Raw genomic sequence first — 144,179 nt, 5'->3', positions numbered from 1 at the left:
TCAATATATTGCGACACGTGTTACGTTCCAAACACCGTACGGCAAATGCGGAATGCATCGAAACGCGTGTTATTTCAGATTCTAAAAAATAGTGGTATTTACTAAGTAAAACTTAAATTTAGTAAAGTTGGTATTTATGGACATCATTGAGAATTTTTTAGTGGTGAATTTCTCATATCGCCCACTCCTTTCAGCAACGTCATATATCAAAAATCGTCAATTTTAAGTTGTGCATGTTTACGGAATGCCCAGAAAATGTACTATATCCCATCAAAAGCGGCATATTTTTAACATAATATATATATATATATATATATATATATATATATATATATATAATATATATATATATATATATATATATATATATATATATATATATATATATATATATATATATATATATATATATATATATATATATATATATATATAAATATATATATATATATATATGTAAACTAACTAACGAAGATCTTTTTTCCAGCAATAGATTTGCCTTTTTAAAATCAACAAGGATTCATTAAACGAAATATAAAAAAAAACTAACTTACCATCACGCCACTTCCCCGCAGGGGTAGGCAGAGAGAATAGAGCGCCACACCACTCTGTCCTTGCAAACATTCTTCGCCTCTTCCACGTTCATGCATCTCCTCATACATACCCGCCGATTGTTACGACTCCTAAACTGACCACTTTCAAGTATTTGGCATACCTAATCGTGCCATGTTTTTCTCGTTTGACGCACGTAGCTGACGCTTTAAAGGAAATTTTCCTTCCTAACGATGTAGTTGTGGTCTTGATCAGGGCTGGCCAACAAGGGAATCTTCTTACCATCTTGAACTATTTAGATAAGATTTTTTACAACGTTTTGAGTGTGTCCAAATACTTATTATTTTATATTTTACTTATTTAAATAATGTAAAAAATAACTCCTAACTCCTCTCTAGTGAAGTTATAGTGATTCAAGAACAATGTTACAAAATTGGTTCATATATATATATATATATATATATATATATATATATATATATATATATATATATATATATATATATATATATATATATATATATATGTTTATATATATATATATATATATATATATATATATATATATATATATATATATATATATATATATATATATATATATATTAATTCATCAAAGATGAAGAAGAATATGGGAGTCATGTATGTGATTATAATCCAGGATTTGGACCTCACATACTTATATAAGAGTTACTGCCCAATAAGAAGCTTCTTTACATCTCACCAATAGATGTCTCTAGTGAAGTTCTAATGATTCAAGAACAAGGTTTCTAAATTGTTTCATATATAGAGAACTTACAAGAATTTGAGTAGTGTGGTTGTCAATAATTGGTAGAATTGGTGAATGTTACACGTGTGTAAAGTGATCACTTAAACCAACCTATGACGGTCGTCAGCCCTGTAAATTCTCAGACTTCCATATTCTTCTTCATCTTTGATGAGATGTCAAAAAATAATATGAAAAATAAGTCCTATAATTGGAGATAATCCAGATTTGTGAACAAGTATTTGGACACACTTATAACATTGTAAATAAATAAAAGAAAAAGCTTTAAAAAATTTAAAATGATGTTGTCTAGCGTTTCTCATGTAAAAAAAACTAACTAACCAACACGCCGCTTCCCCGCAGGGGTAGGCAGAGAGAATAGAACGCCACACCACTCTGTCTTTGCAAACATTCTTCGCCTCTTCCACGCTCATGTATCTTCTTATACATACCTGTAGATTGTTACGACTCCTAACCTGACCACTTTCAAGTATTTGGCACACCTGATCCTGCCATGTGTTTCTCATGTATTTGGTTATAAGTAAGGATTCGGACCTCACATACAAATGAAAGAGTTTCTGCTTACTAAAAGGTTCCCTCATTCAACCATAGATGTCTCTAGCGAAGTCAAGCACTGTGTTTCGAATGTTATCAATATATTTATATGTTTCAAGAATTTGAGTAGCGTGGTTGTCAATCATGAGTAGAATTGATGAATCTTACACGTGCGTAAAGTAATCACTTTAACCAGACTATGACGGTCGTCAGCCCCGTAAATGCCCAGACTTTCATATTCTTCTTCATCTATGTTCAAACCTTTGCGATCGGCGATATGGATTTTTAAATCATTTTAAAAATCAAATTTGACCCACTTGCGAAAAAGATTCGCCATCCCTGATCTAGATTAATCTACCCGCGAGGTGATATGCGCGTGGGCGTTCTACCCTCTCCAACTACCCTCTTTAGGGGACTGTGACGTAGGGGGGGGCTGTAACCAGTGACTAGAGCAATATTCATTACGCTAAATGAGATGTAGTCATTATTTCTCGAGAGTTTTGATGTTCCGCGTTGGTAACAGCTGTTGTGCCTGTTTTGGAAATGTGTATATATACCTGTGGAATCCTTAAAAGCTGTTTGTAAATTTGATCATGTGATATCGACCGGTATATTGAAAGCTTTTAAATGTAAATTCACAGTAAAATCGGGATACAATTTTATGTTGTCTCACATTTTCAATAAATATCGCAAGTATTTAATAAAATTGCTTTGCAAGAGCAGATCTGTCAGGAAGCCTAGATGCTTCTGTATCAGATCTGGGCATGCGGTGGGACAGCTTTCAATATATGTGATACCTATCAAAAATGAATAAATTATGCGTAATACATAAATGTATATGCTCGTTTGCTCAAAATCTTAAATCTCCCAAAGTTGTCCACCGTTTGCTTTGAAATATTGACACAGCGTCGCATTCGAATACGCGCGTTTTTTTTTCATATACCTGGGACAGATAAAAGCATCTTTTAATGGTTTTTTTACTTGAATGGCAGCGCCATCTGTTGAATGTAACAGCAACAAACGAAGCACTAAAAATTGATCAAGGCAGACAGCGTTCTTCTTGAGAGTTACTAAAATACAAGCATCGTGAAATACATTTTAAAAAAAACATATTGGCAATGTGTACTTTCTATTTTCTTTTTTTCCGTTTGACAAGACTTAGCCAGAGCAAATAGTAGTCAGTTCAATACTATAACTAGACGAAACAATTGTCACAATATTAATTTTTGTGTTTTTTTTAATAAAATACAACTTAGTAGACTAAAAAATCTGTGTTTGATTTAAAAATTAGTACATACATTTAATTTAAGTCTACAGTTGACCTTATGATGGAATGGTTATTCCAAAACCGGTAGTCATAAAGTGGAGTGTTTGGTGGTATTAAACAAAGTGAACGGTAAGGAGAGTGTCATATCGCTCACTCCTTTCAAGAACGTCATAAATCAAAAATCTTCAATTTTCAGTTGTCCATGTTTGCGGAATGCCCAGAAAATGTACTATATCCTAGAAAAAGAGGCATATTTTTAACTTAATATTTACCCGCTACAGAGCAGAAAGTGTTGTTTTTGCATTTTGAAGAAAAGGTATTGTTTAATATTTTTTTTAAATATACTAAATATTTTTCAAATGGAGAAAAAACCTTCAGGTTTTACCTAAAAAGATCTGTTGCACAGTAAAAAGTTCAATAAGTGGCTTGATATTTATTTTTAATACATTGTATTATATTTTTAAACTTTAAAAACGTTCTCCTGAAAAATCTAGTTTTTTGATATGTGACGTTGTTGAAAGAAGTGAGCGATATGTATAAAGTGTAAAAATTAACGTACCATTTTATACAATTTGACCTTTTAATATAAAATTAATACGGGAAAAATGTATTACGTATATTTTAAATAATTAAAAGTAATGCGTTTCAACCGTACTTATATCATACATTCCTCCTTTTCCGCTTAAAATTACCTAACCATTAACCCTTTGTCTGATGAGTTTTTATAAAGATTTTTTTAAAGGGCAGGTTTTAATTTTTTTATTTCAGAAATGAAATTTAAAAAAAAAATATTTTTGACATCTCATCAAAGATGAAGAAGAATATGGAAGTCTGGGCATTAACGGGGCTGACATAATAAAAATGAATATGATATTTTCTGGCGTTTCTCATGTGTGTGATTATAATCCAGGATTCGGACCTCAAATACTAATAAAAGAGTTTCTGCTAAGTAAAAGGCATCTTTTCATCTCACCAATAGATGTCTCTAGTGAAGTTCTAGTGATTTAAGAATAATGTTTCTTTTTCGGTTCATATATATATAGAACTTTCAAAAAGTTAAGTATTGTAGTGTGGTTGTCAATAATGGGTTTCTACCCATTATTGACAACCACACTACACACTACTACACTGGTGAATGTTACACGTGTGTAAAGTGATCACTTAAATCAGCCTATGGCGGTCGTAAATGCCCAGACTTCATACTTCATCTTTGATGAGATGTAAAAAAATAATATGAAAATAACTATTGTAATTGGAGATAATCCAGATTTTGTGAACAAGTATTTGGACACACTCAAAATGTTGTTAAAATAAAAACACTATTGCAAGGCATTAAATGGAAATATTTTCCACTTTTTATGATTTTTTAAATTTTTTATTAATGGTTCAAGCTAAGAGAATTTTTAACTACTTTTTAAACTGATTATTTATCTAGTATTTCAAGCTCATAGTTATGGGTTCGGAGTTCCGTTAAAATCTCATAAATTAATTTGGCAATCACTTTGTGGTAATATCTATTTTTAATTTAGGTTTTACTACTATTTCTTAAAATCTATTGTGACACGTGTTTCGATGCATTCCGCATTATTTCCAAACACCGTATAGTACAATAGTTTTAAAGAAATAGTGGTAGTACCAAGTAAAACTACTACCGCCGTTATAAATTATAAAATCCATTAAAATCTATTACTACTTTGAAATCAGTTTAAACTTTTTCTTCACCGGGGTATGAGCAAATCCGCAAAGGCCCATTTTTTGTGCCCATACAAAATACAGGCAAATCCGCAAAGGCCCTTTTATGTGCCCATACCAAATACATGCAAATCCGCAAAGGCTCATTTTTTTGCCCATACCAAATACAACCAAATCCGCAAAGGCCCTTTTTGTGCCCATACAAAATACAAGCAAATCTGCAAAGTCCCATTTTTTGTGCCCATACCAAATACAACCAAATCCGCAAAGGCTCATTTTTTTGCCCATACAAAATACAAGCAAATCCGCAATGGTCCATTTTTTTACCAGTATGTGCTAGGCTCAAAGGGTTGATGCAAATTTTAAAAGTATATCATTATAAATTTTATTATTTCTAGGCACAAATCGGCTCTGAATAGCACTTGCGAAATCACAGCGTGGCTTTCGCGAGCGCGGTGACAACTGGAGTGCGTGTGGAGCGGGCCTTAGGGCGCGTGCGAGCGGGACGGGCAGACGCGGGAGGCGCGCGCGAGAGAGAGAAGGCACACCGCGTGGGCATAAAGGCGCGTCGAGACTATAGCATATTGTGCGGGTGCTTTATGGGGAATGGGGTGCCCATGGATTATTTAATAATAGGATAAAAAATGTAAATATGTTTTTTTTATTAATAAATTAACCACACGTCATAGGTAAGAGAATAGAACCTTACAATTAGAACATTAGGTTGGAACCAAAACTCCATTATTAGAAAAAGTAGTATTTTCCATTATTCTAAACTGAGCTACAAGAAGGGGTGACTAGACACAACTAGTTAGTTGATTTAAGCTATTTATATATTATATAAGACAAACTTTCCAAAACATTGGTGACGACGTTGTTCGTCTTGCTGACAGTAGAGAAGACTTGCAGGAGCTGGTGACAAGGGTGTATAGTGTGTGCAAGGGAAGTGATCTGCTGAAGCACGTGCAGCAAATCCAAAGACATGTTTTTTTTTAAGTTGAAAGTAGGTCTGAGCGTGAATTAAACATAAATATAAATTAATGGGGAAATTGTGGAACAGGTAGATGATTTCCTAAAAGTATGTTTTCAAGGGATGGAATATTGATAAAGATATATAGAAAGGAGAGTGAATGGTCTCTACAATCAGTTAACCCTTTGAATGCGTTAATCAAAAATTAAAAGTTGACTTGAAAAATGCAAATTTTTAATAAAAAAAAACAAAGTATTGTATAACATTCCTTTATTTTCCTTTTATTTGATTACTTTAGTCCATGGCTTTTACAAGCCATAGACCATAATTGATTTACGCGTCCAAAGGTGAAAAAAATTCCAGCGACTTCAGTCGATTTACGCGTCCAAAGGGTTATTCTTCTTCTTTTAATGGCTTTTCACCCATCTTAGGTGTTATAGCCAGTGTCGAGTTATTGTCCAAAGGGTTAAAGCAAATTATAATCTAAAGTTGAGACACTTGTAATTTTGATATATTATCCATGGGGTGACTACTTCAGTATCTGAAAAAAATCGTTAGGATAATTTCATAATAGGGGATGCATTGGTCACCCTAAAAACGCACGCACTTCCCGGACCGCTCCAGAGTGTAACGACCCCCTTTCCCGCCAAGGGAGCGACCCAACCACCCGTGACTGCGTGACGTACTCTTTCTGGAACACTCTCAGCCTTCCACAGTATTTCTGGAGCGCTGGATAAATGGGGAATAGACCAGCCAACCGCCCCCCCCCCTCCCTCATCGCCTTATCGGACCAGATTAAAAGTACTCAAATACCACGATGTTTATGGAAAAATCCATGGTCCAAGGACCCACCCTTAATTCGTGGCTTTTATGGAGCGTTTAAAGAGAGATTTTCCATCAAGTGGGTTGAGAATATTCAAGATTTTCAATGCTTTCAGGCATGAAATGTGTGCTTGTTTTCAGCTGAAATTTTCAGCCTTTTTTCACGAGTCGTAATAATAATTATAATGATTTTTGGATGATTTATATAGCGCCATTTTCGTAAAATTCTTCTTTTAATCCTTATCCAAACCCTATGGTGCATTTTCTTCTTCTTCTTCATGAGCCTTCTGTACTCCACTACTGGATACCGTTCAAGAGGTTCCTGGTTCGATTCCCGGAGAGGAAGGGACTAATATTAATGAAACTGGCTTTTCACCTAGACTGGCAATGTGTTTCTCAATAAGGCGTATAAAGCTTTTCACTTTTGAGCATAGAGGTAAGGTTAATACAATTATTTACATAATTCTCGGGCGTGAAAGGGATAATAATTAATACACGGACGTTTTCTTTAACCCGCTCAGCTCCGTCATACATAATATTCCACGCAAGGACAGAGGCGAACTTGGTTAAATGACTTAAAAATAATTATTTAGTAAGCCTCCGTAGTGCATGCAATCAGCATGCTTGGCCACCGTACTGGAGGTCCCGGGCTCGATTCCCAGGGTGAGGGGGTCAAATAAATATAAGTGATTTTTTCACTCAAATATTTTTTCAGTATTACCCTGGACTGCATAAACGTGTGTAAAGTGATCACTTAAACCAGTCTATGACGGTAGTCAGCCCCGTAAATGCCCAGACTTCCATATTCTTCTTCAACTTAATAAACAAGTTAGAGTTCTTGTTCATGAATAGTTATTATTACATAAATGTGGAATTGTTTAATTGGCTTTATTTTTATTAATATAACTATTTTTGCTAATGTAATGCGATGTTTATTATTGTAAATATAACTATTTTTTATTATACACTTTTTTTTTAATGTAAAGCTGTACAATTCCCGAACAATTAAATAAATCTTTGATGAGTTGTCAAAAAATAATATGAACATATGTTTTTATTTGAATGTGTGTTGGGAACAGGAGGGATAATCTAGTGTGAGCCAATCGGGAACTTATCAGCATTTGCTCATTGCTGGGAGAAAACCACGATGCACTCCTCAGGAGAAGCCGGACTGCTGACTGTCCTCAACAGGCCTTCCGTTCCACTAGAAGAGGGTTGGGCATTTTGTGTCCTAGCTTGGTTTATGGTACCAATGTCCTTCACTATTTTAATCATCAACGATATATGGTGCTATGTTTTCTCTGGCTACCCCTGCAGTAAGCAGGCTGATGGCTAGTTAGTTAGTTACTCATTTTTGGAAATGAACCCAGCAATGGATCTTTATCTGACGGGAGGAATATCCAATTTAACATACTCAACCTATAAAGGATTTTATTAGACTCGCGAAGTGTTTATAACAGCCGATGTAATCAATATTTTCATTCATCATTTTTTTTGGAAAAATCGCCTTCGAAAAAACGTTATTTTCGTATGTTGGCAATGAATAACGTCACAGAAACGATGGAGTTATTTCTATTTTGGTGTCATTGCTAAATAAATGGTGGCTGTATTTGTTGATGATGGGGAGGGGTCCCCTCATATTTGTATAACACAAATGGTAGTGTAGTGGTAAATAAACAATCCATACTACTACTATTACAGGTCTTTAAACCATATGACGTCATAAAACGTTAGATGACGGAAATTTGATGACGTATGCGAACGCGCGTTTTTCGATTTATTCAAATATCTAAAGTTTAAACTTATATTAAACTTATAATATCTCCCTTAGTTCTCTACAGATTTCAATAAGAATGTTATCGATAGTCTTGTGATTTTTCATATTAATTTACTAGCCAATAATCCAACATCGTGAGAAAGCCTAATCCGGTCCTGCCTGGTGTGAACAATCAGCGGGTGGGCACTAACCGACTGGCCTCACAGCGCCGCTGTATTATGTAATGACGACATTGTTTCGGCCCTGTTTGACATTTGACGTTAATCCGCCATTTGCATTGTCCGCCATCTTGTTGACAGTCTGAATTTGGAGGGAAACGAGAATTTGTAACGGCGACGTGATTAAGCTCCTTTATATCGTATAAAGGCAGTATTAATTTAAAATTATAACCTGGGCGAACTATCAGAAGATAATTTTTAGATTGTTGGGTAATATATCCAAAATAAAACTAGGTTTGTTGGATTGAATTCTACATTCATTTATGTATATGTTAATGCGTGACGCGATTCGTCTTCTTAGGACAACGACGAGTGTTTCGCTCACTCCTTTCAAGAACGTCATAAATAAAAAAAACTCGATTTTTCAGGAGAACGGTTTTAAAGTTTAAAAATATAACACAATGAATTAAAAAATAATATTAGGCCACTTATTAAACTTTTTACTGTGCAACAAATCTTTTTAGGTAAAACCTGAACGTTTTATCTCCATTAGAAAAATATTTAGTATATTTCAAAAAATAATTAAACAATGCCTTTTCTTCAAAATGCAAAAACAACACTTTCTGCCCTGTAGCGGGTAAATATTGAGTTAAAAATATGCCTCTTTTGCTGGGATATAGTACATTTTCTGGGCATTCCGAAAACATGCACAACTGAAAATTTACGATTTTTAATTTATGACGTTCTTGAAAGGAATGAGCGATATGTTAATACGTGACGCTTTTCGTCTTCTTAGGACAACGACGAGTGTTTAATAATGTCCTAAGACGAAACACTCTACGAATGTTTGATAATGTCCTTAGAAGACGAAACGCGTCACGTATTAACAGATACATAAATAAATGTAAAATTCAATCCAACAAACCTTGTTTTATTTTGGATATATTAGCCAACAATTCAATATGGAATTTTACCAACTGTCTGCAGTCACAATAAATAATTTTTAGATATTTGACATTACAACATAAATAAATGAGCTATGTGACGAATCTTGATTGATGTAAGATATTGAATCCATTGTGTCTATTGTATTTTTGTATATTTTGTTTTATTTTTTCATTAATTTATTGGGAACTATACGCATCCACTTTCATTTTTAAGTCATATAAACTAAATATGCTATAAATCCTTGTACATAATACGCAAGGAAAACTTTCTCAGGCAACTAACAAATCATTTATTGATTTGGCGTTTAATTTGTAGAACTCCATTTTAATTTATGTATTAATTTAAAATCAAACACAGATTTTTGAGTCTACTAAGTTGTATTTTATTAACAAAAACACATAAAAATTGGCATGCCCTAACAAGGCGAAACAATTGTCACAATATAATTTTTAATGTGTTTTTGTTAGTAAAATACAACTTAGTAGACTCAAAAATCTGTGTTTGATTTTAAATTAATACATAAACTAACAAATCGCTCACTCCTTTTAAGAACGTCAAAAATCAAAAATCGTCAATTTTCAGTTGTGCATGTTTTCGGAATGCCCAGAAAATGTACTTCATCCCAGCAAAAGAGGCACATTTTATACTTAATATTTACCCGCTACAGGGCAGAAAATGTTATTTTGCATTTTGAAGAAAAGGTATTGTTTAATTATATTTTTAAATACACTAATAATTTTTCAAATAGAGAAAAAAACCTTCAGGTTTTACCTAAAAAGATCTGTTGTACAGTAAAAAGTTCAATAAGTGGCTTGATATTTATTTTCAATACATTGTGTTTTATTTTTAAACTTTTAAAACGTTCTCCTGAAAAATCAAGTTTTTTGATTTATGACGTTCTTGAAAGGAGTGAGCGAAATATATATATTTTTTAAAGATATACATAGAAAATAGAGAATAGAGAAATCTGGGTATTTCTACTAATTGATCACTTTATTCGCGTGTAATATTCACCATTCTACCCATGATTGACAACCACACTTATCAAATTATAATGTATGTATATATAGACAGGCGCCGTGGCGTAGTTGGGTAGGCGTTCAACTGCGAAACTGGCGACTCGGGTTCGATTCCTGGCAATTGCAAAATGAATTCAAGAAAGATTTATTTTCAATTGGTCTGGGTGTTCGTGATGTATTTTTCACATTTACCTTTCCTATCCTTACTATCCTACCTGCAGACAAGACTCTAAATTTAGAAGCTTTGCGGGTTATTCCTTTAAAAAAATAAAAAAATAAAAAAATAAAAAATAAAAAATTATATATATATATATATATATATATATATATATATATATATATATATATATATATATATATATATATATATATATATATATTTATTATATTTGAATAAAACCCTTATCCGCACCCAATGGTGCATAGGGCACTGCGTCATATAAACGCAGAGTTATCTTGATCGTTTACACATGAAGGAAAGGTGATCAGCCCTCCGCTTCAGGTACCAGTCCAGGATAATATTAAATAAGTATCACAGTGAAAAAAAAAAAAATATATATATATATATATATATATATATATATATATATATATTATATTGTATTGAAAATTCCAAAAAAACCGTCTTACTTTTTGTTTTTAAGAAATACCACATATGTCATGCGTACGGTGCTTCAAACGCATTTTTTTAATGAACTATTATTTACTTATTTTTTTTTAATGACGTCGGATAAAGATGGCCGCCGTTCATCAGCTGCTCGTCATAATTTATGTCAAATTGTCACAAAAGCGATCTGCGACACCGCCTCTTCCCAGTCGTGCTATTAAACAAAGAAGTCCCGACCAATGAGATCGTTTAAAAATCGGAGAAATTAAGGATTGAATTTGTATAAAACAAAGGAAGGGTGGTTAAGTTTTAAAATAGGGGAGGGGGGTTCATTAGGGTGGGGCTATTGGCCTATTGTCCGCGGGATATGGGCCCAATCTGATCTATTGAAAATTGGCCATCTGTCGATAGAGCTTGTCGAAGCGCTCTGTACCACCCGAGAGAAAAATATTTATACCATTTATAATTAAAGCAATAACTTTGATTGATTTTATAATTAAAATATAGCTTACACAACACTTTGAGTTTGTCCAAATACTTGTTCACAAATCTGGACTATCTACAATACAATTATAGGAGTTATTTTTAATATTATTGAATAATATGAAAAATAACTCCTACAATTGGAGATAATCCAGATTTGCGAACAAGTATTTGGACACACTCAAAAGTTAATAAATAAATTATCTGGTCAAATTATTCGGTAAAATAATAAATTAGAAAGGATATTTTCTGGCGATTGACATGTATGTGATTATAATCCAGGATCCGGATCTCATATAAATATAAAAGAGTTACTACTCAAAAAAAAAACTTCTTTATCTCACCAATAGATGTCTCTAGTGAAAATTCTAGTGATTCAAGTACAAAGTTGCAAAATTAGATGCTATATATAGAAACTCCAGGAATTTGAGTAGTGTGGTTGTCAATCATGTGTAGAATTGGTGAATGTCACACGTATGTAAAGTGATCAGCCTATTACGGTTGTAAGCTCCGTAAATGCCCAGACTTCCATATTTTTCTTCATCTTTGTTGAGATGTCAAAAAAAATAAATGAAAAATAACTCCTGTAATTGGAGATAATCCAGATTTGCGAACAAGTATTTGGACACACTCAAAATGTTGTATTTATATTTTAGATTTATTTAAATTTTGATTGGTAACTACCACTATTTATTAAAGTGGTTGAAATTATATAGATACATCGCTCACTCCTTTCAAGAACGTCATATATCAAAAATCGTCAGTTTTCAGTTTTGCATGTTTTCGGAATGCCCAGTAAATGTACTATATCCCAGCAAAAGAGGCATATTTTTAACTAAATATTTACAGGGCAGAACGTGTTGTTTTTGCATTTTGAAGAAAAAGTATTGTTAAGTTATTTTTTTAAATACTTATACTAAATATTTTTCAAATAGAGAAAAAACATTCAGGTTTTATCTCAAAAGATCTATTGCACAGTAAAAAGTTCAATTAGTGGCTTGATATTTATTTTTAATATATTTTATTACATTTTTAAACTTTAAAAACGATCTCCTGAAAAATCAAGTTTTTTTTATATATATGACGTCGTTGAAAGGAGTGGGCGATATATATGTATTATCGGTAGGGTAAATATTCCAGTATCTGAATAAATAAATATATTTTAAAGGTTTATTATTATTTAAGTGTCATTATTCATGTCTTTTTGCAGGACTAATGACTCGTTGAGTTTTTTAATAAACATCTCGAGGTTTATTTTTATTCGGGCCGGTTTCATTCCACGCCAGACAGTGTGGCGGCATTAAGTACTGGATCCTATAAGCGTATAAGCGACATCGGCAAATCCGAGTCGGCATTAAAAATTAAACTACCTACCCCGTTCTACAAATGGATGTGTAGCGACTATCTGTGCTATGTTGGTACCTATTAAGTAGGTCCGGATTAGGCCTAGGAGTGCCCTAGATTTTTCATTTATCAGTTATCATTATTTATCTGAAGGAAATTTAAATTAATTGGAGATTATACAAAATGAAGCGATGAGAATAGTACATAAAGAAAATAGATATAATAATATAGAAAAAATGAGAAAAGAACTCAACCATAACCAACAACCAATCAACCTATAAAAAAGAGACTAATATCATATATAAATGCTTATATTTATGTATATATTTTTTAACGATAAATTACTTAAATATTTTAAGTAAAAAATAGTTTTAAACAAAAAATTTCATGAACATAGTACTAGAAATAGGGAATATTGTTTAATGTATAAGGGTTTGAAAATGTATGATGAAATGCCTAAATGTATAAAAAATGAAAAGAGTCTGAAAGAATTTAAAAATAAATGTTTCGTTTACTGTAAGAAGATGTAAATATATATATATATATATAGGATGTAAATTAAGTGTAAATAATAGTTCGTATTAAGTCTAATATAAGCTAACTAAAGAAACAAATAAAATAAAATAAAAAACTTTAAATTCTATATTATATGTCTCAATAATATTGAAATTCTTCATATTCTTGAATGATCTTTTTGTGTTATTTTGTGGGACATTTTGTAAACTTAATGAAATAAAACTCACGCTTTGTTTTTGATCACTTATTATTTTTATTTCTCGTACTTTTTTCCAATCGTTTTCGATAAGTACTTTGTCATCTTCAAGGATAGAGTACATACCAATCCCCGAAGATGGCAAAGTACCAAAAATAAAAATAGATAAAAAAGATAGTTTGGAGTTTAATTTCACAAAATTTTTTTTTTTACTTATTTACTCACAATTCATAAAAAGGAACAATATATAAATAAATATATATATATGTTTATATATATATATATATATATATATATATATATATATATATATATATATATATATATATATATATATATATAAATAAATATATATATATGTTATATATATATATATATATATATATATATATATATATATATATATATATATATATATATATATATATATATATATATATATATATATATATTTATATATATATATATATAATATATATATATATATATATATATATATATATATATATATATATATATATATATATATATATATATATATAATTATCTTGAAATCACAAATAAAAAAAATACTAACCATTAAATAAGGTGATTACAACCATTCGCGTCAGACACCAGTAAAATAAATAAATATACATGTCTTTTTAATACAATAGCATTGGAAAATCACTTGATTTTTTTACCCTTCTAGGAATCGAACCCGGGACCTCCAGCTCGGCACTCAAACACGCTGACGCCTGCGCTACATAGGGGGACAAAAACTTTAACTTCAGAATGTAATCAATGGCCAGTCTTGGCAATATTTAGGCTTGAGACGAATGCGGCCCTGCCATTGGGGACATTTGAAAAAAGAAATATTTTTAGTGGCTACTTTAGTACCTACCGTGAGATCGATACCAAATTAGAAATCACGTTACCATCACAGCTTTTCATCGTGGAGTCAGAATTTGCAAATCGATTTTTTTTTCTTTATTGTATACTCTTTTGCATTTCACAATATATTATATTAATATGTACATATTTGTGTATGTAAACAGTACAAGAAAATACATAATTTTTTTTTTGATATCTTATCAAATATGAAGAAGAATATGGAAGTCTGGGCATTTACGGGGCTGACGACCGTCATAGGCTGGTTTTAGTGATCACTTTACACACGTGTAATATCCACCAATTCTACCTATTATTGACAACCACACTACTCAAATTCTGGGAAGTTCTATATATGTATACATATAGTGATCACTTAAACCAGCCTATGACGGTCGTCAGCCCCGTAAATACCCAGACTTCCATATTCTTCTTCACCTTTGATGAGATGTCATGAAAAGAAAAAAACTTAGTAGAGTTTATGATAGCGACATCGATAAGTTTTGTATCCGACATTGCAGTGTCAATCCAGAATCTAGTTGGGATGTTATCAATAAATAATAGTCGGAAACGGAAGTTCCGACTCGAACCGACCAGCGACTGCAACTCCTCCTGACGGGACGTCAAACGGGAACACAGGAGTTTCGGGACTCTGAGAAAACTTTGTGTGCAGCTTGTGGGATAACCAACAGTCCCCGCCCTTTGGGATGATAGTAATAAAAATCACAAAAATTATTTTATGTTTTTGACAGAAGAAAGAATGAATGAAATGAAAAGAATACGGAACTCAGGGTATTTACAGCGATTACTTGTCATAGGCTGGTTAAATGTCACTTAATCAGTTTACACGCGTGTACCATTCATTCACCATTTATTAAAAATGAGATAGAAAGCATTTAAAACGCTAAGTGACAGCAAAGTCAAGAAACACGCTATTCGCCATGATCAATCTTTACTTTTACATCAAATGTAAATAAATGAACTGGTCAAAGTATAAGCTAAAATGATTAAAATGAAAATGATATTTTCTGGCGTTTCTCATGTGTGTGATATAATCCAGGATTTGGAAAAGCTTCTTTTCATCTCACTAATAGATGTCCCTAGTGAAGTGCTAGGTGATTCAAGAACAATGTTTCAAAAAATTGGTTCATATACATAGAACTACCAAGAATTTGAGGAGTATGGTTGTCAATAATGGGTAAAATTGGTGAATGTTACACGTGTGTAAAGTGATCACTTAAACCAGCCTATGACGGTCGTCAGCCCCGTAAATGCCCAGATTTCCATATTCTTCTTCATCTTTTGTGAGATGTTAAAAAATAATGTTTAAATTTTGTTTTATCGCTTTTTTAATTTCCAAAATTTCTAAATTATGCAATGAGTTTACATTTTTATTAGAATGTAGTTTTACAATGCCATTTTCAAAATTAAAATAATGATTGTTATTTAATATATGTTCAGCAAATTCAGAAAAATTATTATTATGTAGGCATCTCATGTGTTCTTTTATTCTTATATTAAGGTTACGCGTTGTTTTTTTTTTGTTTCATTTTTATTACTCATTCTCTGTAAAAAATTCAATCGTGAAATAATTATTTAATAAAAAATCCAACATACAAAAAAATATGTTCACCCTGTAAAGACAAATCCAGTATGCACTTAGCATCAGTATTTAGCATATTGTATGTATGTGTATATATATGCTTCCCGTGGTGTAACTTTCGGTACCCAATTAAATAATTCAGCCCTATTCTCGGAATGTATTGCAAGAATAATCAATCCAAAAGGTGACTTACGACTATTTATACCATACATCACAGTTGTTACATCGATAAAATTAAGTGCCGTAGAACGGCGCTACTTGAACTTTGATGTGTTACTTGAGCCCAGTACAAAAAAATATATTTAGATCTGTATTTGGTCTACAATAATGAACGTATCAACATGATTCATTGTTTCCCTGACATGTGACACTTATTGTCACGATACGTTCATTATTGTAGATCAAATACAATTTTTTTTGTACTGGGCTCAAGTAAGTTACATGAGCCAGTACAAAAATGAGATTTAAATCTGTATTTGGTCTACAATAATGAACGTATGGTGACAATAAGTGTCACATGTCAGGAAAACAATGAATCATGTCGATACGTTAATTATTGTAGTCCAAATACAGATCTAAATAATAAAAAAAATGTACTGGGCTCAAGTAACACATCAAAATTCAAGTAACCCCGTTCTACGGTAATTTATACATTTTCTTCTTCTTCTGTTCGTATCATGTCAGGTCTCCCTGATGTCGACTATCACTTGAGAGTAATTGTCCTTGTCTCGGGCAGCTCTAAACAGTCCTGATCCCCGTACAACATTGTACATTCCGGAGCCAGGAGATCTGTCTTCTGCCTACCCCTCGGCGATCATTATATCGCTCACTCCTTTCAAGAACGTCATAAATCAAAAATCGTCAATTTTCAGTTGTGCATGTTTTCGGAATGCCCAGAAAATGTACTATATCCCAGCAAAAGAGAGATATTTTTACCTTAATATTTACCCGCTACAGGGCAGAAGATGTTATTTTTTTAAATATAGTAAATATTTTTCAAATGGAGAAAAAACCTTCAGATTTTACCTAAAAAGATCTGTTGTACAGTAAAAAGTTCAATAAGTGGCTTGATATTTATTTTTAATACATTTTATTATATTTTAAAAACATTCTTGAAACGATCTCTTGAAAAATCTTGTTTTTTTTTTATATATGACGTTGTTGAACGGAGTGAGCGATATCTACACATGGACATAACATTTAGGATCCAACTTCCTAACGTGTTTCACAATCAGTGATCTAGTTTATTTTCATAACTTCCCTTGCACATTTTTTTTTCGTATTTTTAATATTTGACCTATTCGCTATTTTTATAGCGGACGAATGAATAATTTATGATGTTTTTTGTGAAAATCTGCATTGTCAGTTTTCATCAGAAAATTTTAAAAGCATTTTTTAAAATAACTATTCGTATACTGCCGTTGCAAAAACCACGAGCAAATGTCAAATATGGAAACCGATATCGTAGTCATACCGGAGAAAGTGACCAAGTGCATTTTTTTTTACATAATCATTGACTATTTGATATCTTATATATAAAACCCTTATCCACACCCCAATGGTGCATAGGGCACTGCTTCATATAAACGCAGTGTTATCTTGATCGTTTACAAATGAAGGAAAGGTGATCAGCCCTTCGCCTCAGGTACCAGTCCACGGTAATATTGAATAAATATTACAGTGAAAAAATCACTTATATTTATTTGACCCCCCCCCCTGGGAATCGAACCCGGGACCTCCAGAACGGTAGCCGAGCGTGCTGACCATTACACTACGGAGGCGGACAAGTTTGATATCTTACTAGCTTAATATTGCCCTGAAAAAATCCCAAATCGATTTTAATGACTTGGAAGTATAATATTTTGACTTGTTAAAAATGACTAACTGCATTGATGTTTATTTTGTTGCCAAGCAGAAGTGATTTAAATGGCTCTCCTGAACATTTTATGTTTTGTTAGTTGGTCACTTTCTCCTGTACGACTTCGATATTTTAAAAGTACCGTCTGAATAATTTAATACTCTGCTAATATTTTTTTATTTATATGATGATGAACTTTAACGACCCTTAACGAACTGAATAAATAATAATAAAAGCTATTAAAAGAATGGTTTAAAAAATAATGATTTAAAAAAAATTATAGTTTCGTATGTCTCCTTGCATATAAAATAATTCAGAAAAAAAACCCAACTCCCCATCCAAGTATCCACCCTTCTTTCTGAACCTTATTATAGAATTACGGTCATAAATTCTAAAATGATCAATCAAAATGCATATTTAAAGTATGAATTTTTTATTAATTGTTGTTATTATTATTATCATTTTGTTTGTAAATATAAAGGATATGACACTGGCAGAAACATCCTCTCACTGGATGACTGCCAAATAATTCATTTAAAAATATCGTCTGAAGATTTCTCTGATTAAAAAAATATACTATTTTCAGTCATAGATGCCGCCGACGAAAAGACATACTAATAAAAACATAAAAAATCTTTTAAATTAAAGTATAAATACAACTGTTGAGAATTTTGCAGCGAGTGTTTTTGTCTAGAATTTTCATTCATGAATTACAAGAAATTATAGTAACATTAAACATAAAGAGTAAATCCACTCACGAGTAGCCATAGGCTATGAAACTTAAAAAGTTGAAGCCTGAGTAAGGTCATGATAAGCGGTGTTGCATAAGCTGTAGCTAGATTTCAGAGTCACTTGAACGTTAGGTAGTTAAAAAAATGGAATTTTGGAATTTTTAAAATTTGAGTATGTGGACTTGCATTCTTCACATGTATGAGGAGATGGACGAATGTGGAAGAAGCGACGGTTGTTTGCAAAGACTGAGTGGTGTGGCTATTCTCTCTGCATAGTTAGTTAGTTAGTTAGTCGTTATTCATGGATAGAATGATGAATGTTACACGGTGCATAAAGGCCTAGTAGGTACTCGTTGAACAACTACTTAATTTTCATTAAATGCAGGTAATATTCTACGTAATAGTTTATATATATTTTTTTAAACCCATTTTTGAATTGAAAAAATTAGTTTTTCTTCGAAATAAATATATGTTTTTGAAAAGAAAAGAGTTATTGAAAGGTAATGAGTTATAAAAATATATTTTTAATACATATTCTAAAAAAAACAACAAATAATCCAATATTTAGTTGAAGTATTCTAGATTTTGAAAATAATTATTTGATGTCCGGTGAATGCATGAATTTTTCAAAAGAAGTTAAAATTCACATAAATTAGTGATTTATTTATTGTTAATCATTTCATCAATTTATTTCTTAATAAACGAATAAGTAAACGCTGTTTAAATTCTAAACGGTACCCTATGCACCATTGTATGCGGCTAGGGGTATTTTTTTGTATCATCTACCAACAAACAAACAAAAAGATTCCATATGCAATGTACTTACGTATATTTTAAAACCAATAAAAGACGCACCACCTGCGTGGACTCGCGAAAAATAGTAAAATAAATTACAAATATATACGTGTATGTATTTTTTTTACAAATTTATTATAAGATTTTTCAATTAATGCTGGGTAGGAACCAAAAACAAGGTAGGCTCCTATATTTTTATGTTAATCCGTTGGTAGCATGTAAGATAAGTGCTGCCAGTCGGTCAAATAAATAATGTTTTATATTTGTTGCTCAAGTTTTCTACAATTAAAACCTAACTTCACTTCACACACGAGAATAGAATCCGCGTGAAATTCGCTTCTTTGATTTGTGATATTTTAGTAACATTTAACAGGTAACTTGCAAATTTACTTATTAATAATTAGAAAACTAAATGTTTTATCATTTTACAACTGTATTATTCTTTCTGAACTCTGATAAACTTATTCGCCGGGTTGATGAATGTGACAGTTGTAAAAATCATGCCACCAGTTTTGTTTTTAATGTTTTCTAGATAGGCTTATGTTATCGCCCCACGGTATTATTGTATATATTTGTATGCAAATTATCTCGTTGCAGTAATTAATAGCATTAAGATGTAATCAGCTGGTATTTTTTGTTTTGTTTTTGATGTTCAATACATTTCATAACCTCACTTTTTTGACAAACGTAGATATTCGTGATACACAATGTTAAAAGATTTTTTGTCATTTGTTGATTGATTTAGTTTCATACTCTTATCGGTGCAGTACACACATGAATAATCAGTTTTTTTAAATTAAAATATCTTTTAAAAAATCGTTATTTAGTTCTTAAAAATCATTTTCATATTTTTCATCCATTGCTATATTATCGTCATGAAATTGGGTCGAACCTGTCATTAACTATATAAACATAACCTCATTAATATGCAAATTCTACCGTGAACGCCCTTCTATATTATAATCGACTTTTTAAACAAATAAATAATTTTTAATAAGAGATATTTTTCTTTTGGTCAAATTATAAACATAAAAAATTTAAAACCATGTTTTCAGATGGGTCTCAATTATGTGAATTTAATACAGGATTCAGACCTCGCATGCAAATAAAAAGAGTCCTTGCTTAATAAAACTTGATTTAATCCAACATAGTCGGCTGTTGTGAACTCGTATGTACTGTGTCACAAGATTGATCAATATATCTAGGCGTTCCAAAAATTTGAGTAGTGTGGTCGTCAGTCATGGGTAGAATTGGTAAATGTTGCATGTGTGTAAAGTGATTACTTAACCAAATCTATGACGGTCGTAAGTCCTGTAAATACCCAAACTTCTGTATTCTTCTTCATCCTTTTTGAGATGTCAAAAATGTAATAAAAAAAAAAAAGTTTTCTTTTATTCTTATTTTTAAAAGGAATATCTCGCAAAGCCTCTACTTTTTGAGGATAGGGAAGGCAAATCTGAAAAACACATCATAAACACCCAGACCAACTGTAAATAAATCTTTCTTGAATTTACTTTGCAATTGGCAGGAATCGAACCCGCGACGCCAGTTTTGCAGTCGAGCATCTACCTAACTATACCACGGTGCCTGTCATACTAAACTTTTTGAAACAGTATTATTTTTACATGATAGCGCAGTTTTTTTTATAGATGTTCGAATGGTGGTAAAGTATTCCCCATTAACTTGCTTGATTTCCTCTGTGTTTCAGTAACAATGTCTGGCCGAGAGGGAGGCAAGAAGAAGCCACTGAAGGCCCCCAAGAAGGGAGACAAGGACATGGATGATGACGATGTGGCGCACAAGCAAAAACTCAAGGAACAGGAGAAAGCTCTTCAGGTACTCGCATACTTGCATACTTCAGCCTTCTTGTGTCCAGTATTGAACAAAGGCCTCCCTCTTGGGCTTCCGCAGTTCTCTGTTGGACGCGACTCTCTTCCAGTGCAGGCCCGCCACTTTCGTAATGCCATCGGACCATCTTGTCTGCGGCCTACCCACACTTCTAGGCCTCCAATCAATCATCTTTTTTGTCCAGATATGCCTAAGGATAGATATCCTCAGGCATACGTGCCACATGGTCTGCCCTCCTACTCTAAAACTTAATTAATATCTAACACATTCACAGCGTTCAATATGTCACAAAATCATGAGATGCTGACAAGATAGCAATTTTAAAAATGCTAAAACTACATTATCACATTGTTGTTGGGTGGTTTTGTTCATCAACCCCGACCCTAATTATACTCGGACAGCCTGCTGCCCGACCCTCAGTATACTAATCACAAGTAACCGCAAACCTAATGACGATCTGTACAATATTTTTTGGCGTCTTGCGCTCTACCTAAAGTAAGCAAATAGAACGCTTGTAAGCGTCTCCCGCTCTCTACCAACAAACAATGGGTTAATTTGATGGATAGTGCTTATTTCAGCCATTTTTTCTTCATTTCTCCCTTCAAACATGTCGCTCAGTCGTTTCAACAACGGCATATATCAAAAATCGTCAATTATTAGTTGTGCGTGTTTTTGGAATGCCCAGAAAATGTACTATATCCCAGCAAAAGCGGCATAATTTTAACTTGATATTTACCCGCTACAGGGCAGAAAGTGTTGTTTTTGGATTTTGAAGAAAAGGTATTGTTTAATTATTTTTTTAAATTTACTAAATATTTTTCAAACGGAGAAAAAACATTTAGGTTTTCCCTAAAAAGATCCGTTGCACAGTAAAAAGTTCAATAAGTGATCTTGATATTTATTTTTAATACATTTTATTACATTTTGAAACTTTAAAAACGATCTCCTGAAACATCAAGTTTTTTGATATATGACGTTGTTGAAAGGAGTGAGCGATGTATCATACACTGCTTTGGTGCATATTTGCAGGTCTGAGAGGTCGCATTTTTACTGTATTCAGTCTACGTTCATCATTCTTTTGCCAGGTCAATGCCTCACTTCCATAAATAAGGGATAATTATTTAATAGCTTTTTTTTGTTATCTTTCCAGGATGCTAAGGCGAAGGCTGCACAAAAGGGTCCCCTTGTCACGGGAGGAATAAAAAAGTCTGGAAAAAAGTGACATCAAACATTAAACAACAAACAATTCTCTCTTACCTATAATATATTTCATCGCGATAAATACTTTTTTGACACGGCAATCGTGTGTACATAAAATATAATATAACTTACAAATACAGGTTTAATTTTCTTATGTACAAAATATAATATTCCAATCGAATGCATTTTTAAAAATGACTGGCATTTCTTACATTATTTTGTGTTTGACAATTTTGTCTGATTGTCATATTTACTGCCAACCACAAGACTGCGTCGTAGGATTTTTGAACCATTTTAATGATATATTAGACACGGAGCAAGTATATAGGATGTGTCATTTGTAACGTTGATATTCTTTCAATAAATTTGTAAACCAAACCTTTGTTTTTATTCCTTTCCGCTTATCATTTTCAATGTTTTTCTTCCTTTTCAATAATTGAAATTATAGGATATTTTGTATATTAAAAGCATTGTTAACTTTATGGTATGTTAATATCTCTCCTCATCATTCATCGTTCACTTTGTGCTATACCACTTTAAAAAACCCTACTTCGTGACTACCAGTTTCGGAATAATAATTCCATCATCACGTCAAATGTAGAATAAAATGAAATTGTTACAGTCTGACATTTCTAAATTTTTTTTTTGTATAAATGTCTTTCAGAACTTACCACTTTCAAGTGGTATTACATAAAGTGAATGATGAATGATAAGGAGAGTGTTATATATTTTTTAATATATAATGGCGTTGCATGTAAAATATATTGCTTTTTTAAGTTATTAGAGTGTTATATTACCATACCACAAAGTTAACAATGCTTTTAATATACAAAATACATATATTATTATTTTGTCTTCAGTCGCTCTTGTACCAAAAGTAAGCAAATAGAGCGCTTACAAACATCTCCCACTCTCTACCAGCAGTATGGAAAAGACGCTTTTAAGCGTTACCCGCAAACAATGTGTTAATAAATAAAACCATTTCTTTTCACATTTTTTTTATTATTTTCTTGTAAGTATCTAAGTAGATAAAAATCTTTTTTACACTATGTATTAATTACCATACGTTAAGTAGATTCCTACTAAGTGTAACGTGGCAATGTGACCAACATATAAACAAAAAAAAAACTATATCAGACATTTGATTCATTCAACCTTAAATAATAATTATACAGTTCAAATTTCGGACAAAAATACTTAAAGGCTATTCAGAAACCCTTTCCATCAATGCAAAAGTATAATTTGACACCCTCTTAAAATGATAACTGTTTCCCATTATAGCTTGTTGACCGATAGTTCAAAAATTGAGAATAATTTTTAAGGTGGAGACTGACCGGAGCATTTCGTCGTTACATCGCTCGCGGCGAGCATCAGCAAGCATCCGAAACTATGGATGGAGCGCTTGGCTCGCTGTACTGACTGCCTGAATGCTCGCATAACACGTAACACGTTACGACGAAACGCTCCGGTCAGTCTTCACCCTTAGGGAGTGAGTTTTCACAAACTAAACTGTTTAAACCTTTTTACTCCACCAGATGAATGTGTGGAAAATCATTGTGTGGTAGAATTAAAAACCTTCACATACGGTGTTTGAAAATGATGCGGAATGCATCGAAACACGTGTCACAGTAGATTTGAAGAAATAGTGGTATTTACTTAGTAAAACTTAAATTAAAAATAAAAATATGTCCATGGAAACCAAACTGGCGGTTCACAACGGAGTCCTAGTACCGACACTGATGTTTAGAAGCAAAACATGGAACTGGCAAAGCATGGATGAAAGCAGAGTGAACGCTGTTGAAATGCTTTCCCTCAGACGAATGCGTGGAAAATTATTGTATGACAGAATTAAAAACGAAGATATAAGAAAGGAATGTAAGACTGAATTAGGGATCCTTGAAATGATTAAGAACAGTTCTTTAAGATGGTATGGACATGTGGAGCGAATGGATAATCAGATTATGACTAAGACAATATATGTGGCGAATGTGAGCGGGAGAACAGAATGGCGACGGCCGGAAAAAACTTGGCACAATCAGAACCTAAAATCTGGCAGTGTCAAAAGTCTGCGTAATCGGAGGGCATGTATGACTAGATGTATGGATAACAAGGAAGCGAGGATTGTATGTCAAGACAGAAGAGTGTGGCATTCCTCCTCTCTGTCTACCCTTGCGGAGAAATAGCATGATTGTAGTAGCAGTAAGTAGTAGATGAAGAAAAATAAGTCTGGGCATTTACGGGTTTGGTTAAGTGATCACTTAGCACACAGGTAATCTTTCACCAATTCTACCCATGATGGACAAAAACACTAGTCAAATTTTTGGAACTCTTAAATATATTGAACTCTTAGATATGTCCGCCTCCGTAGTGTAATGGTCAGCGCGCATGGCCACGGTTCTAGAGGTCCTAGGTTCAATTCCCAGGGGGGTCGAATAAATATAAGTGATTTTTTTCACTCCAATATTTATTCAATGTTACCCTGGACTGGTACCTGAAGCGAAGGGCTGATCACCTTTCCTTCGTATGTTAATGATCAAGATAACACTGTGTTTGTATAATGCAGTGTCCTATGCACCATTGGGGTGCGGATAAGGCTTTGAATTGAAGATATATTGATCAACAAATGTTATCCTGAATTGATTTTTATACAAGGAAACCAATCCTCCATATTTATTATATTAGTATATTTTTTACAAAGTATATCACATAATGCATACATGAGTTTAGGAACTGATTGTTTTCAGGTACATTTTTGTACACATTTTAACATTAACGGAAGGTGTTGAGAATAGCCCCATTAGTTTACAAACTACAAATGTATTTTTATTATCAAATTAAATATAGTAAATTGTGCGGGTCAATGAAAAAAATTATATTTTTAAATTATTGTATTTAAATGTTTTACTCAACCTTTTGCTTGCATTCTTGTAGCTATGATTTGATAGAATAGCCTAGTATACAATACCGAAATTATACATTCTGATATATCGCTCACTCCTTTCAAGAACGTCATAAATCAAAAAACGTGATATTTCAGGAGAACGTTTTTAGAGTTTAAAAATATAACACAATGCATTAAAAATAAATATCAAGCCACTTATGTAACTTTTTACTTAGCAACAAATCTTTTTAGGTACAATCTGAAGGTTTTTTCTCCATTTGAAAAATATTTAGTATGTTTAAAAAAAAATTAAACAATACCTTTTCTTCAAAATGCAAAAACAACACTTTCTGCCCTGTAGTGGGTAAATATTAAGTTAAAAATATGCCTCTTTTGCTGGGATATAGTACATTTTAACGTCATAAATCAAAAAACTTGATTTTTCAGGAGAGCGTTTTTAGAGTTTAAAAATATAATACAATGTATTAAAAATAAATATCAAGCCACTTACTGAACTTTTTACTGTGCAACAGATCTTTTTAGGTAAAACCTGAGAGTTTTTTCTTCATTTGAGAAATATTTAGGATATTTAAAAAAATAATTAAACAATACCTTTTCTTCGAAATGCAAAAACAACACTTTCTGCCCTGTAGCGGGTAAATATTAAGTTAAAAATATGCCTCTTTTGCTGGGATATAGTACATTTTTTGGGCATTCCGAAAACATGCACAACTGAAAAATGACGATTTTTGATTTATGACGTTCTTGAAAGGAGTAGGCGATGTGTGTAATGGATGAATTGTATGAATTTTGTTTCAATTGCGACATATTGTGTTATGTGACCATTCCAGATAACATACTTCATGTGATAGGTATGTTTTTTTAAAAATACCTATTCCCGGATATAACGAAGAACTGTTATAATGAGTAAATTCGGTCGGTCCCTTCATCCTTGTCATAACCGAGTTCTACTGTAGTTGAATTTGTGAAAATTATTGACAAATTGGAACATTCAGTCATTTCCGCTAGTTAAAATGTAAAAATACAATTTAAAATATTAAACCCTTATAACGTTCCCCCTGATAACGCGGTACCTATCTCAATGTTATAGGGGGTTTTACTGTTTTTGGAAACACTAGAAATATTATGGTTAAATTACTATTTTGTTGAGAAAAACTCATTTATTACATTAACAGATATGCACGAATAAGTCACAAATACTTTTGATAATATGTTATGAATTTGATGGTGTTTCGGGAGAAAATGCTATAGATATTGATAGAAGTTACAGAATTCTCTTATGGAGATACATATTTTCGACAAAAGCAGATTTTTCCATATTCACCCTTATTATATATTAAATTAATCTATGTACTTGTTTCAACGCCATATAACTTGTCACCTGAGCCCAGAACTATCGTGACTAGTTTCGAGAACTACAGACATTCTCATATCAACTGGTGAAAATACTAAGTTTGAATCATGTATCGTAATATCAGTAGGTGTAATACAGCATCAGTATGTGACATTTTAATACAAAAATTTTACGATATCAAAAAATATACAGCAGTGTGCTAAATGGGGGTTTTGTTGATATAAAACATATGAAAAATAAAAATAAAATGATGAAAATCATATGTAATTGTATGATTCCAATTATACATGCATTTTTGGACTTGCTCACTTTTTTCACAGGTTTCCTCATAAGTCTGAATAACTTTTTTTTTCTAAATGGAATGCATGCAAAAAGGAAGTAACTATAGTTAGCGTGTAAATGACTCCCTGGATATTAAAATAAGTCTACATCCACGTTGGCTCCTTATTTTAAAATAGATTTTATTTTACAAAACCTTAAACATATGTCATCATTCAAAAAGTAGTGTCTCTCGTTATTTTACTAAACATCGCGCACGCGTTGGAAATTGAGGACTCAGTCGGCTTTCTTCTTTTCCTTGCGCGACGTTTTGGTGGGTGAGTCGGGGACCGTTGTTAATGTTTCCTGTAAGAAAAATGACATAAATAAGACGAAATATATTTCCTTTATTAAAAGCATTGTTCGCCTCCGCAGTGTAATGGTCAGCGTGTTTAGCTACCGTGCTGGAGGTCCCGGGTTTGATTCCCAGGGGGGGGGGTGAAAGTAAATATTAGTGATTTAACACTGTAATATTTATTTAAAATTACCCTGGACTGGTTCCTGAAGCGCAAGAGTGATCACCTTGCCTTCATGTAAGTAATGATCAAGATAACACTGCGTCAATTTGATGCAGTGCCCTATGCACCATTAGGTGCGGACAAGGGTTATAAAAAAAATATATAAAAAAAAAGCATTGTAAACTTTGTGGTATGGTAATATGTATAACACTGTAATATCATTTAAAAAAACACTACTTTGTGACCGGCTTTGGAATAATAATCATTCCATCATCAGGTCAAATGTAGACTAAAATGAAATTGTTACTATCTGACATTTATACACAAAAAAAATTTGAAAGAGAAAGAGAAAGAGAGAGAGAAGAGAAATGAATCACAATGGGAGTATTTAAAATAGTGTTTTTTTTTTTTTTAAAGTGGTATTATACAAAGTGGACGATGAATGATAGTGAGAGTGTTATAAGACAAAATATGTTCTTTCTTTAGACTTCTTCTCTTCTTCTTCAAACCCTTATCAGCATCATATAAACGCAGTGTGATTTTGATCATTAACACATCAAGGTGATTAGCCCTCAGCATCAAGTACCAGAGTGTAAAATCACTAATATTTATTTTCACCCCCCCCCCCCCCCCACCTGGGAATCGAACCCAGGACCTCCAGTATGGTAGCCGAGCGTGCTGACCATTACACTACTGGTGTAACATATAGGCAGCAACAAACTTACGGGATTTGATTCATCGTTTCCATCCTGGTTGGTGGTATCTACGGGAACCGCCGCATTTTCCTTGGCAAACTCTTCAGCAGCCGCCCTCATCGTGAGGTGACCAGGCGTCCAGAATCCTGAAACATTTCAACTGTCAGTATATCGGCCAACAACATGTCGTATTATACCGTGGTTAGGAATGAAGAAATCGAAAGGAGTAGAGATGAGAGAAGTATAACTGGGAAGATCAACCTCGACCCTAATTAGAATGTATACTAATTAGGGCCGTATACTAATCACAAGTAGCCGCAACACCCAATTCCCATCTGTACAATGTTTACAGGCGTCTCTCGCGCTCTGCCTAAAGTAAGCAAATAGAAAGCTCGCAAGCGTCTCCCGCTCTCTACTGACAGTATGGAAAAAGACCCTAATTATACTCTGGCAGTCTGCCGCCCGACCCTCAGTATACTAATCACATGTAGCCGCAACACCCAATTCCCATCTGTACAATGTTTGCAGGCGTCTCTCGCGCTCTACCTAAAGTAAGCAAATAGAACGCTCGCAAGCGTCTCCCGCTCTCTACCGACAGTATGGAAAAGGACCCTAATTATACTCTGGCAGTCTGCCGCCCGACCCTCAGTATACTAATCACAAGTAGCCGCAACACCCGATTCCCATCTGTACAATGTTTTTTGGCATCTCGCGCTCTACCTAAGTACGCAAATAGAACGCTCGCAAGCGTCTCCCGCTCTCTACCGACAGTATGGAAAAGGACCCTAATTATACTCTGGCAGTCTGCCGCCCGACCCTCAGTATACTACTCACAAGTAGCTGCAACACCCAATTCCCATCTGTATAATGTTTTTTGGCATCTTGTGCTCTACCAAAAGTAAGCAAAAAGAACGCTTGTAAGTGTCTTCTGCTCTCTATCAACAGTATATCAAAGACGCTTTTAAACGTTTCTCGCAAAACAATGTGCTAAGAGTCTGTAAGATGGTTTGGCCACGTGAAGATAATGATTTGAGTAATATATTTGGGAGAGTAGGACCGAGAGTCTACATAGCATGTGTGTGTTAGGAATGGAGAAATCAAAAGTAATGTGTAACTGAGGCAGGTATAGTTGGGAAGATTAAGTGTCTATAAGATGGGTTGGCCATGTAAAGATAACGGTTAGAGCAGTATACAATGGGGGAGTAGGACAGAGAGTCTACATAGCACATGTGGCTAGAAGCTAGGACTGTATGCCAGGGTTAGGAATGGAGAAATCGGAAGGAATATACAGCTGACAGGTGTAGTTGGGAAGAATAACATTTACACGCTGAGATTTTTCTTATAGGCTGTTGCCGTGGCGTAATTGGGTAGACTGTGAAATTGACGTGGGTTCGATTCCCGCCAAGTGCAAAATTCAAGAAAGATTTATTTTCATGCAGTGTGATTTAGTGTTTGCGATGCATTTTTTACATTTACCTTCCCTATCCTACCTGTACCTATAAATCTCTAAAAGTAGAGGCTTTGGGGATTATTCCTTTTTTTTTTAAATATATATATCGTAGTCATACAGGAGAAAGTGACCAAGTGCCTTTTGATTACAAAAACGAAACCATTGAAGTGACCTAGAGTATTTTTTACAAAAACACAATCATTGACTATTTGATATCTTACTAGCTTAATATTGCCGCGAAAAAAATCCCAAAGGGTTTTAAACTTGGAATATTGACTTGTTGAAAATGACCAACTGCATCGATGTACTTTCAGTTGTTAGTCCTTTTAAAGATCACATCGCTCACTCCTTTCAAGAACGTCTTTACCCGCCTACAGGGCAGAAAACGTTGTTTTTGCATTTTGAAGAAAAGGTATTGTTTATATTTAAAGGTATTGTTTTATTAATATTTTTCAAATGGAGAAAAACCTTTCAGGTTTTACCTAAAAAGATCTGTTGCACAGTAAAAAGTTCAATAAGTGGCTTGATATTTATTTTTAATATTTCGAAACATTAAAAACGTTCTCCTGAAAAATCATGTTTTTTTATTTATGACGTTCTTGAAAGGAGTGAGCGACATGTCGTTCTTTGCGTGGTGACGTCACGCTGGTCCGTGATGACGTGGTGGCGTCACGTTTGTTCGCGGTACATTCGTCTATGGTGGTCAGAGCTGGCTGGCGCACGGCATCAGGATGGACACGCAGTCGGACTAACCTGGTGGCTCCTTGTCCAGCTCCATGAGCTCCATGTCGCCGAGGTCCTTGGTGCTCCTCTTGAAGCGGAGTACGAGGTCCGAAAAGTATTCCAAGAAGGTCTTGCCCTCTTCCACGGTGAACAGCAACTGGAGAGATGAAAACAATGCATTCTTGGATTGGGTGAAATAACACTCTTACGAGAATGAAGAACATGAATCTAAATTTCTGACATCTCAACATAGATGAAGAAGAATATTATCATTCTAAGTATTCTATTCGCCTATGAAAGGTCATAAGCCCTGTAAATACCCAGACTTCCATATTCTTCTTTGTCTATGTTGAGATGTCAAAAATGTAAAAATATCACTCAAAATGTTGTGAATTTTTTTAAATATTTTTTTCACCATTTTCATATTTTTTTATTAATAATAACCATATCCGCTCCCTAGGTGGAGCATATGGAGTCCACAAACTGTCTCCAGGCTTTTCTGTCGGCTGCCAGCTCCCTTGCATCCTCCCAAGTCAGATCCGCGTCGCGAAGTTCTGACGAGAACTGCCTACGAATTGTCAGCAATGGTCGTCCTGGGCGGCGCGAACCTGATGCCTTGTAAAAGAGGCAAGCTTGATTAAGGCTCTCAGGAGGCATGCGGAGTACGTGGCCAAGCCAACTGAATCGCCTTTTTTTGACGACAGTTGTGACCAAGATTTGCTGCGTCCTACGCCTTATCTCTTCATTCCTCACAAAGTCAAACCACCGCACGCCTAAGATTCTCCGCAAACACCTGTTCTCAAAGCTTAGTACACGGCTGCTTTGGGCCCTTGTAAGGTGCCATGTTTCACAGCCGTATAAGAGAACAGGAGCAATGCAGGCATTGTATAGGCGGCATTTGGTTTTCACCGAGTATAAATCCGATCTCCAGACAGCCTTCATACTGTTGAATGCGTTGGTTTTTTTATTACTTGTACATACTAATTTTTTCTTTTTTCATTATTTTTACTATACATCATTTGTTATTATTTTCTTTGTAATATTTTACATTTTTGTATTTATTACTACATATGTTAAAAACACATTCATTATAATTTTTAATGAAAGGCAGTAATGCCGTAATGCCGTAAATAAAAAATTTTGGTCAAATTATACGCTGTATGAAAAAACACTGAAAATCATGTTTTTGCCTATCATTATCTTTTTCATATCATAATTCACATCTGTGTAGGTGCCCTTGAGGTAGTATTTTACGAAAATGGCGCTATATAAATTATGCAAAATTATTATTACAGGATTTGGACACAAAATATGGTTTGTTGAGGCAGGACGGAAGCACTCGGTACCTTGAAGTTGTTGTAGCAGTGCTGCGCCTTCTTTCTGATGAGGTGCGCCTTCTGCTGGAAGTCCACCGTGTCCTCGTCGGAGAGGTTCCAGTGCGGCAGGTTGCCCACGTACCGCCGGATCCTCTTCACCGTCTCCACCAGGCTGGGGTGCTTCAGCAGCATCACCGGTTTCGCCTCCAGCTCTGCGGAGACCAAACACCATTAGGCCAAGGGTTCCCAATCTTTTTCAGCCCGCGGCGCACTTACAAGTTTAGTATTTTGTCACGGCCCCCTACTGTAGTAAGCTATTTGGAAAAGACAATGTGACTATATATGCATATACATATCGCCCACTCCTTTCAAGAACGTCATAAATCAAAAAACTTGATTTTTCAGGAGAACGTTTTTAAAGTTTTAAAATAAAACACAATGTATTAAAAATAAATATCAACCCAGTTATTGAACTTTTTACTGTGCAACAGATCTTTTTAGGTAAAACCTGAAGGTTATTTCTCCATTTGAAAAATATTTAGTATATTTAAAAAAATAATTAAACAATACCTTTTCTTCAAAATACAAAAACGACACTTTCTGCCCTGTATCAGGCAAATATTAAGTTAAAAATATGCTTCTTTTGCTGGGATATAGTACATTTTCTGGGCATTCCGAAAACATGCACAACTCAAAATTCACAATTTTTGATTTATGACGTTCTTGAAAGGAGTGAGCGATATATTATAGTCGAAAGAATAATAGTAGTAGTGTAGAAAGCTATAATGTAGAAAAAATAATAATAAACCTACAATGATAGTCGTTGTGTAGAAAGATGCTAGCTCTCAAAAAAGAAATTGTCGCTTTATAGGTTCCTGAGAATATTTGTGGTTTCGGATAATGATAGAGGATCGACTCACGGCGCCCCTCTTTACTTTCTACGGCGCACCAGGGCGCCGCGGCGCACACTTTGGGAACCCCTGCATTAGACACTTATTTTACAACCCACGTTTACAACCCCCATTTCTATATTTTCTTCCCCACCACGCACAATCCTTTATAACCAGACTACAATAATACATTCTGCCTCTCAGATGAAGCCTTAGGAATATAGCGGGTCAATATATAAAAATATACGGGCAAAATATGTCTTAATAAGACGAAACGCATCACATATTAACATATACATAAATAAATGTAGATTTCAACCAAATAAACCTTGTTTAATTTTGGATATATTACCCAACAATACAATTAGACACATCACTTTGTGGTCCGCCATATCAGGTGGCCCCGGTCACGTATCAACACACTTCGGACGGGCATGTTCACAAGCACTGTCTACCATCAGATTGTAAACAGCTATATCGCTCGCTCCTTTCAACAATGTCATATATATAAAAAATCGTCAATTTTCACTTGTGCATATTTTCGGAATGCCCAGAAAATGTACTATATCCCAGCAAAAGCGGCATATTTTTAACTTAATATTTACCTGCTACAGGGCAGAAAGTGTTGTTTTTGGATTTTGAAGAAAAGGTATTGTTTAATTATTTTTTTAAATATACTAATAATATTTCAAATGAAGAAAAAACATTCAGGTTTTACCTTAAAAGATCTGTTGCACAGATAAAATATCAGCAAGTGGCTTGATATTTATTTATGATACATTTTTATAATATTTTTAAACTTTAAAAACAATCTCATGAAAAATCAAGTTTGTTGATATAATAATAATAATTATTATTATTATTTTTATTATTATTTATTTCAGCTTGACTAAGTGGTAGGTGCAATACTTAGTCAGCCATATATGTTTTACAACTTTTTTTTTAACAATGAAATTAAAAATAATAAACAAATAAGAATAAAAATAATGAAAAGAAACGTTGAAAGAAAAAAATAAAAAATTGGAGAGATGTAGATGAACATTAGCTCGCTGGCAAACGCAGCGCTGTGCTCCAGTGCCGCCACATGTCCAGCCCCCATCTGTGCTCCACAAGCAGCTTTATGATGAGGTTGGAGCTCTTCATCAGCCTCTCCCGGAAGCCGGATATATGACGTTGTTGAAAGGAGTGAGCGATATATGGTATCAATCATTTTGATCAATGTCACTATGTAGTCTGTTTTTGGTTGGCTGGAAGATATTGCTTTTTAGCAACAAGCCCACCAGCGTACTTATTTATTTTCTGTACATAAAGTTTAAATAAATAAATCTTGAGGTGTCTCATAATACTGCCGCAAGCGGTGAACGGTTCTACTTACCGGACATCTGCCCCAAGAGCTGGATGCAGCTCTGTGTGTCTGGAGAGTTGAAGCTGAGCGCCGCCTGGATCTTCACTTCCAAGTCCAACAGCTTACTCTCAGTCCGGAAGAAATTCAACCGATTTCTTTGTAAGTCTGGAACCAATTGGATCTTTTAGAGGTATCACTCATGTAGTACATGTTTGCTAACTTTTTTTCTTTTTCATATTTTTTATTTTTTGTTTTCTGTTAAAGTCAAGTATTTGCAGTTTATATTAACACTTTAATCAATTTTTTACTTCTTATAATATCTATTGTATTCTTGCCAGTGCCCTTTACTATGACCTAAATATAATGTATACCCACACACAGGCCATGCCTTTGTGGGATATTTTTTTGTTTTCATATTTATATTATGTTATAAAATGCAAAAGAATTTTAAAAGCGCAGGTATATTGGTAAAATTACAAATTTATTATACCAAAAAATATTTCAGATAAATACAGTTAATCTTAATTAACATGGTCATACAAATTGCCAGACAGAGTGTCCCAAAATTAGGAGCCAAAATATTTATTTTAATGGTAGAAAAATGTCACATTTTTTTGGTCAGAGTAGCTGATCAGTTATGAGAAAAAATGGTCAGAGTGGAAAAGGTTTAAGTTATTTAGAAAAATAATATGTAAAATATATTTTTTTGTCGTTGTGAAAACGGAGTGTCTCGTTTATTTTTTTTTCATTTGAGGAGCAGGTGAAAGCATGAAGGGCAGCTAAAAGGGAGCCTGTCATATCGCTCACTCCTTTCAAGAACGTCATAAATCAAAAAACTCGAATTTTCAGGAGAATGTTTTTAATGTTTAAAAATATAATGCAATGTATTAAAAATAAATATCAAGCCACTTATTGAACATTTTACTGTGCAACAGACCTTTTAAGATAAAACCTGAATGTTTTTTCTCCATTTGAAAAAAACTTGGTATATTTAAAAAAATTATTAAACAATGCCTTTTCTTCAAAATGCAAAAACAATACTTTCTGCCCTGAAACGGGTAAATATTAAGTTAAAAATATGCCGCTTTTGGTGGGATTTAATACATTTTCTGGGCATTCCAAGAACATGCACAACTGAAAACTGGCGATTTTTGATTTATGACGTTCTTGAAAGGAGTGAGCGATATATCATTTAATATTTCGGAACACATCTCCCGATATATTCATGACACATTACCGATGTATGATTACAGAGGGCAGTATCACATACCAAGCTCTCTCTCCCTTCTCAAAGTCCTGATTTCATCTTCCGTCAACTGCAAATTGGTCTCCAGCTGTGTAGGAATCGATTCCGGCTTTATTTCTCCGCTTTCTGAAATAGAATAAAAATATACTCCTTCATTCTCCTTCTCTCCCATTCCCTATATGCACCCGATTGGCGCATTTAAAAGCTCTCCTAACCGCATTCCCGGATTCGGTAAAGAACTATCTAGGCCTCTGACAGACCTCTCTTGCAAAGCAATTTTTGTATAAAACCAAATTGAAAAAAAATATAGAAAATGTAAAACAAAATTGTATCCCGATTTTACTGATAATTTACATTTAATAGCTTTCAATGTCCCTGCCAATCTAAATAAATGCTTGTATAACCATAACTTACCAAGTTGGCGCTTCAGTTTCAAAGAATTTTTCGCTGTGGTGTTTTCCCACAGTTGTTTCGCAGTGGGCGTTCCAAAAGTTTCCGGACGATTCTGTTAAAATTTCATAAACATTATTCGCGGGTTTATTTTTTGTAGGTTTAATTTTTAACGACTTTATGGATAAAGGAAGGTCATACAGTTTTATTGCGTAACATTCAAACATGAATGCAGTCATACTGCAAAAAGGGTTGCCAGTAGTAAAAACATTAAGTGCTTAGTAGTAATGATTTCAGTAAGTAAGTAATTGGGGAATTTAAGATTAAATATTTTGACATTAAAATTTCTTTTTACCTGGAATAACTTAAGGCCCACGAATTTCCCACCAGGCAGCATGCATAGAAGTATGTTTTCTTTCGGCTGTGGATCTTCTGGAAATTAAATAAATAAATAAAAAATTAGATTCAGGTCAAGCAATATTGGAAATACATTGTACATATTCTTAAATTTTTGCATTCCTTTGATACACACAACTGATTCGTGGAAGGGTTGGATTGAACCTAGAAATGCTGGGTCAGAGACCGCGGCGCTAACCACAGGACCGCAACCAAACACCACATAAAAAAAATACTAAAAATAACAAACTTGTGTCGGGTTGTGGTTGTTTGACGAATCCCAAGCTATGGTTTTTGATCAATAAAGAGATCAATAAAGATCTGGGTGCGAAATATATTAAATATTTATTTATTGAACGGCTAAAGCCTTTAACATAATACACATATACAGTATCTAATATAAAAATACAATAATGAATACACAAATTAAAAACCCTTATCCGCACCCAATGGTGCATAGGGCACTGCATCATATAAACGCAGTGTTATCTTGATCGTTTACACATGATGGAAGGGTGATCAGCCCTCCGCTTCAGGTACCGGTCCAGGGTAATATTGAATAAATATTACAGTGAAAAAAATCACTTGTATTTATTTTACCCCCCTTAGAACGGTAGCCGAGCGTGCTGACCATTACACTACGGAGGCGGACACGAATACAGAAACACGAATAGAGAAACAAAAAGTCCCGTAACATAAAATAATAATATATTAACAAACAGTAAGCACTGGTAAATACACCACACACCCTCTCTCACACACTATCAGCGAGCAGCGAGAGGGAGTGAAACACAACGTTTAAATTTATCCATTATAACATGGAGAAGAAATGCTGGGAAAGTACAGATTTCAAGGTGGATAACAATATAACAACTATACTACCCCAATATTATTATATCAATATAATAATATTGGGGTAAAAGGTTACTTTATTCAGGAATTAAAACCAATTTACGAAAGTATTTTAAATACTTGATCATGCCAAGTTTTCCTCGGTCTAAAAAAAATACCGTCCGCCTCCGTAGTGTGATGGTCAGCATGCTTGGCTACTGTACTGGAGGTCCCAGGTTCGATTCCCAGGGGTGGGTCCAATAAATATACCTAACTTTTTCACTCGAATATTACCTTGGACTGCTACCTGAAGCGGAGGGCTAATCACCTTTCCTTCATGTGTTTAACGATTAAGATAACACTCCGTTTATATGATGCAGTCCCCTATGCACCATCAGGAAGAAGAAGAAAATACATAGAGAACAAAATGCTAATCCCGGTCAAATAAATACGGGCAATACGCAACCACCTTTAGACGGGGTCTTCAATCCGACACCGAAGTCTTCAATGTCTGTTTTGATTTCTTCAAACGCCTCCGAGTCGTTTTCGGACACACTCGTGGCTTTTTCCGAGACTTTATTGGAGAAACTTGAACAGGTTTCGAAGTCGGACATTCGAAAATTATCGCTGGCGTCGCTGTTAGAGCCTTCACCGAAAAAATCCAAATCAGATTCATCGTCTAGAACAGTTTTGATCCTGTCTTTTGTGGACGTGACGCATTCCCTACGAGGCCTCTTAGATTTTTCTTCCAATTTTTGCGATTCGCATTTCCGGTTGTCTTTGAATCGATTGAAGACATCGCTTCGTTTGCGTTTCTTCCTGAGACGTCTGTCACCGACATTCCGCGAAGCGTTGATGTAATTATTGCCGTATTTTAAATTAAAGCAAAAGGGGCTATCTTCAGGTTTTTTCGCCTCATCTACAGCATTAGAGGAAGCGCCTGTAGTCTTTTTTTGAGCTAATGGACTAGATTTTTTTGAACTGGCGCCGGTGAAGATTTTAAAAAGCGAAATGTAGAACGATGACGATATTTTGTGCCACGGGATCGTCTTTGCGGTGTAGCAAATAAAGTCGCTCAAAGGTCTGGGGTTCCCGACAAGCGATACGTTGTCTTCAGCGTTGTTAGGCGTATTCTCGTCTTTCTCCAAAGCTTCACAGAGAGAATTTTTCATATTTTTATGTACGTAGTCCTTTCTGATGGCGTAGAATGGCCCGACATTGATAACGCTCTCGTCAGAGTCTAGTTCCGTTATAGACTGGGGGCTGACGTAGTAGCAGTACTTTTCCGGATCGATAAAGCGCGCATCGTTCTCGGAATAGTCCGAAGAAGAACTCAAGATGTCTTCGACGGTGAATATCTTCTTTTGTTCTTTGTATCTATGAAATTTCCTGTATAATCGGTTCTCATCGTAGTACATGTTCAGAATCTTGTTTTTTTCATTTTCAAAGATGGCCTTATCCCTTTGAGGCGTTATAAACAGAGACGAGTTGAATTTCATTCGGTCGTCAGTATACATTTGAGGTTTAGAGAATGACTCATTCGGATTCCATTCTTTTGCTATTTTTTCTACAACACTTTGTTTTCTTTGAACAGGCGGCAAGCTCATGCATTGATTATTGTCAAATACAATTTCTGATGTCGTTTCTTCGCATTTTAATATCTTATTTGTCTTTTTGGCAGGTTTTTTCGGCAGTTCGGATTGATTCTCATTGACGGTTGCAATATCAGCACGCTTTTTTGGTCGGCTCTTTTTCGGTTTTGATGAACATTGAGGCGCCGCATCTGGTACATTGGAAATTGCACCCGTCACACCGTTTTCGGGAAAATAATGAATATTTCTAATATCTTCGGCTGGATCGTAATTATTGAACGCTGTTTCTTGTAAATTGTTACTTGGTTCAGGCATCAACTGGTTCATATAATTTACATAAGACACGTTAGATTCACGACCCGGGATATGATCTAAATTTTTAAAGTAATATTGTTGATTATCGGAAGTAACTTCATTCGATGCCTGTACCCCGTAAGCGATGGACGGTGGGTTGTGACTAATATCAGATATGGCGTAATCTTCCGGAAAATTGTTAAAATCATCCATGGTTTGACTATTCATTATATTGCCTTGCAGTATGTTACAAGTCTCGGCAAAGAATCCCCCAAAATCAAAAGAAAAGTCTTCATCTTCTATGTGTATGTCTGCCATGCATTCATTCGTTTCAGGAGCAGGATTCTGTATGTTATTTTGCAGCAGGACATTGCGGTTTATGTTATTTTGGAGAGGAACATTGCCGTTTTTGTTATTATGTAGAGGAACGTTGCTGTCTGCGATATTTTGGAGCGGGGCATTGCTGCCTTTACAATTTTGTAGCGGAACACTGTTACATATGTTATTGCAGAGTGAGTCATTACCGTCTTTGTTATTATATAACTGGACATTGCTGTCTTTATTATTTTGAAATAAGACATTGTTGTCTATGTTATTGTGGCGTGGGACATTGCTGCTTATGTCATTATGTAGCGGAATATTGCTGTCTGCGATATTTTGGAAGGGGGCATTGCTGCCTTTGTAAGTTTGTAGTGGAACATTGCTACATATGTTATTTTTAAGTGGGACATTGCTGTCTTTTTTATTTTGAAATAAGACATTGTTGTCTATGTTATCGTGGCGTGGGATATTGCTGTCTATGTCATTATGTAGCGGAACGTTGCTGTCTGCGATATTTTGGAATGGGGCATTGCTGCCTTTACAATTTTGTAGTGGAACATTGCTACATATGTTATTTTGAAGTGGGACATTGCTGTCTTTATCGTTTTGCAGTGGGATATCGTTGGATATATTATCTTGGAGCAGGACATTTCCGTCTGTCGTTTTTTGAAAGAGGACATTATTATCTTTGATATAAGGCATTATCTTGGTCAATTCATCGTCGATAGACATATCTGTACTGTTGTTATCGCTTTCCCTCTTTAAATCATCATCTGAACTACCCAATATTACGATCAAATCGTCATCAAGACTGTTTGAATTGTTTGTTATATTTTTTGCCATGCAATTCTCCGTGTCGATGATTCCAGTACTATTACACTGTCCTTGAACATCATCAATATGCAAAGTTGCAGGAGCGTCTTCAAGCGAAACCGGATCCTTTTTATCTTTGTCTAAGACATTGTTTATTTGAACACGTTTTTCTTCAGTAGTTAATTTTTCATCATCGCTAAAAGACATATTAATTTCACCATTTTTATCAAAATCGATCAATTTTTCGAAGCAGTTAACACCATACATTAAATCGAGCCCATTCAATGAGCGGTTGTACTTTTTACAACCGTCTTTCAGAAGTAACGGCTGTCTCGTAAAATTCACGTGACTAACAGACAACATATCTCTGGAAATCTTCAAATCGATACAGGATCGGGACTTTGATATTTTGGATACATTTTCTTCACCGAAAAAACCGTGAGTTTCCAACAGTGTTAGAAATTTTTCAACTTTATCGTTTACACTCGGTAAAAAAAGAGTGTCCGAATTTTCTTGAAGTATTTGATCACCGTCTGATAATTCATTGGCAAGAACCCCTTCCACACTCGGTAAGTCTTTTAAATCTGCCACACTCTTGTTCAATTTCTTTTCGCATTCATTAGCGTAGAACGATGCCATTTCTCTAGAAAAATCCATAAAAATATCAACTAAACTTGTATTAGACTTGCTAATATCGCATTCATCTTTACTGTGTTCCATCTTGGTGAACGCTTTATCAAATTTTGATATCAACGTATAGGTCAGGCTGTCTTCTTTATCTAAGGATGCATTAAATGACTCCCAGATCCAATTTTTTAAACAATAATTCAATACATTGCGAGCATCCGTTTTATTCACGTATACAAAGCATTTTTTTACAGGCGTTACAGCACTTGAAACGGGGACTAATTTTTCACTGTGTATTCCTCTGCTCCTGGTAGTAATAGTATTTACTATACTGTCCTTTTTACCAGTATTATTTACACATGCTAATGATTTTTTTGTAGGCGTAACAGAACTCAAAATGGGAATACATTTTTCACTGTGCATTCCTCTGCTCCTGGTAAAAATATTATTCACTACACTGTCCTTTTTACCAGTATTATTTACACATGCTAAGGATTTTTTTGTAAGCATAACAGAACTCAAAACAGGAATAAATTTCTTATTGTTTATTCCTCTGCTCCTGGTAGAAGTATTGTTCTCTATGCTGTCTTTCTTATCAGTATTATTCACATATGAAAAGGATTTTTCTATGGGTGTATGGCGAGCATTCGTTTTATTCACATGTACAAAGCATTTTTTTACAGGCGTTACAGCACTTGAAACGGGGATAAATTTTTCACTGTTTGTTCCTCTGCTCCTGGTAGAAATATTGCCCACTACACTGTCTTTTTCATCACTATTATTCACACATTCTTCTATGGGTGTTACACAACTTGAAACGGGAATGAATTTCTTATCGTTTATTCCTCTGCTCCTGGTAGAAATTTCGCTCACTACACTGTCCTTTTTATCAGAATTATTTACATTTGAAAAGGATTTTTTTATGGGCATTACAGCGCATGAAACAGGAGCTAATTTTTCACTGTGCATTCCTTTGCTCCTGGTAGAAATATTATTTACTACACTGTTCTTTTTACCGGTATTATTTACACATGCAAACATTTTTTTTGTTGGCGTAACAGATTTCGAAACGGGAATAAATTTATTTTTGTTTATTCCTCTGCTTCTGGTAGAAATATTGTTCTTAACGCTGTCCATTTCATCACTATAATTCACATGTAATAAGGATTTTTTTATACGTGTAACAGAATTTGACATGGGGTTATATTTATTTTTGCTTATTCCTCTGCTCCTGGTAGAAATATTGTTTAACACAATATCCTTCGTGCACTTCATTTCTTGAGTAGATTTTACCACTGCACGTTTTGATTCACCCATCAATTCACGGAGATTAACAATTTTCTTCAGTTGCCCATTATAATTATTTATTCCTTGGCTTCTAGTCAAAATATTATTCACTACCATTTTAACAGTTTTTTCAACTTTATTTCTAGGTTTATCCATTGTTTCACTTTGAAAATTATTTTTTGCCATTTGTTTGCGAATAAATCTTTTATTATCCATCATCAAATGTTATAGAATGAATTTTCAAAATTATGACACAAACTAATGAAAAGTTTTCAATTTTGGTGGGAAAATTTTTGAATTTTTCATCAGTGTTGGCAGTGTGGAAAAATAACAATAATAAAGTGTTTAAAAAAAGAACAAACACTCAAACAATTCATAAATAGAAGATTTCCAACAGTGTTGCCAGTGTAGAAAAACAACATAATAAAAAATGTTAAAAAATGGAATAATTATTCAAACAATACAAAGACAGGTACCTATTATAGTACATTTTTTCTTCTTCTAGTATCGCCACTAATATAAACAAAAGTAAATATTAAAATCAATATACAAGTACCTATTTTCTCATATTTATACATTTATATTTTTATAAATAATTTTTTATGGTTTTCATAGTAATTATTACTATAAAACAGGAAAAATTAACTTGGGTACTATCATAATGGTTTTAAATTTTCAAAGCAGATATGCATTTTATAGCATTAGTATGTTACGTTCTAAATATGTATAGTTTTGTCACATAAAAATAATACATACATTATTTTGTTTCCTTTAAAGCGTCATTCGCATTTAGTGTCCATCATAGTTGAATTTGGAACTGACTCTCATTAATTATGTTTTAATTCATGCTTTTGGTTACTCAAAACATGAAAGAAAATTTAAAAAATTAAAAGAAAAACTTACCTTCCCCTTTGCTGAAGGGTTGTTGAATATCTTCTAATTCATGCTGTAAAATATAATTACAAAAATTAGTTAACAGTTCGAATGGTGAAATAAGGAAAGAAATAAGCACTATCAAATCATATCTAGCTAAGACACCTTTAATATTGACATCTCATCCGTAGGGTGAATAATCCAGTGTCCGATATAATAAAAAATGTTAATATTGTTAATAATCAACTGGTCAAAAAATAAGTACCGTAGAACTGGGCTACTTGAACTTTGATGTGTTACTTGAGCCCAGTACAAAAAAAATTAAATCTGTATTTGGTCTACAATAATGAACGTATCGACATGATTCATTGTTTCCCTGACAGGTGACACTTGAACAAGTATGTATTTGGACACACTCAAAATGTTGTAAACTTACAGAATTTACTACATTAAACCGATCGGTAAATTTCTTGATCGGTTCCCCGTTCTGTGCCCCCTTCTTGGGTTTCCTCGCCTCATTATTCGGCTTGCTGGCCGCCTCCACTAATGGCTCGGTCTCCGCAGGCGGGTCCGCGACGGTCGCCGCCTCCTCTCCGCCGCCTGGCGAATGCAACATGGCGCGCTTGCCGCCAGGCTTGCCTTCCGGGGAGCTGTCTTCAGACTCGTCCGCGCGTCTGGAAATGTAACATCGATATTTAAAGAAGACAGAAGTATCGCCCGCCAAGGCAACCCTGAAGGACGCAGACCCCCAGGCAGACCTCCGAAAAGATGGAAAGACAGCTGGGAGTCGACATCCCAAGAGCGACATGCGGAGGAACAAACAGATCCCTAGGATCTACAAAAGAAGAAGAATAATAATAATAATATTTAAAGCGATATCTTTGCAGAATTTTACCTGATATTGTTTGACATATTTTTAGACATCTCTATGGAAAGTATACCTGATATTGTTTGACATATTTTTAGACATCTCTATGGAAAGTATACCTGATATTGTTTGACATATTTTTAGACATCTCTATGGAAAGTATACCTGATATTGTTTGACATATTTTTAGACATCTCTATGGAAAGTATACCTGATATTGTTTGACATATTTTTAGACATCTCTATGGAAAGTATACCTGATATTGTTTGACATATTTTTAGACATCTCTATGGAAAGTAAACTACGCCTCTTAGCATAAACCCTTCCCTTACGATGCTAAAAACTTCCGCGCGCTCCGGTGATATGTATTTTGTACACCATATGAAAATATGGTTTTAAATGGAGAAATGTGAATATTCCTAAATGTTGCTTTTATTGACCATAGTTTATGTTGAAATATAACAATTTTGTAATGTTAGCTCTGATAATTACCTGAAAACGAGAAATAAATACAACGTAAGTGGCCGTTATAAATGGCGTAGTGTGACACGACCGTCGAACAAGATAATCTGCACACTACTGGACTGGCAGAGTAAACACGTTACGACATGCGACATGCACGAATACTTCTAAAGCACGCCACACGCGCACACACAGAAACGTTTGTGTATTGGTGATTTTATTCCTGATTTTTTCACAAATTATTTATTTCCGTCGCTGCAAATGAATAACTTTATATTATAAGACTTTCATGTAATACATAATTATACTACGGAGGAATACAAAAATTGTGAGCCCGTATCTATTATATTTTATATTAATATTCTCATTTGAAAAGTCGAGATGTAGTAAATATATATCACCGGGAGGGGCAGGTTAAATGTATACAATTTCCAAAAATATTCGAAATTGAGTTAATATGCGGAAACGTTTGGTATCACCAGTATGCTTCTCTTAAATATTGACAAAGAGCATAGTTCAACAAACGCTCGCTTTGTTGCAAAGTTTTAGTCCATATTTAGTATAATAATTGTACATAATAATAAAAAATAATAAAACCCTTTTCCGCACCCAATGGTGCATAGGGCATTGCGTCATATAAACGCAGTGTTATCTTGATCGTTTACACATGAAGGAAATGTGATCAGCCCTCCGCTTCAGGTACCAGTCGAGGGTAATATTAAATAAATATTACAGTGAAAAAATCACTTATATTTATTTAACCCCCCTTGGGAATCGAACCCGGGACCTCTAGAACGGTAGCCGAGCGTGTTGACCATTACACTATGGAGGCGGACAAAAAATTGTACATACTGAAAGAAATAAATATTTTATAAAATATTATTGTTTACTGTGAAAAATATTAATTTTATCCTCGAATTGAATCGTATTTAATAAATTATATAATTCACGTTCAAATTTAATCCTAAAAATTAAGCAAAAATTTATGTAGAAAAGTACTGAAACCCAAAACGACTACTATATAATAAAATAATTTCGGCTACTATATAACAAAATTATTAAGGTGGAGACTGACCAGAGCATTTTGTGGTAACATAACGTCGTAACATCGCTCGCGGCGAGCATCACCGAGCATCCGAAACTATGGATGGAGCGCTCGGCCCGCAGTACTGACTGCCTGAATGCTCGCATCGTAACATGTTACGTTACGACGAAATGCTCCGGTCAGTCTCCACCTTTATATAATTTTATGTTACTTTGAAAGAGAGATAATATAACTGGCAAATAATAAAAGTTAACGTTGAAAATATTATTATTATTGAAAATATTACACGTTGAACCTTTTAAACGCTCTCCAGTAAAAATTAGTAAGTTTTGAGATTATACAGTTTTAATGCGAAGAGGCGACTTTTCCAAGTGAGGTATTACTGTGATTAGGTACCTGTCACGATGTCCTTACCGTTTAGGCTTGATCTTTCTGCCGCTACGACTCATAGTTGCCGACTGGGGGGTCTTGGGCTCCATCTTGGGAGTGACAATCTCTTGCTTCAGACCTCGGCGGGGAGTTTTCTGCGAATTGTCACAACGAGCTTTAAAACGGCCAAACAAATAAAGATCACAAACAAAAAATGCAAAAGAGAAAAAAAGTCCCGGGCAAAGTTGAAGCTTACAGTGAGCAGCGTAGATAATTTTAACTGAGAATAGAACACCACACCAATCTGTTGTATATTTTTAATTCAAATTTACTTGGTAATTTTTTTTTATTAGTATACATTTATTTAAATCACAATTTTTTATAGAGACCCACCAAGCCACCTTGTGTGTCTTGTGGGTGGAGTTCTTTTTTAATACATTTTTTATTGTTTTTAAAGATTTTAACCTAAAATACTCACAAACAAAAAAATTGAAGAATATTAACATTTTACAATTTTCATAAAATTAACTGTTAACCCATCCCTTTATTTTGCCTTTGTTTCATATTTTATTTTGTCGTCTAACATCCCTCGGCAACAAATTAAAAATATTCAGAACGATATATTGCAGTGTTTATTGTTAATTCTTGGGACTATCAAACCTTCGTTGTGTGTAAATAGTATCACTATTTCTTAAAATCTACTGTGACACGTGTTTCGATGCATTCCGCATCATTTTCTTTAATCATTGTCTGTTCCACATTCTTACATCTCCTCATAAATATTCGTCGATCATTTTGATTCCTGACGCGTCCATATTCAAGCATTTTAAGTACTTGATCATGCTAAGTTTTCCTCTGCTTCTATTTCCAACTGGACTTGCCTCAAAGAATTGTTTTATTTATTCTCTCTTCACTCAATTGTTCCACTCACTCATGTCCAAACCTTTTCAACACAATTCAATTCAATTTATTCAATAATTAATATATACATTACAAACAAACATTTAAGGCGTATACATTAAAAAAACAAATTAAAAATTACACAAGAAGACTCTTGTTAAATGTGTAGAAGAATCTCGCCTCGGAAAACTCCTTCGGACACATGGAACAGATCAATATCCAATGTGATATTGTTCAACATAGCGGTAGCTCTTCCTACAGGCATAACCATCGGCAGGTTGGTCCTGTGTATAGGAATGTGAAACAATCTATGCCGACGCTGTCTTAGGTAACTATCGGGAACATACAGACCAATGCTCTGGATAATTTCAGGATTATCGATCATACCGCGCAACAATCGATAAAAATGCGTAATCAAATACGCATTCCACACTGACTCCTGACCTGACCACTTCAAGTTCTCGAAATATTTGATCATCACAAGTTTTCCTCTGTCACCCTCTGCTTATATTACAAATCATATTGCCTCTTTAGGGCGTTTGTGCACTACACGGAATTACACGGAATATTACCGTCCGGCACGTCAGTTAGCGTTTTAAAACGATGATCTTTATTTTAAATTCTTTTACATTATAAATTCATATATAAAAAAATATGAATAAAATATAATTACAAAAAAAGATCCCACAAAGACATGGCCTGTGTGTGAGTATATAATTTAGGTCATAGTAAAGGGCACTGGCAAGAATACAATAGGTGTTATAAGTAGAACTAGGATAATAGTGTTAATATAAAATACAAAAAATACTATCAGAAAACAAAAAAAATATATTTATTTTTTAAATTAAATTAAGAATTTAAAAACATAAAAAAGATGAAAAACTAAAAAGTTAGCAAGCATGTATTTCATGAGTGGCTTGGATTGCCTTGTGCTTTTGTGCATCTTTCTTCAGATCGGTGCTTTTGATCAGTGCGTGAACACGTAGCGCATAAATTCGATCACGCTTAACTGTCGAAGTCGCTTTCATTTTTCAAAACCCGGACTGCCGGACAGTAAAAGTACGGGTAGTGCACAAACGCCCCTACTGTTCTCTCTACACTCATTCGATTCACATGCCCAAACTATCTCGACACACCTTTAATTTTATCGATAATTTTAAAATGATAATAGTTCTAACTATACTTCTAATTGGCAAAAAGCAAATATTGATTACAAAAAGTTTCCACACCATCAACTAGCTGACAGTACTGGTAAACAACTGGTTTAAAAATGCCGAAAAGAAACACAAGTCCGAGAGTAATGTTGTCACGAAGTTATCCACACTACATGATAAAGGAATTATCTTGCTTTTGACAATGACAATGCTATCTATCACAAGGTGAAAAAGTCATTAAAAAATATGAAGTCAAATGAATCATAAATTGTTTATTAATTAATTAACCTTTAAATGCCCATGCGGGACATAACGAGTAAAAATAAAACCCTTATCCGCACCCCAATGGTGCATAGGGCACTGCTTCATATAAACGCAGTTCTATCTTGATCGTTTACACATGAGGAAAGGTGATTTCAATTTCAACAATAATTTCAACAATTTATTCAACAAAAAAATAATACATATATACAAAACAAACAATATTCAACGGGCATATATTAAAAATAGTAGATGGTAAAAATAGGATGTCCGGCTGACGGAAATCTTAACACACCGTTTGCGGGAAACATTTAAAAGACGCTTTTAAATATATATTTTTATAGGAATAAAACATTTTAATAAACTACTTGCAAGAATAAAAAATATATTCAATTTAAAATCTTTCAAAAATGATTTACAAAAACATATAAGGCAAACTCCCGTTTGATTACCATTTATTATTTCTTATTTATATGTACAAACCCTGTAAGCGAACTCCCTCTCTAAACACGAGTAATCTGCTCTCTTAGTGAGGTAGCACGTAAAAAAAAAAATATATATATATATATATATATATATATATATATATATATATATATATATATATATATATATATATATATATATATATATATATATATATATATATATATATATATATATATATATATATATATATATATATATATATATATATATATATATATATATATATATATATATATATATATATATATATATATATATATATATATATATATATATATATATATATATATATATATATATATATATATATATATATATATATATATATATATATATATATATATATATATATATATATATATATATATATATATATATATATATATATATATATATATATATATATATATATATATATATATATATATATATATATATATATATATATATATATATATATATATATATATATATATATATATATATATATATATATATATATATATATATATATATATATATATATATATATATATATATATATATATATATATATATATATATATATATATATATGTAACTATGTTGATTATTTTGCCATACAATGTATCTTTGATTAAAAAATTTATAATAAAAAATAAAAAAATGCTGTTAGTAGAAAGGGAAAAACCCTTGTAAGCATTCTATTTGGTTACTTTTGGTAGAGCTCAAGAGACGCCAAAACACATTGCATAGATCGGAATCAGTTTGCAGTTATTTGTGATTAGTATAAGACCCTAATTAGTATAAACCAAATGCCGCCTATACAATGCCTGCATTGCTCCTGTTCTCTTATACGGCTGTGAAACATGGCACCTTACAAGGGCCCAAAGCAGCCGTGTACTAAGCTTTGAGAACAGGTGTTTGCGGAGAATCTTAGGCGTGCGGTGGTTTGACTTTGTGAGGAATGAAGAGATAAGGCGTAGGACGCAGCAAATCTTGGTCACAACTGTCGTCAAAAAAAGGCGATTCAGTTGGCTTGGCCACGTACTCCGCATGCCTCCTGAGAGCCTTAATCAAGCTTGCCTCTTTTACAAGGCATCAGGTTCGCGCCGCCCAGGACGACCATTGCTGACAATTCGTCGGCAGTTCTCGTCAGAACTTCGCGACGCGGATCTGACTTGGGAGGATGCAAGGGAGCTGGCAGCTGACAGAAAAGCCTGGAGACAGTTTGTGGACTCCATATGCTCCACCTAGGGAGCGGATATGGTTATTATTATTATTATTATTATATATATATATATATATATATATATATATATATATATATATATATATATATATATATATATATATATATATATATGTAACTATGTTGATTATTTTGCCATACAATGTATCTTTGATTAAAAAATTTATAATAAAAAATAAAAAAATGCTGTTAGTAGAAAGGGAAAAACCCTTGTAAGCATTCTATTTGGTTACTTTTGGTAGAGCTCAAGAGACGCCAAAACACATTGCATAGATCGGAATCAGTTTGCAGTTATTTGTGATTAGTATAAGACCCTAATTAGTATACTAATTAGGGTCGGGGTGATGAAAAAACCCTCCGACAACAATGTCGTCAGAATACTGGTAAAAGTGTTAGCTCTAAAATCTCTGTTCTTTAACCCATCAGTTTTTTTTCAAAACATGTATACAAAGACACTAATTGAATGTATCCCCGCAAGTAAGAAAGTTGCCCCGCCCGGAGGGGAGGTGATATGGGTTGTCAAACGAGGAGGCCCTAATATTTTGTACCTGATAAAACGAGAACAAACATAGGAATAATCTTTAATGCAGAAAAAGGTACCGCGTACTAAACATTTGATGTTTAATGCGCAGTCCAACAGCCGACCAATGACACCGCGCGCGTGGCTGCGGCGTCAACGGCGTTCAAATTCAACCGAGTTATAAAAATAAACTCATAAAATTATAACTTTTACTGTTTTACTAATAAATATGGTACATATAACTATTATGCACGTATTTTATTGTGTGTCTAGATCAGAAATGTGATAAATTAACATGAAAACTTGAAAAAATAACTCAATAAAACATTACTCCTGGGATGTAAAGTTTTGATTTCTCACTGATTTTAGTTGGTATTTCGATCAAAAGGATAATTCTATCCTTACAGGGACATCTTTGGTCAAGTGTCGTCAATAAATTTGTATTAAAATTATAAGAAATAATGCATTACAAAAAGCTTTCTTTACTGATTTGTAGATATCACACGAAAGTATCTTTATAATATGAAGTACCAAGAATGGGGGCGTGGCTTGGCGGGGGTTGATTTGCAAATGTAAAAATATACCTAGCGCCAACGGTTGGCGGCTGATAGGCCGATGGGTTAAAGCTTTTTGCCTGCATAAAATACCCGCTATTAAACTTAAAGTTGAATTTACTTGTAAAACCACATAAATATGACATATCAAACTACTTTACTAGCGTATTTTATTTATTGTTTCGGCATTAACTTGTGGTAAGACATGTTACAATGATTAAAGAAAACACATAATAGATACTAATCACTCATTTCACTCTCATAAATTAAAATTATTACACCTTGTTCCATATAAAGGCCAAATTATGAATTATCTTGAAAATTTAGAAATCCAAAAAAACCTAAATTCTTATAATAATTTATTGAATTATATATATTGTTTCAAAATTCTTCACCTTTGCTTTCCATTTTTTCTTTGTTTTCAAACTCCGCCCCTTGACTAACCCCCTCCCCCTAACATTCCCCTCTCCTTATTTATAGAAAAATTTTATATTTTATATTTTAGTTACTATACAGACCTGAATGATGGAAGTTTAACTTCTGAAACATGTAGTCTTTAATAAAACTCAAGTGGTAAAAAACAAGTGTTTTCTTTAATTATTGTAACATGTCTTACCACAAAGTTAATGCCGAAACAATAAATAAAATATATAATATCCATAATTGTATTTGTTTGACTTTTTTAGAAAGTGATTTCTTTAATCATTTATTAGCATATTTTTCCAGTTTATAAAATGTTCAAAACTTTATAATATGTATTAAGTCAAAATATCATATTTTTCGAGTTTTTTGACGGTACACCCACAATGTGTTAATAGATAAAATGAGATACAAGGAATGATTCTGTGTGAAATTGTATTTTTTTACCACTGATTGCGGAGTTTTGGGAGCTGGTGCTGACCTCTTGGCTCTCTTGGGTGTCGCAGCGGCCAGCGCCTCTTTCTCTATCCCTGTCTCCCCCGGAGTGTCCTCGCTCGTCACAGCCGCCACTGCCTCAGGGGCCACTTCCGGAGCCGCTACTAACAACAGCAAAAAAGGGACAATAGGGTATTATCACTCGTGAGGAATATCTAATTTAACATACTCAACTTATAAAGGATTGTGTAAGACTGTGTGTTTTTAACAGCCGATATAATCAATACTTTCATTCTTATATCATTTTCTTTTGCAAAATTCGCCTTCGTAAAAACGATGTTTTCGTAAGTTGGTAACAAATGACGTCAGAAAGGGTTTGAATCATCAAACCCTTATCAAAAAAACTAACACTTTAACCACTTCATTAATGCTAGGGTTTTTTTTATAAAAAATGTTTTAAAAAAACATTGTTTCGAAATTGGATCATATATATAGAATTTCCAAGAATTTGAGTAGTGTGGTTGTCAATCATGGGTAGGGTTGGTGAATGTTACACATGTGTAATAATAATAAAATCCTTATCCGCACCCCATGGTGCATAGGGCACTGCATCATATAAAATAACATCCACGTTGGGATGTTAAAATGTCGTGCACTTTGCATTGCTCACCATCTCCGTTATTGGCTGCTTCTTCCGCATGGTCAGTCTCCATGTCATCCTTATCTTTTTCGGAGTCTTTGGTCCTGTCGGCAATAGATTCTTCTGTTCTGTCGCCATCTTCACCCTAAAAATTATTTATTGATTCGGCATTAATTCTGTGGAATGACATTGACATCTCATCAAAGATGAAGAAGAATATGGAAGTCTGGGCATTAACGGGGCTGACGGTTATGGGCTGACGGCTGATGATTATAATCCAGGATTCGGACCTCATATACTAATAAAAGAGTTTCTGCTCAATAATATAGCTTCTTTTCATCTCACCAATAGATGTCTCTAGTGAAGTTCTAGTGATTCAAGAAACGATGATTTGAAATTGGTTCATATATATATATATATACATATATATATATATATATATATATATATATATATATATATATATATATATATATATATATATATATATATATATATATATATATATATATATATATATATATATATATATATATAGAACATCCAAGAATTTGAGTAGTGTGGTTGTCAATAACGGGTAGAATTGGTGAGTGTTACAAGTGTGTAAAGTGATCACTTAAACCAGCCTACGACGGTCGTCAGCCCCTTAATTACCCAGACTTCTTATATCTTCCATATTCTTCTTCATCTTTGATGAGATGTCAAAAATACTATGAAATGTGTGTCGAGATGGTTTGGGGTTTTATTTTTATATTTCTTACCTTTTCTGCTTCAACGTCATTCTGTTCTGTCTCCGTCTCTGCAGTTTCATTGCCTTCTCCCGGTATAGACTGAAAACAATATTCATTATTAAAACACTCTTAATATGAAACAAAATTGTATCCCGATTTTACTGTGAATTTTCATTTGAAAGCTTTCGATGTCCCTGTTACTGCCAATCTAAATAAATACAAATTTGTAAAACCACCACCAAATTTTCTAGAAATGCCTCGGTGCAGGCAGTGAAAGAGATAAGTTTATGTTCTTCTCCGTCTTATTCCTCATTGCTGAGGGTTGTGACCCTTGCAGAAGCAATGACTCTTCTCCAGTTATCCCTTGACTGCGCTGCACGTAGCGCTCCAACCACTGAGGTGCCTGCTGCTGCCTTAATTTGATCGGTCCATCATGTGGGGGATCTTTTTCTCCCTCTCTTCTCCTCCAGGCTACCGATCACAACTAGTCGTTCCAGGCTATCCTCATTGCTACGCGCAATGTGTCCAAAGAACTGGAGAATCCGTCGGGTACAGATATTGGCCAGAGTCAAGCCATCCAAGCGTAGTTCCTGGTGAATGGACTCATTGGTGCGTCTAGCTGTCCAAGTCTATGTATTAAATGTTTAATCAAACGCTGATTTCTTGAGTCTACTAAGTTGTATTTTATTATTAAAAATTGTTTATTGTTTCGCCTGGTTATGGCATTTTAAAACGAATGTCGAATGTCATTCGTTTGAAAATGCTACATATAACTAGACGAAACAATTGTCAAAAAAATTATTTTTATGTATAATTTATATTTGAAGCAATAAAATTGTGATTTTCCATTTTATAATTAAAATGTATCTTTGTTTTAAAATCATCGTAAATATTTTATTATAACTTAATTATAATGTCTACCGGTTTCGAAGCTAACCGCTTCTTTATCAAGACTGATTAATACTTATTAAACATTTAATACATAAATTAAAATGGAGTTCTACAAAATAAAAGCCAAATCTATGAATATATATATATATATATATATATATATATATATATATATATATATATATATATATATATATATATATATATATATATATATATATATATATATATATAAATATATATATATATATATACATATATATATATATATATATATATATATATATATATATATATATATATATATATATATATATATGTACATATATTTTTTTTTTTTTGTGATTAGTAGTTAGTTGATGTAATATATAGTAATTTTCACACAAATAGAAAGAAATAAAAATATAATACCTCTGCAGTGAGGTTACCGGAGTCGGAGTTATCCACCAAGCCATGGCTGGCGATCTCCTCCTCTATCTGGTTGATTCCGTCGTTGAAGTCTTTCCGCTTGATCGCCTTGGCGAGGAACTGCTTCTTGTGCTCAAAGTAGTCGTACAAATCGTTGGGGGGCAGGTTGCCGCTGAAATTATTCATAAATATTTTTGACTAATTTACTCCATACCCATCTCAACACACATCTTTCTTAATTCATAGTACATACTAAGCATAAGGTATAGTAAATAAGAACGATGAAAAACGCCTTTAAGACAATATTTTGTAAAAATGGCGGTAAATATTATTGTTAACACATATCGCTCACTCCTTTCAAGAATGTCATATATCAAAAATTGACAATTTTCAGTTGTGCTTGTTTTCGGAATGCCTAGAAAATGTACTATATCCCAGCAAAAGCGGCATATTTTTAACTTAATATTTACCCGCTACAGGGCAGAAAGTGCTGTTTTTGCATTTAGAAGAAAAGGTATTGTTCAATTATTTAGTTTAAATATACTTAATATTTTTCAAATGGAGAAAAAACATTCAGGTTTTCCCTAAAAAGATTTGTTGCACAGTAAAAGTTCAATAAGTGGCTTGATATTTATTTTTAATACATTGTATCATATTTTCAAACTTTGAAAACAATCTCCTGAAAAATCAAGTTTTTTGATATGACGTTGTTGAAAGGAGTGAGCGATGAGTCGGGGAAATTAACAGCCAAATTTGGCAAAAACGCAGGTAATTATTTGAATCTTGTATACTAAAGGTTACAATTAAATATTTAAAAAAAAAATTGTTGTAAAAACTATTAATTTATTATATAATAACTTTCCTGTTGTTTTTTTAAGCTCACAAAATTGAAATATGCAGGTAAAATACAGAAAATTATGAAGAAATAAAAACTTTCAATTTGTGCTGTATTTTGTTTATTCTGGGCATTTTAAGAAATGGACATTTCTAACGCAAGAATCATGTGTTAATGAATCAAGTGTCTATTTCGAATATGAAAATATTGATGATTTAGATACCATTTTTGGAATAAACAGTTTAATTTTTTTTTGCGTTGTGTTCCTTTGGCATTTAACCAGCGATATAATGTTAGGGGCACCTGTGCAAATTATAAATAAAAAACATATATACGAGTAGATAATTTTGTTAAGCACCATCGCACATTATTTAAATGACTTTAAAAACAATGTCGGCTATGCTTTTTTTATATACGGTCCCATGGAGAATACTAAATATTGACTCAATTTAAATTCAAATGAGGGACCAATCACAAAACATACAATTTCATTCGCATTGCAATCAATGTCTATGGGCGTTTGACCACTACACGGGATTTCACTGTCCGGCAGTCCGGTTTTGAAAAATGAAAAAAGACTACGGCAGTTTAAACTAACTAACTAACTAACCATCACGCCACTTCTCCGCCACTAGGCAGAGAGAATAGAACGCCACACCACTCTGTCTTTGCAAACATTCTTCGCCTCTTCCAGGTTCATGCATCTCCTCATACATACCCGCCGATTGTTACGACTCCTAACCTGACCACTTTCAAGTATTTGGCATACCTGATCGTGCCATGTTTTTCTCGGTCTTCCTCTGCTCTATTTTACAGTTTAGCGTGATTGAATTTACGCGCAACGTGTTCACGCACCGATAAAGACCTCCGATCCGAAGAAAGATGGACAAAAGCACAAGCCAATCCAAGCCAATCGTCCTTTTAAAACGCTAACTGACGTGCCGGACGGTAAAATTACACGGAATTCCGGGTAGTGGACAAGCGCCCTCTGGGTAAAAGAGAGTATAAAATCGGCATAGGATTATATTTTTTACGTCTAGTTTTACGTGACAATATCATTTAGAAATATACAAGTATTCACTTACGTTTCTCCGGTTCCATAAAAATAAATATTATACTTCTTTCCATTTATAGTTGTGACCTAAAAATACATTTAAAATTTTTAATAGATTGATACAAGTTATTAAACCGAAACAAGGTTAGGTAGCCTAGGACCAAAATTTGACAACTATTACTGTCTCGAGATAAGGAACTTGATTTTATCAGACATGATTATAATACAGAATAGAGGCAATGAAGCAGTTACCTTAGCTGGCCATGCAGGGTAACCTTTCACTTTAGCAAAGACTAGATCGCCCGGCTTGAATATTTTGGCCTTTTTTACCATTTTGTACAAATGATTAGCTGGCTGAGTTTAGTGCGAAGATGATCTGTAAAAAATAGTGTTTTTACGTTTTAAATGCTTTAAAATATCGGATGTTGGAATAAACAAACTTGTATTTATTACAAAAGCAATCGTATTTAATAAATTGTTGGTTCAATTTATAAAATCTACAGATTATAACCTCAAAGCCCGCCACAAACGCCAGCGACGGTAACGACAAATAAACAAAACATGGCGGCGGCTGACGCGTATTTTTTTATACCTTGTTTTTAAATAATGACAGTACTTACTTTTATTTATTTTAACCCTTCGTTTTTATATTTCGATACAAAATTCAAAAATAGATTACACTTGTGCTAAATGGTATGTCATAAGCAAATCGGTTAGTGATGTAAAGCTAAGTTTACTTTTAAGTTCCTTTATATTTTGTTCTTACCTTACGTTCATATTGAACATAAATATTTCGATGTTGTCTTTTTAATTAACTAAATACATTTTTTTTTTTTAAATAATTTTTGAAAAATACAGGAAAGCAGGCTTTTGTAAATAATTATATCATATATAAAATATCACTATTACAAATACATTATTATTTAATTTTTTGAAAAGAAATGCGGAAGAAAACTACGAAAATATCATTTTTAAATACATATCTTTCTGTGAGTTTATAGGGGTTTATCGATAACCGAAAACCTTAATGCGCAAATGGTCTTTCTCATACTGCTTATTGATCTCTAAATATTTAAATTGAATAGTATTTTTTACAGACCAAAGTGGCCTGTTCAAAAGGAATTAATTTGTAATTGAGTGATCACAATCATAAGCCGACTCTTAATTATTGTAATACGGAATTCTTTCCTTCTTGTTCTGGTGCCTCTCCAATTATTGGACATAGGTCAACTTGCTGAAAAATCTTGAGCCATCCCTCAACAGGACAAAAAGATCCTTGTAATACTTGTCCACTTTATGTTGTGGAGCCAGGACATTCTGTTTCCCTATGTTGCTTCTGTCCTCCAGTTTTCCCCTCATTCTTTCTCCATCATCATTATTAATTAAACAAAAATTAAAATAATGAACCACAAATATTTAATTTAAAAAAATATAATGCTGTTGTTTTAATTCATTTAAGATAAAATAAGACAAATATTTATCAACGCTTATATCGTGTTATTTATTTATTCGTATTAATAACACGTTAAAAAAACTGATTTTTTAATTATAACAAAAATTATGTTTTAGAATACCGGACAAATTACTTCCATTAAAGTATAATGTACTTTATTTGATAATGATTAGTTTGGTAATTTTTGGGCAAGGGGTTAAAAAAAAGAGTAAGTAAGTAGGTACTAAAAGTGATAAGGTCACGTGACTAATATTTTAATTCGCGCATGCGCCGTCGATTGTACAATTTCAAAATGATGGCTGCCCGTCTCGCTGATATCGCCCCGTGTTGTTACTAAATCCGATTTTTCATCCGACCGTTCCGAGATAGTGTAAATAACCCAATCGCGAGTTAATATGTGAGTGATCCGAGTGCGTATTCATTTTTATGTTTGCAACGGCCGTGCTGCATGCCGTTAGTGGCGCTTCTCAAAATGGAAGTCCTGCCCACTTTTATTAGCAAATGTTTTTATTCTAACGTCTTTTGTTTCACGCGTGCGGATTTCAGTGTGGTGCTTTGCGTTTATGTAAAGGAAACGGTTCCGAAATTGATCTTAAAGATATGATTTCGCCTCTAGGGCAATATTTACGTTTCCATCGGTGGTTTGGCCTTGGTCGAGCTTAATTCCTATTTTGACAGTTCCTCACTTTAACGAAGGTGGACCCGGATCTATTTTGTGATCCGATTCATTACGATCAGTCATTGTATCTGAATCATTTAACCCAATCTTCGTTTGGTTTCTTTATTTTCATTCTACCATGGTTAAGATATGGATTTAGTGTTTAGATTAACAACCTACAGCCCGTTAAATTAGGTATCTTGTTATTGTATTTACCCCATGATCGCCTATTGTGAATAATGAATCACCCATTATTTACAGCAGCTGATCATGTGAAACAATGTTGAGTACCTTGTAGAGGGATTGTTGAATATCTCGGACTTTTGTGCAATATTATTTGAATTTTTTTCATGTTATTAAAAATCTTTGTTTTAGAAATTGCTGTTTGCTTCCAATATTGTAAAATCGTCACGTGAGTTTAAAAGAGTCATATTAATATAGGCTTCGCGTATGTATATTCAAAGAGCCCTAGTGCCCTAGAAGTAGTATTTTATAAAAATAGCGCCCTTTAAATCATCCAATATTATTATTATTTTAAACTCTTCTCTCTTTTAAACACCTACAACTTCCAGTCAGTGCATAGGGTACCTATTGGATTTCCGCGCGCCAAATACATGAAAACAATATGGTCATTAGAAAGGAATAATGCCGAACTGGTTAAAAAAACGAACGATTACATTATATTTTCGAATCGGTTCGGTGAATCGGTTCGTTTACGAGTTTACCTCTCGGCCAATCTAAAGATTGACGTAATGTGTAACCGGTGCGAAATACCTTCTTTTTTCACCTTGCGGGTCGAATGTTTTCCAATTATCACTCCATTCTTTCACGGACCCGTACAAAAAAACCTTCCCAATTCACCCAATCCGCCATTCTCGTAACGTGTTTGTTTTCCTTCACCTTACAGTGTCTGTTTGATCAATCCATGATGTCATTACTTTATGCTAATTCTTAATTCAGCCTTCTGCCCAATCTAGGTTGGTGAATTGCCTTTATTAAGTGTAAATATTATAATAAACAATTGGGATAAGTAGTTCTCTTTCCGTTCGTGCATTTTTGTGGCATTAAAAATCGCGAGTTTTTTGTTTTTCTTTTCTTCTGTGACATCAGTAAAAAAGTAAATAACGTCTCACATACGTAACATAACCTGCAAAAGATAACGGCTTTTTATCAGAACGCAATCAAAATATTTAATTCTGGAATGCGAGATTATCAGTGTATTATTAAATGTGACCTAAAATTAAAGATAACCCAATTTTCAAAATATCAACATTGGTTTTATAATTTTCACTTTTAAATCGTTTCTCGTTTTATTTGCAATTTGCGCAATTCAAATAGTCAAAATATTCTATTTATCAAAGAAAGACGTGTTTTGATAATGAAATAACCGTCAGAGAGTCATAATTTTTCTGCACACAGTTATAAGTTTTGAAACTCAAGGAAGGTTGAAAAATTCTTGTCATGATTTAAGTGCGTATTTGATTGCAAAGATGTCAGATGCTTGGATAATTATCATGTATGCATTAAGATATGGAAACAAAACTGCATTTAATAATATACGTTTTATCATCTCTACCTGAATGATGTTATTATATATTTTTTCAAATTTTAAAAGATAAATATTTATGTTTTTACTATTTTCAAAAATACTTAAATTTCATTTAATTTCTGTGAGCCTAGGCTACTCATTATTAGAAATAGGTATCAAATTATGGTAGAGTAAGTTCGATCTGAGAAACTCCGACTCAAGAGTCCGTGACACTAACCACGGGACCATAACCCGACAATTAATATATTAAAATAAAGAAGTGTAGTGCTTAGAGTGTTTGGCTACCTCGTTGGAGTTCCCCGGTTCGATTCCCAGGAGAGTCAAAATAAATAGGAGTGATTTTTCTCTCATATATTTTATATTACCTTGGACTGATAACTGAAGCGCAGGGCTGCTCACCATTGTTTCATGTATTTAACGATTAAGATAACACTGCTTGTGTAGGATGCAGTGCCCTAAACTCTATTGGGTGCAGATAAGGGTTGGAAAAAAAATAAGTAGAAAACAAAACATACTAGGAAAAATTGCAACAATACTTTATGTACTAATTTGAAATGCTCCATTGAAAGCTGTCCCCCCGCATGCCCAGATCTGATACAGAAGCATCTAGGCTTCCTGACAGATCTGCTCTTGCTAAGCAATTTTTTTTTTAACCAAGTTGTGAAATTTATTGAAAATGTGAAACAATATAAAATTGTACCCCAATTTTAGTGTGAATTTACATTTAAAAGCTTTCAATATACCTGTCACTGCTCAATATACCTGTCTTCAATATACCCGTCAAATGCTATCAAACTTCTGAGATGAATTGCTGTTTTATTGTAGTTTTTTTCATGACCCCCCGGGAATTGAACCTCCTGCGTGGTAGCCAAATACGCTATCCATTACACTACAGAGGCGTAACCTGTTTTTCGGGACAAATTCCCTATCACAACATTTTGTGTGTATCCAAACCCTTGTTCACAAACCTGTTTCTCTAATTAGGAGTCGTTTTTACATTTTGACATCTCAACATGGATGACTTCATTTTTTATTTTATTTAAATCACAATTTTAAACATATTTTAATTTTTTTTTGCAGAGACCCACCAAGCCACCTTGTGTGTCTTGTCGGTGGAGTTCTTTTTAAATACATTTTTACTGTTTTTAACCATTTTAACCTAATATACACACAAAAAGAGAATAATTAAAAATATAAACATTTTACAATTTTCATAAAATTAACTCTTGATCATTTACCCATTTCTTTATTTTGCCTTTGTTCCATATTTTATTTTGACCTCTAACATCCGTCGGCAACAAATTAAAAATGTTTGGAACGATTGCAGTGTTAGACTCCCATGTTTACTGTTAATTCTTGAGACTATCAAACCTTCGTAGTAGGTAAATCGTGTATCATGGTGGTGTACTAGAAGATTTTAATATTTTTGTCTAGTTTGTTGTTCAACGATGATACTCATCCACAATATTTGATTTGTCGTGATGTCAATTCAATGTTATGTAAAAATTATTTATCTGCTCCACATTACTCATTGGTCTTCCACTTCATCTCTTGCCTTCTATTTTTCCCTTTTTATAAGCCATTGATAGTAAGAACCCACGGGAATAAAACATTTTTTTATGAAGCGGTCTCTTGTATCCATGTTTTTTTTTACAATGGTGTAAAATGAGAGGACCTTAAGCCAAATCTCTTTCAAAGAAGTTTCTCTTATGTTCTTCTTCTTCTAACACTTGTCCACACCCAATGGTGCATAGGGCACTGCATCACATTAACACAGTGTTATCTGGAAGGTACATTCATGAAGGCAAGGTGATCACTTCTGAGCTTTAGGGACCAGTACTCTCTTTTAAAGAAGTTTCTCTTATGGCTCTTCTTCTTCTGACACTTGTCCGAACCCAATGGTGCATAGGGCACTGCATCATATTGGCACATCGTGTTATCTTGAAGGTACTTACACGAAGACAAGGTGATCACTTCTGCACTTCAGGGACCAGTACTTTCTTTTAATTTTTTTTTCTCTTATGTCTCTTCTTCTTCAAACCCTTCTCCGCACCCAATGGTGCATAGGGCACTAGATCTTATTGACGCAGTGTTATCTTACATGAAGGCAAAGTGAACACTTCTGCCTTTCAGGGACCTACCAGGGTAATATTAAATAAATATTAGAGTGTAATTCACTAATATATATTTTCACCCCCCCCCTCTTGGGAATCGAACCCGAGACCTCCAGCACGGAAGTTCCGGAATTCTCTCTGCCTCCGCAGGGGTAGGCAGAGAGAATAGAACGCCACACCACTCTGTCTTTGCAAACATTCTTCGCCTCTTCCACGTTCATGCATCTCCTCATACATACCCGCCGATTGTTACGACTCCCAACCTGACCACTTTCAAGTATTTGGCATACCTGATCGTGCCATGTTTTTCTCGACTTAGTAGACTCAAAAAATCTGTGTTTGATTTAAAATTAATAAATAATGTAATAGAGGAAACCAAAATATGAATTAAAAGCAAAATACATTGATGGATCAATGATCGAGAGTTCATATATTAAAAATGGTAGTGCGGTGGTTAGTTCTTCTTCTTCTTCTTCTCTAGCCTTCTATTCTCCACTGCAGGGATATAGATCTCTTACCACTTGAGTTTTATTAAAGACTACATGTTTCAGAAGTTAAACTTCCATCATCAGTTATTATACAGACCTGAATGATGGAAGTTTAACTTCTGAAACATGTAGTCTTTAATAAAACTGAAGTAGTATAAAACAAGTGTTTTCTTTAATTATTGTAACATGTCCTACCACAAAGTTAAAGCCAAAACATTAAATAAAATATATAATATCCATAATTGTATATTTTTTATTTTTTTAGAAAATAATTTAATAAGTGACTAAAATTAACCAACGCCGGTTATAGACTATAATATAATAAAAATAATAAAGTGAGTGTGATCAGTATGTGAATATATATATAGTTTTATAATATAGTGTGTAGTTTTTACGAGGAACATGATAAGCATTAAGGAGCTACCAAGTATTGGAAAGAAATCACTCTTGCCCGACACATAGCAGTCGATTACACCCTCTTAATATGTAAGTATACCTCAAATATTAATTAACTTTACAGATAGTAGAAGTCGTGATCTCTCTTCTTAGTCTTATTCCTCATTACTGAGGGTTGTGACCCTTATGGAAGCAATGACTCTTCTCCAGTTATCCCTTGACTGGGCTGCATGTAACGCTCCAACCACCTTAACTCTATCGGTCCATCGTGTGGGAATCTTCCTCTCCCTCTCTTCCCCTTCAGGCTACCGATCACGACCAGTTGTTCCAGGCTATCCTCATTGCCACGCGCAACGTGTCCAAAGAACTGGAGAATCAATCGGTCATGTACGTCATTGGCCAGAGTCTAGCCATTCGAGTGTAGTTCCTGGCGAATTGACTCGTTGGTGCGTCTAGTTGTCCATGGAATTCGGATTTATGCTTTTAAAAGCAGCAGAAGTCATGATATATCGCTCCTTTCAAGAACGTCATAAATCAAAAAACTTGATTTTTCAGGAGAATGTTTTTAAAGTTTAAAAATATAATACAATGTAATAAAAATAAATATCAAGCCACTTATTAAACTTTTTACTGTGCAACAGATCTTTTTAGGTAAAACCGGAAGATTTTTTCTCCATTTGAAAAATATTTAGTATACTAAAAAAAATAATTAAACAATACCTTTCCTTCAAAATGCAAAAACAACACATTCTGCCCTGTAGCGGGTAAATATGGAGTTAAAAATATGCCGCTTTTGCTGGGATATAGTACATTTTCTGGGCATTCCGAAATTATGCACAACTGAAAATTGACGATTTTTGATTTATGACGTTCTTGAAAGGAGTGAGCGATTTGTGGGTTTGGAATGCTCGGAGTCGCGTATGTCGGGATGAATGGAGTACATTAATAATTGTAATTGATTGTGCAAGAATTGAACCCGAGACCTATAAGTGCGTACGCGAGCGCTCGACTTTCTTTCTATCATTCGTATCAAGGCTGCTGCGAGCTGCAACTAGTCTCGTACAGGGTGCGCCGAAAATGTCTACCTCATTTTTTTCCCCTTTATTAACAGCTGTAGCTAGTTTGTATAAAATTTATTACATAGTTTGAATATTTCATTAATTTTTTTCATTCAAACCCTTTTCCGCACCCCAATGGTGCATAGGGCACTGCATTATAAACACAGTGTTATCTTGATCGTTAACACACGAAGGAAAGGTGATCAGCCTTCCGCTTCAGGTACCAGTCCAGGGTAATATTGAATAAATATTAGAGTGAAAAAATCACTTATATTTATTTGACCCCCCCCTGGGAATCGAACCCGGGACCTCCAGAACGGTAGCCGAGCGTGCTGACCATTACACTACGGAGGCGGACAGTTTGAATATACAGTTTAAAAAAAACCTTATTATTAAAACTAACTAACAATCACGCCGCTTCTCCGCAGGGGTAGGCAGAGAGAATCGAACGCCACACCACTCTGTCTTTGCAAACATTATTCGCCTTTTCTACATTCATGCATCTCCTCACACATACCCGACGATTATTACGACTCCTGACCCGGCCGCTTTCAAGTATTTGACATACCTGATTGTGCCAGGTTTTCCTCGGTCTTCCTCTATTATTATTTTAAATTCCTAAATTTATATCGTAACGAAAAATATATAAACACAGTTCTGTGGACGGATGGTTTGGGCATTTGAATTGAATGAGTGAAGAAAGAACTGTTAATTTAATATAAGTATGTAGTAAATGATGGAAATAGAGGCGGAGGAAGACAGGGAAATTTGGGATGATCAAATATTTCAACTAAAATATTTCATTGCCTGCCTCCGAGGTGTAATGGTTAGCGTGTTTAGCTACCGTGCTGTTGGTCCCTTGTTCGATTCCTAGGGGGGGGTTGAAAATAAATATTAGTGATTATACACTCTAATATTTATTTAATATTAACCTGGACTGGTCCCTGAAGCGCAGGAGTGATCACCTTGCCTTCATGTAGGTAACGATCAAGGTAACAATGCATCAATACGATGCAGTGCCCTATGCACCATCGGGTGCGGATAAGGGTCGGGAGAAGGAAGAAATATTTCAAATACTTGCGTGGTCGAAATAATCGGCGGGTATTTATGAGGAGATGCGTGAACGTGGAAGAGGCGAAAAACGTTTGCTAAAACACAGTGGTGTGGCGTTACGTTTTCTGTTTTACTGCCTACCCCTTCGGGATGCAGCGTGATCGTTGGTTAGTTAGTTAGTTGATAAATCGCTCACTCCTTTCAAGAACGTCTAAAATAAAAATAAAATCGACAATTTTCAGCTGTGCATGTTTTCGGAATGCCCAGAAAATGTACTATATCCCAGCAAAAGAGGCATATTTTTAACTTAATATTTACCCGCTACAGGGCAGAAAGTGTTGTTTTTGCATTTTGAAGAAAAGGTATTGTTTAATATTTTTTTTTAAAAACTAAATATTTTTCAAATGGAGAAAAAACATTCTGGCTTTATCTAAAAAGATCTGTTGCACAGTAAAAAGTTCAATAAGAGTCTTGATATTTATTTTTAATATATTGCTTGTACGTTGTACGTTCTCCTGAAGAATCAAGTTTTATTTTATTTATGACGTTCTTGAAAGGAGTGAGCGATATCGTAAATTGATGGTTTTTCGGGTCACCGTGTACCGCCATACTGGCAGACGCGACCGCTTCCAATTCGCTCTCGTGCTAAATGGGCATTAGTACCTACCGGCTTGACAAAAAATACACGACCGTGTAACTACACATTAATACCACAAACTGACTACACACTACAGACGTCCATGTATGTAGTACGCTAGCTGTGCACGCGAACCCGTCATTTCGGCAGCCTATTTTTGTAGACAAAACTTTTAAATGGTGCCATTGCAGATCGGAGAACGCATCGTCGCTCTCTCGGCTGACTGTCGTAACTGCGTTTGCACAATTTTTATTCATAAGAGCGATTTTGTCCTCATGCCGCTTCCTATATGATATAATACGAGCTTATTCCAAGCTCTTAAAGAGACTTAAATATAATGGATACCGTAACAAAAAATATTAAGAGCTCCCCAGCCCTGTATAGAGTCGTCCCATCTAGCATGTACACTGACCCAGTATAGAGTCCTCCCACCTAGCGTGTACACTGACCCAGTATAGAGTCCTCCCACCTAGCGTGTACACTGACTGCTGCTACGTCCCCCAGCCCAGTATAGAGTCCTCCCATCTAGCGTGTACACTGACGCAGTATAGAGTCGTCCCATCTAGCATGTACACTGACTGCTGCTACGTCCCCCAGCCCAGTATAGAGTCCTCCCATCTAGCGTGTACACTGACGCAGTATAGAGTCCTCCCACCTAGCATGTACACTGACTGCTGCTACGTCCCCCAGCCCAGTATAGAGTCCTCCCATCTAGCGTGTACACTGACGCAGTATAGAGTCCTCCCACCTAGCGTGTACACTGACGCAGTATAGAGTCGTCCCATCTAGCATGTACACTGACTGCTGCTACGTCCCCCAGCCCAGTATAGAGTCCTCCCATCTAGCGTGTACACTGACGCAGTATAGAGTCCTCCCACCTAGCATGTACACTGACTGCTGCTACGTCCCCCAGCCCAGTATAGAGTCCTCCCATCTAGCGTGTACACTGACGCAGTATAGAGTCCTCCCACCTAGCGTGTACACTGACGCAGTATAGAGTCGTCCCATCTAGCATGTACACTGACTGCTGCTACGTCCCCCAGCCCAGTATAGAGTCCTCCCATCTAGCGTGTACACTGACGCAGTATAGAGTCGTCCCATCTAGCATGTACACTGACCCAGTATAGAGTCCTCCCACCTAGCGTGTACACTGACTGCTGCTACGTCCCCCAGCCCAGTATAGAGTCCTCCCATCTAGCGTGTACACTGACGCAGTATAGAGTCGTCCCATCTAGCATGTACACTGACCCAGTATAGAGTCCTCCCACCTAGCGTGTACACTGACTGCTGCTACGTCCCCCAGCCCAGTATAGAGTCCTCCCATCTAGCGTGTACACTGACGCAGTATAGAGTCGTCCCATCTAGCATGTACACTGACTGCTGCTACGTCCCCCAGCCCAGTATAGAGTCCTCCCATCTAGCGTGTACACTGACGCAGTATAGAGTCGTCCCATCTAGCATGTACACTGACCCAGTATAGAGTCCTCCCACCTAGCGTGTACACTGACTGCTGCTACGTCCCCCAGCCCAGTATAGAGTCCTCCCATCTAGCGTGTACACTGACGCAGTATAGAGTCCTCCCACCTAGCATGTACACTGACTGCTGCTACGTCCCCCAGCCCAGTATAGAGTCCTCCCATCTAGCGTGTACACTGACGCAGTATAGAGTCCTCCCACCTAGCGTGTACACTGACGCAGTATAGAGTCGTCCCATCTAGCATGTACACTGACTGCTGCTACGTCCCCCAGCCCAGTATAGAGTCCTCCCATCTAGCGTGTACACTGACGCAGTATAGAGTCCTCCCACCTAGCATGTACACTGACTGCTGCTACGTCCCCCAGCCCAGTATAGAGTCCTCCCATCTAGCGTGTACACTGACGCAGTATAGAGTCCTCCCACCTAGCGTGTACACTGACGCAGTATAGAGTCGTCCCATCTAGCATGTACACTGACTGCTGCTACGTCCCCCAGCCCAGTATAGAGTCCTCCCATCTAGCGTGTACACTGACGCAGTATAGAGTCGTCCCATCTAGCATGTACACTGACCCAGTATAGAGTCCTCCCACCTAGCGTGTACACTGACTGCTGCTACGTCCCCCAGCCCAGTATAGAGTCCTCCCATCTAGCGTGTACACTGACGCAGTATAGAGTCGTCCCATCTAGCATGTACACTGACCCAGTATAGAGTCCTCCCACCTAGCGTGTACACTGACTGCTGCTACGTCCCCCAGCCCAGTATAGAGTCCTCCCATCTAGCGTGTACACTGACGCAGTATAGAGTCGTCCCATCTAGCATGTACACTGACCCAGTATAGAGTCCTCCCACCTAGCGTGTACACTGACTGCTGCTACGTCCCCCAGCCCAGTATAGAGTCCTCCCATCTAGCGTGTACACTGACGCAGTATAGAGTCGTCCCATCTAGCATGTACACTGACCCAGTATAGAGTCCTCCCACCTAGCGTGTACACTGACCCAGTATAGAGTCCTCCCACCTAGCGTGTACACTGACTGCTGCTACGTCCCCCAGCCCAGTATAGAGTCCTCCCATCTAGCGTGTACACTGACGCAGTATAGAGTCATCCCATCTAGCATGTACACTGACCCAGTATAGAGTCCTCCCACCTAGCGTGTACACTGACTGCTGCTACGTCCCCCAGCCCAGTATAGAGTCCTCCCATCTAGCGTGTACACTGACGCAGTATAGAGTCGTCCCATCTAGCATGTACACTGACCCAGTATAGAGTCCTCCCACCTAGCGTGTACACTGACTGCTGCTACGTCCCCCAGCCCAGTATAGAGTCCTCCCATCTAGCGTGTACACTGACGCAGTATAGAGTCGTCCCATCTAGCATGTACACTGACCCAGTATAGAGTCCTCCCACCTAGCGTGTACACTGACCCAGTATAGAGTCCTCCCACCTAGCGTGTACACTGACTGCTGCTACGTCCCCCAGCCCAGTATAGAGTCCTCCCATCTAGCGTGTACACTGACGCAGTATAGAGTCGTCCCATCTAGCATGTACACTGACCCAGTATAGAGTCCTCCCACCTAGCGTGTACACTGACTGCTGCTACGTCCCCCAGCCCAGTATAGAGTCGTCCCATCTAGCATGTCCGAGTCCTCCCATGTTAACTGACCGATGTCTCGTTGGTTGCCCGCAGCCCCCCATGGCGTACGCGCGGCCCGCGACCCTGGACGGGTTCGCGCCGCTGCTGGCGCGGCCGGACCCGCGCGCCCGCCAGCTGCTCGGCGAGGACCTGCTCGCCTTCCTGGCCAACCCGGCCAACGGGCTCGTGTGCGAGGACCTCGGCCTGCTGGTGGACGGCCTGCTGCCCTGGATCAACGGGGGCAACTTCAAGGTGAGTCCGCGCGATCCACTCCTACCAATAATAGGGATGAATATCTAATTTAACATACTCAACCTATAAAGGATTGTGTTTATAACAGCCGATGTAATCAATATTTTTTACGAAATTCGCCTTCGTAAAAACGTTATTTCCGTAAGTTGGTAACGAATGACGTCGCAGAAACGAATCCACATTACTACTATTACAGCTCTATAAAGCGGATGCGCCCAATAACACACCCGATGACGTAAAATTTGATGACGTATAGCACATTTTATCGTGGAAAATTCGCCTTCGTAAATAAATTGTTTTCGTAAGTTGGTAATAAATGACGTAACAGAAACGATGGACTTATTTTAATATTGGTAACATTGCTAAATTATTGGCGGCTCTATTTGTTGATGTCTTTGGTCCACCCTCCCACCCCCTCTCCCCTCATTTTTTTTTTAATTTTTTTTTTTATTTTTATTTATTTTATTTTTATAAATCACAATTTTTAACATATATTAAAAATAAAAATAAAAAGTTATTTTGCAGAGACCCACCAAGCCACCTTGTGTGTCTTGTCGGTGGAGTTCTTTTTGCATAAATTTTTTTATAGTTTTTTAACCATTTTAACCTAATATATACACACAAAAAAGGAGAAAAATTAACAATATAATCTTTTTTACAATGTTCATAAAATTAACTCTTGATCATTTACCCATTCCTTTATTTTGCCTTTGTTCCATCTTTTATTTTGACCTCTAACCTCCGTCGGCAACAAATTAAAAATGTTCGGAACGATATATTGCAGTGTTCGACTTCCATATTTATTGTTGATTCTTGGGACTATCAGACCTTCGTTTTGTGTAAATCGTGTATCATGGTTGTGTACTAGAAGATTTCGATATTTTTGTCTAGTTTGTTGCTCAACGATGATACTCATCCACAATATTCCACGTACCGGCAGTAATTTTAAATGTTTATATAACAAGATTGGATTGTCCCTTTGATTATATATATGACTGGGTACAATTTTTTTGATTATGGAATATTGCAGATTTTGAACCATTTTTAAATTTGTTTTCGTCGAATGTCCCCAAGACTTAATTCCATATCTTATTAAGGATTCTACTAAAGAACAGTATATAATCTTTAAGGTTGGTTTAGGCAGGATAAAGTACAACTTATAAAAAGTACTCCCTAGAGCCCGCAGACGATCACAGAGTTTTATAATATGCGCATCCCATTTGAACTTATTATCTATACATAAACCTAAATATTTAAATTCGCCCACAAATTCAATCCTATCGCAACTACAATTTTGTTGCTTTTTATTGTGCAAACAGTCAAAATTGTGTGCAATAATATTACCTATCTGTGCAAATTTGGCAGCAAAGTGAGGTGAACTAATAAACATACATTTAGTTTTCTTTGAATTGATTAAGAGTCCAAAATCATGCGCCCATTTTAAAAGCTGATTAAAATCATATTGTAATTTTTCTTTAGCTTCTAATGGATTTTCACTTTCTATGACTAAAGCTGTGTCATCGGCGAACACAAATCTATTTACATATTTAAATATTTTTTTCATCAGTGAGACATATATTATGTACAGTTTTGGTCCTAAAATCGAACCTTGCGGAACTCCAGATAAATATTTTTTGTCTTTACTGAGAACATTTTTGATTCTGATTTTCATTTTTCTCCCCGTAAGATAATTTTTAAAGAAGTTTAGCAATTTTCCCCTTATGCCTATTGATTCTAATATACTGACCAGTTTTGCGTGACATATAGTGTCGAATGCTTTAGTAAAATCTATGAAAATAGATTTTACTAAAGCATTCGACACTATATGTCACTATATGTCATATTTGTATAACACAAATGGTAGTGTAGTGGTAAACAAACAATCCACACTACTACTATTACAGCTCTTTAAACCAAAGATATTAAGCCATATGACGTCATAAAACGTTCGATGATGGAAATTTGATGACGTATGAGAACGCACGTTGTGCGTTTTATAAGTTTAAACCTTCATATCTCCCTTAGTTCTCTACAGATTTCAATAAGAATGCTACCGATAGTCTTGTGATTTTTCATATTAATTTATTAGCCAATAATAACACATCATGAAAATGATCCATTATATGTTCTTCATATGATGCATGGAAGTGAAACATGGAGTTGGCAAAAGAAGGATGAAAGTAGACTGAATGCAGTCGAAATGCGATCTCTCAGAAGAATGTGCGACAAAACGATGTATGATAGATGTACGAATAGTGAAATAAGGAAGGAATGCAAAGCTGAGATAAGCATTATCGATAAAATTAAGAAAGGTGTGTTGAGATGGTTTGGACATGTAGAACGAATGAGTGAGGAAAGAACGGTAAAACAAATTTATGAGGCGAATGTTAGCGGGAAAAGAAGCAGAGGAAGACCGAGAAAAACATGGCACAATCAGGTATGCCAAATACTTGAAAATGGTCAGGTTAGGAGTCGTAACAATCGGCGGGTATGTATGAGGAGATGCATGAACGTGGGAGAGGCGAAGAATGTTTGCAAGGACAGAGTGGTGTGGCGCTCTATTCTCTCTGCCTACCTCTGTGGGGAAGCGGCGTGATGGTTAGTTAGTTAGTTAGTTAAATGTTCTTCATACTATTATATTCTCCTTCACCTATGTTGAGGTGCCAATGAAAACAATACAAAGAAAATTGAAAACTTATATACGTACGTAGATTGTGTTTTGTGTGTTATGACTAAGCGGAGATCACCCGAGGTAGCCGGCCTTATAGGGAGTCGATGCCGACTGCTTTTAGCTGCATTCGTTTGTTAGCAGCGCATACGCTATACGTAGGTAGGGGTCTTCAAAAAGTTCTCAAAGCTGACATAGGTATACAGTGGGACCTCTCATAACGAGCAAAAAAAGCTGAAAAACTTGCTCCCTTAACGAGCGATTTTTCGCATAACGAGCTACAGAGAAAAGTCGCGTTTTTATACTGATTCGATTAAGGGGATATTTGCAAACACAGAATTCATTCCACCGGGTAGGACACATCGCTCACTCCTTTCAACAACATCATATGTAAAAAAAACTTGATTTTTCAGGAGATCGTTTTTAAAGTTTAAAAAATATAATAAAATATATTAAAAATAAATATCAAGCCACTTATTGAACTTTTTACTGTGCAACAGATCTTTTTATGTAAATCCTGAGTGTTTTTTCTCCATTTGAAAAATATTTAGTATATTTAAAAAATAATTAAACATTACCCTTTCTTTAAAATGCAAAAATAACACTTTCTGCCCTGTAGCGGGTAAATATTAAGTTAAAAATATGCCGCTTTTGCTGAGATCTAGTACATTTTTTGGGCATTCCGAAAACATGCACAACTGAAAATCGACGATTTTTGATTTATGACGTTGTTGAAAGCAGTTAGCGGCATGTCTATTCACGTTCGATTTTTTAAAGAATGTATTGTATATTGTATATTTTTATTTATTTTAGAATATGTATGCATAAATAGAAAAAAATATTTTTATATATCCTTATCTTTCAGTGACTATAATTATTTCGATGAAAAACTAATTTTTTCAATGCAAAAACGGTGTTTTATGAAGAAAAAAACCAATTACGTTAAATATCACCTGTATTTAGAGAAAATTAAGTTGCGACTTAACGAATACTGGGCCTTAAACGCAAAGCGTTGATTACAATTTTAACGCCTGTTAAAAAATTACATTTAACGCTTGTCAATTAAAATCAAAATTAACACATGTTAAAAAACAAAATTAACGCGCGTTTTCGTGTTGTCACCGTCGCCGGAATACGCCGCCCAATCAGCTGTAGCTTAGGAAATGTATTCTTCCCACGTCCCCATTGGCTCTGATCGGGCCAGACGGACCAGACGCGAGGGAGAGAGACGGACAGGGAGATAGAGACGGAGGGAGGTGTCTTCTGCCGCGCCGACTCGGCGACCCGATTCGCCGGCCATTGTTTCTGCCGGGCAACTCCTTTGGTGCTCGGTGTCAGGCGATATAGTGACGAGACTGATTTAAAAAAAAATCTGGTGGTGTCGAAAGTCTGCGTAATCGGAGGGCGTGTATGACTAGATGTATGGATGTGAAGGAGGCGAGGAGTGTGTGTCAGGACAGAAGAGTGTGGCGTTCTATCCTCTCTGCCTACCCCTGCGGGGAAACGGCGTGATGGTTAGTTAGTAGTTGATTACTGCCATGGCACTATTCACACACTATATATTGAAAATATTAATCACATGCGATTTTGGTCGACCCAAGGACATACCCGATCATGTTTAGCCTCTTTTGCTGTGATATAGTACATTTTATGAGCATTCAGAAAACATGTACAAGTGAAAATTGACGATTTTTGATTTATGACGTTCTTGAAAGGAGTGAGCGACATATATACAGAATAGAAATTTGCTTGTAAAAAAGGTAATAACAATTAAAAGTAATGAAGTAAGAAAAATAAAAATTAGAAGTAAAAATTAAAAGTGAAATTAAACTATGCTACATAAGGTACAAAATACAAGACTGTTCCAGATTGGTGAAATCAATTAAATAAATATAAAAATACGGTCATCAGTCAGGCAACTATACATACCATACATACCACCCGGTGATGGGACATCTAGAATTGGGTGACATATATAGAGTCGTAGACTTGAAAACAACGTGTGATTAGACGTTAATACGCGTAGGTGTTGATGGTCCACATAGTTGAACCCGTCATCTCGGTAATGGGCTTCAAATTGGAATCAAACACCAACCCACTCACTCTATCTACTCTCAAGCCTCCCCCCTATTGCCTATGTTCCCACTGATAGAAAATAAAAATAAAAACTAAATAAATAAATAAATAAAAATAAGGAACAGCTCGTACCCCCTCATCGACCTTCAACGTCCCAAGGACCCAACTCTAAAATTTGGTATTTTGATTTTTAATTTAGATTTTTCTGTCTGGTTGTGGTCTCGTGGTTAGTGTCGCGGACTCTTGAGTCAGAGTTTCTCGGTTCGAACCCACTCTACCACAATTTGATACCTATTTCTAATAAAGAGCCGCTTAGACTCACAGAAATAGTATGAAATTGAAGTATATTTGTAAATAATATGTATTTTTTTTTACCAAATAGCAAACTATGAAAATTTCCTTATTACCCCATCATTTGGAGTAATTTACCCCGGTTCCCCGACTGCTGCCTTACCGCGACATTTTAGGGTTAAAATTAAGTATGTTGTAGAATTCCCATTTCTATATACAGGACCTACCTGCCGATGGTTATGCCTGTAGGAAGAGCTACCGCTATGCTGAACAATATCACACTGGCTATTGATCTGTTCCATGTGTCTGAAGGAGTATTCCGAAGCGGGATTCTTCTACATTTTTAACAAGAGTCTTCTTGCTTACTGTTTAATTTATGTTTTTAATGTATACGCCTTAAATATTAGTATGTAATGTATATATTAATTAACACGACAGGCGCCGTGGCGTAGTTGGATAGACGCTCGACTGCGAAACTGGTGTCGCGGGTTCGATTCCCGCCAAGTGCAAAACAAATTCAAGAAACATTTATTTGCAATTGGTCTCGGTGTTTTTTATGTATTTTTCACATTTACCTTCCCTATCCTTACTATCCTACATGTAGAAAAAGCCTCTAATATAGGCTTTATAGGTTATTCCTTTAAAAAAGAAAAAATATATAAAAAAAAATAATTGAATCTAAATTATCAATATTATCCGCCTTCGTAGTGTGATAGTTAGCGTATTTACCTACCTAAATAATAATTTTTAAATTTAAATCCCTTACCGCGCCCCAATGGTGCATAGGGCACTGCTTCGTATAAACGCAGTGTTATCTCAATCGATTTCACAAGAAGGAAAGGTGATCAGCCCTCCACTTCAGGTACCAGTCCAGTGTAATATTGAATAAATATTAGAGTGAAAAAATCACTTATATTTATTAAACCCCCTGGGAATCGAACCCGGGACCTCCAGAACGGTAGGCGAGCATGCTGACCATTACACTACGGAGGCGGACAAAATAATAAAAACCTAAATAATAAAAACAAAAATATTTCTCTTTAAAAAATAAACAATTAGCCTCACATACGGTGTTTGAAAATGAAGCGGGATGCATCGAAACACGTGTCACAGTAGACTTTAAGAAAAAGTGAAATTTACTTATTTAAGTAAAACTTAAATTAAAAATGGACAAATCTCTATCGTTAAACCTGTTTTACGTTTTTGTCACGAAATTTTTGGACATTTTGATAATTTCAACTTTTTCACGATGGTCCTGCCGGTATACGATCGATATTTTATGACAAAACTTCAAGAAGTCTTTGATAGCGTTTTTCTGGGCCGCTATGCCGTGAGACATGACATCTCAGTGGCGGTTGAAATCGAAATTTAATTCTAGAATATCGATGCAAAACATACCAAATTTTGTAAACGAACATTATAATACTCGAGGACATAACAAAATACGTGCGGAGCCGGTAAACACAGCTAAGTTTTTGTCTGCCTCCGTGGTGTAATGGTTGGCGCATTTACCTACCGTCCTGGAGGTCCCGGGTCGATTCCCAGGGGGGGAGGCTGAAAATGCATATTAGTGATTTTACACTAATATTTATTTCATATTACCCTGGATTGGTCCCTGAAGCGCAGGAGTGATCACAGTGTTAAGCTATTTATAAAGTTCTCCTTCCCTGTTGTGAGCGGACATCCCCTATATCTTGTCCACATTCGTAATATGGTGATGTAACGCACTTTACCATTTGCCGACTGCGACACGGTATATAATCGGCTTACATAACAGCGCTTCTCTATTTTCGTCAAGTAGAGGTCCGCTATATCGAGGCTTTGCTACAACTACTACTACTATCAAGCCGTTTCCCCGCAGGGGTAGACAGAAACGCCACACTCTTTTGTCCTGACATACACTCCTCGCCTCCTTCACATCCATACATCTAGTCATACATGCCCTCCGATTACGCGGACTTTTGACACCACCAGATTTTAGGTTCTGATTGATCTGAACGTGCCTTTTTCGGTCGTCTTCGTTCTGTTTTCCCGCTCACATTCGTCACATATATTTTCTTAGTCATTCTTTCGCTATCTGTTCGCTCTACATGTCCATACCACCGTAAAGAACTCTTCCTAATCTTTTCAATTATTCCTCGTTCAGCCTTACATTCTTTTCTTATATCTTCGTTTTTAATTCTGTCGTATAATTATTTTCCACATAATCGTCTGAGGGAGCGCATTTCAACAGCGTTCACTCTGTTTTCATCCTTCGTTTGCCAGTTCCATGTTTCGCTTCCATACATTAGTGTCGGTACTAGCACGCCGTTGTGAACCGAGGCTTAGCTGTATTTATAAAATAGTTTAACAATGAATTTCTTTTTGAATTGGTGCTACTTATGTGCAAAGGCGTCTTAATGAATAAAGATATCGCTCACTCCTTTCAACAACGTCATATATCAAAAATCGTCAATTTTCAATTTTGCGTGTTTTCGGAATGCCCTGAAAATGGACTATATCCCACTAAAAGCGGCATATTTTTAACTTAATATTTACCCGCTACAGGGCAGAAATTGTTGTTTTTGCATTTAGAAGAAAAGGTATTGTTCAATTATTTTTTTAATATACTTAATATTTTTCAAATGGAGTAACAACCTTCAGGTTTTACCTAAAAAGATCTGTTGCACAGTAAAAACTTCAATGAGTGGGTTGATATTTATTTTTAATACATTGTATTATATTTTTTTAATTTTAAAAACGTTCTCCTGAAAAATCAAGTTTTTTGATGTATGACGTTCTTGAAAGGAGTGAGCTATTTGCCAACTGCGACACGGTATATAATCGGCTTACATAACAGCGCTTCTCTATTTTCACTAAGTAGAGGTCAGTTATATCGAGGCTTTGCTGTATTTTAAAAATTTAACAATGAATTTCTTCTGGAATTGGCGCTACTTATGTGCACAGGCGTCTAACTGAATAAAGATATGCTTTAACAATGGGTGGAATTAGTCTGAAATGGCAAATTACTCTAATAAATCTTTTTAATTATTCGATACAAATTAAATACAATGATTAAAAGTTTCTATACTAATTAAGCTGGGAAAATAATTTCTTTCGGATATTTCGGAATATGCCCCACTATTATTTGTGTTGTTAATATTAGTAAGTCATAATTACATCGATTATGATGTACACACGATGATAGAACGCCGCAAACGTATAGACCATATCGCTCACTCCTTTCAACAACTTCATAAATCAAAAAACTTTTCAGAAGAACGTTTTTAAAGTTTAAAAATATAACGCAATGTATTAAAAATAAATATCAAGCCAGATTTTGAACTTTTTACTGTGCAGCAGATCTTTTTAAGGAAAACCTGAAGGTTTTATCTCCATTTGAAACTTTTTTAGTATATTTAAAAAAAATAATTAAACAATACCTTTTTTTCAAAATGCCAAAAACAACACTTTCTGCCCTGTAGCGGGTAAATATTAAGCTAAAAATATGCCTCTTTTGCTGGGATATAGTACATTTTCTAAGCATTCCGAAAACATGCACAGCTGAATATTGACGATTTTTGATTTATGACGTTGTTGAAAGGAGTGAGCGACATGCTATGTAGACTCTCGGTTCTACTCTCCCATATATATTCCCTGTACATGGCCGAACCATCTTAGAAACTGCGTCTTAATTTTTAAAATTATATTTGCCTCAGCTACGCAATTCATATTTCTCCATTTGCTTTTCCATACTAGTTTGTTGTTTATATAATACCACACCAGTTTCGTATTTAAAAAATATAATATTGTTTATTACATTAAGTTAATATTATCATTTAATCGAATCGATAGCTTTAATGGCCGAACGATATGTTAGAATTTTTGTCAAGACTAGTTCGACGCTTGGTGTGGGCAGGAAAGGCATTTCTCGCGATATTTAATATGGTCTGATGACGAATTAATAATATGCGCGGATCCAAGCATGGAGTGGATCTCGATTCGTTCGCCAGACGAACGTTTTCGTTTCGCTTGTTAACCCCTTACCGCACGCAGTGTCAAAAACGACCATAATTTTTTTTATTAAAACAGCTTGTTACATATTTTTTTAAACCCTTATCCGCACCCCAATGGTGCATAGGGCACTGCGTCATATCAACGCAGTGTCATCTTGATCGTTTACATATGAAGGAAATGTGATCAGCCCTCCGCTTCAGGTACCAGTCCAGGATAATATTGAATAAATATTACAGTGAAAAAAATCACTGATATTTATTTAACCCCCCTTGGGAATCGAACCCGGGACCTCCAGAACGGTAGCCGAGAGTGCTGACCATTACACTACGGAAGCGGACTCTGTATCATATTACTAGTATAATAACAAGAACCAATTCGTTTAACGTTTTTCACGACACTGAGTAGGCAGAGAACTGCTAGTAAATTTCATATTATGGAGTTTTAGCTTTAAGCATGCTTATTTAAAAACATGCTTAAAACGAGCATGCTTATTTCAAGCGAATGTATACAGGCTTAGAGAGCATGCTCGTTTTAAGCGTGCTCAATAAATAGCATGTGTAGGTACCTTAAGGCCTTTCTCGCAATCTGGATGATTTCGTATGCGTTCGGCTGCGTGAGAAGCCGGCTGTGTCTCTATGCACGATTTAAATATATATTGGGATTCGACCTTTTTTAGAAAATATATTGAAAAAATATTTACTTATATTACCTTTCAATTGCTCTTTTCTTTTCAAAACCATGTATTTATTTCGACGAAAAACTTATTTTTCAACATTTTAAGCAAAAAATTCAATAACGTCAAATGTTACCTGGGTTAATATAAATGTAATTTGCGATTTTTCTTATATTTGGCCTTACTGCTGAGAATTTTAATATGTTAGCGTGTTTCTACTATAACATTCCTACTATATCGCTGGTTAAATACCAAAGGGCCGAAACGTAAAAAAAAATTAGAAGAAAATCGAAAATAAAACTTTATAAATTTTCATTTCTAACGTCGGAATCATGGGTGTCTTTCGAATATGAAATTGTTGACGATTTATTGTAGATACCTTTTTTGGAATAAATAATCATTTTAAGTAATTAAAAATTTATAATAATTTCATAATTTTAATAAATATTTTTTTGGCGTTGTGGCGTTTTGGCATTTAATTAGCGATATGTCTGATTTGGGTCGTGCAGTCTTCGAACTCGAAAGTATCAAATTCCGCAACTTTTTACTCTTAAGTATGTTTCTGATTAAATTATATTGAAAATAAAAAAAATATAAGTATTGTAAAAATATTGAGAAATAAGAATGTATACTGTTGCCGCCGTAGCGGCGGCATTCGAATGATGCGGCAAACCTTGCATGCCGCCTCTATGGCGGCACTCCGCCGCTAAGGGTTAATATGCACGACCCAAATTAGGCAGATGGTTGGAAATATAAACATGGGTCTTACCGTGTACGATTCTCGTATTCGCAAAACGTCTAAAAAGTTTGTCATTGGTACAAAATTTAAAACACTTGTATTTTAACTTTTGAGTATTAAGTATATTGTTTTGAAAGCCACAGATGTGTCCATCTACGGTTTTGAATATAAACTGTTTTTTTAAAACAAAATAATAGATTTATATTATCCACTGACACTTCGTGATGGAATTGCATTTTTAATATATTATTAGATTAAAACCAATATTTTTAGCTTTTCCACTTTTTTTATTTGACCAGCGACCGGGTTTCGTCGTTACCGACATCATCAGACTGGTGGGAGGCTATACAAATTGTTATGTTATATATAAAACAAGGCAGGAGTTGATAACCATGATTTGATATATCTCTCAACAAAATTATATATCATGATTTGATATATTTCTCAACAAAATTATATCAAATCATGGTTATCAACTCCTGCCTTGTTTTATATAAAACATAACAATTTGTATAGCCTCCCACCTGTCTGATGATGTCGGTAACCCGGTCGCTGGTCAAATAAAAAAAGTGGAAAAGCTAAAAATATTGGTTTTAATCTAATAATATATTTAAAATAATAGATTTGTTGTTTAATTTGTAGAACTCCATTTAAATTTATAAATTGAATGTTTTGAAATCAAAAACTAATTTTTTGAGTCAACAAAGTTGTATTTTATTGTTAGAAAATACATAATAAAATAATTTTGCTGTTTCGCCTAGTTATGGCATTTTAAAACGAATTTGTCACACATTCGTTTGGAAATGCCATAACTAGGCGAAACAATTGTCACAAATATATTTTTTGTGTTTTTTTTTTACAATAAAATACAACTTAGTGGACTCAATAAGTCAGTATTGATTTCAACATTTAATATATTAATTTAGATATAATTAAAATGTAACTTTGTTTTAAAATCACTATAAATATTTTATTATAACTTAATTATAACGTGTACCGGTTTCGAAGCTAACCGCTTCTTTGACTTAGAGAAGGGGATAGCTTCGAAACCGGTAGACATTAAAATTAGTTTTAATAAAATATTTACTGTGATTTTAAAACATAGTTCCTTTTCGATTATAAAATGGAAAATCACAAAGCTAGTGCTTCAAATATCTACTACTACTACCCTCACGCCGTTTCCCCGCAGGGGTATTCAGAGAGGATGGAACGCCACACTCTTCTGTCCTGACATACACTCCTCGCCTCCTTCACATCCATACATCTAGACATACATGCCCTCCGATTACGCAGACTTTTGACACCGCCAGATTTTAGGTTCTGATTGATCTGATCGTGCCAAGTCTTTTTCGGTCGTCCACGTTCTGTTTTCCCTCTCACATTCGCCACATATATTTTCTTAGTCATTCTCTCGCTATCCATTCGCTCCACATGTCCATACCACCGAAATTACATATACTTATTTAAAGTTTACCTAAATCTAGAATGTTGTTGTTGGTCTATTTAATAGCTTTTATCTGTCAAAAAGTGAGGTTATGATGTGCTTACAAATAGCTTACTCCTTTCAAGAACGTCATAATTCAAAAATCGTAAATTTTCAGTTCTGCATGTTTTCGGAATGCCCAGAAAAGGTACTATATCCCAGCAAAAGAGGCATATTTTTAACTTAATATTTACCCGCTGCAGGGCAGAAAGTGTTGTTTTTGCATTTTGAAGAAAAGGTACTGTTTAATTATTTTTTTAAATATACTTAATATTTTTCAAATGGAGAAAAAACCTTCTGGTTTAACTTAAAAGATCTGTTGCACATTAAAAAGTTCAATAAGTGGCTTGATATTTATTTTTAATACATTGTATTATATTTTCAAACTTAAAAACGTTCTCTAGTGAAATAAGGAAGGAATGCAAAGCTGAGATAAGCATTATCAATAAAATTAAGAAAGGTGTGTTGAGATGGTTTGGACATGTAGAACGAACGAGTAAGGAAAGAACGGTAAAACAAATTTATGAGGCGAATGTAAGTGGAAAAAAGAACAGAGGAAGTCCGAGAAAAACATGGCACGATCAGGTATGCCAAATACTTGAAAGTGGTCAAGTTAGGAGTCGTTACAATTGGCAGGTATGTATGAGGAGATGCATGAACGTGGAAGAGGTGAAAATGTTTGCAAAGACAGAGTGGTGTGGCGTTCTATTCTCTCTGCCTACCCCTGCGGTGAAACGGCGTGATGGTTATTATAGAATCAAGTTATTTCATTTATGACGTTCTTGAAAGGAGTGAGCGATATCCTAAAAAAATATGTTCTTAATATTTTTTTATAGTAATATCATCCATCTTCATTCATCCCCATTCATCCATTTACAATTTTCAAATAAATGGTTTACCTACCTTTTTTCGTTTCTTGAGCCCATTCTTCGATGGAAAAAATAAATACTTAATACTAAAACTGACTGGATGACATTCGATATTGGGCTGTTCGTCTGATGGACTCGAGACATTTTCTTCACGTCAGTGTTGATCGTTTGACAGATTTTAAAATTTTCACACGACAGATTCATGATTTTTTTAAACACACACTTTTTGGCTATATTTTATACAACGTACACAAACACCCACAGATTGTAATATGGAATGATCGAGATGTAATAAAATGACTGTAAGAATATATTTCCTTTGTTCGATACTTAATAATAGACTGTCATCTTTTGCAGGGTGTTCACAAAGTACCAAATAAAATGAAAAAAGCGGAATATGTATTTTAAAAAAACTTATTCTTCTACAAAACCTTTTCCATTTTTCTACAAAATGGTGCATAGGGTACTGCATCGTATAAATGCAGCGTTATCTGGACCGTTAACACACGAAGGAAAGGTGATCAGCCTTACGCTTCGGGTATCAATCAGTCCTGGGTAATATTGAATAAATATTAGAGTGAAAAATCAATATTTATTTGACCCTCTCCCCTGAGAATCGATCCCGGGACCCCCAGTACAGTAAAATAGCAATCGGTAATAATTTTAACAATTTATTAGCAAGCGTTTAAAATAAAGTAGCGAGCACTCAAATCTTTTCAGACTGAATATATTTTTTTTTTCAAAAATAATGTTTTTTGCTGTAATTTCTTGATAGTTTTTCAGTCCAAAATATCAAACAACACTGTTTAAAGATGATGTACCAAAAAATGACCTATTTAGCGACAATTTTTTATAATTTTATGTTTAATTTGTATATTTTAGATTTTTTCGCACAAAAATCCAAAATACTCATATAATTAAAAAAAAAAATTATTTCAAATAAAATTATATAGGTACATAACTCTTACAATTTTCAAAAACCAACAAAATCAATACCTACTTGTTCCTCCTTTTTTATTAGTGCGTCAATCCGTTTTGACATGGATTTTAAGTGGGTTTAAGTAGGTTATTTTTAATAGGTATCAAATTGTGGTAGAGTGGGTTCGAACCGAGAAACTCTGACTCAAGAGTCCGCGACACTAACCACGGGACCACAATCCGGCACGGTAATTTGGGTGCTGAAAAATTACTGGTCGCAGTGATTTTTCAGCAACCCTGTTGTGCCGTCATAACGCTGCTACCAATACATTAGCGAATATGATTTCGATGGGTAAACCTACCTTACTCGCTCATGCATGCTCGATTGCCGAATGTTTCCATTCAGTCGCCGTCTCTGCCGTGTCGCGTCGCGATATATCTGGTGCGCAATTTTTTTAATGCCAAATCGGCCATATTTACCCATCTACCCTCGAGTAAACTGTGCGAGGCAATTGTGATATTGATATTCGCACGAATCGGCCATATTTACGCATCTACCCTAAACTGTGCACTCCGTTTGTGATATTGATATCGGCCATATTTACGCATCTCCCCTAAACTGCAAGCCGTTTGTGATATTGATATTCGCACGAATCGGCCATATTTACGCGTCTACCCTAAACTGTGCACTCCGTTTGTGATATTGATATCGGCCATATTTACGCATCTCCCCTAAACTGTGCAAGCCGTTTGTGATATTGATATTCGCATGAATCGGCCATATTCACGCATCTTTCCTAAACTGTGCAAGCCGTTTGTAATATTAATATTCGCACGAATCGGCCATATTTACGCATCTACCCTAAACCGTGCAAGCCGATTGTGATATTGATATTCGCACTAATCGGCCATATTTACGCGTCTACCCTAAACTGTGCAAGCCGATTGTGATATTGATGTTTGGAGTAATATTTCATATTGACATCTCGACATAGACGAATGAGAATTTGGAAGTCGGGGCATTTACGGGGATCACGACCTGTCACGATTGCAATGAATAAAATTTAGATATAAATATAAATAACCCCTAAGTGGAGCAAATCCAAGATTTGTGAACAAAAATTTGGACACACTCAAAATATTGGCACACTTAAATATGTCCGCCTCCGTGGTGTAATGGTTAGTGTTTTTAGCTACCGTGCTGGAGGTCCCGGGTTCAATTCCCAGGGGGGTGAAAATAAATATTGGTGATTTTACACTCATTTATTTAACTAACTAACTAACTAACCATCACGCCGCTTCCCCGCAGGGGTAGGCAGAGAGAATAGAGCGCCACACCACTCTGTCCTTGCAAACATTCTTCGCCTCTTCCACGTTCATGCATCTCCTCATACATACCCGCCGATTGTTACGACTCCTGACCTGACCACTTTCAAGTATTTGGCATACCTGATCGTGCCATGTTTTTCTCGGTCTTCCTCTGCTTCTTTTCCCGCTAACATTCGCCTCATAAATTTGTTTTACCGTTCTTTCCTCACTCATTCGTTCTACATGTCCAAACCATCTCAACACACCTTTCTTAATTTTATCGATAATGCTTATCTCAGCTTTGCATTCTTTCCTTAATTCACTATTCGCACATCTATCATACATCGTTTTGTTACACATTCTTCTGAGAGATCGCATTTCGACTGCATTCAGTCTACTTTCATCCTTCTTTTGCCAACTCCATGTTTCACTTCCATACATTAGAGTTGGAACCAAATGAAATGTTTGGTAGTTTCATTTATTTAATATTTATAATTATTTAATATTCATTTAGATTTATTTAATATTACCCTGGACTGGTCCCTAAAGCGCTGGAGTGATAACCTTGCCTTCATTTGAGTAGCGATCGGGATAACACTGCGTCAATACGATGCAGTGCCCTATACACCATTGGGTGTGGATACGGGTAAGAAGAAGAGTTGTCAATCACGGGTAGAATGGTGAATGTTTCACGTGTGTCAAGTGATCACTTAACCAGTCTCTGACGGGTCTTAAGCCCTGTGAATACTCTTTATCTTTGTGGAGTTGTCAAAAATGTGTAATTTTGATAATTTTGGATAATTTATATAGCGTCATTTTTGCAAAATACTACCTCAAGGGCGCTTCAGTCTGAATGACCTGGGGAAATGATTAAGTTAACATATGCGTTTTTTCTTCTTCTAAATATCATCTTACTTTGTTTCTAATTACTGGTCTAAGAACATTCTACGTCATCTGATGAGGGATTCTGTGTCTTTGAAATGTGATGAAAACACATTTTCAAAGGCACAGACAATTCGCTCACTCCTTTCAACAACGTCATAAATCAAAAAACTTGATTTTTCAGGAGATCGTTTTTTTTAAGTTTAAAAATATAATACAATGTATTAAAAATAAATATCAAGCCACTTATTGAACTTTTTACCGTGCAACAGATCTTTTTAGGTAAAACCTGAATGTTTTTTCTCCATTTGAAAAATATTTAGTAAAGTTAAAAAAATAATTAAACTATATTTTTTATTCAAAATGCAAAAAAATCACTTTCTGCCCTGTAGCGGGTAAATATTAAGTTAAAAATATGCCGCTTTTGCTGGGATATAGTACATTTTCTGGGCATTCCGTAAACATACACAACTGAAAATTGACGAGTTTTGATATATGACGTTGTTGAAAGGAGTGAGCTAATCGTCTAATCTGACTACAGGTTTTAAGATTAAATGAAGATGTGTCTTTAAAAATTCTTACGTATCATTTATTATTATCTGTTATGGAGTGTCGTGATGTCATACCACTATAAATACGTATGCAGATTACCTCATTTTTGTATTTTTTTTTGCTGACTTCTCTTGTAAACACATTAGAGCTCTTTTGGACGACCTCAGAGCCGATTTCTTGGTTTGTTTGTTGAAGTTTTGAATGAAACAACTAACCTTGTTTTTTTTCTTCAATTTTTAAATCACTGCGTTTTATTTCTTTTCTTGAATTTTTAAATCACATTGCGTTTTATATGTTTAAACCATCTCCACGCTGAAGGTTGGCAATCATCGTGGCAGTCTCCACTTTGTCTACAAACGATCTTAACAGGGAGTTAGGCAATTTCACAAGAGAGCTAGTAAGATAATTGGATATTGGACGGGGTAGATCGTGACATTTGGCCAAATCATCAATAATGACACACTCGCGACAAACAATATTCATTGAAAAAAGTGTTATAAAATTCATTTGGCTGGCTTAGTGATCACTTTATACACTCGAGTAACGTTCAAAGACAGAAGAGTGTGGCGTTCCATCCTCTCTGCCTACCCCTGCGGGGAAACGGCGTGATGGTAGTAGTAGTAGTAACGTTCATCGTTCTGCCCCATCATTGAACATCCGTATTGCATATTTTTTTATATGATCCTTAAAATAGGGGAATTTCACAAAATAAACAGTATTTTTTGTTCAATTAAATTGATTTTTTATAAATAAAGAAATACCACTAGAAAAAGTGGTATTTACCAAGTAAAATTTAAATTAAAAATGTATAGATATTACCACAAAGTGGCTGGTCGAATCAATTAATGATATAAATTTTATATATCTACTCAATTAATTTTAGATACTTAATTTTTTAGTATGTTTATTGGAGAGAACAGCGTAATAAATTTTAAGATTGTAACGTAGAAATGTCTGGAAAATTAATTAAATTGTGAAAAAAAAACTCTTGTAACCATATAAAATAAATAAATAAATAATAAAACATCTCATTTTTATCGCTAAAATGCAGAACAGTGCCCATTTAAAGTACAGTACCGATTTAAAATACAGTGCCTATTTATAGTATAGTGCCTATTTATAGTACAGTGCTGATTTAAAGTACAGTGCCGATTTACAGTACGGTACCTATTTTTCACGGTGCCGTGTGATTATTGTTAGTGAAAATCCAAACCTCGTCCAGGCGATGTGGCGGTGATCGTGTTGCGGTCGTGTTGTGATCGTGTTGTGATTGTGTCGTGGCGCCTCGCCATGTTGCACGGTGGCCTGGAGACGTACTGGGAGGAGGACGAGGAGTTTGGCGACGAGGAGGCGGACTGTGTTGCCGGGCTGGAAATTCCGCCAGAGTATTACACCCATATGGTACATAATTTGTACACCTTTTTTTTACTATATTCTGATTTTTAACTCGATCTTCATGTTTCATCGGGCTTTATAATAATGTATTAAATATAATTTTATTTTTTTACTCGTTGGTACAGGTGTGTTGTGTATAGGTGGATTGTTTTCGTAAAAATCATGTGATATATATTTATATAATCGTTGTTCTCTTAATGGTATTACATACTGATTTTGCATTTTTATATTCGTTTAAAAATATGTAATATTTTAAGGTATATCTGTGATGATAAATTTTTCCGTGGCGTCGGAATAAATAGCTCTCTTTCACTCTTTCCCTACGTTATATCTTTCATCTCTCTCATGTAACGAAATCTCCCTAACAAACGTGACGCGTCCTTGAAATTTCACTCTCAATTCTCATCCGATCATCGATCACCATCAATCACCTCCTAATAATTTTCACTTTAAATTTTTTATTTCTAATTTGTATACATTATTGATGCAAGAAAAAAATTGTATGAGTCTTGGCTCTGAAGACGCGAATAGGAGTGGCGCCGAAGCGTTCTAGTTACATCCTTATGGCCATATTAAATACCAGCTAATTGTGCGTGACTGGAAACACTGTCCTTGACTCGATAATTTCGTACTGTTATGTACGATTTTTTTTTATGAACTATGAGAACACATTACCCATACGAGTTCGTGATAAAAAAAAATAATCCAAAGATTTTTATGAATTTTATATTTGATTGTCCGCCTCCGTAGTGTAATGGTCAGCACGCTCGGCTACCGTTCTGGAGGTCCCGGGTTCGATTTCCAAGGGGGGTAAAATAAATATAAGTGATTTTTTCACTGTCGTATTTATTCAATATTACCCTGGACTGGTACCTGAAGCGGAGGGCTGATCACCTTTCCTTCATGTGTAAACGATCAAGATAACACTGCGTTTATATGACGCAGTGCCCTATGCACCATTGGGGTGCGGTAAGGGTTTAAAAAAAAAAATATATATATATTTGATTAATAGATTTATATTATCCACTGACACTTGAATTGCATTTTCACATATAATTAGATTAAAACCAATATTTTTAGCTTTTCCACTTTATTTTTATTTGACCAGCGACCGGGTTTCGTCGTTACCGACCATCAGATGACCAGTCTGATGATGTCGGTAACGACGAAACCCGGTCGCTGGTCAAATAATAATAAAGTGGAAAAGCTAAAAAATATTGGTTTTAATAAAATAATATATTTGAGTAACAACATTTTGAGTGTGTCCTAATACTTGTTCACAAAATCTGGATTATTTCCAATTACAGGAGTCATTTTATATTATTTTTTGACATCTCATCAAAGATGATGAAGAATAAAACCAGCCTATGACGGTCGTCAGCCCCGCAAACGCCCAGACTTCCATATTCTTCTTCATCTTTGATGAGATGTCAAAAAATAATATTGTATTTGATTTATTTACAACATTTTCAGTGTGAAATGCGCTTCCTCCGACGAATGTGTGGAAAATCATTGTATGACAGAATTAAAAACGAAGATATAAGAAAGGACTGTAAGGCTAAACAAGGAATAATTGAAATGATTAGAAAGAGTTCTTTACGGTGGTATGGACATGTGGAGCGAATGGATAGCGAGAGAATGATCAAGAAAATATATGCGGCGAATGTGAAGGGGAAATTGCCCTGTAGCTTTTTTTTAAATTTTTTTTTATTTTTTTATTTGTATACATTTATTTAAATCACAATTTATACATATTTAAATTTTTTTTATTTTTTTTGCAGAGACCCACCAAGCCACCTTGTGTGTCTTGTCGGTGGAGTTCTTTTTTAATACATTTTTATTGTTTTTAACGATTTTAACTTAATATAGACACAAAAAAGAGAAAACAATTAAGAATATAAAACATTTTACAATTTTCATAAAATTAACTCTTGATTATTTACCCATTCCTTTATTTTGCCTTTGTTCCATATTTTATTTTGACCTCTAACATCCGTCGGCAACAAATTAAAAATGTTCGGAACGATATATTGCAGTGATCGACTCCCATATTTATTGTCAATTCTTGGGACTATCAAACCTTCATTGTGTTTAAATCGTGTATCATGGTTGTGTACTAAAGGATTTCGATATTTTTGTCTAGTTTGTTGTTCAACGATGATACTCATCCACAATATTCCACGCACCGGCAGTAATTTTAAATGTTTACATATCAAGATTGGACTGTCCCTTTGATTATATAAATGATTGGGCACAATTTTTTTGACTATGAAATATTGCAGATTTTGAACCATTTTTAAATGTGATTTTTGATAAATGACGTTGTCAAAAGGAGTGAGCAAAATGTCAAATTGTTATAATTTTATTTTAATAACCTGATGATGGATGATTTTCCGGAACCGGTAGTCACGAATAAGTGTTTCTAAAAGTGGTATTGCACAAAGTAAACAGTGGATGATAAGGAGAGTGTTTTATTACCATACCAGAGTTTTCATTGCTTTTAAAATACAAAGTAAATACTTTTTGTTTTTTTATACGAAATGCAGTTCCTCCAATAAATGTCAGTACAAATCTTCTTCTTCTTCTTTTTGGATCCTAGGGATCCTAGGGATCTGTTTGTGCCTCCGCATGTCGCTCTTGGGATGTTGACTCTCAGCAGTCTTTCTATATTTTCGGAGGTCTGCCTGGGGCCTGCGTCCTTCAGGGTTGCCTTGGAGGGCGATACGTGGAAGTCTGTCTTCTGACATTGTGTTTATATGTTCCTTCCAGTATGGCCTTCGTTGTTGTCCCCACCTCACGATATCCTCCGTCTTACACATGCTCCGGATGTCGGTATTTCTTACTCGGTCTCGCAATGTGTTTCCAGTTATAAATTGTAATATAATATTTTTTGTTTTTTTTAGGTTTCCCAGAATGGTTTGGAGGTGCTGACCGCGCTGATAAGGCGCATGGGATCCGACTTTGGAACATACACCCCCTCTGTACTACCACATGTCATCGACAGGTATTTATTTTCGGTTCAATAATAAAAAATTTACTAGGTAAGAACTCAACATCCCCTCATACTGGAAGTCCTAAAGAGGAGAAGGTGGACATGGTTGGGACATGTCCTTAGAATGCCACCTGAGAGCATCAACCCCTCGTGTCTCTTCTTCCAACCCTGAGGATTGGAATACCATTCACCGACTATACTCAGCGGAACTCCCAGACGCCGGACTGACCTGGGAGGAAGCCAAGGAGATGGCGCGTGACAGAGTGACTTGGAGACGTCTCGTGTTGGCCATATGCTCCTCCTAGGGAGCGAACATGGAAAGAAGAAGAAATTTAATAACCTACGCGAGCCACTGAAAAAGCCTCGGGTAGCTACCGTGTAGCTCACGAGCTACCGCGTGGCGATATCTGGCCTAGAGCAGTGTTCCCCAAACTTTTTCACCTGCCAAAGAAAAAACAAAGCTTATTTTATGTTGATTTATTAGAAAAATTTATATAAGCTAAAATATATATATAGCATATCGCTCACTCCATTCAACGTCATATATAAAAAAACATTTAATTTTCAGTTGTGCATGTTTTCAGAATGCCCTGAAAATGTACTACATCCCAGCAAAAGCGGCATATTTTTAACTTAATATTTACCCGCAACAGGGCAGAAATTGTTGTTTTTGCATTTTTAAGAAAAGGTATTGTTTAATTATTTTTTTTTAAATATAATAAATATTTTTCAAATGGAGAATAATTATTCCGGTGATACCTAAAAAAAATTGTTGCACAGTAAAAAGTTCAATAAGTGGCTTGATATTTATTTTTAATACATTTCATTATATTTTTAAACTTTAAAAACGATTTTCTTTAAAATCAAGTATTGAAAAGAGTGATATAATGTTTAATGCGAAATGTGAGCCTTTTTAACTGAGCGCAGTCAATCAAAATTTGGAGCAATTGTTTATAAGGATGTTATCTTCAAAATTTAGACGTTTTTTCCGCGGCACACCGAGTAATCACCACCGTACACAAGTGTGCCGCGGCACACGCTTCGCGAGACACTGGTCTAGAGTTTGGGCGTCAGACTTATCGTGTGTGCTCCCATTCCAGGCTGGGCGACTCGAAGGAGGCGGTGCGAGGGGCTGCTCGCGCTGCGCTCGCGGCGCTGTGGAGCAGCGGCTCCCTGGCGGGCCCCCAACTGCTGGCGCGGCTGGGCGCGGCCTTCCGGCACAAGAACGCCAACATGAGGGAGGAGGCCCTCCGCTCGCTCAAGGAGGCACTGAACCAGTGAGTACTGTAACTTTAACATTGCTCGTGCAGGTGGGGCGGCACAACTATTTTCTTATGAAGTTGTTGTGTGATAGTGGAAGATTATCAGTAAAATATTGCTAGTTCTTTGACTTGGGTTTATTCTATATCATGGGTGTACTGGCAGAGGAAGGCCGAGGAAAACTTGGCACAATCAGGTATGTCAAATACTTGAAAGTGAAAGTCAGGAGTCGAAATGATCGTCGGGTATGTATGAGGAGATGCATGAATGTGGAAGAGGCGAAGAATGTTTGCAAAGACAGAGTGGTGTGGCGTTCTATTTTCTCTGCTTACCCCTGCGGAGAAGCGGCGTGATGGTTAGTTATATAGGTACTACTGGCAATTTGTGCGGTGCCCTTTGCAACATTTGGTTTGGATAAGGCTATTTTGGGATTTTAATACTAAGACTGTAGATGGCAGTGAAACGTCTTATTTGTGGAGATTTTATTATTATTTTTTTTTACCAAGCGTCCACTCGTTTACGAGTGACTTTTGGGCATTTCGCTCACTCCTTTCAACAACGTCATATATCAAAAATTGTCAATTTTCAGTTGTGCATGTTTTCAGAATGCCCAGAAAATGGACTATATCCCAGCAAAAGCGCCATATTTTTAACTTAATATTTACCCGCTACAGGGCAGAAAGTGTTGTTTTTGCATTTTGAAGAAAAGGTATTGTTTAATTATTTTTTTAAATATACTAAATATTTTTCACAATAAAATACAATAAAAAGTTCAATAAGTGGCTTGATATTTATTTTTAATATATTTCATTATATTCTTAAAACTTTAGAAACGATCTCCTGAAAAATCAAGTTTTTTTATAAATGACATTGTTGAAAGCAGTGAGTGATTTGTCGCCAATTATATTTTATATTGATATGTGTTTTTTCTCTGTCTTGCAGGCAGGGGAGTCAAGAACTGCAACTGAAGGCTGTCACCCCCTCCATAGCTGCGCTCCTGGGAGATCCAAACGTCAATGTGAGGGACCAAGCTTCGGAGACGCTCGTCGAAATGTACAAACACTTTGGTGAGTTCTGCTGTATCTAGCGTGCGGATATATTTAGTCCTTCCAAGTCCCTGGTATCCTCTTTTCTAACCCTGGCATACAGTTCTAGCTTCTAGTCACACATACTATGAAGACTCGATGAATACATGTGTAGTTTTCGAAACTAGTCGTGTGTAATTAAATAAAACTCAATAAGTGATATTATTCAAGTGTTAAACTTTTAAAATAAAAACCTTTCTAATTATAAAACGGAAAATAGAGGGTCGATGAGATCTGTCTGCAGAAGACAGATCTCTTGGCTCCGGAATATACGAGATTAGTACTGTTTAGAGCTGCCCGAGACAAGGACAATTACTCTCAAGTGATAGTCCACATCAGAGAGACCTGACATGACGCGAACAAAAGAAGATACCTTCCTCAGCCGCACATTCCTTCTGATTTCTCCATTCCTGACCCTGGCATACAATCCTAGCTTCTAGCTACACATGCTATGTAGATTTTTTTTCATATATTGCATTATTTTTTCAGGTGAGAGGCTACGTACGGACCTTCGCAAGATGGACGTTCCTGCAAACAAGATGGCGGGGCTGGAACAGAAGTTTGATGAGGCTCAAGCCGCCGGCCTGATGGTCGCTTCCGCCATGACCATCACCAGTGAGTGTTGCCACACTATTTGCTTCCGCCTTATTGGACTTGTTGAACTTATTTTCTATTAGAAATAATCAAACATTTGATAAAAATAAAGGACTAAATATAATACAAACATGCAACAGAGTACTTAAATTTTTTTTTCACATCTCATCAAAGATGAAGAAGAATATGGAAGTCTGGGCATTTACGGGGCTGACGACCGTCATAGGCTGATTTAAGTGATCACTTTACACACGTGTAACATTCACCAATTCTACCCATTATTGACAACCACACTACTCAAATTCTAGGAAGTTCTATAAATATGAACCAATTTAGAATCATTGTTGTTAAATTTATCATTAAAGAGTTTCTGCTCGATAAAAAAAGGTTCTTTTCATCTCACCAATAGATGTCGCTAGAGAATTTCTAGTGATTCAAGAACAACAATTCGAAATTGGCAATTACTATTGTAGCCAAGCATACCCTGAACATATCAACAATGCTACATCTCTCTTAAGTGCCTACTCTAAGGCTCCTAAAGTCAAATAGGAATGTAAAACGACGCTGTCTTAGCTAACCTACCATATATATTACCATTAAGTTAACAATGCTGTTAAAATACAAAATATACTAAAGACTTGTTTAAAAATCCCTGTCTCCAGGTGCGGCCAACAGCAACGATGAGATTGACAACATCCTCATGCAGAAGCCGGCGAAACCAGTCAAGAGGACCTTCAGCATCCCGACCTCGGCCAAGAAGGCGCCCGTGGAAGCTCAGCAGAGTTTGGCGGCAACACCAGGTAATAGAAATAATACAAAACCCCTCTAGTTGCATTCATCCCTTCTAATTACAGTACATTCCCGATTTTCCGGGATAGATGGTGAAAAAATTCCCATGTAATCGATTCTCAGTTAACACACCTGCGATGGGAAATGTATTTCTACTCATTGGGTCGATTGATCCTTAGAGGCGGGAAGGGTATTTTTACCTTCTGTGCCAGAAATTTTGATACTACGTTGCATTAGGATACGCACATATTTATATTAATTAAAAACTGTAACAGATGAAAGGTGTTACTAATAATAGTCTAGGATGATTTATATAGCGCCATTTTCGTAAAATACTACCTCAAGGGCGGTAGTCACAAATTAGTGTTTATTAAGGTGGTATTACACAAAGTGAACGAAGAATGATAAGGAGAGTGTTATATTACCATACCACAAAGTTAACAATGCTTTTAACCACTTCTGTGGAAAAAAGTGGGTCAAAAAAAGCCACCCTTTTTTTCACTATTAAAAGTTTATTACATACTATGATTGGGATTTGGATGAGTGTTGGCATTGTACGTGGAATCGGGTAAAAAAAAGCCACACTTTTTTTTAACTATTAAAAGTTTATTACATGCTATGATTGGGATTTGGATGAGTGTTGGCATTTTACGTGGAAGTGGGTCAAAAAAAGCCACACTTTTTTTTAACTATTAAAAGTTTATTACATGCTATGATTGGGATTTGGATGAGTGTTGGCATTGTACGTGGAAGTGGGTCAAAAAAAGCCACACTTTTTTTTAACTATTAAAAGTTTATTACATGCTATGATTGGGATTTGGATGAGTGTTGGCATTTTACGTGGAAGTGGGTCAAAAAAAGCCACACTTTTTTTTAACTATTAAAAGTTTATTACATGCTATGATTGGGATTTGGATGAGTGTTGGCATTTTACGTGGAAGTGGGTCAAAAAAAGCCACACTTTTTTTTAACTATCAAAAGTTTATTACATGCTATGATTGGGATTTGGATGAGTGTTGGCATTTTACGTGGAAGTGGGTCAAAAAAAGCCACACTTTTTTTTAACTATTAAAAGTTTATTACATGCTATGATTGGGATTTGGATGAGTGTTGGCATTTTACGTGGAAGTGGGTCAAAAAAAGCCACACTTTTTTTTAACTATTAAAAGTTTATTACATGCTATGATTGGGATTTGGATGAGTGTTGGCATTGTACGTGGAAGTGGGTCAAAAAAAGCCACACTTTTTTTTAACTATTAAAAGTTTATTACATGCTATGATTGGGATTTGGATGAGTGTTGGCATTTTACGTGGAAGTGGGTCAAAAAAAGCCACACTTTTTTTTAACTATTAAAAGTTTATTACATGCTATGATTGGGATTTGGATGAGTGTTGGCATTGTACGTGGAAGTGGGTCAAAAAAAGCCACACTTTTTTTTCACTATTAAAAGTTTATTACATGCTATGATTGGGATTTGGATGTGTGTTGGAATTTACGTGGAATCGGGTCAAAAAAAGCCACCCTTTTTTTCACTATTAAAAGTTTATTACATACTATGATTGGGATTTGGATGAGTGTTGGCATTGTACGTGGAAGTGGGTCAAAAAAAGCCACACTTTTTTTTAACTATTAAAAGTTTATTACATGCTATGCTTGGGATTTGGATGAGTGTTGGCATTTTACGTGGAAGTGGGTCAAAAAAAGCCACACTTTTTTTTAACTATTAAAAGTTTATTACATGCTATGATTGGGATTTGGATGAGTGTTGGCATTGTACGTGGAAGTGGGTCAAAAAAAGCCACACTTTTTTTTCACTATTAAAAGTTTATTACATGCTATGATTGGGATTTGGATGTGTGTTGGAATTTACGTGGAATCGGGTCAAAAAAAGCCACCCTTTTTTTCACTATTAAAAGTTTATTACATACTATGATTGGGATTTGGATGAGTGTTGGCATTGTACGTGGAAGTGGGTCAAAAAAAGCCACACTTTTTTTTAACTATTAAAAGTTTATTACATGCTATGATTGGGATTTGGATGAGTGTTGGCATTGTACGTGGAAGTGGGTCAAAAAAAGCCACACTTTTTTTTCACTATTAAAAGTTTATTACATGCTATGATTGGGATTTGGATGTGTGTTGGAATTTACGTGGAATCGGGTCAAAAAAAGCCACCCTTTTTTTCACTATTAAAAGTTTATTACATACTATGATTGGGATTTGGATGAGTGTTGGCATTGTACGTGGAAGTGGGTCAAAAAAAGCCACACTTTTTTTTAACTATTAAAAGTTTATTACATGCTATGATTGGGATTTGGATGAGTGTTGGCATTGTACGTGGAAGTGGGTCAAAAAAAGCCACACTTTTTTTTCACTATTAAAAGTTTATTACATGCTATGATTGGGATTTGGATGAGTGTTGGCATTGTACGTGGAAGTGGGTCAAAAAAAGCCACACTTTTTTTTCACTATTAAAAGTTTATTACATGCTATGATTGGGATTTGGATGTGTGTTGGAATTTACGTGGAATCGGGTCAAAAAAAGCCACCCTTTTTTTCACTATTAAAAGTTTATTACATACTATGATTGGGATTTGGATGAGTGTTGGCATTGTACGTGGAATCGGGTCAAAAAAAGCCACACTTTTTTTTCACTATTAAAAGTTTATTACATGCTATGATTGGGATTTGGATGAGTGTTGGCATTGTACGTGGAATCGGGTCAAAAAAAGCCACACTTTTTTTTCACTATTAAAAGTTTATTACATGCTATGATTGGGATTTGGATGAGTGTTGGCATTGTACGTGGAAGTGGGTCAAAAAAAGCCACACTTTTTTTTCACTATTAAAAGTTTATTACATGCTATGATTGGGATTTGGATGAGTGTTGGCATTTTACGTGGAAGTGGGTCAAAAAAAGCCACACTTTTTTTCACTATTAAAAGTTTATTACATACTATGTTTGGGATTTGGATGAGCGTTGACATTGTATGTGGAATTTTTAGTAAAGTGAAAATTACGACACGTGTCACTCAACGCGCGCGATGCGCTCTCAAGACTGGTGGGGGAATGACCCGAGCTGCATTCGGGCAAATCGCTATAAAAAGTTTGGTGTACAATGTGCCCGAACTGGATTTGGGCAAATCACTGTGTCAGCAAATTACCTATCTGAACTGAATTCGGGCAAATCACACAAGGGGTCAATATACAAAATAAATGACATAAGTGTCCGGATAATCCGTTTCCCAGGTAACCTGACCCGGAAAATCGGGATGTACTGTATAATAATACAAATGACTCACTTTATTTTTTAGTTATTTGTGTTATGTTGTTGCCTGAATGCAGAGCTCTCCTAAATAGTATAATTTTTGTTATATTCACCAATTTAACTTTGTATTTTAACACACTATCTGCGGGAAGGGTAATTTTACCTTTTCACTCGACTCATCGTAAATTGCGTGTGAGTTATTTTTACGCATGACTTTTGCGGCATCTTTTTCTCATATCCATGTATACAGTATGGTTAAATGTTATCACTTCTTTACTTTTTTCAGAGATGTTTATCTCTATTATGAGCGCGAATCCGCCCGCAGGTAGTGTGTTAAAATGACACAATCATTTGTGAGTATTTTTAAAGTAATAATATAACAATCGGTTCATGTTTCATTTTCATTTTGATCGTAACGTTTATTGGCCGGTAATTTTATGATTGTGAAAGTTTTGAGCTCTGTGTAATTTGTCCGCCTCCGTAGTGTAATGGTCAGCACGCTCGGCTACCGTTCTGGAGGTCCCGGGTTCGATTCCCAAGGGGGGTAAAATAAATATACGTAATTTTTTCACTGCGATATTTATTCAATATTACCCTGGACTGGTACCTGTAGCGGAGGGCTGATCACCTTTCCTTCATGTGTAAATGATCAAGATAACACTGCGTTTATATAACGCAGTTCCCTATGGTGCATTGGGGTGCAGATAAGGGTTTAAAGAAAAAAAAAAGTAATTTATAATGTTAGTTACCAAATTTGTGTTTTTGAGTGTGGAATATATGAATGATTGCCTTAACACATTGTTGGCGGGCAGTTTTTTTTTCATTAACCTCGACCCTAATTAGTATACTAATCACAAGTAAGTTTTTTGGCGTATCTCGCGCTCTTCCAAAAGTAAGCAAATAGAACGCTTATAATCGTCTCCCGCTCTCTACCGATAGTATTTTAAAGCCGCTTTTAAGCGTTTCCTGCAAACAATGTGTTAATAATGACTTAATGCGTTTTTGTAATGTACCAATGTCCGCCTCAGTAGTGGAATGGTCAGCTCGCTCGGCTACCGTACTGGAGGTCCCGGGTTCGATTCCCAGGGATGGGTCAAATAAATAAACGTAATTTTGCACTATAATATTTATTCAATTATACCCTGGACTGGTACCTGAAACGGAGGGCTGACCACCTTTCCTTCATGCGTTAACGATCAAGATAACACCGCGTTTATATGATGCAGTGCCCTATGCACCATCGGGGACGGACAAGGGATTGAAGAAGATAGATGTTAAATAAATGCGTTTTAATCAGATTTTCTATAGGATGATTTAAAGCACCAAAATTTATTTTTTGAGTGTGTCCAAATACTTGTTCACAAATCTGGGTTTTCTCCCATGGGATAAGAATGTTCTCTCCAAGGGTTTAGAATGAAAAAAAGACATATTTTTGCGATGTATTTAATTGTCAATTGTATGAAAGTCGATGCTTGGTGATTCTAGTACTAGTTGTGTCTTTTCACCCCATTTTCATTCACCGGATAACCCCTCATGTCATGCCATCCACTAACTAACGTGTGCGCTAACCTTCCCCCCTCTAGTGAGCGAGTTCCAGCGGCGAGCCACCACGGCCGTGTGCGGGGGCCTGCCGCAGCCGACGCGCCGCACCGGATCCAGCGGTCTGTCTATCCTCATCATCTACTCGCTTGCCCCGCGTCACGCCGCTTGCGTAGCCGTGAATCCATGCCGAATGCTAGTTGAATTTAGCAGTTGGAACGGCGTTATGAACTGCTATTTTTTTAGATTGTTTAGTTTGGAAGAAAATACTGCTCAGATGTGGTTTATTTTGCAAGAAAATATTCCTCAGATATTGTTTAGTTTGCAAGAATTCACTCCTCAGAGACAGTTTGCTTTGCAATAGTTCATTCAGAAACAGTTTGCTTTTGCAAGAACTCACTCCTCAGATACAGTTTGCTTTGCAAGAACTTATTCCTCAGATATGGTTTATTTTGCAAGAAAATACTCCTCAGATACAGTTTGCTTTGAAAAAATTCCCTTCTCAGATAGTTTATTTGTAAAAATTCACTCACAGATACAGTTTGCTTTGCAAGAAAATACTCCTCAGATACAGTTTGTTTTGCAAGAGCTCATTCCTCAGATACAATTTGTTTTGCAAGAGCTCATTCCTCAGGTACAGTTTGCTTTGCAAGAACTCATTCCTCAGATTCAGTTAGCTCTGCAAGAACTCACTCCTCAGATACAATTTATTTTGCAAGAAAATACTCCTCAAATACTGTTAAGTCTGCAAGAATTCAATTCCTAAGGTGGAGACTGACCGGAGTATTTCGTCGTAACATAACATGGTAACATCGCTCGCGGCGAGCATCAGCGAGCATCCGAAACTATGGATGGAGCGCTCGGCTCGCTGTACTGACTGCCTGAATGCTCGCATCGTAACGTATTACGTTACGACGAAATGCTCTGGTCAGTCTTCACCTTTAGATACAGTTTGCTTTGCGAGAACTCCTAGGATACAGTTTATTTTGCATGAAAATACTCCTCAGATTCTGTTTAGTTTGCAAGAACTCACTCCTCAAATACAGTTTGCTTTGCAAAAACTCGCTCCTCAGATACAGCTTGCTTTGCAAGAACTCACTTCTCAGATATAGTTAAGTTAAGTTAAGAATCCACTCACGGAAATATTTAATGCACGCAATAAATATTATATACACCAATGCACTTGCACTCCACATTCTGCATGAATATTGTTTACTTTATATTATTCAAAAGGCTAGTTTGAACAAACCAATATTACTTGGTATGTTGTTTGCCTCTGTAGTTGTGATTAGTTCGTTTGGCTACCACAAGAACGTCATAAAAAAAAATCGACAATTTTCATTTGTGCATGTTTTCGGAATGCCCAGAAAATGTACTATATCCCAGCAAAAGCGACATAATTTTAACTTAATATTTACCCGCTACAGGGCAGAAACGGTTGTTTTTGCATTTTGAAGAAAAGGTATTGTTTTATTATTTTTTTAAATAAACTAAATATTTTTCAAATGCAGAAAAAACATTCAGGTTTTACATAAAAAGATTTGTTGCACAGTAAAATGATCAATAAGTGGCTTGATATTCATTTTTAATACATTTCATTTTATTTTCAAACTTTAAAAACGATCTCCTGGAAAATCAGTTTTTTCGATTTATGACGTTCTTGTAAGGAGTGAGCGACATGGGTTTGATTCCCGGTGGGTCGTCAGCGAATTCTCATCCCACTGTTATGTTAATGATACTGATAAAATAACACTGTCTTATTCTGAGGCAGTGTCCACACGTTATAAAGTGACAAAACAGGTGTTAAAAATAGCACTGCTTTTTATCTCTCAAATCAATATTCTTTTACTGAAAAAAAAACATGTAATGGGCCCGTTTTTAAAAATGGCATTAAATACATATATTTATTTATTTATTTAAACTTCATTCTGTCAGCCTCCGTAGCGTAATGGTCAGCACTACCGTACTGGAGGTCCCGGGTTCGATTCCCAGGGGGGGTCAAATAAATATAAGTGATTTTTTCACTCTTATATTTATTCAATATTACCTCGGTACCGGAAGCGAAGGGCTGATCACCTTTCCTTCATGTGTTAACGATCGAGATAACACTGCATTTATATGATGCAGTGCCCTATGCACCATTGGGGTGCGGATAAGGGTTTGAATGAAACTTCACGTACAAAAAAATTAAATAAGTACATTGGCGAGATTATTGCTAAAAAGTAATATCTTCCAACCAACCAAAAACAGACTAGTGATATTGGTCAAAATATTTGATACCATATATGTATAGCTGTTTGCAATCAGAGGGAAGATAGTACTTGAACATTAAAAAATCATAAATTACAAATTCATGATATAAAGAAGTAATGTATATATCGCTCACTCCTTTCAAGAACGTCATAAATAAAAAAACTTGATTTTTCAGGAAAACTTTTTTAAAGTTTAAAAATATAATATGAAGGTTTTTTCTACACTTGAAAAATATTTTGTATATTTATAAAAAAAATTAAACAATACCTTTTCTTCAAAATGCAAAAACATCATTTTCTGCCCTGTAGCGGGTAAATATTATGTTAAAAATATGCCTCTTTTGCTGGAATATAGTACATTTTCTGGGCATTCTGTAAAAATGCACAACTGAAAAATGACGATTTTTGATTTATGACGTTCTTGAAAGGAGTGAGCGATATGATCTCTTTACTAACGAATGATCTATATAAATAAAAATGTAAATGTTGATTTGTTCAAAATCTTAAGCTATTCACTCAATTGCTTTGAAATTGGAAATTAATGCTTATAACCGTCTCCCGCTCTCTACCAGCAGTATGTAAAACACGCTCTAAAGCATAGGTGGCCAACCTTTTCAACAGCCGGGCCAGATTTAAGAAATCAGATTTCTTACCGGGCCGTAAAATTTAACCATTTTACCATCTCCTATTATCGTGGCTACTGTATAACTAGCTTTTACATAGCATTTTTACTTTGAGTCGCTATAGCAGGCAGTTATAGCAGCTTTTATTATTATCAGTGTGTACTTATAAGTCGATTTAAGTTGTTTGTTACCACGAATATACTATATCAGAAATTGTCACGATAGTGAGATACTTCCATAAATGGGATATGATACAAACTACGCACGATGGAATGTTCTTTTGGTGGTTTTATGTACACATAAAGAAGAAATGTGTGAAATGCTCCACGGGCCGCAAGTAGACACCCGGCGGGCCGCGGGTTGGCCACCCTTGCATTTCCCGCAAACAATGTGTTAAAATAAGTCTTCAGTTTTCTTCCAATGGCTTCGATTGACAATTTGTGCGGTGACTGACGCTCTATTCCTTCCCGCAGTGGATACGGGGGCCGGCGCCGTGACCTCGGAGGCCTTCGAAGCCCAGTTCTGCACGGTGCCTCCGGTGGCGCTGTACAGCTCCCGGGACCTGGACGATGTCTGCCGCCTCGCGGCCTCCGTCGTCGGTGACAAGAACGCCGACTGGGAGAAGAGGATAGACGCGGTGAGATGGGTTTTATCATCAACCCGAAACAGGAATAGGCTGTATAAAAGCCTAACCCTTTCTGGTCCCCCAAAATTAAAAAAAAATCTAGGTAGACGGTTACATTCCAATTGGAAATAAATCTTTTGTCCTCTGCTCCACATACTGTTGTAATAGATACGAGAGATATTTAACCTTTCCGGGAGTATGGACGTAAACAAACGTTTGTGCGAATTTTCCTCAAAGGAATGTCGACGTTAATGAACGTCAAAGTCTATCTGTCATTTGGTATGATATAATTTGTACAGTAATGACATCTGTGGATATTTGTATTTAACTTTGTCATAAAATAAAACCTAGAGATGGTGAGCTTTATATTTTATTTAAATTATTTTTGACATAATTTCTATCTTCATAATACAAAGATTTTATTTTTAAAAATACGTATTCACTCCATAGAGAAAGTAGGACATCAATTATTGTACTCTTGGAGAGGTTAAATAAATAATACTAATGATGAAAAATTTTTGTCCGCCTCCGTAGTGTAATGGTCAGCACGCTCGGCTACCGTTCTGGAGGTTCCGGGTTCGATTCCCAAGGGGGGTAAAATAAATATTAGTGATTTCTTCCCTGTAATATTTATTCAAAATTACCATGGACTGGTACCTGAAGCGGAGGCCTGATCACCTTTCCTTCATGTATAAACGATCAAGATAACACTGCGTTTATATGACGCAGTGCCCTATGCACCATTTGATGAAAAAAATGTTGAATAACATCCGACATGGGACCTAAGAGGAAAAAATCCATGCCGATTCATGAGATTCCACATTGGACCAGTAAGGGTCAATAGAGAAAGCTAAACTGGCAGTATATTTGGCGTCCTTGTGCCAACCTTTGATCACATTGACGGTTAATATCAGACACACGCGTCATTTCAATCGCGTCTCATCTGCTACTAAGTTGTACCTTAAATTGTCAATCTTATTTTGATTTAGGGCCATTTATGTCACTTTTGCTTGACAAGAAAATAAACATCAATGCAGTCAGTCATTTTTAACAAGTCAATATGTTATACTTCCAAGTTTAAAATCGCTTTGGGATTTTTTCAGGGCAATATTAAGCTAGTAAGATATCAAACAGTCAATAATCAAGTTTTCGTTAAAAATGTCTTGGTCCCTTTTTTTTTAAAAAAAAGAGAAATATTTGTGTTTTTTTTATTATTTACACAAATATTTCAATTTCATACTATATCTGTGAGCCTAAGCGGCTCATTATTAGAAATAGGTATCAAATTGTGGTAGAGTGGATTCGAACCGAGAAACTCTGACTCACTTTCTCCTGTATGACTACGATATTTGGAATATGGAACTGAATTGTAATTTCATCGGTGTGTTTGCAGCTGAAGAAGATCCGAGCGTTGCTGGTCGCCAACGCTCACGCCCTGTTCCCGGTGGAGTTCACGGCGCAGCTCAAGGAGATGTCCGTGCCATTTCTAGTCGTTATTAAAGAGTTGAGGAGTCAGGTATGGAGCCGGTGAATTATTACAGACTATTTATTGTACAGGATAACGGAAACCAAATGACCATATGAGCAGGTTGAATGGATTCCTACTATGGGTGCATAGTAGTGCATAGTGCATAGTAACCCACTAGTTTACATACGGTGGCCATATGGGGCACCTTGTATGTTTGTAATGCTGCAATGGGTGTATGATTATACCCTTCATATGTCCAACGGCACCATATGGGCAAATGGTATGCATAGATAGCTATTATGGGTGCATAATAATAACCCACTAGTTAACTTACAGTAGCCGTATGGGCACCTTGTATGTTTGTAATGCTGCAATGGGTGTATGATTATACCCTTCATATGTCCAACGGCACCATATGGGCAAATGGTATGCATAGATAGCTATTATGGGTGCATAATAATAACCCACTAGTTAACTTACAGTAGCCGTATGGGCACCTTGTATGTTTGTAATGCTGCAATGGGTGTATGATTATACCCTTCATATGTCCAACGGCACCATATGGGCAAATGGTATGCATAGATAGCTATTATGGGTGCATAATAATAACCCACTAGTTAACTTACAGTAGCCGTATGGGCACCTTGTATGTTTGTAATGCTGCAATGGGTGTATGATTATACCCTTCATATGTCCAACGGCACCATATGGGCAAATTGCATGCACGGATAGCTGCTATGGGTGCATAAAAGTAACCAACTAGTTTACATACGGTAGCCATATGAGCACTTTGTATCTTCATTTATTTAAAATGGATGCCATACGTTTAACCGTTTTAGTGCTGAGATTTTTTCTTATATGTATACTAAAATTTCTGAAGATTTTTTTGCAAAAATGGTATTTTTACTAGGCTTGTACAAAATCAGCGATACTTTTCTATAATATTGACCGATTTAAGTATTTCTTTCTGGTATCGTAACATCGCTTCTATACAATGCAGTGCCTTAAGCGCCATTCGGTGCAGATAAGGGTCAGTAGTAGTGTGTTTCATCTCAAGTTGACACTATATTATGGCTTTTATCGTAGAAGATGTAAATATATAACATATATATTTACATCTTCTTACAATACACATAACATTTAAAAGCAATTTTGCGATTCTGTTTTTAATTTTATTTTTGAAATGGTCTTATTCTATTCTTAATTTAAATTTAAAACTATTTGACTATTTTCATTCACTTGCCGATCAATTTCCACCATTTTAAATCTAACCTGTGATTGTAATGTTTTTTTTGTAAAATTGAAATCCGCAGGTCGTGAGAGAAGCGTGCATCACGATAGCGTACATGGCGAAGACGCTGAAGACCAAATTGGACCAATTCTGTTTGTATATTATCACCGAGATGATCAACCTCGTTCCTAACTCCGCCAAGGTGTGTATCTATTATCACAAATATTCTTTTGACCTTTTAACCCTTTGCTGTCCCCCAAAATTAAAAAAATCTAAGTAGACAGTTACATTCCGATTGGAAAAAAATCTTTTGTCCCCTGCTCCACATACTGTTGTAATAGATACGAGTGACAAAAATGTAAGCTTGGAATTTAAATACATAATACTTATGATGAAAAAAATGTCGAATAACATCCGACATGGGACCTAAGAGGAAAAAATCGATGAGAAAGAAAATCGATGAGTCGAATGAGATTCGACATTGGACCAGTAAGGGTTAATCCTTTAAGGTTGGATACGGTAAACGCGCCAGGCGCATACATCTAACATTTCCCGCAGTGCGGAATACTCGCCAGACGCATGTGGCAAACAATCTAAGCAAAATTTAAATCTACAAAAACCAGGTAATTAACATCTAACAAATAGTCTTTGTGGAATAAATTGAACAGTTTATTACAATTATCTCTACACATAATAAATAAATATCCAAGTAGGAACATTTTGTTCACATAACAAGAGTTGAAAAGTATGCCATCCTACAACTGGCCATGAAAGGGAAGATTGAGGGGCGCAGAGGGGTTGGAAGAAGGCAGCTTTCCTGTGGCTTCGGAACATTCCGTTATGAGAGGTGTGAAGGAGCGTTTATCCCAAGGACACATGAAGGAAAAGGAAAAGGAACAGAGTGTTGGTTTTCACGAGTAATGATTTTTTTATTCCAGGTTATTTCATCAGCGGGCACGACGGCCATTCGTTACATCGTTCGCTACGTACATTCCCCCCGCCTAGTTCCCATCCTCATGCAGATGATGACCATGTCGAAAGCCAAAGAGATCCGCGCCACATTGAGGTACATCACTAAATATGATCTCCATTTTATATATATTTTTTTATTATTTATTTTAAATTCTTTTGCACTTTACAATATATTATAATTACAAGTACAAAAAAATATTAAATATTAATACAAAAAAAGATCCCACAAAGGCATGGCCTGTGTGTGGGTATATATTATATTTTAGGTTATGATAAAGGGCGCTAGCAAGAATATATATATAAAATATAAAACCCTTATCCGCACCCCAATGGTGCATAGGGCACTGCTTCATATAAACACAGTGTTATCTTGATCGTTTACACATGAAGAAAAGGTGATCAGCCCTCCGCTTCAGGTACCAGTCCAGGGTAATATTGAATAAATATTACAGTGAAAAAATCACTTATATTTATTTGACCTCCCCCTGGGAATCGAACCCGGGACCTCCAGAACGGTAGCCGAACGTGCTGACCATTACACTATGGAGGCGGACGAATATAATAGATATTATCAGAAATAAAATTAGATTAAAAGTGCTAATATAAACTACAAATATTTGATTTTAACATAAAACAAAAATTCATATTAAACGTATAACTCATATAGTATATATATGTACTATATGAGTTATACGTTTAAAAGAAGAAGGTACTTAGATCTGTTTTTTTCACATTGTTTGAAAATGCCATAACTAGGCGAGACAATTGTCAGGAAATTGATTTTTATGTGTTTTTTTTAACAATAAAATACAATTCGTAGACTCAAAAAATCAGTGTTTGATGTAACATTCAATACATTTAAAAAAATCAATGCTTGTTTTGCAGTGACATTCTGTGCGCCCTGTTAGACACTTGGAGCACGGCCTCTCTGGACAAGCAGCAGGCTGTGGTGCGCGAGGCCATCAGGAAGGGCTGCTCCGACGCCGACAACATGACCCGCGTGCACTGCAGGAGGTAAGTCGGGCCCCCACGATTCAATTTATTTAAAAAAATCATATAGATGAGTCCTTTTTTGTATACAAAAACCCAAATGGAGGGAAAACGTGAATAAGGGGTATTGAAAAAAAAACATTTTAATTGAATTTTTTGTGAAAATCATGTAGATGATTTTTTTTTGCTTACAAAAACCTGAAGGGAATATATCGTAGTCATACAGGAGAAAGTGACCGAGTGCATTTTGTACAAAAACGTTATCATTGACTATTTGATATCTTACTAGCTTAATATTGCCCTGAAAATATCCCAAAGGATTTTAAACTTGTAAGTATAATATATTGACTTGGTAAAAATGACATTGAAATTTAATTTCTCTTCCGTCAGGGCCTTCTGGCTGTTCAAGAGGCACTTCCCGGCGGCGGGCGAGGCGCTGTTCCTGCAGCTGGACGCGGCGGCGCAGCGCGCTGTGGAGAAGGACGCGGGCTCGCGGCACGGCAGCACCGACAGCCTGCACACGCCCGCGCCCGCGCACACGCCCTCCTCCGTGCCGCGACCCCTCTACGGTGACTAGACGCTTTCCCATTACTAGCCGAGTGGCGTTCTTCCGCTTCTTCTGCTTCTTCTGTGTGTGCCATGTCAGGTCCCCCCTGGTCCTTACTACCCACGCATTACTAGCCAAATGGCATTTAGTGTGTGATATATCAGGTACCCCGCTAGGCGACGCTTGAGAGTTATTTTATTTACTACCCATTTCCCTCCCTGTGGATTGGCCTGCAGCAATGAATGACACCTCCTTTGCCATTCCGGACTATTAAGTCAAACCCTTTTCAGCTTTTCACACGTTAAACAGCCCATATCCTCGTATAAGTTGCAACCTAGCTACCCATTAACTACACAACTATCTACTTATTAATAGCCAAATAGCATTCTTCTTCTACTTCTGTGCGTGTCATGTCAGGTCCCCCTGACGGCGACCATCACTTGAGAGTAATTGTCCTTGTCTCGGCCTACTTATTAATAGCCAGTCCTGATCCTCGTCCAATCTCGTATATTCCGGAGCCAGGAGATGTGCCTTCTGCCCACACCTCGTGGACCCTCCACTAGGTGCAATAGCTCGTACTTGTCTCCTCTCAGCACATGCCCCAGATAGGACACCTTCCGGACCTTGATATCAGTCGGCAACTGTCTCCCTGCTCTCGCTCTTTGGAGCACATTTGCTTGCTGACCACATCGGTCCATGAAATGCGTAGCATTCTTCGATATAACCAGACTAAAATGGTTCATTTAGACAAAGAGAATAAAGGGGTGAGAAATTGCAACGTTTAGAGTGAAAATTAAAAAAAAATCACTCAATTAAATTAATATCTCGACTCCCTAGGAAACAATCGATGATCACTGACTGTACTCAGCAGAATTTAAGGATGAAGTCTGCCACACAGCAAAGCAAGACTAGAAATTAGACGTTTAAGACTTGTTTTTTTGTATATTTGAAGGTAACCGAAATGCACAAAAATGTGCACCCTTCCGCAACAAAAGGTTTCTGAAATGCATAAATATATCTACAGAGTAAACAATATGTTTATTTTTTTATGTCAATGACAACAACCAGTTTTATTTTATAAAAGTTATTATTATTATTGTTGTTTATAACTTTTATGTGTAGGATACACTATTGTATTTCAAAACCTTAATGTATGTTTTATTTTTTTAATTCTCAGACAGAAAAATGATGACCAGTACCAGAAGTCCATCGGCAAGCATCACAGGTAAATAACTTCGTAACGTTTTAAATAACGTAGTATCGTAAACAAATGACAATAATAAATAAATAATAATACCAATAACCACATCCTCTAAACATACGATTTATTAATATCATTTTTTATCTTTATTTCAAACGCTAATTTTCAACATGGATCCGGTAATGTATTGACCATAATTTTAATTTGAATAATTAAAATTTGCCACTCGCTCTCGGGATTTCTTTGGCTTTGGAAGCCTCTGCCGAAAACCTCAGCGCCTGCGGGGCCGCCCCGGCGGCTCCGGGAGGCCTAGGCAGGACAGGGTCCTTCCGGAGAACTCCCGGATCTCCCAGGAGAAGGCTGTCGCATGATCGGACCAATATCCCGCTGCCGACTAGAGGTGAATTTATATATTAAATGGTAAAATCAAACACTGATTTGTAGAGTCTACTAAAATTGTATTTTAGTGTTATAAACACATCAAAATAAAATTTGTGACAATTGTTTCGCCTTGTTATGGCATTTTCAAATGTGAATGTGAAGATTTAACACTAAAATACAATTTAGAATTTTAATCTCTAAAAATCAGAGTTTGACTTTAACATTTCACATATAAATTAAAATAGAGTTCTACAAATTAAACGCCAGATCTATAAATACAGAAGTGAAAAGTTGTGTTGTTGTATGTTGACCTGTCGTTGGATGGTTTAAATGATCACTTTCCACTCTTGCAACATTCACCATTCATGATTCACAACTGCACTACCGAAATTTCGGAAGTTATATTTATGCTTCAATTGACACCTTCTTTCACACGCTACTTCTTCGGCACCATCTATGGTTGAGTTTAGTAAGTTTTTAATCAGCGGACACCTTTTTAAAAAAAAAACAGAATTTCTGAACAAAGATTTGGGCATATTCAAAATATTGTGAACTTATAATATAATTCGCTGATCAGCATCTGAACAGCTCTTAAAATTGAAGATCTTCGATCTGATGATATATTTGATTGAAAGTCTTTCATGCTTTCCTATTTTGATTAATTGAAGGGCGAAATTTTGTCCGCCTCTGTAGCTCAATGGTTAGCGTATTCAGCTACCATGCTGGTTTCCCAGATTCAATTCCCAGAAGGGGTCAAAATAAATATTATTGATTTCCACTCTAATATTTATTTATATTACTCTGAACTCGGCTGTCCAAACTCAAAACACAGTAAGGGACATTTTTTTGTAGTACTTTTAAAAAAAAAAAATTTGGACTACAACAAAAATGTCCCTTAATGTGTTTTAAGTTTGAACAGCCGAACTGGTACCTGAAGCGCAGAGTTGATCACCTTGCCTTCGTGTAAGTAACACTGCGTTAATATGATGCAGTGCCCTATGCACCATTGGATGGTTTTTAGGTTTAGAAGTAGAAAAAGAAGATGGCGATAACATCATCATGTGTAAGACCTTTTATTTTGCAAGGTGTAAACTATAAATCGGAAGAGAAATTTCCACTTTTTTCTTGGTAGCTAATTGAGTACTATTTTTGACACCCAACCCAACCTGACCTATTCCCGATCTGTTTTGTCATTCAAACCCGACCTGTATGTTGAATTTCGCCCGCCTCACCTCACCTTACCTTTCTTGCAGGGACCTAACCCTTCCTTACCTGTAGTAAAATACATCCTGACCTTCCGACATCTTCCTCTATATAATATCGCCTAACGTAATATAATATAACCTAACCTAACCTGACCTAACCTTTCTTGTTATAACTTAATCTAAAGGCGGAGACGTGACCGAAGCATTTTGTCATAACAAAACATCGTAACATCGCTCGCGGCAAGCATGTTACATTATGACGTTACGGCATTGCTGACTGACCGCGATCAGTGCTCACTAGTGGCCTTGTGCTCAGTGTTGCCATATGTCACACCAAAAAATCTGAAAATCTGAATCAATAACCCAAAATCTGTATGAATCTTTGCAACATTGCATTCGTACTGTAGTTGAAATGTCGGACGACGAAGACGTGATTCCTGGTTCAGTGATTTTAACAAATTACTGCTTACTCCAAATGAAGAAAAAAAAAATATCGTGCCAATTCCCACAAATTCCCCGCAGTTTGGGGAATTTTCCACAGATTGGCAACCCTGTACTAACCAAAAATTGCATCCGACTTCGGATGGAGCATTCGGAAGGAGCGGCGAGCAGCTCGGCTCGGTGTACTGACTGCCTGAATGCTCGCATCGTAACATGTTACGTTACGACCAAATGTGGAGGTCAGTCTCCGCCTTAATAGCTAACATCCTTTTTTTTTAATTTTCAATCTTTAATTTTTTCATTTTCATCTACCGTGATGAAACCTAACCAATAGGGTGTTTTCAGATATATATTTTATTTTATTTTTTAAAACAAATGCAATAAAAATAATAAATAAGGTAAAAGGTATGTGGTTTTAAATTATTTACATTTTGTATAATTTTTATTGTTTTAAGCTTTTAACTATCTAACTAACTAACCATCACGTCGATACGCACAAAGGAAATGCAGAGAGAATAGAACGCCACATCAATCTGTCTTTGTAAACATTCTTCGCCTCTTCCAATTCATGCATCTCCTCATACATACCCGCCGATTATTCCGACTCCTGACCAAACCATGCCCAAATATTTGAAATACTCGATCATGACAAGTTTTCCCCGGTGTTCCTCTGCTCCTATTTCCAACTACATTCGACTTCTTAAATTTGTTTTACTGTTCTTTCTTCACTCATTCGTTCCTCATGCCCAAACTATCTCACCAAACCCCACCATCATACATCATTTGATATCTTCTATTGTCCAATTATATAACTAGCTCTTTTAAACATAGTTTCGCTTACATCGCATCGTTTTAAATTCTTCCTAACCTAGTTTGATCCAACCTAACCCGAACTAACCTGACCTAACCCGACCTAACCCTTGCAGAATCCCTCAACCTAATCCACATCCCGGCGACCCTACTCCGAGTCCCGTGGGCCCCCGAACTCTCCGGCCTGAAGCACGTCAGCCTGGAGGAGATCCACCTGGTCTCCGAGACCTCGGGCCCCATAATTGTAAAGCTGATTGGAGGCCAGTACAGTCAGGGTTCGGCCGTTTAGTTTTGGCGGGGGCGTTTGGTTGACTCTGTGCTAAGTTTTCGATGGAAATTTTTAGACCGCAGCGTCGGAGCGGCCGTCGGGCGGAGCGTGTCTGCCGTCGATGCCGCCGCCGCTCAGAGGGCCAAGGCGCGGGCCTTGTATTCGCAGCAGGCCAGGAATCGGCTAGCCTCCAACACTGCCAGCCTCCGTAAGTACACCCGTACTCATTCAAAGCAACGAGATTATTCTAATAAGTGAAAAAATCAGGGTTAGAATCACCAATACACAAACGTTTCTCAGTGTGTGCTTGCGTGCCGTGCTTTGCGTACACGCGCATTTGGTTTCATATTTTTTCCGCCAATCTCATTTTAGTAGCGCGCAAGTCGTACTCTGCGGCGGTTGTGCCGCTACACCAGCTATGCCTGCTACTTGTGATGTTTCGATATCGATATTCTCATCATTAGAGTCGAATTGTAGTAAATACAAATCACTGGGAAGGAAAGGTTAAATACAATGCTACAATTTATATATTAAATATTTAAATCAAGCACTCATATGTAGAGTCTAGTAAATTGTATTTTATTATGAAAAACACATAAAGATAAAATTTGTGACAATTGTTTCGCCTTGTTATGACATTTTGAAACTACTGTCCACAGTACTGTAGAACGGAGCTACTTGAACTTTGATGTGTTACTTGAGCCCAGTACAAAAAAAAATATTTAGATTGTGGTATCGATCAAAGTATCGTGACATGACAAAGTGTCACCTGTCAGGGAAACAATGATCGTGTCGATACATTCATTATTGTAGACCAAATACAGATGTAAGTATATATTTTTTGTACTGGGCTCAAGTAACACATTAAAGTTCAAGTAGCCCCGTTCTACCGTATATGGTTTGAAAATTGCAAATTTAATTTTTATATGTTTTTAATAATAAATAATAAATTATGCACAATTTATTAGACTCTAAAAATCAGTGTTTGATTTTAATATTTAATATGTAAATTAAAATGGAGTTCATCAAATTAAACGCCAAATCTATAAATACAGTGTTGCATTTGAGATGTGGAATTATTTAGTGGTATTGAACTTATTTAGAAAATAAAGAAATGGTAGAATGTATTGGTTTGTGTTTTGAAATATAGAAATAATGTTTTGTAATATTTTAATGCCATCTGCAGAGGGTGATGTACCGCCGAGAGGTAAAATAGACGTTTATTATTACTATTTTTTAATTTAAAACACTAGAGCATGACCACTTTCATATTTTTTTCAATCCAAACCCTTATCCGCACCCCAATGGTTCATAGGGCACTGCATTATATAAACACAGTGTTATCTTGATCGTTGACACGAAGGAAAGGTGATCAGCCCTCCGCTCAGGTTTTACCTAAAAGGATCTGTTGCATAGTAAAAAGTTCAATAAGTGGCGTGATATTTATTTTTAATACATTGTATTATATTTTTAACCTTTTAACCGCATTAACTTTGTTCCTGAGAGACGCCTGTGCGCGGCAGTATTTCGCTGTTTTTTAAATGATTTCTTTTGTCATGTATTTAGTTAAGAAACGATTTATTTTCCTAAACAAAAAATAAACAAATATGATCGTAACATAAATAAATCAAAGCACGCATTGTGTGTCACTCTTACCCACTGGCGATGCGTAGCGTCGAGAGTGAGACAGATATAGGGCATGATTATGGCGCGGACTAATTACCGACCTCAAGAAAAATCAGGGATCTGTTCTTTTATTTATCCTTGTGATGTTACAAATTATTAGTCAGATATTTCAACAGATGTCATAAGGCCAAGGATTGACAAATTATTTTATCCAAAGTTCCACACCATGAAAAAATCCCTCTAAGTTGAACTGAGGTTCGAAACTTGGAGCAAAGTAAAAACACATACGCTTATGTCAGCCGCGTATAGGTCATGTTTTGTGAAAACACTTACGGTTATGCGTGCCGCGTGGATCCGGTTAAACATTAAAAACGTTCTCCTGAAAAATGAAGTTTTTTGATTTATGACATTCTTGAAAGGACGATCATTCATTGCACACGATGTATAATATTCCCGATGAGTTATTTCCATTACTCATTTTATGTAACGGAAATTACTAAATTGGATCTCAAGTTGTGGTACAGTGACTTCGAACCCAGAAGCTCTAACTCTTATAGCTAACTAACTAACCACGGGACCACAATCTACCTTAAAACATCTTACTTTGGAGCTCTTGAAACCTGTGGTATTTTGAGTTTTCTTCTATAGCACCATATTTGCTTCTTAGCAAGGAAGATATTGCTTCTTAGAAATAAGCCAGCCAATATATGTATATCGTAGTCATACAGGAGAAAGTGACATTTTTTTAGAAAAACTTGATCATTGACTATTTGATATCTTACTAGCTTAATATTGCCCTGAAAAAAGTCGCAAAGGATTTTAAACTTGGAAGTATAATATATTGACTTGTTGAAAATGACTAACTGCATTGGTGTTTTTTTTTTGCCAAGCAAAAGTGACTTAAATGGCCCTCCTGAACATTTTACGTTTTGTTAGTTGGTCTTTTCTCCTGTACGGCTACGATATATTTTTTTCTGTACATAAAGTAAAAATAAAATATTTGGAATGCTCTGGAACTAGTTTGTGGTAGCTTGGGACAGAGTCCATAGTTGACTTTAGAAGGCTTAGAGTAGGCAGTAGAGAGATATGTAGCATTGTTGATATGTTGTAGGTATGCTTGACTTCAATGTTTAGAGACTAGAAGGAATGTGTATTTGATTACGCATTTTTATCTATTGATTGGTATGATGGATAATCCTGTAATTATCCGGAACATTGGTCTGTATGTTCCCAATAGTTAGCTAAGACAGCGTCAGCATAGATTGTTTCCCATTCCTATATACAGGACCAACCTGCCGATGGTTATGCCTGTAGGAAGAGCTACTGCTATGCTGAACAATATCACGCCGAATATCGATCTGTTCCATGTGTCTGAGGGGTATTCCGAAACGGGATTCTTCTACATCTAACAAGAGTCTTCTTGCTTACTTTATAATTTATGTTTTGATGTATACGCTTTAAATTTTAGTTTGTAATGTATATATATGTATGAATTATTATTGAATAAATTGAAATTGATGGAAGTGTGCATAGTGCTGTGATGGGAAATTTGATAAAATATATGTCTGTATTTTCCAGCGCGCTCAAAGAAAAGTTCGGTACCGCCGGCCAGTGCTTCCCAAACCCCCAGGAGTCCGGAGTACAATTCCTCTACGAGATCCAGGCCGCGAGTTTCCCAGTCACAGCGTGAGTTCATCTTTTTTTTCTACATTTCTTTTTTTTAACCCTTTCCGGTCTCCCAAAATTAAAAAAAAATCTAGGTAGACAGTTACATTCCAATTGGAAAAAAATCTTTTGTCCTCTGCTCCATACGAGTGACAAAAGTGATAACACTCTAATAAGACGAAAAACGTCAGGTATTAACATATACATAAATAAATGTAAAATTCAATCCAATAAACCTTTTTTCATTAATTGATTCGGCAGTCACTTTGTGGTAAAATCTATCCATTTTTAAGTAATGTTTTACTTAGGAAATACCACTATTTCTTAAAATCTACTGTGACACGTGTTTCAATGCATTCCGCATGGTGTTTGAAAATGATGCGGAATGCATCAAAACACGTGTCACAATAGATTTTAAGAAATAGTAGTATTCACTAAGTAAAATATTAATTAAAAACCAATAAACCTTGTTTTATTTTGGATATATTACCCAACAATTCAATATGGAATTCTACCAACTGTCTGCAGTTACAATAAATATGTATGTATTTCGTTTCAGCATCTTCCCGATCGAGTTCCCCCACTTCCCGACTGCCGACCGTGGGCGGAGCCATTCCCCGACCCACCAGGAGGTCTTCCGGCATTCCCCGGTCGCTGGCCGGCTCCAGAGAAACCTCGCCGTCCAGGTAACTTTGGAATGTCCAGTCTTCGTATAGCGGTTTACCCTTGAAGCGGCACTGGGAGAAAAGCCTCCCACCATAGCTATATGGAGCCATATTGACTTACTGTCACTGTGCAGTGTTATTTATTTTATTTTTAAGATATTACAATTTTTATTACACTACGGAGGCGGACAAGAGGTCCCGGGTTCGATTCCCAGGGGGGAACAAATAAATATATGTGATTTTTTTCTTATCATTCATCCTTTACTTTGTGTAATACGTACCAACTACTACTTCTTCTTCTTCTTCTATTGTACATACTGTAAAGAAATTTATATTACCAACTTTCACATTTGTTGTTCACTCTTGTGACATTTGACCTTCATTCACGGCCCATTTTCCTGACGCAGGTCCGCTATGAAGACGTCCTTGGGCCGCGGGCTGGTCGGCATGGGCACCCGGCGCATGTCCTCGGAGCGCCCGCCGCCGCCCCCCCGCGTGGCCCTATCGTCACATCGGCTACTGCAGCAGTCGCGCGACGCGGAGAACACACTGGTAACATCACTCATGCCATTTCATACTCATGACTTATATCCTCATCTGCTTTGCAGTGCATTTCTGCATGGGAAACTGCAAAACAGGAGTGAAGTTCTTCAATCTATCCGCATATCAGTTTTTCTTAAAAATATGTATACAAATACAGTAGAACCGTGATATAACGAAACGCGAAATAACGCAAAATGACATATCGAAAAAAAAAAAGTCATTTACTCCCTAAAACCAATTTTTCATACAAAAACGCATTTATATAACGAAATCTCGTTGATATGTATAACAAAATCATTTTTGTCCCGCACGAAAAAATGCCAATACATTTACGTAAATTTATAACGAAATAAAAAAAAAGTTCTTGGCTTTGGCGGGTATTTGCGATGTTATTTTTCTTATTTTTAGATTTTTTCCAGAGCTAACATTACAAAATTGTCACATTTGAACTTTAACGTTCAATAAAAACGACATTAAGGAATACAAATAATGTTTTTCCGGCCTTAAAATCACCACTCTTATAACCACAGGTTTAATCAAATTGATTTTTTTACTACCACAAAAAATAAATTCAAACAAAATATTATAAGAGTGCTAACTGAGATGAAGCTTGTCAGGAGCTTGGTCCACTCCATTTTTCCCTATGCTGCTGAAACATGGACTATAAAAGCAGCAGAAAGGAGAAAAATTGATGCCTTCGAAATGTGGTGTTGGAGGCGCATGCTCCGAATTCCATGGACAGCTAGACGCACCAATGAGTCCATTCGCCAGGAACTACGCTTGTATGGCTTGTCTCTGGCCAATATCTGTACCCGACGGATTCTCCAGTTCTTTGGACACGTTGCGCGTGGCAACGAGGATAGCCTGGAACGACTAGTTGTGATCGGTAGCCTGGAGGGAAAGAGAGGGAGAGGCAGATCCCCCACACGATGGACCGATCAAATTAAGGCAGCAGCAGGCACCTCAGTGGTTGGAGCGCTACGTGCAGCGCAGTCAAGGGATAACTGGAGAAGAGTCATTGCTTCTGCAAGGGTCACAACCCTCAGCAATGAGGATTAAGACGGAGAAGAAGCTAACTGAGCAAGATGCATCTTTACACACTTAGGCTGCAGGTTGCGGTTGTGGAGAGGATCTGGGCTGAGTTCTTGGTTGTGTTTTGAGCATTGGATTCAGTATAGGGCTCAATGTGCGAAGCATGCTCGGAACTCGGCTTAGGGATAATTCACGACGATAACTCTAGGCCTTGCACACTCTTTACTCTAACACAAAATTAAACTAATACAGCACATCACACCACACCACACGCCACATCAGGCGGGAATCAAATGTTCGGGACGATATATTGCAGTGTTGGACTCCCATATTTACTGTTAATTCTTGGGACTGTCAAACCTTCGTTGTGTGCAAATCGTGTATCATGGTTGTGTACTAAAGGATTTCGATATTTTTATCTAGTTTGTTGTTCAAACAATGGTACTCATCCACAATATTCCACGTACCGGCAGATGTTTTTGAAACAGTTGCAGTCAAGGCATTTTATAATTTTTTAACGAGTGTTTTCTTTTTACATCAGAGCCCCGAAGACCCCAACGGCGGAGATCTCTCCGGAGACATGAGTCGACTTCGCTTACGTGGCCACGACGGCGACAACGACTCCGAAGCTTCCAGCGTCTGCTCGGAGCGGAGCTACGAATCCTACAGGCGACACAACGACGTAAGTGCCCTTCCGGTAACTTCAGAGTGATACCTGAGTGAAATCAGGGCGAAGGACATTACTGCTGTATGAGAAAGGAAATGAAGGAGGTACATGACAGAGTCAAGAAAATATGCAAGTGAAGCATGAAGTTGGCGAAGGAAGGATTCAATTAAATTCATTCAGCTAAAATTAACATATCGTAGTCATACAGGAAAAAGTGACCAAGTGCATTTTTTTTTTTACAAAAACGTGATCATTGGCTATTTGATATCTTACTAGCTTAATATTACCCTGAAAAAAATCCCTAAGGATTTTAAACTTGGAAGTATAATATATTGACTTGTTAAAAATTACTAACTGCATTGATGTTTATTTTCTTGGCAAACAAAAGTGACTTAAATGGTCCTCCTGAACATTTTACGTTTTAGTAGTTGTTTACTTTCTGCTGTACGACTACGGTATGTTTAATCGTGGATTCGTATGAGTAAAATTTTCGAGAGCGTTGATTGCGTAAACGCGTAATTGCGCTGTATTAGGATGACGTCTGACCTTGTTGTGTACTGGCGGTTCAGCTCTCGCCGATTGCCCTTCATCAGACGGTGATGTTTCATCTTGTTTCTTCTCCAGTCTATGTCCTGGAGTGGCAGCCAGACGCGGCTGGCCGGCCGACACGAGACCAGCATGGACCTGAACCTGACTGTGGCGGAGATCATCGCGATGTGCGCATCCGCCCACTGGACCGAAAGGAAGGATGGACTACTCTACTTGGTAAATTGAAATTTTATTGAATTTTTTATGATGACTGTTGAATGAATTACCTCTCCTCGTAAAAAATGCACCTTCTCTCATAAGTTTTTACCCGTAAGCTGCGGATCGCATCTATTGTCGTTTTTTTATAGAAGTACCGTTGACTGCGGATCGCATGCATAGTCGTTTTTCAACTTTACGTACTTATATCAACACCTATGGATAATTTTTTGCACTTAAATTTGGTTCGAGGCATGGATGAATTAGTTCTCTTTGATTTACTGTCATAAAATATCAAAATTATTTTAATTTAGTGTCAACTTTATCGTGAATACTTCCGGTCGGCTCGTGCTCCGCAGATACGACAGGCGCGTCTTCTATACAGCCGCCATACTTTAGGCCGCGAGTCCGTAAATGTTAATATTTTTGTGTAAATACACCATAAAAACATAATAAGTAAAGTGCATTGTGTACTGTGAACATCTATGATGGATATCCGAAAGTTTCACTACAAAAAATAGGCAAAAATATGCTTTTTTTGTCAAAAATATTGTAATGTAAAATAATCCAGCACGGGACGGTTTTGACACTCAAAATCGAGCAGCTTAGAGGTTAAGTGATTACTATCTATCATTAGAATCTTCCAATATATTATCTTAATATCTATAATATCTTCTAACCAACTAAACAGACTAGTGATATTGGTCAAAAGATTTGATATCATATATAGCTAATAACTTTTAACCTTTTAACCGCATTAACTTTGTTCCTAAGAGACGCCCGTGCGCGGCGTTATTTTGCCGTTTTTTAAATTATTACTTTTATCATGTATTTAGTTAAGAAACGATTTATTTTCCTAAACAAAAACGTTCAATGGGATTCATTGTGCCTTTTTGGTACTCATACACTTGTGTCACAATATTCTTGAAATATATCGTAATATAAACAAATAAGATCGTAACATAAATAAATCAAAGCACGCATTGTGTGACACTCTTACCCACTGGCGATGCGTAGCGTCGAGAGTGAGACAGATATAGGGCATGATTATGGCGCGGACTAATTACCGACCTCAAGAAAAATCAGGGATCTGTTCTTTTATTTATCCTTGTGATGTTACAAATTATTAGTCAGATATTTCAACAGATGTCATAAGGCCAAGGATTGACGTATTATTTTATCCAAAGTTCCACACCATGAAAAAATCCCTCCAAGTTGAACTGAGGTTCGAAACTTGGACCTAAGTGAAAACACAAACGGTTATGTCAGCCGCGTGTGGGGAATGTTTTGTAAAAACACAAACGGTTATGCGAGCCGCGTGGATAGAGTTAATATTGCCCTGTAAAATATCCCAAAGGATTTTAAACTTGGGAGTATAATATATTGACTTGTTAAAAATGACTTAAATGGCCCACCTGAGCATTTTACGTTTTGGTAGTTGGTCACTTTTTTCTGTACGACTACGATATATGGTATCAAACATTTTGACCAATATCACTAGTCTGTTTTTATTATAGATATCAAGAAAATGTATTGGAAGATATTAAGATAATATAAGAGGTGTAAGTGCTTATATAAATATATATTTAATGAATAATTGTAAAGAAAAGAGGCGCTGAGCAGTGTTTCCGCGTTCCAGACGGACTACCTGAACCAGGGCCAGCTGCTGTGCGTGACGGAGCTGCAGCAGGTGACGGAGGTGTTTGCGCGCATGTTTGTGGACGGGCAGACCAAGGTCTTCGGGCTGTTCCTCGAGGCCGTCGGGGAGCTGATCGTGGCGCACGCGGACCAGCTGCACAACTGGCTCTACATGCTGCTCACGAGGTCTGGACGAGTCACAACCATATTATATGATTTGCGATTTCTACTAAACTTGTACTTCGGCCCGTTGAGTGATCAACAACTGACCATTGTCAGCACGCTTGGCTACCGTTCTGGAACTCCCGGGTTCGATTCCCAGGGGGGGTCAAATAAATATAAGTGATTTTTGCACTCTAATATTTATTCAATACTACCCTGGACTGGTACCTGAAGCGGAGGGCTGATCACCTTTCCTTCGTGTGTTAACGATCAAGATAACTTATTTATTGACTTGGCGTTTAATTTGTAGAACTCCATTTTAATTTATGTATTAATTTTAAATCACACACAGATTTTTTGAGTCTACTAAGTTGTATTTTATTAACAAAAAACACAACAACTAATTAACAAAATTCTTCCTTTCCCAGAAAACAAATATAAGGGTACATACCTACATCCCCCATTAGCTACTGTTGTCTCCCATAAATTATTGCTGCACGTGTTAAAACTGTCACTTAGAAGTGTATAGCTACATAAGGACCGTAGTCTATTTGATCTTCACATTCGTTTGATAATGCCCTAACAAGGCGAAACAATTGTCACAATATAATTTTTTATGTGTTTTTTGTTAATAAAATACAACTTAGTAGACTCAAAAAATCTGTGTGTGATTTAAAATTAATACATAAATAGATCAAGATAACACTGTGTTTGTATAATGCAGTGTCCTATGCACCATTGGGGTGCGGATAAGGGTTTGAATTGAATTGAATAAACTCGATGAACTGCTTGAAGTGTTCGGCTTGACCACAATGCGGAGTGATTTGTTGTCGGCAGGTTGCTGCTGAAGCTGGGCACCGACCTGCTGGGCTCCGTGAAGACCAAGGTGCTGAAGACTCTGGAGATGGTGCACGAGTACTTCCCCTCTGAGATGCAGCTGCAGTGCATATTCAAGTGAGTGGATACTTTCATTGCGCATTGGATTGATAAGCATACGTTTTATGGTGGGAAACCACGGTGATGTCTAGTCACGGCGTAATATATATATATATATATATATATATATATATATATATATTGTATTTTGTATATCCGCCTCCGTAGTGTAAATGGTCAGTACGCTCGACTACCGTACTGGAGGTCCCGGGTTCGATTCCCAGGGAGGGTCAAATAAATACAAGTGATTTTTTCACTCTAATATTTATTCAATATTACCCTGGACTGGTACCTGAAGCCGAGAGCTAATCACCTTTCCTTCATGTGGTAATGATCAAGATAACTCTGCGTTTATATGATGCAGTGCCCTATGCACCATCGGGGTGCGGATAAGGGTTTGAGTGAATGAATTTCGTATATTAACACATTACCGTAAACAACCAACACTGATTAGTCGGTTTTTCTAACCAACGTACTGAAAATAACTCGATATATAATATCGATTTCAATTTTGAACAAAATTTTTAAAATGATTAAAGAAAACACTTCGTTGTTTACCACTTGAGTTTTATTATAGACTACATGTTTCAGAAGTTAAACTTCCATCATTCAGGTCTGTATAATAACTATATACATAATACTATGTAGTTATTATACAGACCTGAATGATGGAAGTTTGACTTCTGAAACATGTAGTCTATAATAAAACTCAAGTGGTAAAAAACGAAGTGTTTTCTTTAATCATTGTAACATGTCTTACCACAAAGTTAATGCCGAAACAATAAATAAAATAAATTTTTAAATGTAAATTCACAGTAAAATCGGGATACAATCATGTTTTACATTACCTGTCCAGTCCCACTTTAGTTCCGCGATTCGTTGAGACTCATCTATTACCTTGGTCTCTTCCCTTATCCAAACATTGTAATCTTAACTTAACATCTAACATCTTAACATCTTAACATCGTAATTTTAACTTTGTAATTATTTTTGTCTTTGGTTAACCTTCGCTCGGTGGTCTGCGCAGGTTCCTGGCGGACAACGTGCAGAAGCCCAACAACAAGACGAAGCTCGCCACGCTGGACTTCCTCACGTCGCTGGCCAACGAGTACTGGACGGGGTCGGGCGGCGGCGGCGGCGCGGGCCCCGCGCCCGCGGCCAGCCAGCGCGCCCTGCAGCGCATCATCCTCATGACGCAGGAGCGGAACGCCGACATCAAGCTGGCCTCGCGACGCGCGCTCATAGCGCTCTTCGGCTGCGACGCGCCCATGGTGAGTCGCGACAAGGGAATGCGGAAGTCTAGGGTTACGTAAAGGTGGAGACTGACCGGAGCATTTGGTCGTTACGTAACACGTTACGATGCGAGCATTCGCATAGTCAGTACAGCGAGCCGAGCGCTCCATCCATAGTTTCGGATGCTCGCCGCGAGCGATGTTACGACGTTATGTTACCACGAAATCAGGAGGTCAGTCTCCACCTTAAAAGAAAAACACTGTTTTTTTTTTAACCACTTGAGTTTATTTTAATTAATAAAATATCTAAAGTTATTCGTGATAAGGGAAATTGGATGTTTAGGGTTATTCACTACAAGGGGATGTGCAAATCTAGGGCTGTCAGTCTATGGCTATTTTAATTTTTTTATTTTATTTTTTTATTTATTTTTCATAATACATAGATACATTCAAATATACATATTCATTTCATATAAACATTTATAATACGTATTACGTCTCTTTAGGCATGGCCTGTGTTGAGCCGAATACTAACATGTTAATACAATTTTCATATTATTTTTTAAAATTTTTTAATAATATTTTTTTTAAATTATTAGATTATAAACATACAGGAGATACAAAAATAATTTACAGTTTAAAGGTTTTTCAATAAGATAATTACACCTGGACTTTAATTAATTCACTTTCTACCTTGTCCCTTCCAATGCTAAGCCACCATCGACGGACACTGTTCTTAAAGACCTGATCACTCCTGGAATTCTTCATGGTTTCGGGCAGCAAATTAAATATTTTTGGCGCAAGGAATGAAAAAGTTTTTTGAGCAAAACTTGTTTTAACAGCTGGGCCAATATAGTTTTTATTTAATGCTGCCCGGGTTCGAATAATCCGTGAGAAGGGAATAATAACAATAATAATTATTTTGGATAATTTATATTACACTACCACAAGGGCCCTTATACAGATGTGGATTATGATATGAAAATGGTAATGATAGAGAAAAAAATTATATTAAAGTAAAACGTCAATTTGCCGAGTCTAAATGGAAAAATTGGAGCATCTGTGGAAGCGTGTTTACCCAATCGTACTGATTACGGGCACCCACGTCCACTATCTCCTCAGAGGTTGCATTTTCATATTAAATAAAAAAATAAATAATGAAACTCACTTGAAAGATTCGCGTTTATTTTCATAAAAGATTTATTATTTACAAATAACTTAAGATATACAGGTTTTACTCTAGATTTATATTAACAATTTTTTTTTTAAATGTTACCAATTTTTGTCACGACGAGGCGCGGTAAATGGGCAACTGAAGGTAGGCCAGGTCGCTCCGGGAGCTTGGGACGAAAGAGGATCTACCTTGCGTCGTCACTACTTTTGAAGGCGTGGTGACGTCACACGTGGTGCTCTGTTCGCAATCGCGCGAGGCACGCACCACACAACCATATTATTGCACCTGTGAAAGTCTAGGGCTATTTGTGAGAAGGAGATTTGGAAGTCTAGGGACTATTAGTGATATGTATAAGGGGATGCAGAAGTCTAGGGTTATTGTGAGAAGGGAATGTGGAAGTCTAGGGCTATTCATGAGATAGATACGTGGATATCTAGGGCTTTATGAATTTATAAATGAATATGTATATGTATAACACTCTGCTTATCATTCGTCGTTCACATTGTGTTATACCACTTAAAAAAGGATAAGTGGTATTACACAAAGTGAAGGATGAATGATAAGGAGAGGGTTATATTACCCTACCACAAAGTTGACAATGCTTTTAACACGGAAAATGTTTATATTTTCATATTATTTTTTGACATCTCATCAAAGATGAAGAAGAATATGGAAGTCTGGGCATTTACAGAGATGACGACCATCACAGGCTGGTTTAAGTGATCATTTTACACACGTGTAACATTTACCAATTCTACCCATTATTGACAACCACACTACTCAAATTCTTGGAAGTTCTGTATATATGAACCTATTTTGAAACATGATTCTTGAATCACTAGAATATTTGTATATTCTTCTTCATCTTTGATGAGATGTCAAAAAATAATATGAATATAACTCCTGTAATTGTAGATAATCCAGATTTTGTGAGCAAGTATTTGGACACACTAAAAACGTTGTTTATATTTTCATTTACAGATGACATCAATGCTGTCTGAACTGCCGGCAGATTTGCAGGCGGCTGCTTCCAGTATTGTGCAGTCTCACGTCAGGAGGACCAGTTCGTGTAAGTGCACCCTCTTCTTCTTCTCTCTCTAGAGGAACTCTAGCGGGTCCTTTTGGTTATCCCCCCCCCACTGCGAGGAAGATCCTGTTCCATTTCTGATCAGCCTTAAAAATACTACAAATTTACAATAAATATTTTTGATAATTTTTTATTACATTTTCTCTCTCTGGATTATTTTCCCTACGGATGATATATCAATGTATATTATTGGATTAAGTTATATAGTACGGCTACCATATTAAAGGTCCCGGGTTCAATTCCCTGCCGGAACGTCAAATAAATATAAGTGATTTTTTCACTGTCAGTCTAATATTTATTCAATATTACCCTTGACTGGTAGCTGAAGCGGAGGGCTTATCACCTTTCCTTCATTTTCAAAATTCACAATTCAATTTATTTATTTCAATTAATAAATACACAACAAACTATAATTTTTTTTAAATCGTATACATTAAAAATGTGTACATGATCAAGACAACACTGAATTTATACAATGCAGTGCCCTATGCACCATTGGGTGCAGATAAGGGTTAGTAGAAGAAGAAGAAGAAAATATTTGATTTCCTTAAAAAAGTTTAGTACACATTTGATATTTCTTTTTGTTTTTTTTTTTTTAAAAAATACCCTACAGATTCTCTGTACTGTATAATCCGAACGCTCCACTAGTTCAAAAAAAGGGTCAATTTTGGCGTTCATACCAAGAGTATTATTCGAAATACCTCTTTTTTTTGTATAAAAACGATAGACGCTCTGCCTCGAGTAGAAGACAACTTTGATATATGATGAATATTTTTCCAGCCGGCGGAGACAGTCCGTCCATTCCTCACGGCGGGTCTCCGACAGCGTGCTCCGAAGATGTGTACAGAAGCTTGAGACGAACCACGGCCGAGATACAGAACTACACACATCTTCAGTCGCATGGTAACCTTACTTACTACTTACTTACTTCAGCCTTCTTGTGGCCAGTAGTGAACAAAGGCCTCCCTCTTGGACTTGCACAGTTCTCTGTTGGACGCGACTCTCTTCCAGTGCAGGCCCGTTACTTTCCTAATGCCATCGGACCATCTTGTCTGAGGCCTACCCACGCTTCGAGGCGCCTTGTCAATTGAAAAAACTAACTAACTTAATTTTATTAAAATTAAACACTTGAATAATCCACTTAATCTAGTTTTATTTTATTTACGACTAGTTTCGAAAACGACAATTGTTTTCATCTTCTGGTACAAATTAAAACTAACGAATAAAAATATATTTAGGTGTATATATAGGTCAATAAATATAGGTAGGGGGGTTAAGGAACAACATTTTTTGTAAAAGGAAACATTGATAATAATGGTGACGTATTTTGAAACGTAGTTTTGAAAATAGATGCCTGAGGCGAATACTGGGTATAAAGTGGTATGACTTCGTCAGGAATGACGATGTGAGGAGAAGAACTCAACAGCCCCTCATACTGGAAGTCCTGAAGAGAAGAAGGTGGACATGGTTGGGACATGTCCTTAGAATGCCACCTGAGGGCATCAACCCCTCGTGTCTCTTCTTCCAACCCCGAGGGTTCCGGCGCCCCGGAAGGCCGCTGACGACCATTCACCGACTATACTCAGCGGAACTTCGAGACGCCGGACTGACCTGGGAGGAAGCCAAGGAGATGGCGCGTGACAGAGTGACTTGGAGACGACTAGGGAGCAAACATGGAAAGGAGGGGAGGGGAGGAGGGGGATTTTGAAACAGTATATTATTAATTATTGTAAATAAAATAAAACTCGATTAAGTGAATTATTCAAGTGTTTAATTTTAATAAAATAATCATGTCATTCCACAAAGTTAATGCCAAATCATTAAATAATATAACTAACTAAATCACGCCACTAGGCAGAGATAACAGAATGCTACACCAATATGTCTTTGCAAACAATCTTCACACTCATGCTTCTCTTCATACATACCCGCCGATTATGCCCACTCATGATCTAACCATGCCCGAGTATTTGAAATACTTGATCTGCCTCATTAACCTTTTAACCGCGTCAACTTTGTTCCTGAGAGACGCCCGTACGCGGCGGTATTTCGCCGTTTTTAAAATGATTACTTTTATCATGTATTTAGTTAAGAAACGATTTATTTTCCTAAACAAAAACGTTCAATGGGATTCATTGTGCCTTTTTGGTACTCTATAATACACTCGTGTCACATTATTCTTGAAATATATCGTAATATAAACAAATAAGATCGTAACATAAATAAATCAAAGCACGCATCGTGTGTCACTCTTACCCACTGGCGATGCGTAGCGTCGAGAGTGAGACAGATATAGGGCATGATTATGGCGCGGACTAATTACCGACCGCAAGAAAAATCAGGGATCTGTTCTTTTATTTATCCTTGTGATGTTACTAATGATTAGTCAGATATTTCAACAGATGTCATAAGGCCAAGGATTGACGTATTATTTTATCCAAATTCCACACCATGAAAAAATCCCTCCAAGTTGAACTGAGGTTCGAAACTTGGAGTAAAGTAAAAACACAAACGGTTATGTCAGCCGCATACAGGGAATGTTTTCTGAAAACACATACGGTTATGCGAGCCGCGTAGATCCGGTTAACGTCCATACTCCTTTGAGAAAAATTCGCAAAGATGTTCATTTACACCCATACTCCAGGAAAGGTTAATCATTATTTATTTTCCAAATACTGTAATAAAATTTGTATTTTTTTGTTTGAAGGCATGACAGAAGTTGTCGGGGATTCGGCCTCTAAGGATTCTGGAATAAGCCAGATGTCTGATGCTGCTAACAACCGACCGCTCAACGGGATCAATGGCCACCATAGGTACTTAAAAGCAATTTATTTACTGATATAAGATGTTCACATACTAATATAAGAGTTTCTGCTTAGTAAAAAGCTTCTTTACATCTCACCAATAGATGTCTCTAGTGAGGTTCTAGTGATTCAAGAACAAGGTTTCTAAATCGGTTCATATATATAGAACTTCCAAGAATTTGAGTAGTGTGGTTGTCAATAATGGGTAGAATTGGTGAATGTTACACGTGTGTAAAGTGATCACTTAAACCAGCCTATGACGGTCGTCAGCCCCGTAAATGCCCAGACTTCCATATTCTTCTTCGTCTTTGATGAGATGTCAAAAAATAAAACTTGAAAGCAATATTGAAAATATTTTCAATATTTGCAAAACTGATTTTACAAAGTTTGCAAATATTTAGGGATAAATATTTTAATATTTATCTCTTCTCCGTCTTATTTCTCATTACTGAATGTTGTGACCCTTGAGGAAGCAATGACTCTTCTCCAGTTGTCCCTTGACTGCGCTGCACGTAGCCCTCCAACCACTTGACTCGATCGCTCCAACATTTGGGAACCTTCCTCTCCCTTTCTTCCCCTCCAGGCTACCAATCGTAACATTCAGTCATTCCAGGCTATCCTTATTTTTGCTGAAATGTGCATTTTTTTGCAAATTTGCTTGTTTTTTTTGGGAAACACTTAAAAGCGTCGTTTACATACTGTTGGTAGAGAGCAGGGGATGCCTATAAGCGTTCTATTCGCTTACTCTTGGTAGAACGCTAGGGACGCCAATAAAAATTGTACAGATGGGAATTGGGTGAGGGGTTACTTGTGATTAGTATACTGAGGGTCTGGCGGCAGACTGCCAGAGTATAATTAGGGTCCTTTTCCATACTTTTGGTAGAGGGCGGGTGACGCTTGCGAGCGTTCTATTTGCTTACTTTAGGTAGAGCGCAAGAGAAGCCTGCAAACATTGTACAGATGGGAATTGGGTGTTGCGGCTACTTGTGATTAGTATACTGAGGGTCGGGCGGCAGACTGCCACAGTATAATTAGGGTCCTTTTCCATACTGTTGGTAGAGGGCGGGAGACGCTTGCGAGCGTTCTATTCATTTACTTTAGGTAGAGCGAAAGAGACGCCTGCAAACATTGTACAGATGGGAATTGGGTGTTGCGGCTACTTGTGATTAGTATACTGAGGGTCGGGCGGCAGACTGCCACAGTATAATTAGGGTCCTTTTCCATACTGTTGGTAGAGGGCGGGAGACGCTTGCGAGCGTTCTATTCATTTACTTTAGGTAGAGCGAAAGAGACGCCTGCAAACATTGTACAGATGGGAATTGGGTGTTGCGGCTACTTGTGATTAGTATACTGAGGGTCGGGCGGCAGACTGCCACAGTATAATTAGGGTCCTTTTCCATACTGTTGGTAGAGGGCGGGAGACGCTTGCGAGCGTTCTATTCATTTACTTTAGGTAGAGCGAAAGAGACGCCTGCAAACATTGTACAGATGGGAATTGGGTGTTGCAGCTACTTGTGATTAGTATACTGAGGGTCGGGCGGCAGACTGTCTGAGTGTAATTAGGGTCGGGGTTGATGAAAAAACTGCCAGACAACAATGTGTTGCGGTAAGTCTTTAAAAAAAATTGCCAGTAAATAAAGTGTTAATATAAAATGGGTCCCATTCCAGCCTTGACATGTGCGACAGCAAACCGATATCAGCGGAGAGCTCCGAAGCCGGAAGCACTAAAGACTCGTCGCCGACTCCCCAGAACACCGCCAACCTGATGCACTACTACCGGTACGTACTTATCTCCGTAGTGTAATAGTCCGCCTCCGTAGTGTAATGGTCAGCATGCTCGCCTGCCGTTCTGGAGGTCCCGGGTTCGATTCCCAGGGGGGTTTAATAAATATAAGTGATTTTTTTCACTCTAATATTTATTCAATATTACACCGGACTGGTACCTGAAGCGGAAGGCTGATCACCTTTCCTTCATGTGTAATCGATCGAGATAACACTGCGTTTATATGAAGCAGTGCCCTATGCACCATTGGGGTGCGGTAAGGGATTTATTATTATTATTACTTATCTCAGCATTGTGTGTACTTCCAATGATTAAAGAAAACACTTCGTTTTTTACCACTTGAGTTTTATTATAGACTACATGTAAAATATAAAATATAAAATTGTTCTATAAATTTACTTTCCCCTCTCCTTATTTATAGAACAATTTTACATTTTATATTTTAGTTATTATACAGACCTGAATGATGGAAGTTTAACTTCTGAAACATGTAGCCTATAATAAAACTCAAGTGGTAAAAAACGAAATGTTTTCTTTAATCATTTTAACATGTCTTACCACAAAGTTAATGCCGAAACAATAAATAAAATATTGTGTGTACTTATTGTAAACGAGAATGGGAAAGAAAGTGCCATTTGATAAATGTTGCGTGTTGTTTCAGGGATGGGTCCAGCGAAGAAAGGGAGAGATCAAAGGATAGAGTGAGAACACACGAGTTTGACAAGGATGGATACCTCATCACTAAGGGTATGTTTTTTTGTGTTTTTTTTTTGTTGACATCCCAACGTATGTTGGAAGAATCCCTTAACCTTTTAACCGCGTCAACTTTGTTCCTGAGAGACGCCCGTACGCGGCGGTATTTCGCCGTTTTTAAAATGATTACTTTTATCATGTATTTAGTTAAGAAACAATTTATTTTCCTAAACAAAAACGTTCAATGGGATTCATTGTGCCTTTTTGGTACTCTATAATACACTTGTGTCACATTATTCTTGAAATATATCGTAATATAAACAAATAAGATCGTAACATAAATAAATCAAAGCACGCATCGTGTGTCACTCTTACCCACTGGCGACGCGTAGCGTCGAGAGTGAGACAGATATAGGGCATGATTATGGCGCGGACTAATTACCGGCCGCAAGAAAAATCAGGGATCTGTTCTTTTATTTATCCTTGTGATAAAAATTATTGGTCAGATATTTCAACAGATGTCATAAGGCCAAGGATTGACGTATTATTTTATCCAAAGTTCCACACCATGAAAAAATCCCTCTAAGTTGAACTGAGGTTCGAAACTTGGAGCAATGTAAAAACACAAACGCTTATGTCAGCCGCGTATGGGGCATGTTTTGTTAAAACACATACGGTTATGCGAGCCGCGTGGATCCGGTTAATGTCAAAATATTTAATCGTAAATTCCCCAAGGAATTACTTACTAAAATCATTACTTTTTTTTTTGAGGTCAAGGGATCTTGTATCCCTTATGTCACTGCGACCATATTAAGTCTATTGTGACCTCCCTCTGTATCACAGCTCACTCCCAAGACCTTTGTGTGTCATTATCTCACAACCTGTCTTGGTGGTAGGAGCTTCACCTTCTCGGAGTCCAGTAGTGGTCCCCTAAGGATGTGACTTTGTTTGCGAGCGAGTGCGTCACAGTTATAGAGAATGTGGATTGATGTTTCGTTATCCCCCATACAAAATCTGCATACTGGGGAGTCATGTAATCCAATTTTTGTCATGTGTTTCCTTAGTCTGCAGTGTCCTTCAGACTAAGGAATTCAGGATTGACGTATTATTTTATCCAAAGTTCCACACCATGAAAAAATCCCTCCAAGTTGAACTGAGGTTGGAAACTTGGAGCAAAGTAAAAACACATACGGTTATGTCAGCCGCGTATGGGGCATGTTTTATTAAAACACATACGGTTATGCGAGCCGCGTGGATCCGGTTAACGGAATAATCATCAGAAGAATCAGCTAAGGCAAATTAACCTGTTAACCGTGGAGTTTACTTTTTTAATTATGCAACATACAATGGACGCGAACCCCTATCACTGGGACGTGTTTGTCTGTATGTCATATATTTTATTTTTGTTTAAAATAAATTAAAAGACTGTGAAATATATTTTTTGTTGTTGTTTATGTATACATATTATGTATACGTCCGCCTCCGTAGTGTAATGGTCAGCACGCTCGGCTACCGTTCTGGAGGTCCCGGGTTCGATTCCCAAGGGGGGTAAAATAAATATAAGTGATTTTTTCACAGTCATATTTATTCAATATTACCATGGACCGGTACCTGAAGCGGAGGGCTGATCACCCTTCCTTCATGTGTAAATGATCGAGATAACACTGCGTTTATATGAAGCAGTGCCCTATGCACCATTGGGGTGCGGATAAGGGTTTTAAATTAAATTTAATTAAATTATGTATACATGAATCACAAAGGAAAATACAAAATTACAAACAAATAGAAGAGAATTCATGTGGAGACATGTGTGGATGACTAATTACCTTTGTTGTTGGAAAATATAGATCCCGCCCTTTCCAGGGCGCAACATATATCGCTAACTCCTTTCAACAACGTCATATATCAATAAACTTGATTTTTCAGGAGTTCGTTTTTAAAGTTTAAAAATATAATGAAATGTATTAAAAATAAATATCAAGCCACTTATTGAACTTTTTACTGTGCAACAGATCTTTTTAGGTAAAACCTGAATGTTTTTTCTCCATTTGAAATGTATTAAGTATATTTAAAAAAATAATTAAACAATACCTTTTGAAATGCAAAAACATCACTTTCTGCCCTGTAGGGGGTAAATATTAGTAAGTTAAAAATATGTCGCTTTTGCTGGAATATATTACATTTTCTGGGCATTCGGAAAACATGCAAAACTGAAAATTGGTGATTTTTGATATATGACGTTGTTGAAAGGAGTGAGCGATATCTACAGGATGTATTCATATGTCCTACCCATATCTGATGGGATATAGTACATTTTCTGGGCATTCCGAGAACATGCAAAACTGAAAATTGGCGATTTTTGATATATGACGTTGTTGAAAGGAGTGAGAGATATGTACAGGACGTATTCATATGTCCTACCCGTATCTGATAGTGTTTACGTTTGACATATTTATATGTGTCGCCCGGTTAACAGGTTAATACTAGTAACTACGAGACTCTTGTACTTGGAGAGGGACTACACTCTTGTTTATTGTTTATACTTATGAATGATATAATATTTATTGTATTATTGTATTTTGTGTTATAAGAATTATCCAAAATTTTATTATTATTATTATTACTGTTCCGCAGACGGGCTGACGGAGCAGCAAGTCTTGGACAAGTTTGGCACGCTCAAGTCCTCCGACGATGAGAACACGCGGATGACCATCATGCACTCCATGCACGAGGTGCTCAAGTACGGAGACTGCCGGAAGCCGCAGGAGCACTTCAGGTAATCCCGGAATCCATCCAGCCATCCGTTTAGCTGAATCTTCTTCTTCTGTGCGAGTCATGTCGGGTCCCCCTGACTTCGACCATCACTTGAGCGGCAGCTCTACAGTCATCGACCCTTTTTTAATTTTTTAAAATTTATTTATTTTAAGTTTGCCTCCGTAGTGTAATGGTCAGCATGCTCGGCTACCGTTCTGGAGGTCCCAGGTTCGATTCCCAGGGGGGTTTAATAAATATAAGTGATTTTTTCACTCTAATATTTATTCAATATTACACTGGACTGGTACCTGAAGTGGAGGGCTGATCACCTTTCCTTCATGTGTAAACGATCGAGATAACACTGCGTTTATATGAAGCAGTGCCCTATGCACCATTGGGGTGCGGTAAGGGTTTTATTATTATATAAGTTAGACTTGTCTGCTTCCATAGTGTAGTGGTAAGCACGCTAGGCTACCATGCTGGAGATCCCGGGTTCGATTCCCAAGAGGGTCAGAATAAATATTTCTCTCACTCCTTTCAATAACGTCATATATCAAAAAACTTGATTTTTCAGGAGGTAATTTTTAAAGTTTAAGAATATAAAAAATGTATTAAAAATAAATATCAAGCTACTAATTGAACTTTTTTTTATGCAACAGATCCTTTTAGGTAAAACCTGAAGGTTTTTTCTCCATTTGAAAAATATAACAATACCTTTTCTTCAAAATGCAAAAACAACACTCTCTGCTCTGTAGCGGGTTAGTATTAAGTTTAAAATATGCAGCTTTTGCTGGGATATAGTACATTTTCTGGGCATTCCGAAAACATGCACAACTGAAAATTTATGATTTTTGATATATGACGTTGTTGAAAGGAGTGTGCGATTTGTGATTTTTCAGTCTAATATTTAATATGACCCTGTACTGGTACCTGAAGCGCAAGGCTGATCACCTTTGCTTTGTGTATTAAAAGATTAGGATAACACTGCTTCTATACAATGCAGTGCCCTATGCACCATTGGGTGCATAACCCTTATTATATTATTTCTCTTTAAAAAAAAAAAATTATACAAATTCATATTTTTTAGCATCAAAAGTTTGCTTAATCGGAGGGCATGTATGACTAGGTGTGTAGATGTGAAGGAGGCTAGGAGTGTATGTCAGGACAGAAGAGTGTGGCGTTCCATCCATTCTGCCTACCCCTACGGGGAAACAGTGTAATGGTAGTAGTAGTAGCATATTTTTTATCGCTTCTGTTTTGTATTTTTGAACAGGATAACTTTTAAATTATGTAATCTCTTTAAATGAAAAATAAAATTACCGTCTGCGATTGTCCATACCACTTTGTTTGGACTTGCCCCCCATTTGGTTGTTTGATCGTCTCCGGTCGCGTTTTCAGGAGCATAATGCGGGCGATCCTCGCGCTGATGGACTGCCCCGAGGAGACGTCGGTGGCCGGGGCCATCCGGGTGCTGGTGCAGCTGTGCCGGCGCGCGGAGATGAGGAGCACGTGGCTCGACTACTTCGACCTGATACTCCTCAAGCTCATGGACAAGTACAGCGTGCAGACCAAGGAGGTACCACTGCGTTTTCGTTTATTTATTATAACCCTATGATGAGTTTAAATGATGAATTTTTTTGTAAAAATTCAGTAAAAAAAAAAATTGTCAAGAGATTGCACAACGTTTTGAGTGTGTCCAAATACTTGTTCACAAAATCTGCATTATCTCCAATTACAGGAGTTATTTTCATATTATTTTTTGACATCTCATCAAAGATGAAGAAGAATATGGAAGTCTGGGCATTTACGGGGCTTACGACCGTCATAGGCTGGTTTAAGTGATCACTTTACACACGTGTAACATTCACCAATTCTACCCATTATTGACAACCACACTACTCAAATTCTTGGAAGTTCTATATATATGAACCAATTTAGAAACCTTGTTCATGAATCACTAGAACTTCACTAGAGACATCTATTGGTGAGATAAAAAAAAAAAAAATAAGAGATTACACATTTCGTAAATTAATTCAAACTTTATTAGTTAAATACATTTACAATTATATTGTAAATGTATTTAACTTATATTGTCCGCCTCCGTAGTGTAATGGTCAGCACGCTCGGCTACCGTTCTGGAGGTCCCGGGCTCGATTCCCAGGGGGGGTCAAATAAATATAAGTGATTTTTCCACTCTAATATTTATTCTGTATACCCTGGACTGGTACCTGAAGCGGAGGGCTGATCACCTTTCCTTCGCGTGTAAACGATCAAGATAACACTGCGTTTGTATGATGCAGTGCCCTATGCACCAGTGGGGTGCGGATAAGGGTTTGAAGAAGAAGAAGAAGACAATTATATTAGAATATATGAAGGGTGATACTGAACAATATCACAACAGATATTGATCTGTTCTATGTCTCTGACGGGGTATTCCGAAGCGAGAAGCGGAGGACTTACTGTACTTTGTAATTTCTGTTATTAATATATTGTAGTCGTACAGGAGAAAGTGACCAACTAACAAAACGTAAAATGTTCAGGAGGGCCATTTAAGTCACTTTTGCTTGCCAAGAATATAAACATCAATGCAGTTAGTCATTTTTACCAAGTCAATATATCATACTTGCAAGTTTAAAATCCTTTGGGATATTTTCAGGGCAATATTAAGCTAGTAAGATAGCAAATAGTCAATGATCACGGTTTTGTAAAAAAATGTACTTGGTCACTTTCTCCTGTATGACTGCAATATACGCCCTAAATGTAGTTCGTCATGCATTTATTGAAAAAAATAATATAGAGACGCCTGCAAATTGTACTGAAGGGAACTGGGTGTTGCGGTTACTTATGATTAGTAAACCGGGGTACGGGCTCGCGACGGTGTGCTGATGTGCGTGTTTGCTTGTCGGGCAGGTGACGCGGGTGATCGAGGGCGGCATGCCGGCGCTGGCCAAGGCGCTGCCGGCCGACAAGACAGTGGTGTTCTTGCGGCCCATCATCAGCACGCGGGAGTTCCCGCACAACCTGTGCGCGCTCAAGCTGGCCACGGAGCTGGCGCGCGCGCGCCCGCAGGACATCTCTGACGACCACCTCGCCGCGCTCATGCCGGGCGTCGCCAACGTGAGACCAATCATGCTTAATCCTTCTTTCTGAATCATGCTCGCTCTGAATTTTTAATTACTTGGAATCATTGTTCACTCTAAATAATTTTTTACTCCAAATTATTGTTCACTCTGAATAATTTTTGACTTTAAATTATTGTTCACTCTGAATAATTTTGAACTCCAAATTATTGTTCACTCTGAATAATTTTTAACGCCAAATTATTGTGCACTTTGAATAATTTTTGACTTGCAATCATTTATCACTCTCAATAATTTTGAACTCAAAATCATCTTTCTGTTTGAAATATTTTAGCCTTCAATAATTTTTCAGTCCAAATCATGTTCAGTCTGATTAATCTTTGACTTGTAATCTTTATTCGTTCTGTATAATTTTTGACTGCGAATCATTGTTTACTCAGAATAATCTTTGACCCCGAATCATTGTTAACTCGTAATAATTTTTGACTTGGAATCATAGTTCACTCTGAATAATTTTTGACTATGAATCATTGTTTACTCTAACTAATTTTTGAATTATATGCTTTATTTACTCCAATAATTTTTCAATTAAAATCATGTTCACTGATTAATTTTTGACTTGAGTTTATTGCCCACTATGAATAATTCTCGACTCGGAATTATTGTTTACTCTGAATAATTTTCGACTTGGAATTATTGTTCACTCTGAATAATTTTTCACTCCGAATCATGTTCACTCTTATGATTTTTTCATTTTAAATAATTTTTCACTCAAAATCATTGTTTGTTCACTCAGAATATTTTTTCACTTCGAATCATCATTTACTTATAAAAACTCTTGACTTAAAGCCATTGTTCATTCAAAATAATTTTCACTCCAAATCATTGACCACCACTCTGAATAATTTTTCACTTCAAAATTGTTTGCTGAATTTGAAATTAAATCCACTTATTATTGAATTATCACTCTCTACACTTGAATACATCTGTTGGATTGCTACCCCAGCTGGCCGACCACGAGAACAGCTCGGTGCGCAAGGCCGCCGTGTTCTGCATGGTGCAACTGCAGCTCGCCACTGGCGAGGAGCGCATGAAGCCTCATCTGCAGCAGCTCACTGCATCCAAGATCCGACTCCTCCAGGTAACGATGAAAGACTCTACGCCACACTGGAGATATTGCTTGAACATCTTGCTAACTCCAAATTAAAGGGATATTTTTATTCATTAACAGCATTATCGATAAAATTAAGAAAGGTGTGTTGAGATAGTTTGGACATGTAGAACGAATGAGTGAGGAAAGAACGGTAAAACAAATTTATGAGGCGAATGTAATTGGAAAAAGGAGCAGAGGAAGACCGAGAAAAACATGGCACGATCAGGTATGCCAAATACTTGAAAGTGGTCAGGTTAGGAGTCGTAACAATCGGCGGGTATGTATGAGGAGATGCATGAACGTGGAAGAGGCGAAGAATGTTTGCAAAGGCAGAGTGGTGTGGCGTTCTATTCTCTCTGCCTACCGATAGTTGTGACCAAGATTTGCTGTAAAATCTTTGTAAGGATCTTCTTCTTCTTCTAACCCTTGTCCGTACCCAATGGTGCATAGGGCACTGCATCGTAGCGACGCAGTGTTATCCTGATCGTTACTTGCATGAAGACAGCTCTGCGCTTCTTGTACCAGTCCAGGGTGATATTAAATAAATATGAGAGTGAAAATCGGCCATATTTATTTTGACCCCCCTGGGAATCGAACCCGGGACCTCCAGCACGGTAGCCAAACGCGCTCACCGCTGCGCTACAGAGGTGGACAAGGATAGGGAAGGTAAATGTGAAAAATACATCACAAACACCCAATTAGCTAGTTCTGTTACATCTTCCTCTCTTTCAAAAACCATGGACTTGCGTTGACGTTGCGTTTCAAATTCCAGGTCTACCTGCGCAAGGAGAGAGGCGAACAGCTGACTCCGCAAAAGACGCCGCGGCACGGCGAAACCAAGGTGTAGCGCCGGCGACCGTACAGGGGGCGACCACGCCGCAGCCGCACGCATATCGCTTTCAACACGTCGCTTGAAAAAACCATATTAAAAAAGCATCACACGTAACCGCAGTAACAACACACACGACTTAACCAGTTCGCGACAGATTCAAACTCAAATGTGACGAGTGAGAGAAATGTTTTCGTGCGGGAAGGTATATATATGTCAATGATGCGCTAAACATTTGTGACATTTGTTTGTAATAGATTAACGCGGATAACAGGAGCGAATCGGGAATGTCGTATGCTTAATGTGCAAATGTGACAACTCTTTTTGACCTAATTTTAAATGTAATACTGCTGAAAACGTTCTGTCAAATACTTTTCTAGTGATCTCTGTACTGTCGTGCAGTAGTTAAACCTCATTGAGCTAATATATCAGATATTTGGAGAAATATTCAATATATATCAATTTCTGCAAATAAGTATACAGCGATAATATTGACATTCATTTTTAGTATTTGTACGGTTTTTCTTATCCTCATCCGAACCCAATGGTGCATAAGGCACTGCATCGCATTGACGCAGTGTTGTCTTGATTGTTAACTGTGTTAAGACAAGGTGACAAGTCCTCAGCTAGTCCAGGGTAATGTTGAATAAATAATTAAATAATAAAAAAAAGGTATTTGTTTTTTTTTATTTTATGCAAAAATATTTCAATTTAATACTATTTTCGTAAGGCTAAAGGGCTCGTTATTAAAAATGGGCATCAAGTTGTGGTAGGGTGGGTGGGGTCGAACCCAGAAATTTTGACTCAGAGTCCGTGACTCGAGAGACGACAACCCGACACTGATTGATAGTAATTATAATTTTGACCTGGGAATTGAACCCGTAACCCCCAGCACGGTAGCCGAGTGCGCTAACCACAGACCGATGTTATGCCGCATTTAAAAGGCCACGAGGAATTTCATATGTTAAAAAAATAATTATGTTAAATTAACGTCTAAAAAAAAAATATTCTCTAAAATTTGGCCAAATAGAGATGCCTCACTTGCACATTAAGCCAACGACAAGTCCCTCGCAACAATGAGACGTCTCTAATAGATTACGTTTTCGACAAATTTTTATATGAAAATTGTAGCATCCGCGATTCATAGTCATTAAAAAAAATAGTTGACTGCATTTTATGTGTATCAAGTACGATATTTTTCTTTACCTATGTCCCTTATCCGCGCCCAGTGGCGCATAGGGCACTGAATCTGATTGATGCGGTTCTATCCTGATATTCACATTAAATTTTAAACTGAAAAATGTACATTTAAATTGTTAATAACACTCAATTTTTTGGTATGTTGTTCCATTTTTGACATTCAATTCCATCAACAACAAAAAAAATCTAACCCTTATCGACATCCAATGGAGCATAGGGCACTGGATCGTAGTGACGCAATGTTATCTTGATCGTGGCTCGAGCGATAGAGATGAAAATATGTCAGCGCCCAGTGCATCATTAGGAACAGAGGAATGAATAATTTGATGAGGAATTGATTCCATTAAAATGTTTGAGTCTAATGCTATCTTGGTAAAACTACTACTGAAACTTATCCACGCCCAATGGTGCAAAGGGCACTGTATCTATGCAATGTGGATTCAATCGTTTATTACATAAAGGATTATAAGAGATTTTTTCACTCTAATATTTATTCAATATTACCACCCTGGACCTGAAGTGGAGGGCTGATCGCCTTTCCTTCGTGTATCAACAACGATCATGATAACACTGCGTTTATACGATGCAGTGCCCTATGCACCACCGGGTGCGGATAAAGGTTCGAACGAATATATACACTGAACTTTCTCTTTATACGGTAGATAATTTCCAAGCAATACCATGTAAAATAAGCATAATAAAATATGTCGGATAGGTTGCCTTGTATAAAAATCAATTCAGGAATCAAAAAATTAAATTCATTATTGCTTATTGTGTCTTAGTTTTGTTTAAAAAATATTTTGAAAAAATTAAAGGTAGTAAAAATATTCATCTAGCTGCCTTCTGTATAACTCTCTGCGTAAAGTACTAAGCAGTAAGTAAATGCGAGGGATGTAACAAGCTACTAATTACTTTATTTATTTGTAACTGCAGACAGTTGGTGGAATTTCATTCCAACTTGTTGGGTAATATATCCAAAATTAAACAAGGTTATTGGATTGAATTCTACTTTTATTTACACATATATATATGATAACATTTTGAGTGTGTCCAAATACTTGTTCACAAAATCTGGATTATCTCCAATTACAGGAGTCATTTTCATATTATTTTTTGACATCTCATCAAAGATGAAGAAGAATATGGAAGTCTGGGCATTTACGGGGCTTACGACCGTCATAGGCTGGTTTAAGTGATCACTTTACACACGTGTAACATTCACCAATTCTACCCATTATTGACAACCACACTACTCAAATTCTTGGAAGTTCAATAAGTTAATATAAGAGTTTCTGCTTAATAAAAAGCTTCTTTACATCTCACCAATAGATGTCTCTTGTGAAGTTTTAGTGATTCATGAACAAGGTTTCTAAATTGGTTAATATATATAGAACTTCCAAGAATTTGAGTAGTGTGGTTGTCAATAATGGGTAGAATTGGTGAATGTTACACGTGTGTAAAGTGATCACTTAAACCAGCCTATGACGGTCGTAAGCCCCGTAAATGCCCAGACTTCCATATTCTTCTTCATCTTTGATGAGATGTCAAAAAATAATACATATGATAATATAATATGTGACGCGTTTCGTCTTATTAAGACATTATCAAACACTCTCAGTTCGATAATGTTTTAAAGAGACAAAACGCGTCACATATTATCATATATCATAGTCGTACAGGAGAATGTGACCAACTAACAAAATGTAAAATGTTCAGGAGGGCCATTTAAGTCAACAAAATAAACATCAATGCAGTTAGTCATTTTTAACAAGTCAATATATTATACTTCCAAGTTAAAAATCCTTTGGCATGTTTTTCAGGGCAATATTAAGCTAGTAAGATATCAAATAGTCAACGATCACGTCTTTGTAAAAAATGCACTTGGTCACTTTCTCCTGTATGACTACGATATATGTAAATAAAAGTAGAATTCAATCCAATAACCGTGTTTTATTTAGGATATATTACCCAACAAGTACTAATTACTGTCTAGCATTGTTGAATGAATTTTACATTTTTTCAATGTACATACTGTGTTGTTTTTAAATTGTCTAAAAAGGGAGTTTAGTGTATAAATATAAATTTGAACATTAAAATACAGTGGAATCTCTTATAACGAGTGATTCGGATAGCGAAGAATAAAAAATGTGAGAAAGTTACTCCCTTAATACGTGGAATTTCACATAGTGAGTTATAGAGAAATGGCAAGTCCCTTTTTTACGACATTCACTTGTGAGCCGGGACTTCCGCGCCAGTCAAAACAATAAATATTTCTAGAATAAAATAACAACTTTGTAGTTTTTTCCACAATAATTTTATTCTACCAGCAACCGGGTTTCAGACTGAATGGTTGTTGGTCAAATAAAATTGATGTGGAATTTTAATTTGATATTTTTTTAATTACCTAAGTCTGAGTAAATCTGAAATCTAGCTACTGCTTTATGTAACACAACACCACTTATCATGACCCCACTCAGGCTTCAAGTTTATAAGTTTCATAGCCTATGCCTACTCGTGAGTGGATTTACTCTTTACGTTTAAAGTCACTATAATTTCATGTAATTCATGAGTGAAAATTCTAGGCAAAAACACTCGCTATGTGGAAAAAACTAGATACTTGTTATTTTATTCTATGAAATGCAGTTCCACCAAGAAATGTCAGTACATTACTTTAATCTAGTAAATGTTTCACTTAAAGAGTAAGATTCTGGATCGACGTATGCTCGCTGTGAGAGGTTCCACTGTAATATTATTTTTTAGAGATAAAACACCGTGAATTCAACATTTTTCTATCTACAATTTATGAATAGTTTATCGATAATGAAGTTTTTATAGTTTTAACATTGTATAACGTTATGAATGTAAAAATGAGATAAATAATTATACGCTATTCGGCCTGGTAATCGGTCGTCTACGCATAAACAGACTAACCCAAACACGAAAGACAGTATCGACGAATTATTCCAGCACACAAATAAGTGAAAATTTTGAAATTCAATCGATGGCACTGCTGTGATTACGATATATATATATGTGTATGTATTGACGTGAATTTGAATAAAATCGCAGTGGATTTTGTGACGTTTCCGGGAGGACATAACGCGTGCGAACGTAAAGAAGAGTGAAAGCGAAAGGCATCGTAAAGAAGAGCGTCGTTTGGATTTGTATATTTAGTGTTTAAGGCTTTTTTTTTTTAGTAGCTTGTGAAAATACAAAATCTTAACCCCTACATGCAAAATGCTTACGAATACCACACAAGGACATTTTTGAATATCGCATTACGAATACGAAAAAACAAAACATTACATACCATTTTTTTTTATTTAAATATTATTATTTTTTGACATCTCATCAAAGATGAAGAAGAATATGGAAGTAAAAAAATAATATGTAAATAACTCCTGTAATTGGAGATAATCCAGATTTTGTGAACAAGTATTTGGACACACTCAAAATGTTGTATTTAAATATTAATTTAATCTTTTTTACAATTCTGTTTTCGTGCTAAGCAAAGCAAAAAAATTTTTTTTTTTTTTTACCGAGTATTTTTAAATAATGGCGTATATTGACTGCTCGTCATTTTTCAAATTATCAGTAGACTTTTTTCATTTTGTGATCAGCTGTTTCGCCTGCAGGTAGACGCTTTACGCTTGTGTTTTTTTCCACTTAATTATTCCGACGACGCCCTAGTGTGGAGCGAAACAGCTGTCTCCGAAATGAAATTGATAGCTCTATCGAATATGCCGCCAATTTTTTTATCGTCTTCTTTTGTATCTATGTAATTTTGGGCCGAGTTGTTCTTTTGCTTGGCTTACGTACAAAGAATACGACTTTAAATTGTAAAATGTAATAAATTTCCTAGAATTATGTAAAAAAAAAGGTTTTTAAAAATCTGCAGTGACTATTTTTACAATGTTGATGGCTATTTAAAATTTTGCGAGTAATTTTTATTAATAACGAATCAAAGAAACGTATCGTCACATTTCAAAAGCTGCCACATCCGAAACGTTTGAAACTGACGCCGTTTATAAAAAAGGTACAAAAAAATTAAATGTTTGATTTTCTCTTGTTATATGACAGAATGTTATATTATTTACTGATTTGGAATTAACTTTGTGGAAAAACACGATGAATTAAAGATAAAAATAAAACAATTGTGTGTGATTACTTTTTAATGTAAACACGACTAGTTTTGAGAACTACGGATGTTCTCATCAACAGGTGAAAATACCTGGTGATGAGAACATCTGAAGTTCTCAAAACTAGTCGTGTTTACATTAACAAACTCAAAAAAAAATACTTGGACAAGTGTTTTATTTTTATATTTGAATAATAGAAAATTGGTAAAAAATGCTAAAAAAATCATATTTATCTAAAAATTACCTGATCAACTGAGAAGTGTAAAGGTAGAGGATAGAACGCCGATAGAACGAATATGGTATGTAAGTAATTATTACTCGCATTGTTTTAAGCATTTTCTTTGTGGTTTCAAAAGCGAATCGGAAAAGATAAACTTCCGCAAATGCATTTTGGTAATGTACATTGAGTTATGATTGCATTTATATAAAAAAACGATTAATTTAAAAATATATTTCTTTAGAAATAATTTGATTATTATTAATGTATGAATGTATGTTTGTGTCCATTATTATCTTTATTATTTTTATTTTAACTGCTTGTAAACTGGACTTGGAAACCTAAGTTTTACATATATATATATATATATATACATATATATATATATATATATATATATATATATATATATATATATATATATATATATATATATATATATATATATATTCATATATTCTTCTTTCTAAACCTTCTCCGCGCCCCTTGGTGCATAGGGCACTGCATCGTACAGAAGCAGTGTTATCTTGATAGTTAAATGCTTGAAGGAAAGGTGATCAGGACTGGGCCCTGAAGGCGCAGGAGTGATCCCCTTGTCTTCATGTAAGTAATGTATAATTTAACCTGTAATAACGCTGTATTATGGGCCATTTGACCTGTAATAACGGTGTATTTCTGAACGGCTATTTGATCTGTAATAATGGTGTTTTATGGGCTATTTGACCTGTAATAACGCTGTATTTCTCAAGGGCCATTTGCCCCATGATCGGATGTCCCAGACTTAGTATTTCACGGTGTTGAAATACCGTATCGCCACTGTTTCCGATTCCAGTTGATGTGGGCGCGGCGATGTCTTGTATTATGTAAACGTCGCTTCATTATGTACATTGTATTTAAATAATACATCCCCCCCCCTCCCTCATCCATTACGTGTGACAAGATATTTTGAAAATTTTTAACTACTTGTATGTTACTTTATTAAAATTAATAATATATAATTTATGAATATGTTTTCTTATTAAAAATCTCCATCTTTCATTGATAATTTTAAATTGCATTTTTATTTCCATTCCGTCCTATAACCCCCAAAAGTGTCATAATACTTATTACTTGCATAAGTATAAGTGTTATGAAAGTACCATGATATTACTGCCAATAGTAGAGTACTACAGGAAGTAACACGATATAACTACAAAAAGTACCACATTTATGCTGGGAAAACATGTCGTG

General features: G+C 36.0%; 3 protein-coding genes across 7 annotated transcripts; 2 read left to right on the top strand and 1 right to left on the bottom strand.

The window, feature by feature from the left end:
• Window positions 1-19,823: 19,823 nt before the first annotated feature.
• Window positions 19,824-22,955, top strand: LOC148310064 (translation machinery-associated protein 7 homolog). The gene is made up of 3 exons (XM_088259068.1): window positions 19,824-19,902; window positions 21,238-21,365; window positions 22,528-22,955. The coding sequence occupies exons 2-3, from the start codon at window positions 21,243-21,245 to the stop codon at window positions 22,597-22,599; spliced, it is 195 nt and encodes a 64-aa protein (XP_088115194.1). The 5' UTR covers window positions 19,824-19,902; window positions 21,238-21,242; the 3' UTR covers window positions 22,600-22,955.
• Window positions 22,956-27,280: 4,325 nt separating this feature from the next.
• On the bottom strand, window positions 27,281-56,532 carry LOC148310063 (uncharacterized). Its single transcript, XM_088259058.1, has 18 exons — window positions 56,478-56,532; window positions 56,219-56,342; window positions 55,998-56,053; window positions 54,081-54,249; window positions 52,809-52,877; window positions 52,078-52,192; window positions 51,420-51,571; window positions 45,489-45,598; window positions 43,135-43,372; window positions 42,729-42,771; window positions 36,020-36,096; window positions 35,689-35,779; window positions 35,299-35,400; window positions 34,059-34,193; window positions 31,824-32,005; window positions 30,508-30,634; window positions 28,335-28,450; window positions 27,281-27,457 (listed from the first exon to the last, which is right to left on the bottom strand). Exons 2-18 carry the CDS (start codon window positions 56,297-56,299, stop codon window positions 27,389-27,391), a joined length of 1,932 nt encoding a protein of 643 aa, XP_088115184.1. The 5' UTR covers window positions 56,300-56,342; window positions 56,478-56,532; the 3' UTR covers window positions 27,281-27,388.
• A 1,162-nt stretch (window positions 56,533-57,694) lies between these two features.
• LOC148310062 (CLIP-associating protein-like) lies at window positions 57,695-138,398 on the top strand. 5 transcript variants are annotated; one of them, XM_088259053.1, is made up of 36 exons: window positions 57,703-57,829; window positions 62,494-62,714; window positions 68,537-68,734; window positions 89,488-89,588; window positions 90,677-90,853; window positions 91,779-91,903; window positions 92,411-92,536; window positions 93,178-93,315; window positions 98,157-98,234; window positions 101,461-101,624; window positions 103,006-103,128; window positions 104,394-104,513; window positions 105,250-105,377; window positions 106,169-106,297; window positions 106,664-106,842; window positions 107,998-108,045; window positions 110,975-111,118; window positions 111,203-111,334; window positions 114,331-114,438; window positions 114,977-115,103; window positions 115,490-115,634; window positions 117,199-117,339; window positions 117,949-118,089; window positions 119,708-119,892; window positions 120,706-120,822; window positions 121,832-122,075; window positions 124,192-124,279; window positions 125,078-125,200; window positions 127,005-127,110; window positions 128,770-128,880; window positions 129,546-129,631; window positions 132,212-132,353; window positions 133,730-133,907; window positions 135,242-135,448; window positions 136,418-136,552; window positions 137,337-138,398. In XM_088259053.1, exons 3-36 carry the CDS (start codon window positions 68,543-68,545, stop codon window positions 137,409-137,411), a joined length of 4,563 nt encoding a protein of 1,520 aa, XP_088115179.1. In that variant the 5' UTR covers window positions 57,703-57,829; window positions 62,494-62,714; window positions 68,537-68,542; the 3' UTR covers window positions 137,412-138,398. The 5 variants fall into 5 exon arrangements, with proteins under 5 accessions (XP_088115183.1, XP_088115180.1, XP_088115182.1 ...); XM_088259054.1 differs by lacking the exon at window positions 98,157-98,234 and having other exon boundaries at window positions 57,699-57,816; XM_088259055.1 differs by lacking the exon at window positions 110,975-111,118.
• Window positions 138,399-144,179: the final 5,781 nt, after the last annotated feature.

Source organism: Brachycentrus maculatus, unplaced genomic scaffold, assembly GCF_059751285.1.
Source record: "Brachycentrus maculatus isolate JH-2025_06_01 unplaced genomic scaffold, ASM5975128v1 h1tg000109l, whole genome shotgun sequence".
Lineage (NCBI taxonomy): Eukaryota > Metazoa > Arthropoda > Insecta > Trichoptera > Brachycentridae > Brachycentrus > Brachycentrus maculatus.
Note: the sequence above shows the minus strand (reverse complement) of the source record. Positions and strands in the feature narration are given on the sequence as shown.

Bases quoted from the DNA above. Each gene is read 5' to 3' on its own strand.
- LOC148310064 (XM_088259068.1), top strand. From the start codon at position 21,243: ATGTCTGGCCGAGAGGGAGGCAAGAAGAAGCCACTGAAGGCCCCCAAG. The intron at 21,366-22,527 runs GTACTCGCATAC...TTATCTTTCCAG, and splicing joins AACAGGAGAAAGCTCTTCAG to GATGCTAAGGCGAAGGCTGC.
- LOC148310063 (XM_088259058.1), bottom strand. From the start codon at position 56,299: ATGGTAAAAAAGGCCAAAATATTCAAGCCGGGCGATCTAGTCTTTGCT. The intron at 52,878-54,080 runs GTATTATATTTT...TATTGTTTTCAG, and splicing joins CCGGTAACCTCACTGCAGAG to TCTATACCGGGAGAAGGCAA. The intron at 52,193-52,808 runs GTAAGAAATATA...AATAATTTTTAG, and splicing joins ATGACGTTGAAGCAGAAAAG to GGTGAAGATGGCGACAGAAC.
- LOC148310062 (XM_088259053.1), top strand. From the start codon at position 68,543: ATGGCGTACGCGCGGCCCGCGACCCTGGACGGGTTCGCGCCGCTGCTG. The intron at 125,201-127,004 runs GTAACCTTACTT...TTTTGTTTGAAG, and splicing joins CACACATCTTCAGTCGCATG to GCATGACAGAAGTTGTCGGG. The intron at 135,449-136,417 runs GTGAGACCAATC...TTGCTACCCCAG, and splicing joins TCATGCCGGGCGTCGCCAAC to CTGGCCGACCACGAGAACAG.